This window comes from Camelus ferus, chromosome 11, assembly GCF_009834535.1.
Source record: "Camelus ferus isolate YT-003-E chromosome 11, BCGSAC_Cfer_1.0, whole genome shotgun sequence".
NCBI lineage: Eukaryota > Metazoa > Chordata > Mammalia > Artiodactyla > Camelidae > Camelus > Camelus ferus.
Genome location: NC_045706.1, coordinates 8,553,199 through 8,695,884, shown reverse-complemented (window position 1 = coordinate 8,695,884; position 142,686 = coordinate 8,553,199). Strand labels below are relative to the sequence as shown.

General features: G+C 47.2%; 5 protein-coding genes across 5 annotated transcripts; 2 read left to right on the top strand and 3 right to left on the bottom strand.

Moving 5' to 3' along the window:
* Positions 1–21,733: 21,733 nt before the first annotated feature.
* LOC116666951 (deleted in malignant brain tumors 1 protein-like) lies at positions 21,734–45,992 on the top strand. Its single transcript, XM_032490726.1, is given in 11 exon segments — positions 21,734–21,845; positions 27,777–27,839; positions 32,800–32,826; positions 33,430–33,462; positions 34,925–35,075; positions 36,725–36,933; positions 37,792–37,976; positions 40,824–41,212; positions 43,686–43,698; positions 43,700–43,961; positions 45,445–45,992. Coding segments are annotated over 11 exon segments (1,560 nt in total). The 5' UTR covers positions 21,734–21,784; the 3' UTR covers positions 45,612–45,992.
* Positions 45,993–58,751: 12,759 nt separating this feature from the next.
* LOC116666952 (spermadhesin-1-like) lies at positions 58,752–66,333 on the top strand. The gene is made up of 5 exons (XM_032490727.1): positions 58,752–58,810; positions 62,361–62,390; positions 63,249–63,384; positions 65,192–65,379; positions 66,066–66,333. Exons 1-5 carry the CDS (start codon positions 58,765–58,767, stop codon positions 66,068–66,070), a joined length of 405 nt encoding a protein of 134 aa, XP_032346618.1. The 5' UTR covers positions 58,752–58,764; the 3' UTR covers positions 66,071–66,333.
* A 2,061-nt stretch (positions 66,334–68,394) lies between these two features.
* Positions 68,395–89,424, bottom strand: LOC102524516 (major seminal plasma glycoprotein PSP-I-like). The gene is made up of 5 exons (XM_032492058.1): positions 89,372–89,424; positions 74,302–74,322; positions 71,152–71,283; positions 69,239–69,426; positions 68,395–68,630 (listed from the first exon to the last, which is right to left on the bottom strand). The coding sequence occupies exons 1-5, from the start codon at positions 89,422–89,424 to the stop codon at positions 68,620–68,622; spliced, it is 405 nt and encodes a 134-aa protein (XP_032347949.1). The 3' UTR covers positions 68,395–68,619.
* Positions 89,425–89,818: 394 nt separating this feature from the next.
* On the bottom strand, positions 89,819–97,152 carry LOC116667350 (carbohydrate-binding protein AQN-1-like). Its single transcript, XM_032492057.1, has 5 exons — positions 97,107–97,152; positions 94,671–94,704; positions 93,469–93,594; positions 91,493–91,680; positions 89,819–89,952 (listed from the first exon to the last, which is right to left on the bottom strand). Exons 1-5 carry the CDS (start codon positions 97,150–97,152, stop codon positions 89,819–89,821), a joined length of 528 nt encoding a protein of 175 aa, XP_032347948.1.
* Positions 97,153–101,920: 4,768 nt separating this feature from the next.
* LOC116667349 (carbohydrate-binding protein AQN-1-like) lies at positions 101,921–129,540 on the bottom strand. Its single transcript, XM_032492056.1, has 6 exons — positions 129,495–129,540; positions 127,061–127,090; positions 125,864–125,999; positions 123,430–123,605; positions 102,376–102,505; positions 101,921–101,924 (listed from the first exon to the last, which is right to left on the bottom strand). The coding sequence occupies exons 1-6, from the start codon at positions 129,538–129,540 to the stop codon at positions 101,921–101,923; spliced, it is 522 nt and encodes a 173-aa protein (XP_032347947.1).
* Between the last annotated feature and the right edge of the window lie 13,146 nt (positions 129,541–142,686).

Below are 142,686 nucleotides of genomic sequence, written 5' to 3'. Positions count from 1 at the left end.
TGGAGGTGACCGTCGCCTGAGTCATTGTCATCATTCTTCAGTCTGATTCTGTAAAACAATGCTTTGTGCCTAATTTTTAGGACTGTACTGGTTACATAAAAGGCATCTTGCATCCTTATGTTTTGCCAGGAGGGACATATGAAGTCTCATTCATCTCTGTGACCACCTTCCCTCCCCCAGTTGCCTGGAGGCCTATTGCCTTGTAAGCTGTAGGTTCTACATTAGATTATGGTTGAATTGAGTTGAATGATAAGTTTTGGCAAAGCCATCTTGACAGGAGGGTGGGGAACTTGGGTTTTTCACCCTTGAGCAGACCATAATTACATAGTTAGACTTGTAAAGAGTCAACAGAGAACATTATGTCTTCTTATTTACCTACAATTAAGATGCACAATGGCTCTTTGAAACATGCGTGCACCAGCATCAGCGCTCCTAGCATTGTGAGGTCTTGGGAACCTGTCTGGATTCCCTGCTTTTTACAGATCAGATTTTGCTGGAGACACCTTTGGCGCCTTCTGGTACCAGGCTTTGGACTTGATTTTAACAGCAAGGGGGATGGCCAGAGGCTCTTTGTAATCACAGTGCTCTTCGGTTCCCAAGGGAGATGGTGAGTGTTTCTCACCAGACGAAGAGCAGGTAAGAGGTGGTGGTTAAGCACACGGGCCTGGGGCCACTTAGACCTGGCACTGAATCCAAGCGCTGGGCTTATTATCTGCGGTGACAGGCGACTTACTGAACTTTCCCAAGAGTCAGTTTCCCCGTCTGTAAGGCGGGGGTGATGACACTGGCACTTGTCTCACGGGCTCGGGGAGGACAAATGAGCTACTGCCGCTGAGGTGCTGGGCACGACGCGTGGCGCCCAGGAGAGCTGACTGAGGTCACTGCTGTCTGCTCTTCCAGAGCAGGAGGGAGCCCTGGGGTGAGCGACCAACCGTGACAGCAGAGCGTGCCTGCCCGGCTCTGCGCCCTGCGCTGGGGCCTCTGCTCATAGTGGGTGGTTAGATGAGAACATCAGCTCTAGAGCTTGGATGTCTGAGAACCGGATGAAAGCCGTGGGCGCCGCCCCTAGGAGAGCGCGCAGGCCCTGTGTGCTACAGACCCGTGGGGCCCGCCAGCCCGCAGGCCCACGGGACCAGGCTTTGGAACCCAGGGCTCAGAAGAAATGCATAACAAAGGGGTCAGGGAGCACTTACAACGCGCCACGTGTTAAGTTTGGCAGGAGGCAAACGGGCACCGTTACCAAAAAAAGATTTTGTGTGCCTGACGCACAGAGGCCAAACAAGCCGAAACGTTGGAGCAGAGAAAGGTTTATTGCAGGGCTGAGCAAGGAGAACGGGCGACTCCTGCTCGAAAAATCCAAACTCCCCCCGTGGTTTTCCAGGGAAAGGTTTTATAGGCAAAATGTGGGGTGGAGGCTGCAGGGTGTGTGACTTTCTTCTGATTGTTTGGCGATGAGGTCACAGGGCGGTGCCCCAGGAGCCCTGTGCTCAGCCTGACGCTGTCATCCTCCCCCTGGGTTGGGGCCTGAGTTCCTGCAGAGGAGCTCAAAGATGTTTGTTATGTGTGTCCTTGAGGAAGAGCCAGGACCCTGCCCCAGGGCTGCCCTATTGTTTCCTGACTGGTTCTGCCCTGTCTCTGCATTCCCTCAGGTCCCTGATCAGCAACTGTTTGAACCTGCCCTTTGGAACTGAGGAAGGTCCAGCAGGCTGAGTGAAGCCTATTGCTTGCAAACAAGGAGTAAGATATGATGTCACTTATATGTGGACTCTCACCAAAGTGATACAAATCTTATTTACAAACCGAAATAGACTCAGGGCCATGGAAAACAATCTATGGTTACCAAAGGGGAATGGGCGAGGGAGGGATAAATTAGGATTTGGGGATTAACAATACACATTACTCTATATAAAATAGGTAAACAACAAGGGCCTACTGTATAGCACAGGGAACTGTATCCAATTTCTGGTAATAATATGTAATTGAAAAGAATCTGAAAAAACGATATATGTATGTGTACGTATAACTGAATCACTTTGCTGTACACCTGAAACTGACATTGGAAATCAACTACACTTCAGTAAAAAAATAAATTTTTTTTTAAAATGAGGGAAAAAAAGAAACAGGGGACTAGGAAAGACTCGTAGCAGGGAGGGCCCCACAGGGTCGTGCTCCGGGTCAGCACTGGTGGTTCCTACTGCTCACCAGCCCTTGACTCTTTCCAAGCTGAGTGTCCAGTGGGCTGACCCCAGTCTTCTTCCTTGAATTACAGATTTGGCCAAGGGCAGAATCTGCGTCCTCAGTGGAGGGGAGCCTCCCTTGGCTGTCTTTCCCAGGGAAAGGTCAGTGTTCAGATTAGAACACCCGTACTAGTGAGAACTGCCTTTACGGCTCTTAAGTAAGTAAGAAGTATTTCTGTGGTCAAGTTCAAGCAAGCCAGTCCAATGAGCCCCTTATAGGAAAGGATGAGGCGAATCCCGAGCAGATTAATACACTGTTCTTTTCTGGTGGTTGTTGAAGACATCCAAATAAATTCCTCAGGTGGCTCAGATAAAATAGGATGGAACAGGCGCGGATGGAGGGGAGAATGCTGTTTCAGTCCCTCTTTCCTCAGCTGTTTGCTTGTTTATTGTTCCTCCTCCAGCCTGGAAGCCCCAGGAAGGCAGGGCCCCTGTGCTCTTTGCTCACTGCTGCAGTGCCTCGCAACCAGGAGATGCAATAAATATGTGTGGAATAAGTGACGATTCTTGATTCTCAAACTGCTCTTCTGGGTGGAAGCTGCCGTCAACCAGCAGAGGTGCTGCCGTGGGTCTGCTGAAGGACCGAAGCGCCGTGGAGTGATTTTGACTTCTCCATTGCTGCAGAAAAATGTATTGAGAGAAAAACTGCAGGTTCGTATCGAGCACTGAGCCAGCCAATACAGCTTTCTCAAAGTCCTTATAAATTCTGACAGGGCTGACACAGTCAATGCTAATTAAAATGTTCCCTTCGTGGTTATTATGGTCAACTTTGCTTTACTGGCATTGGCTAAATCCATGATTAATTTGTTGTTGATTTCTTGGCCAAGAAAACAACATCCAACTAGGACAGTGTTTTTCATAGGCTCCCTGGCCATCTTGCACCAAAAAAAACCATTAACAATTGTTTTTTTTTTTTTGTGAATGTATCTTATGTATTGGCAGTAGATTCAAACACTGCCAAATAGTACACAGTAAAAGAGGAAATTCCCTTCACAGATTTACATTGCCACTTTCAGAGATAAATAGTCTCCGTATCTTGCTGTTTAGTGATTCAGGCCTTTATGGATGTCAGCACTGGCTGATAAGCCAGGTCACACTCTTGGCAGCGCGGGCCCCGTTGTGAAAGTGCCTGAACGTCACAGTGAGAACACGGGCCCTGGGCCGCTCTCCCGCACTCTGTGAAGTACAGGTGTCTCTGCTCTGTGCTAGGCTTTAGCACTCCCTAGCCTTCAAGCTCCCTTTTAAGAACGAGACAGCAGCACTCAAGTTCTGCTCCGAGTTAACACAACCTGCTTTTGGGAACGCACAGCAGGTCTCTATGAGCACATCCCCTGGCTCCAGGAGCTCACAGTTTGGCTCAGGAGATGAGAAGCGAGCTGACAGGAAACTGGACAATGCCAGATGGCGTACGTGAAATGCCAGATTAGTGGGTCGACGTTTCCTCAGACTCCACGAAAGGTGGCAGCTTGAGGTGGGTCCCGGGGGACGAAAAAGTTTGCAGAGGGAGAGCTGGCCGTTGCAAGCAAGTGAGAAGAGGTGAAGAAGGGTGAGGCCTGTAACTAGGATACGGGCAGGCTGGAGAAGACAGTGTGTGCAGAGGCAGGTACATTGGATGGAGATGGCGGAGGGCCTTGAAGGTCAATCTTGGAGGCCTGTCCTGTAGACAATGGGCATGAAAGGCGTCTAGAAAATTTGTCCTGTGGTAGCTGGAAACAGGTCAAAAGCCTAAAGAACTGACCTGAACCCAAAGAAGATAAAACAAAGAGCCCTCTGTATCCATGAGAAATTGCTGGAAGGATGCAGCCAAGGATCCTTCTACAGCCAAGGACGCAGTCTCTGTACCTAGGTGCGCACACAAGCCACCCCCCACCTCCGCCCCGGCTCCGGCTTGCTTCCAAAGCATTCCCTCTGACCGCATGCCTCCTCCCACTTCAGCTTCCCTGACAATGCTCCCAGGGTGTCCAGGGTTTCTGTTATCTTCGTGACCTTGCGCATACTGATCTTCCTGTCCCAGAAGCTCTCCCCACCCTCCATCCCCACCTCTGCCTCCATCCTACCCACTTTTCCTTCACTAGTTGGCTCAGATATCACCTTGATGACTAATGCTCTTGCTCTGTGACAATCCCTCCAGCAAGTGGCCTCTCGTTAGTGCCCTCAGAGCCTCCTTGGTTACCTTATCACCCTGTGCTGTTACTGTCTGCTTTATAGGTCTCCCTGTTGCATCATAAGCTCTTTATGGGCCAGGACCTTGTATTACTCAGTTTGAATCCCAACACCTGGCTCAGGAGCTGACAGGGAGCAGGCCCCTCTATACATTCGTATGAAATGAATCATGCACGTTAACTTTCATTTTTTTTTTCCTTCTTGGACTGAAATGAAAGCAAGCTGTTGTAGAGGGAAACTTCTAGGATGTAAGGCTAATGAGACCCTGGAACTGTGGTTCGCCAGGGTTTTGGCTGCGGAACCTCAATGTGTTATGAACTCTTAGATAAGAGTCAGATAAACACTCAAGTGCATTTTTGTTGTAATAAAAGATATATTTTGTGGTGGTGGTTTGATCACATTCGCATTGAACTAAGCAGGGCATTTGAAGCGAGGTAGCTCTTCCCCTGAAGAGTTACGAGGCTTAGCGTGAAAGTTGAGTCTGAGACAGACATGGACATGAGCACATAAAGGAATATACAATCAGGGCAACAAACATTCTTGACCCAACAGAGATATGGTTGTGAAAGGCAATCACGTGACTATCACATTACCCGTGGATGTTTCTATGGATGGCGTGGAAATTCTGTTGTAATCTTTGGTGCTGTTCTGAGTCTTATTTTTCCAGTTTCTGCCAAAATTCTAGCTAGGAATCACTGCCCTAGAAAGAGTTCCTGAATGGAAACCAGGCCACCGGTCAATAGGTAACAGGTGGTAGCAGGTGGTAGCAGGTGGCAGAGCAGAGATCATAGGACATATTAGTGGCCTTCTTGTCCTCTTAGCCTGATGCCATTTTTTCAAACCAGTGAAAGGATAAAAAATTAAGGACCACCTTGCTCTTGTTTTTAAGAAACTGTCACCATTTGGCAAGTTTTACAAATGTGTCTTTTATTCGGTTAATGATTAAATAGTCATTTTTCAATAGCCATCATTTTTCAGTCATGCCATTCACTCCTAAATAATTTTCAGGCTGATAAGTGAAAGGACACTGAGAATTACAGTGTGAAAACTTTGGCCTTTTCTGATTTACCTGAAACGGCATTTGTTGTTGGGTTTTAATCAGAGTTTGGTGACTGATAGCTCCCTTTTACACTCTTAACACTGTCATACCTGCTTGGTCCGTCAGGGTCTGAGACAAACCTGTGACGATCCCCCACTGTAACTGTGGCTTTATTACTTTCTCCTTACAATTGTATTAGTTTTTGCTTAATATGTGTTAAGGTTATTTTGGTAGATGCAATCAAATTTTGGGAGAATGTTACTTTTATTACTAAGCAGTATTCTTCTTATCTATATTAATGATTTTTACTATAAGTTATACAATATTTTACTATAAATTAATACCACAATGTAAACTATGGTTTAGTACTTACCCAGTATATATTTTCCTGATATTTCCATGTCATTTTGTTTTAGACACTCCTCTCTTTTTAACTTTTTAAAAATCGAACGTTGACTTACAATGTTGTATTAATTGCTGGTGTGCAGCATAGTGATTCAGTTATGCATGATTTTTATATCCAGGATATAGCTTGATTCAAAAAATGCAAATGCAAAGTCTGTTCCTTTTAAAAAGTAAGCATAATCTATTTATATTTATTGTGATTTCTCTTATACTTAAACTTATTTTAATTTTTTTTTTTATATTTTGTGCTTACCATCCTTTTTGTTTGCATTTTTTTCCCATCCTGCTTTTAGTCAGATTGATGAAGTTTTCTCATGTTTCCTTTTTCACTTCTTGCTAATGTGGAAGTTATACATTTGCATTTCTTAATTTAACTCTTAACCTTAAATCTTTAAACTTTATATGTAATTCTAACTTTTTCTGGAAAGGTGTAAAGGTATTCAGTATCTACTATCTACCATCTTAATGTAACAGCAACTAGCATTTTGATAGCCTCTGTTCAATGTATTTATTATGTGTAAACGTGTCTTCAGGCTGTGATGTTGTCACTGCTCACCACTCCTACATGCAGACTTATAAGTACTTTATTGTGGGTATCTATTGTTTTGACTGTTTTATCTTCAAATCTTTTGAGGACAGCTTTCCTTTTGCTTCTGGAAACTGCTTTGTAAACTTGAGTGGGAGTTGCCATGTTCTTAGGGATCCCAGCAACTGGTCTTTGCTGATTGGCTAGAGGTGAGCATCAGATCTAAATTAGCCAATCAGAATCCTTCCCTGCTTTTTTTTTTTTAATTGCAGCAGGAAAAAAGAGGGCGTATCCCTTCCAGTCATAGACACTGATGGCTCATGTATGGCCCAAGCTCTGTCAACACGATTTCTCTGATCTGCCGTGGAAGAAAAGGAAGAAAACAGCAAAACATTCCAAGAGGCAAACAGTTGAATGACACTGGCTTCTCAGGAAAAGAAACAGGAGATGACAGTGCAAGATGCTCTGGGAGGCTGTGTGAGCAAACAGGACTGCCTAGGTGACTGAGCGGAACACATAGCATTTAAGGAGGAAGTGGCCCTTTATGGCCAAAGGACGTATGAGTTCTACTTTTCTGTGAGGACCTAAGAAAAGGATTTTGGGAATAGTAATCATTGCCTTTCAAGAAATAGTGGGGCTGGGTGGGGTCAGGAGGTGAGGATGTTCATGTGCACAGGTGTGCCGCCATCTGGAAAAAGACATAGAAGACACCTTGGAAGAGACAGAGGTGAAGCTGGAATGAGATTGGAGAAAAGTTTATGAAGTTAGAAAGGATGAAATGATAAAGTGAGTTATTCTTTAAAGTCCATGGAAGCAGTCCATGGAGAACAAGGGAAAGAACCATGAAAGATGTCAGGTGGTAGGAGGTAAATTAATCTAACACGGGGACCTGAGAGATGATGCCACCTATAATATTCAAAGTGAATTTTGAAAAATTTCTGGGTGACAGGTCTAATTCAATATCTGGCTTCCAGCTGAATCTCTTTTTGTTCTCTGCGTGGACTTGTGCCTGTGCGTGGACTTGTGCCTAAGCATAAATAAATATGCTTATTTAGGGCAACGGGGCCTCTCAGCCAGGCAAGAGGTGATGCAGCCAGAATGCGGGCTTTTCCAGCCCATCCCTGTTTCTGCAGTTCTCGGAGGAAGACAGAGCAGCACTGGGACAAAGGGACACTTCCCTATTTGGGGCAATATTTAACAGGGTTTTATTCTCATGACTTTTGTGCTTCATTTCCTATGCAAAAGTTTGGTTGGAGAGTAGTGGAGCCTTATTTTGTGAATGTCTTTTGAAGCATGAAGGTTTCACCATCTAGGGGTGGTTCAACCACATTCTAGGCTGAAGACTGAGGGGCAGAAAGGTTGGCTTCTCAGTGAGTTCCTTCTTGTCCAAAAATCCCCACTGGTGTGGCCAGCAAGCCAGCTGCCCTGACAGAGGCCCCCTGAATGCACACTCAGACTTGGGTGCTAGTCCCCACGCCCACGATGACGGATGGCTGCCACACTCTGGACACAGCCCCAGGCACGGAGACACAGAGTGGGACTGGTGTGGGAGACTGTGAAAGAGCCCCTCGGGGAGGGTCCTGCTGCAGATACGGGCCAGCAGGAAAGTAATCAGGACAGAGACGGGCAGGTCCCAGTGGGGAGGGCAGTCTCAGTGCTGGCTCTTTGGCAGGACAAAGTGGGAATTCTGAGATGAGGCTGCCCGGATCTAGAGGGGGCTGGTGAGAGGGTGGGGACGAAGGCCAGGAAAGCAAGCAAGGCAAAGGGGCGGCTAGGAGACCAGCTGCTCTGGCTCCAGGATAGCAGATCAAAAAGAATGAGGACGACTGACCAGGAAGAGCTTGGAAAAGATGGAGGCCCCACAATGTGGAAGGACAGGCCGTGGGCGCTGATGGCTCAGGAGTCAGAGCCGAGGTGACAGAGGGGAGTTGGGCAATCTGTGTTGGCAGCAGGAGCAGGAAGCTGCTTTTATCCCTGAGTGACCTTTGCCACAGTCACTGCCACACAAAGAGTACTCAGTAATCGGGCCCTTGTCCTGGGACTTCCGGGGCACGGCGGGGGCTGCGGTGGGGGCTGCTAGAGTTTGCTCAGTCCTTCTGGAACCTGCAATGACCTGCACAGCTCGGAAACTGCGTGAGATGCTCCCCTTCCCCCACAGCATCCTTGTGCGTTCTGTCTTCCTGTCACACATGTCCCCCAGCGGAATGGTCTGGAGGACATCAGCTCTGCCCCTCCGGGGTGGGGGGAGTTTTTGGAGGCAGGGCGACCAGCAGGAAGCAGGAAGGGTTGGACCCACTCCTTTGAATTTGAGTATGTGGTTTGATCTCCTTGAAGCTCTGTTTCCTCATCTATAAAATGGGAGGAGGAGGAGGAGGACTGGATGTGACTGTGGTCCTTGCTAGTGCCGGGAGCCTGCGACTTGAGGGGACCTTCAACTCCGGGGGGGCAGTTTCCAAGCCGGGAAGTGAAGGGATCTTGACAACGTGTGTGAAGGAGCCACGCCTTCCTATGGGTTTAAGACTGGGCGTTCCTGCCCTCCTGTTAGAAGGACAGCCAATTTGCCTCTTTAATTTTCACTTCTCAGCCAAAATGGAAAGAACAGTTTAACTAACCTGGAAAAGTGAACTAAACCTTTGAGCCACCCAATGCTTCCGAGCCTAATTTACCCTCCAAATCACTAGCAAATGATTTTTCAATGTACAAGTGGGGTCCTGATGGATTCCTTTAAACGACCAATTTCCTTAGTTTTCATATAAATTCCACTCACACAATGTTACTCATGAAGTTTCAAAAACAGATCTATTGTGTAAAGAAAATAGAATTAAGGTCCTTACTGGGGCCATTTTGAGACTCCTAAATCCTTTAGGGAACTAGATGGGAGTCTGTGTTATGATAGGGATCCATTCATCTTATTAGTTTGTAATTTATTTAAAAATTGTATTTGTCCTTAAGAAATGTGCTAGTATTATTGGTACATTGAATAAACATAGTCCATGGTGTAATCAAAGCACAGATTTATTTTTTGTCTACGTCCCTAAAAAATTTAGTCAGTGGGGATAACATCCCCCTGTTTCAGGAAGAAAACCTAGGCTGGTGTTCTTCAGAAGTGCTATGGTTGCTTTAAATCACAAGCCACAGTATTTGGTCTGCCATCTAGGGGGCCAGTGAAGCCTGGGGACCAAGGCCATGGGCTTTGACACTAGGGTCACCCTCCACCGCGTGAGCCAGCGTCCTGAGCCAGAAGCAGCTCAAGCAAGACTTGATTCTACAAAGCCGTCATGATGGATGCGTGAGGAGGACCAGGATTAACACAGTATCAGTCAACCAGGGCAGGGATGAGAGGTGGGGTGGGGTGGTGGGGCCCTGAGACCCCTGTCTGGGAAGATCCTGGGGCCGTGACACCACCCTAGGAGGCTAGAGGACCCCCGAGGAGTGATGGGAGTTGGCCTTCTCGTCAATTTTGGTGAATGGGAGGCTTGTGGCAGGGTAATTGGATTAAGAAAAATTAATGTGAAATGCCTTTCATCTGAATATTGTGGGGCAATTTTCACCATTGCCTGTGATAAAGATACAAACATATTATTATCCTTCTTAAAAATATTTATTTGGAAGGTGTATTTATACAAATGTAAAGAGAAAGAGTTTACCTTCAGACACGTTGCTCTTTGTAACAAAATGAAACATTTGATCCCTTTTTGAAGATAAAATTGGGCTTTTTCTTCCATTACAAAATTAAAAACGACCTGGAAATTAAATTTTGATCACTTGTTGCACAATTTGTCCATGAGACTGATTTAATCTAAACAAAATAATAACTCTTGACTCCAATTATAGCTTAACACACTCTGGCTGCTGTGCTGTCAGTACATTAGAATTTTCTGTAGTGGTTTGTGCTCACTGACAAGATCTACCCCCTAGAAATGTCAAGGATCTCCTTGACAGCCTCTGTAAAGTACTGCTGAAGCCCTAATTCTTCTGTCTTGGTGGATCCCTTGAATTCATGGGAATTGTCTTTGATACAGGAAAAATTGGGGTGTAAGAGGATGGCCGTGTCCCAGGTCTTAGTGGATTCTGGGATGCTCCCCACCAAGTGAGAGTCCTTGGTTTCCTGCAGGAAAGAATTCTAGAGAGAGCCATAGTTGAGTTAAAGTAGATTTATTCAGGAGATGCATACTCCACAGACAGAGTGTAGGCCATCTCATCTCAGAAGGCCAGAGAGGCCATGAGGCGTTGCGGGAAGGGATGGTTAAAGTGAAATAGAGTGTGGGCCGTCTCAGAAGGCAAGAGACAGGTGCAGACTTGTTAGTTGTCATGGGCTTGGTAATTTCATATGCTAATGAGTAGGAGCTTTATTCCAACTTCTTTGGGGGAAGGGGCGGGGATTCCCAGGAAATGGGCCACTGCCCACTTTTTGACCTTTTATGGTCAGCCTCGGAACTGTCATGGCACCTTTGGGAGGGCCATTCACCATGCTAATATATTACAGCGAGCATATAATGAAGCTCAAGGTCTACTGGAAGCCAAATCTTCCCCCATCTTGGGCCTCAAGTTCTACTGGGAACTGAATTTTCTGCCACCTTGGTGCTAACTGCTGTGACATTCCTTTAATGGTTGTGCCCTGGACCCTTCCTTCCTGTCTCATCTTCATAGAGCCACCTGCACATACCACTTAGCAGACACAGCATGGACGGCCTGCGTAGTGCTGGGGATTCCATTTTTACCTTTTACTGATTTATTTTTGCCTCATTTCTTTTTTTTTTTTTGCAGGGGGAATGTAATTATGTTTTATTCGTTTATTTATTTGGCTTTTCAGTGGAGGTACTGGGTATTGAACCCAGGACCCTGTGCATGCTAAGCATGCACTCTACCACTCGAGCTATGCCCTCCCCACTCCTTTTTTTTTTAAATTGAAGTATAGTCAGTTTACAATGTTGTGTCAATTTCTGGTGTACAGACAGCATTAATAGTTCAGTCATGCCATTTTTATCTTTTAAATAAAAAATTTAGTGCAAATAATAATTCAAAGCAGTGATTTTCTAGTTATAAAAAAGTAAATATCTAATATAAATGAAGATTCGAATTTCTGCACATGCCTAGGCCCCACCAGGTATCATCTCACAAATCTTTCACCGTTATATCTAACTCTTATCTATTCTCCAGATTCAAGCTTTTAAAGGTCTTTGATTTCAGCTAAGTTTTTTTTCTTAAAGTCTTCTGAGGTCTCTAAAGTCTTAAAGGGGCTGGGAGGTTTCCATCTGTTATTTACTGACAAGCCGGTGGGTTTTATCTCCAGCAGGACTGGGTTTTCTTCAGGCAGGGATGATTTATCCTTCCTGGTAGCTTTTCAGACCCCTGAAGTGTGTCGGGTAGGCTGTACTCAATACATGTGTGTGCACCTCCTTGTATCTCCATACAGACACACAGTCATTTCTTCTTCTTGTGTTGGTCTGTATAAAAGACGTCTCTCACCACTCTCCTCCTCAAAACTCTGCCAGGGCTCCCCATTTGCCACTGAATTAAATGCAGCATGCTTTGTGTGCCCGATTGCTGGGGGTGGGGGGCCCAAGCATCTGTATTTTAAATGGATACCCCTCATGATTCTACAAACCCACTCACCCAGCACAGCTCAGTGGACTCTGATTTTGGAATCAGTCCAGAGCAACCATCAGCCTGCCAGTGCGTGATGCTCTACTGAAAAACAACAGGAAACTATATTCAATATCTTGTAATAACCTGTAATGGAAAAGCGTCTGAAAAAGAATAGATACACACACACATATACACACACACACGTGTACAACTGAGTCACTTTGCTGTACACTTGAAACTAACACAGTATTGTAAATCAACTATATTTTAATTAATTAGTTAATAAAAAACCCCCAGAAATTGAATGAACCTCACCCTGGGTAAGTTTCTATGGGTCAATTAGGACAGCTTCCAGTAAAGCCAGGAGAAAGCAGCTTCCGGTGTCTCCATCCCCAGGGAGGGCCCTGAAAGCAAGGTGAGTTCAGGTTCAACCAGGAAGCCAAGTTCCAAAAATCTGTCTCTCTTATCTCCACTAGGAGCTCTGTTTGCAGTCTGCTACTGGAGAGGCAGCTGCTATCAAATTGTTACAAGGTTCTACCTTCCATCAGAAATCAGGAAGGAGGCGGCAGAAAGACTGGAAGGACCTTGGACTAGGGAGGGTCAGGAGCCTCGGGGAAGATACGTTACCTTCAGGGACATTGAGTAGGTGACCTCTACATTCTCATTCTGTGTTGGGAAGAAATATCAGGAAATGATCCTTTCTAATCAAACTATTTTGTTGACTCAAACGTACACGTTTTGGCTTCTGTTTTTAACATTTCCGCAGTTGGGAACTGTCTCTCAGCTGAGACACTTTCACTGCGCTGTTTCTTCTTTCTCTCTCAGTGTGGTTATCCATCAGGTCGACTGATAACCCAGACTTGTATGTAGTCCACGCCATGCTATTGTCAAGGACTCTGCATGTTTTCTGTGGGGGACACAGCCTTTCTCTCCCTGTGGCAAGTGCAGCATTTTCCGCCGTTTCCCTGCCCTCTGAGAAGGGACAAAAGCTCTACAGGAGAATCTGGAGAGAATAACAACGTTAGGGGAAAACCACCTCCAGCGAGGTCTGTCAGCCCAGGAAGGTTAGAAACCTCCCCCCGGGCTGCTAGCAGTGAGGAGGAGGGGGAAGGGGAGGAAGGGATGGGGGCCCAGATGTGGGGCTTCTTGTGTGTGATTGAAACCCTTGCATGTCTGTTGCAGCGAAAAGTGAAAACCTCCTGGGAGTATTGGGTGCCAGAAAAGAGGACAGGATGGAAGATTTTAATGAAGTCAAAGCTGAAATTCCAGTCGGCCATGAAGTGACACGCAGGAGCTGCCTCTCCCTGGACTTCACAGGCCACCAGAGCGTTCTAAGTGTCACCCAGAGAAGGGGAGCAGCTCCTCTGGAGCTGAGGTTGGTGGGGAGGAGGAGGGTACGGAGCCAAGCCCCTCACCTCCTCTTCGTCACACCTGTGGCACCTCAGGGATGTGGGAATATGGTTTGAAAACTGCTGTCCTTCACCCAGGCAGTCTGCCCATGAGGCCATTTGAGAGTCATTTTTTCAGACCTTGGGAACAAGAAAACTAATGCCTCTAAGTGTGGGTTCGTCACCAGTTGTGGGTTCTGGCCAGCAGAAGTCCCACCAAGATGGAACGAATTACTCAAGACTCTGGGGAAAAGTCAAGAGAGCGAGAGGGAGTCGGGAGCCAACTCCACGAGCCTCTCAAATCTCTCAAGTTTACTGAGTACAGTTGAAGCAGGAATTTAGGGAAGGACAGGGTGGGATCACAATGAGTACAAAGGCTTTGTTTATTGTTGGTGTTTGGCTCAAGGTCAGAAGACCCTTTTTGGTGAATCATAATCGTGTTGAGCCTTTCAGCTTATCAGGGCGGAACATATGAGAATCAGCTGCTTAACAAGATTTTTCTTGGACTCAGGAGGCTGTGCCGGTCTCAGGTTGCCTCCTCAGGGGATCTTACCCGTCATTGGCTAACCAGCCTTCTCACCTCTGAGGCTGCAGCTTTTTACCATTCCAGCCCAAGGCTGTTTTGGGGATAGAAGACTAACAGCAGGCACACTCAGCATTTATAGCCGGGGGCCTGGGTCATTGCTAAAACCTCAAGGCAGTTACTAAGCACATCTTCTTTAAGGAGATAAGTGGCTAGGATCTGTTACAATTTATTAACCCAATCATGGGCTCCCACATCTAAGAACAACAGATGGATTCAATCTTATACTGATCTTGTTTCCTTCTTTGCTTTGGCTGCTAGGAAGCTTAGAGCTACAATTCCAGTTGCTCTCTAGCAACTGAGTTCCTCTAGCGGAGGGCCTTATGGTACTTCTCAATTTTGTGTTGTAATTTTTCCTGGACTTTATTTTCCTAGCTTACCATTAGTTTTTCATGGTCTAGTTAAACATTTCTTTCTTTGCTGTGGCACTGTATGTGGTTTTGGAAATTGCATCAAATTGTTTTGCAGCAAGGCAGGGTGCAAACAAACTATGACAGAAATGTCACAGCCAAGAGCAGTGAGTGTCATCTGGGAGCTGATAGGAGCCGAGTCAGGCAGTCATGGGTTTGTGTCCTGAGCTCTCCCTACTCTGCACACTTATTAGCCGTGACTGTGGGAGTAAGTACTTCACCTCTGCGAGCCTCAGTTTTCTTCATCTGTGAAGTGGGCTGAGTCTTGCCTGAAGAGTGTCTGTGAGGCTTTGATGTCAAGTACAAGGTGCCGAGAGCGTGAGAGACTTGCAATACGTCCTCCAGGGCTGTTGAGAGCTTGCTGGGTGTGCTGAGCTGGGGCAGTAGGAGCTGCGGCCCCTGACTTCACAAAGAGGACCCACAATGGTGGCGCAGGGGACAGTGAGAGCCCAGCGCAACACGGCATGTGAACTGGGGGAAGACGGAGAGTGAGCGGGGCTATGACTTCATGGGTGTGGAGAGAAAAGGCTCCGTGGAGGGAGACAAAGGGGATTAATCCAGTTTTCTGAGAATGTGTGAGGCAACAACAGAGGAGTGGGGAGAATTCTGAATAAATCTCTTCTGGCTGAGCGAGAAAGGGGTAAAGCTGTCCCCAGGCCCTGCCACTGTCTGGAAGGGGAAAGAATTAGGTGCTGGCTCGCCTCCCAGTCTAGAGCCTCTCTGAGGTCCCCAAGACTCCAATGTCTGGGGAGTGACCCCAGAGGTGGTGGAGGGCTCGGCAGCTCCGCCCCAGCCTTGGGAAGGAGCCAGGCTGGCTCTCCTGACCTGAGGCCAGCTCCCTGCTGGGCTGGAACCCCTGGTGCTAAGTTCTCAGCCTGATCAAAGGCTGTGGAAAAAGTGTGTTCATCCAATTAAATCCACCCACATGGTTGGTCAGGCATCTCCTGGGGGATACTGCCCGTACATGTGTGTGCAGGACACACACATACACACACACAGGCACTGGCTCTCTGGGTCCCATATTGTAACAAGGAATAAGGAAATAATGAACAAAACATTTTCACTCAAGGAACTAGCATGAGAGTCAGTGACACGTTCGTGAACGCCATCAATCATGTTCCTTCCTCGCTGGCTGCTCACAAGAACTGCATTATGGCCAAGCTGCTCTCAACGCACTTCTGTTTTCTTTGGTTTGGCTCCGTGTTACACGCTTGTACCTATCTGAGACTCTTTTTTTTGGTTCCAATTTCCTTGGAGTTATACTATGTGTTACGTCAACACCACCTGTCAAGGCTACAACGAAGACTGATTTGGTGAACAAAGCACTGGACTTGAACCACTGCCTTGAACTCGATGTGACCCAGCTCTCAGGAGCCGAGGGGCCATGGTGATGGCTTCCAGGTCACAGCTGCCACCTGAGTTTACTTTGGGCCTACAGCGGGCTCTTCAGACAATGTGGGCAGCAGGTGACCTTTCCTTTTGGGTGATGGGGGTCCCTTGGGCTACTCTGCGTGGTCCCCTTGGTTACAGTTTGGAGCCACTGCCTCTGCCCTCAGTGGCAGAATGAGAGGCTAGAGAGGAGAGGCATCTCCAGGACTCCGTAGCTCAGGCCTGGTGGATGGGAAGGGAGCCAGCGAGGCTGGAGGTCAGTGAGCAGGGGCCATCCGTGCCCAGGGAAGGGCCTCTGGGGGAAGTGACCACATGACATCATCCCAAGCAGCCATGTGTGGCTTGGCCAGCTGTTCAGTGTTTCTAGATTGCCATGCGTACTGGTGGTGTCTTCTGTCTCTGTTCCGTGCCTCCCTCTGTGTCGCTCCCCAGTCCTGGTAAAGGTGTTGAAGGAGGCGGGGACGAGGGCTCTCCTACAGCCCAGGACACCGCCAGGTAGACACTCACCCATCACCAGCCCCTTTGGATCACAGGACTCTCCTAAAGTAACTGAGCTCCAGTCCCTGAATTTAACAAAAACGCTGTCATAGGCCACCTTCTGAAGCAGTTGAATTGAACATGAACAACTATGAATCAAACCAACTTGACTGTGGCCCAAGGTCACACGTGCTCCGGTTGGAGGTGGCCTACTTGAGTCTCCTGTGTCCCCTATGTTCCCGGAGCCCCATGGCTGGGACTTGGGAGGGCAGTCGTGATGAGAAACAAGCATTTAGAGGTGCCCAGAACAGTTCCTTACACAGACACTTCCCAAGAAGGGACAATGACAGGCTCTATTATCTTGATAAGAGTTTCTTTGGGACACCATCCAGTTTCCTTGTTCTCATTCTTTGTTCCCCAAGCAAATTCCTGGTGTATAATTTGATCTCTCAAGCAGAATAATTCTTGAGTCAAAGTATACCCCTATTGCAAGTGAATGACTCGGCTTCCTGGCTTACCTATTTGTAATTAGTGTAACTGAATTTCCTAGAACCTGATCGCACAGGGGCGAATTGAACTTGAAAAGCTAACGTTGTATGATGCTGCCACCCCGAGTGAGGCTCCCCTTGAAACAGCCCCCCCCCCCACTGTCCCCCACCGCCCTGAGCTTCCTTCACTTGGTCGTTGGACCTTCGTTCTCGAGGGTTCCCTGCTCAGTTGCAATAGCTCCCTTGGAGAGGCAGCGCTCGTGCGCCTTAACGGGAAGGAGTTAAGGAGTAAGCAGCGCTGGGAAACGACCACAGCTCCGGTTTGCGTTTCCCCGCATCGCTGTGATCCGACTGCGCGGTGCCAGCCGCCTGGACGACGTCCAGCCGCGTTGGTCTAGAGCTAGTGCTGCCTTTAGAAATGCCCTCCCTCCACCCTTCTGGGGACAAGCCACCTCGCATCTTTCGCAGGGCGTCCGTCCAGAAATCCTACACTCCTCTGACGACCTGAGCCAGTTCTCCGTCTCTCCCCGTTCTTTTCAATGTTTCTGAATAGCAAGGCATCCTTTGGTGGAGGGCACTAAGGCACAAGCCTGCCATTTGAATGGAAACACGGTCTTTTGCGAAGAAAGAGAAGGCTCTGGGGTCTAGTGGAAAAATACCAGGCGCTGGACTCAGACTTCTGTTCAAGCTCTGGCTCTGCTCCTTTCTAGCTGTGTGACTTTGAGTAAGTGACTTAACCTCTCTGAGCTTCAGACGAGGAGCCCCTGAAGCAGTTTTGAGCTAGTGTGAGATATCGGAGCACCCTGTCCAAATGGCCTTTCCCACCCCAGGTACTCCCTGCTCTATCACCCTGTTCATTTCCTTCATAATTCTTATCCCAACCTGAAACATTTCTCCCCAGATAGTTACACTCTTGCCTAGTGTCTGTGTTGTCCTAGCCCAGAAAGCCTAGGAGGACAGGGGTCAAGTCTACCTGACTTTGGGCTGTAGCCCTATTACCTAGAGCAGCGCCCAGAACATTGTAAGCGCTCAGCACACATTTGCTGAGTGAACAGATGAATGGGTAGCCTCATCCCCAGCATGTGGTTGGCGCCCAGTTACTGTCAACTTCACCTGAACCGTCTGGGTGAGAAGTCCTGGTCCTCCTCTTCCGGATCTGCTCACACGCATTCAGTCAACTCATTCTGCAAATATTTCTTGAGCAACTATTATGTGCTAAGCATTGTTCTAGATTCTAGGGATACAGCCATAAACAAAAGAGACAAAAAAATCCCTGCCTCTTGGAGCTTGGGTTTTAGTGGGAGCAGACAGGCAAAGAATAAAGAAGTAAAGTATGAGGAGGTCAGACGGTGAGAAGTGTTGTGGAGAAGGTAAAACCAGGAAGAGGTGAGGGGTTGCTGGGGATTGGAGTGGTCAAGAAGGCAGCACAGAGGGAGATGATACTCCAGAAAAGGTGTGAAGGAGGGCAGGGAATGAACTCATAGATCTCTGGGGGAAATTCTCCCAGGCAGAGAAAACAGCAAGTGCAAAGGCCGTGGGGCTGGATGATTGCTAGAGTGCTCTGGGGGGAGCAAGGCCATGGGGGCCCATTGAGTGGGGCCTTGTAAACCATGGGGAGGGATTTCAGCATTACTCTGAAAAAAGATGAGAGGACTGCGATCAGACTTCTATTATAAGGGTCATTAGAGGACTGTGTTTGCTGCTAGAAGATTCTGCAGTTGGACGGCACACTGATGAGCAGAAAGCTGTATCAGCCCTCCTGGTCTGCATCCTTCTGAAGGGAGGCAGTTTCTACTGCCCTGGACACTGGCCTGGCTCTGTGTGTCAGTTCCCATCTCTGGACCTCAGTGTCCCCAACTTGAGGATGTCGGTGACCCTGGAAAGACGGGCGGGGGGCTGTCTTGATATCCACCTTCAACAGCCAGTCCCTTCTGAGCACCTGTTCTGCTTGAGGCTCTGCAGGTACAGAGGAGCTGCAGGAAAGGACAAGACTCGCCCGGGTCCTCAAGTGTGGCGGGGCTGGGGTGGGGCGGGGAGCCTTGTAACCTGGCTGGGAAGACAGGTTTTCAGAGAGCAAAGCTGATTGACACTGTGACGTTGCTAAGTATCATATACCCAGTGCCCAAAGGGCTATTACAATGGTAACAATGGCTAACAATCATGTCGTGTTACTCAGTAACAGTAAAATTAGATTTTAGGGGTCAGTCTGACACCTGTAGGGGGAACATGGTCACCGGGACTTCTGGGACCTGATGCCCAGAAGCCAATGGCGATGGTGGGGAGGCCACAGCTCCCAAGCTGTTCCCACTCAGGCCCTCAGTCCTCTCTCTTGCCCCCTCACGTCTGTCCCAGGTCATGGGGCTCCTGGGCTCAGAGGTCAGAGACCCCACAGAGATGGGAGGGCCCAGGGTAGCAGGCAGGTTGTGTGTCTGTGAGTTGAGCCAACCTCTGGGGAAAGGGGCTTAGAGGACAGAAGCTGAAGGCAGGTATCTGCTCTGGGGGGGTCCACCTGGTACCCCAGGTCAGTATGCAGTAGAACCCCAGGCTCCCCAGGAGCCTGGCTCAGTCTCCAGGTTGGTCCCTTAAAGGGAGGGGCTGGCCTCCATCAGGGAATTCCCAAGTCTGCCCTTGGCTGCTCTGGAGGAGGAGAGGGCACAGTGCTGAGGGCTTCCCTTTCTTCCTGTTGTTCTTAATGGCAGTTTTTTTAGGAATTGGGGGTCTGTAGCTCTGGTCTTGCACCCAGACATGCTGTTCACACAGGTGCTTCTAGCCAGTGGGTGGGGAAGTGCACCCTCTGAGGGGGAGCAGATGCTGTTAGAGGGGTGGGTCCCCCACCCTCTGCACAGGATAGAGCCCACCCTGAACAGGGTCTCATAAAGGGCCAGGGACACAAGGGCCTTGGGACCGGGTGGGGGTGTTGGTGCTGAAGGACCCACACAGTGGTGGCAGGTGGCCTGTGGTCCCCTTGTGTTCTTCCTGCTCCACTGACATCACCCACTTTCCCACCTGGGACCTCTCCTGTTGAAATGACAGGCAGGTCCCCCCACTTCCTCCTTCCTGGTAACATCTGATCCAGAAGCTCACAAACATTTCTGTGTTAGGCTCTTCACCGCTAACCACAGGGGGAAGGACAGAGTCCCCAAAATGACAACAATGAGGAAGTGGTGCTGTTCTTCCTGGTCTGAGCCGAGCCATCGATTGGGCTTCCTCCGCCGTCTCCTGCCTGGTCACCCCCGCCCCACCTCCCTCCTCCTGGGGGTCACTGCTCTTCCTCATGTGGTCCTCCCACTCTGGGCGCCCGATGACTCCTGTTTACATGTCAAGTCTCACCTGTGGGAAACTGCCTCTGCCGTCTGACTTACATTTCCCCCGTGTATGTTCCCGTAGCAACGTGCGCCAGTGCTCACTCCTTGTAACTGTCACCAGGCAGGTCTGTCCCCAAGACCAGACCGCGTGCTTCTGTGGGGCAGGGACGCCCTTTGCCTGCTCCTCCACCGTCGATATTTTGTACTCTGGCCTCTATTTTTCTCGGCTGTGCTCAGGGCAGGCATTACTAACCAATCACAATATATATATATATATATACTTTTTTGGATGATCCCAAGGCCAGCATCACAATCATTCTCAGCCCAGCACTTCAGGATCCAAACAATCATCACCCCTGTAAGAGGAATCCAACGTGCTGTCTGGCCTCTAGCATCCCGGGCGGGTGCCTAGTCACCTGCATCATCAACTGCTGGACTGACAGAAGGAGAACGAAAAATAGCGAGGCTGTGTGCTTGGAAGTCTGCTTATTCTCATCAAGGGGAGAAGAGGAACTTGGGAACAACAGGAAGAGCTGTGGGATTAACGAAGAAATCCAAGGTCGAAAGTAACTTTCATCTGGATGAAGCCAAATGCAGGTGTTCCGCGCTGAATCCTCCTTGTGGCTGATATAAGGCCTGTGTTCCTGGTTTTCTTCCAGAATGAAGCAGCAGGAGCCTAGGGGTTAACAGCTCGAGGCGAGGAAATCAAGGTGTCTTCTCTCAGCCTTAGGGGCTCACTCAGGCCAGGATAACAGGCAAGTCCTGCAAAGCCCTGTGCTTCTAACCAAGAGTTACTGACCACCAAGAAAGTTTTGATAAAAAATAAACAACAGGAAACCTTCTTGATAGATTGTAGGACTTTTACCAGAGTCTGGTGAATAAGACTGGGTCTCAAAAAAACGCAAAAAAAAAAAAAAAAATTAGAAGGGAAAAAAGTCACCACATATGGTTTATGTTACAGTACAATATTAAAAATGTCTTTCAAAAAAAAAAAAAAGATTGGAGGGTCTCAAAGGGGTACCTGCATAACAAACCCAAGAAGGGAGCTTGTGGGAGAGGTTGGAGGAGGATGGGGGGCAGGTTTTGTGGGTTTGCTGAGCTCCAGGGGGTCAGACCATGTGAACGCCAAGGGCAAGAAGTCAGAGCCTGTGAGGTGGCTGTTCTTGAGGCCACTTGTTTCTCAGCTCCCGGGCTATGGAATGAGTGCGGGAGCCAGACGATGGGGTCAAAGCAGGTGGAAGCCCGTGGAATCCGTGGACCCCCCGCACGTCCGCTACTCTGCAGCCACGGCTGCACCGATGCCGTCCTCCTTTCTCCAAGGCCAGGGGCCAACAGGAGGACGCCCTGCCAGGACAAATCATCCTGAAGACGTGCTTTTCCCCTTGGCACCCTGTCCTCTGTTTGCTCAGCAGCCCACATCCTGCTGTACCCTGAAACTTGGAGCAGACGTCCCACAGCTTCATTCAGATTCTCCAAGATGAAAATCAAGCCTATGTTCAGGGGGCTCTTCAGAGTCTTAGAGGTTCACCTAGAAGGAAGTTGGAAAGTGTATCGCTAATGTCAGTGCTTTTGCAGTTGGGGGGGAGCCAGACTGTTCATGCGACAGTCCATCTAGAACACCTAAGATGTTGCCACAGGTCACCATCGATTGTGAGAAAAGTCCCTCACTTCCTTTATATTGATTTATGGCACCAATAGACATATACGCCCAGAGGACACGCCTCCTTTTGGCTACGAACCTATAAATGTCAAGGCATTTTCCCTCAGTGAGAAGAGCCCAGCAAAATGGGGATCTCCACAGTCATCCTTGAATTATGCCTTTTACTGGGTCAAGTTCTATCCACAGGTATTCTATCTAATTGTTATATTTGTTCATTTCACTGCGGCAAATTCAAATCATGGCAAATTATATCTACTTGTTCCTTGGTGCTAGACTTTCCATCTCAAGGGGAGTTTTGTATCAAGGGGGAGACAATTCTTTGCTGATAATTGTAATTGCAAGTATGTTTTGTTTTGTTTCTAGCTGGTAAATGCAAGATTCTGGTTAGAAAAAGTCAGTCATTATGTCAGTGTTTTCAGTGAGTTGCTCAGCTAAGGAAATGATTGATTGGTCTTAGAAAAATTCCTGAAATTAAGGAAAAGGGTGTACAGTTAAGAGGCCCTAAACCTTTGTCATAGCTGGTTAAGCACACAGTTTGTGTACTTGTGAAAATGGGCAGAAAAGATTGCCCTGTAAGTGCTCATAATGGGATTTCCCTCTGCAGGTGTGTCTGGCTCGTTAACCCATATTTACTGAGCAGAATCAGATCAGGTAGCTGAGCACACATAAGATCACTAAGATTCCAAGTTTATGTCTGACGCTGCTTTAGATCAATGACTTGAAGCTTAGTTACTCAAGCATATCTTTGTGTTCTTAGTGCGTCAAGTTATAAAATGTGCACGAAAGAGCCCTGGGCAAGTCAGTGAGACCGTTGAATGTCAGTGACATTTTACTGAGATGCTAAGTGAACAGAACGCTTAGCCAGTCTGTCTATTATCTCTCCCTCTGTTTCTCTGTCTCTGTCTCTCTCTGTCTCTCCTCTTCTCTCTCTGATCTCTCTGGTGTCTATTATCTGTCTTCTACTTCCCCTTCTCCCCCCACCACCATCCTTCATGCATTTCTTCCTTCTTCTTCCCACCCACCTTTTTCCCCTTTGGTGTCACCTTTTGCTACATTTCTGAATTTCAGGAGTCAGGGCAAAAGTATCCTAATTTTCAGATAACTTCCAGAACTCTCGTTCCCCCACGCTTCCCAGGGGAAGCTCTGAGGATAAAGGATGATTTGGGAAATTGCTTTCAGGGACGCAGCACCCCAGAACCAAGCCCTCATGGCCCTGGTGACGGGGGAGTAAACCTGCACTCTGTGACGTGTGTGCCCCGCACGGGGCTGCCAGCGGGCCAGCTGCCAGGGACACCCACCTTCCCTTCTTGTCGAGAGGACCTCGGGGGTCTTGACTCTGGACAGTCAGGGGCTGGAGAGCGTGTCTCCATCAGAATATCTGAAAATGGAGGCAGTGTTCTTGGCTCCAGCTTTTATCGGTACAGAGTTAAGCCCTGGATTTGCACCGGCTCTGGAGAGGGCCTGTCATCCCTTAAAGGACAGGCAGCGCACTGCCCCGTCCTATCCACAAAGGGGCTGAAGGCAGCCGCGCTCTTGTCTTGAGGGAAAGTGGTTTTACACGCTGTCACGCGCACGCGAGCGCGCAGACACACGCACACACGCGCGTGCCCGTGTTTGCAGTTCGGACGTGGGGACGAACTCGCTGCGGAGTGTTTGCTCTGCGCCGGGCGCTGTGCGGGACCGGGAGCCTCTCCTCGCTGGTCTAAACCTGCTCACAGCCCCCAAGTTCGGTAGCATCATTTCCACACTGCAGAGGAGGAAGCGGAGGCTGGGACAGGTTCCGTGGCTTGTCCAAGGTCAGCAGCTGGTGAGTGGCTGGGCCCGGAGTCGAACCTGGAGGAGGTCAGCTGGCACCCGGGTGGCCGCCTCGGCCTGTGAGCCCCCGCTGTCCTTTGCAGAGAGCGGAGCAGGTGAACGTCACTCAGCGCTGGCGCCCTGCGGGGGAGCTTTGTGCCTGGAGAGCCGAGGCCTCAGACACTCCTCTCAGTTCTGGTCTCTGCACAGATTCTTGAGAAGAAGTCAGGGAGCTCAGGTTTGTTGTGGGCCGGACAAACCTGCAGCTCCTGCGGCTCCTAGCCACGTGTTTCCTCTGCCATTTACCAGCTATGGGGCCTCTGCAAGCCTCAGTTTATTCGTTGGTAAAACGGGCTTGTGTTCCCACTTTTCGGGTTGTCGTAGACACCAGGGCCCCGTTGCAGGGCCTGGCCCAGGGAGGGCGCCTCAGGGCCGCCCACCGTGACTCTTCCAGGCAATCCTAACAGCTTCCCAGATGCAAGGTGGACTCTTGGGTTGCACCCTAGAACAGAAAAAGGAAAGGCTGGTGAAATCCAAATAAAGCCTGGACTTCAGTGAATAGGAAGGTTCCAGGGTTGGTTGGGTGGTCGTGGCAAATGCTCCGAACAGGTGAGATGTTCCCGTTAGGGGAGCCTGCGCAGGGGCTGTGGGAGTGCTCTGTATTCTCTGCGCTTCTCTCTAACCCTATAAAGTTATTCTAAAATATTTTTTTAACTTAACTTCCCTTGGTCTCATTTCTTCAAAGTTAATGTTTTGCAAAATGAGAAAGTAATAACTGCTTACAAATGAATTCCTAGCAAATTGTTAAAGCTTGTACTTCCCCTTACCATGTTTACTGGGGGTCTGACGGTGATTAACGCCTTGAAAAGGAAGAGGAGATCCAAGAGGGGGACTTTCAGGCATTGTGAAATGTCTTTAATGTGGGTGACATTTGGACTGGGGGAAGCACTTCTCTTGTCACCTAAATAGGCCACACAGATGTCTAATCACTCCCCAGTAGCGATCTTTTCTTCAACCTGTCTTTATTGCACAAACTGCCCGCTGGGTGTTACGTGACTCAGTCTTGTCTAGGTGTGGAATGTTAAGAATGAGGAGAAAGTCCAAGGTGGTGCCCGGGACTGAGTCCCAGCACCCAGCCTGGCACCCAGGACCTCGTGGCCCCACCCAGCCGTCTTCTCCAGCCCTGTGTCTCTCCCACCCTGCTGACAACACTCACCTGGGTGTCACTTCCCACATGTCTCATGCTGATTTCCACCCTGTGATTTTTTTTGTCCTGTTTTCCAGGATAGCTTGCAGCAGGATGTCTCGTAGTACAAAGCAACCTGTCCTTCCCATGCCGTGCACTCCAGTAACCCTGCCTCTTGCCGTGGTGCCTGCGCTCATGCTGTTCCCTCTACCTGGAATGCAGTCTTATTCTCCCCGCCCCCACCCCCTCACCTGGATAAATTTAGCTGTTGTTTTTAAATACCATGGACACAGGCCAGTCCAGGAACCTGTCCCTGACATGTGTTCTCAACACACACAGACATATGCACACACCCAGGCACACACGCACAAATATGCACACACACACACACACATGCACACACACACGCATACACACAGTGTGTCATCCTATGGTTGCTTCTCATGTTCTCCCACAGCACCTTAACTCTTGCACTGAGTTGTCTGAAGATTTTTCTAGGGATTCTGCTATGCTGGGAGTCCCTGGAGGGCAGGGAGCCCGTCTTGCTTGCTTAGTATCCGGCACAACCCCGTGCACTGCCGAGAGCCTAATGGAGGCTCCCGGTAACCCTAACAGAAGAGCAGGAGAGAGGGTGTGTGTGCCAAGAACCATCCCCGCTGTGCCCTGTGCCGGGTCCTGACAAGTATTTCTATTCCCTTACATCTCGTTTATGGGGAGCAAACTGTATCAGGAGCAATACTCACCACATCCTCTCCACTACTGAGAATTATTATTTCAGAACATTTAGCTTTCTGACAAGTTGACATAGAATCTTATTGTTTCACTTGAATCTCGGGAGGCAGTGGAGGGGAGCTGTGAGTGCACTTGGCGGGGGGTCAGTGCACTTGACTTCCGGTGTCAGTTTCACTGAGTCATTGCTGTGTGACCTTTGGCAAGTTGTTTTACTTCCCTAAACCTTGAATTTCTCTTCTATGAAACAGATGTGCATACTAATTCTACCATAAAGGATATTGTGAAGATAAAATGAGATACTGCAGGAAGAATACTTAGCTCGATGCCCAGAATGTCCCTAATTGATAAAAGACATGGTCCCCTCCCCCTCCTCCCGTCTCCCCTTCTCTTTCTCGCCTCCTCCTCCCTCTTTGCTTTCTCTATCCTGAGCTTCACTGTTTCTTTACTTTCTTTATCTTTTTCATCCTTGTTCTTTTCCTTTAGTCTACTTCTTCCCAACCTAAAAGGATCTGCCTCCTATAGAACCTCATCTCCCACCTTCAGCCTCAAACCACAGCTTTTAATGTATAGTTGGTCTAGAAAATGTAGGAACTAGAGAAAAACACAGAGAAACGGTAAAAAACACCTATAATCCTATCACCCGAGATCACCTTTGTTAAAATATGTATTTCTTTTCAAATTATATATGTAAGGGATATCATTTAATATACATGTTTTCTCTAGTTTATATTCTGAACATTTTAACATGCATTCATGATGTTTGGAGATAGAAGTTTTTTCAGGTTTTCTTTCTTTTTTTTAAACTTCAGCTTTATTGAGGTATGATTGACCAATACATTTATAAGATATTTAAAGTGTACCTTGTGGTGATTTGATATGTGTATTGTGAAAAGATTCATCATCTGGAGTGCTTGTTAAAAACACATATTGTTGGGCACCCCTCCATGGTTCCTGATTCTCAAGTTGGGAGGTGGGGGGGGGGCTTGGGGGGTGCTAAGAATTTGCATTGTTTTTAAATTCCCAGGTGCTGGCCTGTGTTACTGGTTCTTGGAAACATTTGAAGAGCCATTGTTCTAAAAGAGCTCTTTCTTGTGACTTGGACTGGTGGTTGGTTCTTCAAAAATGTTGCTCAAAATCGGGAAATCATAAAATATGATACACACACGTTTTAAATGTTTCATTGTTTTTAACTTAAAACATATAAATGCACTTTGATTCGCCGATTTCTTGCTGTGAGTCTCTCTCCGCAGGGATCGTCTGCAGTTCTGTAGCGTCTTTCTTGCATAAACTACGCCCACTTGGCGTATCTATAATTTCTAATTTAGTCCCTCTGAAGTAGAGCATGAAATGAGAGACATTTGCAAAGCAGGATGAGGGCAGACGCTCTGTTGTTTACAGATCCTTCTACTTCTTGCTGTCTGACCCACTTGATTACTTTTTAGCAAATTGATTTTATTTCCAAAGCTTTCAGCATTATTGTTATTGAAAGATATACTTCTTTTTGTATCTATATTTGATCAATTTACTTAATATTTATTTTAATTTAATGCCAAGTACAACTGGCAGAAGCAGGTTCAGGACTCACAACGGACTCTAATACACCGTGGCTGGCGTGAGTGTTGCCACGTGTACTGGGAGTTAGCCCACTAGCCTAGCGCTCAGTAGGTCTACAGAAAGATAGAGAGCCCCATTGCTCTGGCTGGGGGCTACACGCAGGTCAGTGAGGAGAACTTGTTGTCTACTGCCACCCATGGGATGCCTTTCCTTTAGAGCAGCCAGATACCGCAAATAAAAATACAATACACCCAGTCAAATTCCAATTTCAGGTAAAATTTTTTCTCAAGTATAAATATATCTCATGTGGTATTGGGGACATACTGATATAAGAAGTATTCTTCGTTCATCTGAAATTCAGATTTATCTGGGCCTCCCGTGTTTCATCCAGCAACTCGACTTCACCCCATTTTTTCTTGACATGTGTCCATGCCTTCTCCTGGGTCCTGCTGAAATATCCTCTCCTCTCTGGATTCCTCCTGCCCTTCTCCCAAGCCCATGAATCGCTTCCTCTGAGATTCCCGTTCCCCTCCACTGTGTTCCTCGTTGGCCAAGACCAAGAAGCTACTGGTTAGCAAGTCTGGCTGCCAGGTGGCTCTGAGCTCCAGATGCCTGAGCCTTACCCTCCATGACGGATCCCTCCTTTCTCCCCGAACTTTAGCTCAGGGCCTCATGTGCGGTCAGAGGCTGATTCCCTGAGTGAATCAATTAGTGAGTGATCGGTCCAGCTACGCTTCAAAGCAAAGAGTAATGCATCCCCCTTCCCTGCTCGAATTAGCTAATGGGGGGTCTGGATTTAATGTTTGTTTTCAGAAAAGCCCTCATTTGTGTCATTTTCTTTGTATTTTCAGTGATACCAACAATAGAAGACACCACAGGACCCGCTGTTTGGGAGACACAGACTGCCAGCTCTGGTAACTCCACCTAAACTCTGGGGCCCAAGGCCACCCCCAAGGACTCAGGAGGGGCTGCTGCAGAGAGTCCTGCTGGGTTTTAGATGTAGGACAGGAAGGGCCTCCTCCGATGTGGCTCACTTGGACCCTTAGCCGCTTCCTCGCAAGGTTCCTTATTGACCATAAGACAGGCCCGAGTTGCCAGGCAAAGTCTCTGTCTGGCCACACTACTGTCCTAGGATGTCTGTCCCCAGGCTCCCCTCACTGGGTGTCCAGCAGGGGTCCCAGGCCGCAGGGCGGCAGGGGAAGCTGGGGACAGCAGCACCTAACTGAGCCTTTCTGGATATAATCTCATTTCTCTTCTTTTCTAGATCTTTTAACAGGTCTTGGGGAAATAACGAATATCCCTGGTCAGTCAAAGCTTTAAATGATAGCTCCTTCTGCTCACTAATTCCTCATTTACTGCAGTCCTGTGTGTGCACAAGTGCACCTGCCTGTGCGAAAGTGAGGACCGTGATTTGCACCAAATAATACAAGTGTTAACAACATGTACACCGAGCGGCAGAATAGTGAAGTGGTTTAGAGCAACTGTCTGAGGGCAGATCCAGCCCAATCACTTACTAGTCGCTTGATCTGAGCTGCAGTTTCCCCACGGGGTTGTTTTGAGGATTCATTAGATGACACATATAAAGACCCCAGGTCAGAAAATGTTCACAATCATCTGCCACGATCCAGCTTTAAAAATCAGTGCCCTTGGTTGTGTGGGAGGGAGGAGAAGAGCTGTCACGGGGAGGGGGTGCTTTTGAGGTGTGGGGATACAGGCATTTTAGAAGCAAGTCTAGCGCTCTCACTGCACACACCTGAGCCTCAAGAAATCCTTATCGACGCCAGGATGCCGGGCTGGATCCCTCAAAACCTGCCCGTTTTCCTGTGTAATCAGTGTAGGTGATTCAGCAGGACCACGTCAGGCAGGAACATGGTGCCCACTGACCCCTCAGTCTCGGGTCTTCCTAGTGGTGGCAATCGGGCTCTCTAAGCCCCTCCCAGGAGGCTCGAAAGATAGGCTGAGGCCCATTCTTGGTCAGATGGCATCTTGGACTTGACCCTGGTGGAGTGGAGAGCACGCTGAGGCATTTTGAACTGGAAGGTGACTTGACCATGTCTGTACTTTGTAAAGATACAACTTGGGATGGTCTGGGGGTGACAGATGAATCTTCTCAGTCCAGAAACTGGCACAGAGTAGGCACTTCATGAATGCTGGTTGAGTCAGTGACTGCGGACGGGTTAGAGAAAGGAAGGGCAGGCCTCTGGGGCAGGCAGGTTCAAGAGCGGGAAGAGCTAACCTAGCAAGATGGCCGGGGACTAAAACGGAATGACAGCCTCGGTGACAAGCTGGGTGTAAGAGGTGAGGAGAAGGAAGACTCAAATGTTACACCCAGATTTCCTACACAGGGACGGAGCATGGTGACACTGTGGATCCAAATGGAGGGAAGAGACTGGGTTCCCTGTGGGATGAGGGGGTGGGATCCAGGAGGCCATTGAAAGTGTGTGTCTAGAGCCTAGGGGCTGGGGTGGGAAGGGCTGATCAGGACTGGAGAGGTGGACTCGGGGGTCCTCTTTCCTGGGAAGCTCTCGGAGCACACGAGGTCCTGCAGGTGGGGAAGAGAAGAGGGCAAAGACAGTGCTTGGGAGAGCAGTGGTAGGGAAGGTCCCGAGAGAGGAGAAAAATCAGCAAAGGAGCGGGGACAGTGGTCAGAGGAAGGAGGGGGACAGGGGGTGCTGGGAAGGGGACGCCCAGGCAGCAGAAGGACATGTTTGTCTCCTGGGATCTCTGTGGGCTCATCACCCTACGTCACTCACAATATCATCTCTGATCCTGAAGATGTGCAGAAGGTGTAAGGATGGGGGTGCACAGCTCTCAAGGCTGGCGGCCTCTGAACAAGGCCTGACCGGGTGTCTCTTCCATGGACCTTGACTCTGAGATTGAGGAGGAGTCAACCTGCAGAGGCATCTCCAAGGACCTCCAAGGTGGAGCTTGGTGTCCTGTCTCTATGAAGGTCCTATTGCCCATGCTCATTACTCAGTGACAATTAAGCCTTCATTCTCCACTGTGACAGTACCAGCCAGAGGCAAAGGAGAAAAGTTCTATAGGGGTTCTCTGAATGGAGGTCATAGGCTAGGACTGCAGATGGCCCAGGAGTTGGTTCCTGAGTCTGGACTGCAGCCCCCTCCAGAGCACAGAGATGCACATGGGCACCTGGTCTGCTGTGTGCAAGGCAGGCGCCCCTACATGGCTCGCCCAGCACAGCCTCGTCATCACCTGTGGTCGGTTCTGACAGATCACACATGGAATCTGGGCCTGGAGCAGGACTCCTCAGTCTTGCTGCCTCAGTGGACCAATAATAGCCCGGAGACTGATGATGGGTTTTGGGGCAACTCAGTCATCGAGACACACAGCTTATCACCTTGCCATGGAGAAAACAGATGCTGGTCTGCCGGGACCCAGTGGCTTTCCGGAGACCTGCCTCTGCTAGGTTTTCAGCCCACGTCTGTGCTCAATCTGGAGCTGGCCTCTGGCCTGGGATAACATTGGAACTGACACTGAGGTGTCTCCATCTGCCCTCTCAGCCTGGTGCCGTGTCTTCCTTGGGGACAGTTGGAGTTGCGGCTCATTCTTACTATGACACTGCCGTGAGCAGGGATTCTGGTCTCAATGAGGCAGGACTAGGGAAAGGGGCCAAACGTTTCCTGCTCTTCTGCTCTTTCATTTTCTGGGCTTTCCCAAGGCTGGAGTTTACCATACAAACGTGCACAGGCAGTTGTTTTCAGTAGACTCCCATAATTTTACAAGCAGTGCCACCGAGTAGTTGCAGAATTGTCCATCACACCCCGTCCGCTCCCCACAGCCATCACGAATCTGATTTCTGTGTCTATCAATTTCCCTATTCTGGTTATTTCCTGTGAGTGAATCAGGATTTCCTTCTTTACGTCTGAAGAATACTGTTTTGTATGGATGGACCACATTTTGCTTATCTGTTCATCTGTTGAAGGACATCTGAGTGTTTCCCCCGCTTCAGTAACTGCGACTAGTCCTCCTAGGAACATTCATGTACAATCGTTTTGTTTCAACAGTTGTTTCCAATTCTTTTGGGCGCATACCTAGGCTGGAATTCTTGGGTCATATGATAATTCTTTCTTCAATTTATTGTGGGAAAATGAAACTGCTTACCCCCACAGCTCCTCCATTTAATGTGCCCCCCACCCCCCAACGTGTGAAGGTTCAGGTTGCCCACATCCTCACCAACACTTGTTATTCTGTGCCTTTTTTCATCATCTTCATCCTTGTGGGTGTGAGGTGATATCTCATTGTGCTTTTGATTTTGCATTTCTCTACTGACTAATGTTGCTGGGTATCTTTTCATGTGCTGGTTGGCCACGTGTATATATTCTCTGGAGAACAGGGCCCTCAGAAATGAAGCCTGGGGGCCAGAGGGACCAGACCATGCCCAGGGCCCTGGCCCAGCTCCCAGAATAGAGAGGGTAGGATCCAGGTGAGACTGAGGAACCACGATGCCTGGTCCAGTGGCATCTCTGACAAATCATGTTTCTCTAAGGGGGCCTACGTCTACTATTTTTCTTCCCTATTTTTTTTCCCACTTACAGGTAATAGGCACCTCTAAGGATGCAGGGCTAAGGATCAATGACAGTTACTCTTCCCCACTGTCCTGATATTCAGTAGGTCCATGGTTTGTTTCAGATTCTGGGTAAGCTTTGGGTTTGAAAATGACTTGATGAAGTGCTCAGTGTAAAGGGAGCCTTCAGAACAACCTTAGATCCAGTAGGGGTGAACTGCGAGGTGGCACCTTGGAGGGGCTGGGAAGCTGTCTCTGGTGGTCTGCTCCCGCAGGGGCTCAGTCCATCCCAGTGGCCCCTGGGGATGCAGGCTGTGGGCTTCCCCTCTTCCCACCTCAATCCCAAGTCTGGGTTCAGCTACTGAATTGCTGGTGTTATGGGTCACTAATCAAAAACATGCACACTTCAGCCCACACCCAAGGGTTCTATAAAACAGCTTCTTGTGGATAAATGATGAACAAGCTTCAGTCAAGTCCTCTTGATGGCAAATACGACATGAAACTCAGAAGTCTTTCCCTGGAAGAATTCTGAATCTCACTGAGACCTCAAGACCTCTTCTTTCAGGAGACACAGAAGAGAGTGAATTTTCCTGTCTGCTTCCAAGGTCTGATTCTGGTTTGGCCCTGAGGCTGGTGATAGGTATCAGGGCCAGGTGGAGGTCCTGTACTGAGGCTCCTGGCACGCCATGTGTGACGACAGCTGGGACATCAGTGACATCAACGTGGTCTGCAGGCAGCTGGGCTGTGGTTGGGCCACGTCAGCCCCAGGAAGTGCCTGGTATGGTCAGGGCTCAGGGCCGATAGTCCTGGATGACCTGGGCTGCTCAGGGCATGAGACCTCCTTGTGGAGCTGCCCCCATAGGGGCTGGAACAGCCACAACTGTGGGCACTATGAGGATGCTGGTGTCATCTGCTCAGGCGTGCTTCCAAGGCTTTGGACCTCCGTGTTAGTGTGTGGTTTTCTCCAGGAAAGGGCTCTTCTTTGACCTGAGCTCCTCCCACACTGAGCTTCCCTGAAAGATGTACAGTTGCCCTGATGGCATCAGCAATAGCCATGCGTGTCCAGAATTTCATGGGTCTGAAGCAGCACTTTTCTCAGTGGCCCCTGAAGCAGACAAGGTGTAATGGACACTAAAGTTGTAAGAACGGATTCCAAACCGTGTGTGTGTGCGTGTGTGTAGGGTAATATCTGAGGTTGACATTTAATATTCAGCTCTCCTGGACAAGTCCCAGATCACCCTTCTCCGGCCAGGGAGGGGCGGGCCCTCAGCATCTCTCTCAGGAGCCTGAAGGGTTCACGGCAGCACATCCTGGGCACCCAGGCTGACCTTGTGTCCTCTTTCTTGCAGGTCCACAAATCGATCCTACCGTCGGAGGTGCGTCCCTGCAGAGCAACCCAGCAAGATTCCTCTCTGCAATCCCCCCTCTCAGTTCCCAGAAGGAGAAGGAGGAGGGCATGCCCCTCCTGGGGAGGGGTGTCCCTGGGAGGACTCTGGAATTTGTTTCGGTGACCAGCTGAGCTCCCAGGACCCTGGCTGTCGCTCAGCTCTGCCTGGAGGGCCCTTCTGGTCTCCTGTCATCACCTGCTGCCTCTGTTCCTTAAGGGACCTTGTGGGGGAACAGGATTTGTTCCCCTGGTCATCTTGGATGACTAATAACTATCGCAGTCGTCCCGTGGAGCACTGTGACCATGTTACTGACATGGCCAAGTGGCACTCTTGCAAATGATTGTCTGTTAAAGGATTCCCTCAAGTTGAGAGCAATCCCCAAAATGATCTTCATGGCACAGCGAACATATCTGGTGCCAAATATGTTGGGAAGTGCTGTGTACTCCAGCCCATTTGGACTGCCACAGTGTAACTGGGAAAGGTCAAGGCTCTGAGAAGTCCTGCAGAAAGAAAAGGATTTAGTTTCTCTATCGACCATGGAATTAAAAAATTATCCAACAATATCCTAACATTGCTTCATTTTCTTTCTAGATGTCCTGGGTCCATCAACTACTACCACAGAGAGTAAGTGTCACATTTTCCCTCCTGAGCTGTAGGGCACGGGTTTCTCATCCCCATGCTTGGCTGTCCGTGCAGTGGTGCCTACACCCGCAATGCCCACTTGTACCTGCACCCCCCCCCCGGCTTCCCCCACACCCCAGCCCCCACCCAGGGCCAACACAGAGCTTGCACACGCTCAACCTTCACATCTCCCCTGTCCCCGAGAGGACTTTTGTTTTAATTAAGGAAATCTCCTTCCTCTTCTTTGAAGTGAATGAGGTAAGTGATTCTTAAAAGAATAGATTTCATGGTTTTTATTTCTTGGAGTATTTCCAAAGCTTTGGGAAGAAGAAGGAGGACAAAGAAAAAATGGATAATTTTACAAATAATCATGCTTTTACGAGGAATTTTAACTTCATGATGTGGACAGAGTTCAGTAGCTTTCTATTGCTCTTAAGAAATGCTGTGGCTACTTTTCCTCATCGCTAGGCTTCTCCTATCATCATTTCAGATAAATGACCCTCTGATGCAGACTGTTTTTATAAATAAATTTTGCATACCTCCTCAATGTTTTTAGAAAAAGAAATAGATTTGCTGGACTAAATTTCACAGAGTGAGACTGTACTTAATAAATACTAACTCTGCTCATGTTAAGTATTTTTACTGTGTTTGCTGTGTGTATGGTCCAACCGCCATCAGGAATGCTGGTAAAATCACTGAATGTTGAAAAAGAGGGATTCATCTCCTCACTCAGATATTAAATGTTTAATATTGAATTAATGATGTAATTACAGTTGTGACAGTGGCTTCACAGGGGAAGTTCAGGGTGTCAAGAAGGCCCCTGGGCATAGACTTTACCTGATCAGGGGATTCAGGGAAATTCTTTATGAAGTGACACTTATGGGAGGCTTCCAAGGGCAGTGAATTTTTTTTTTGCAAAATGTCTTTCAGCCAGAAGGAGTGCCCTGAAGGTATTATGTAATAAATACTTTTTGGATGGCCTTAAAGTTAGCATTTTTATGTCATTGAAATGATTTCTACACCATAAAGTTTAATGGCTACACAGTTTTCAATTGTATGATATGCCATGATTCCGTTAAATAATTACTAATTACAAGAAAAGAAGAACTAATTCTCTCTAATCATATTTTATATACTTAGGTAATTACATTTCATAATATTTTTATATCATATTATCTCTATTATATTTTTAGAAACCTGAAATGCATATCCTTGTCTCTAAAACTTCAGCCTTATCTTCAATTATTTCCTGGTAAAGAAATAAAACTTCCCGGTGGGCATATCTGCAAGGCCAAATTGTCTTTAAGAAGCATTGTCTTCTTAAAGACAATGTGACCCTCAGTGGGTCGTCTGGGTCTAGGCACCTCCTGGCGGGTTTCTGTCTCGGGAACCGTGGAAACATTTCCCCCAGGTGACTGTGCAACGTGCACTGCGGGTCATCAGCCTTTCCATTTTGTCCCAACAGCAAATTATTCCTGCGGGGGCTTCCTGTCCCAGTCCTCAGGGATCTTCCACAGCCAGTTCTACCCTGAGAACTATCCGAACAACGCCAGGTGTGTGTGGGACATTGAAGTTGAAAACAATTACCGCGTGACCCTGGTCTTCACAGATGTCCAGTAAGTGTGTGTGTGGGGTACCTAGAGATATGTACCCTGCTGACTTTTGGGGGGTTCAATTTCTGACTGAGCACAGGGGCAGCCATGGAGGTGGGGCCAGGACAAAGGCCTGGGTTTAAAGTTGCAGCTCTGTCACTAACTTGCTATGTGATCACAAGAAATCACTTAACTTCCTGAGCCTTAAAAGAGGAGAATCAAATAGCTGCTGTCCTCCCCTCACTGGTTACTGGGAAGGTCACAATAGAAAGTATATGAAAATACCTGGAAAATGTCATCCCAGGGAAGGGATTGTTGTTAGGAGTAATAATAACACACAGAATCCTAGTAACAATCACACCAGTTTTTCTGAACCCGTTTGTCTGCACTCCCCCCTTTTTTGGGGGTGAATTCCAGGGGTCAGGCAGAGGTGGGGAAATCACTGCTGGAGAGGTTAGGTTAATCTGCTCCTCATCCAGCGAAGAGTGGGAACCACTGTTTTAAGCAGAGGAGACATCATCAGTACCACATCGATACATGATTGGTTCAAGGAGGGGGTGACCTCACTGGGGAACCACTGTTTTCTAACGTCCAGGGAAAGGGGACCACCATTTGCTCTCGAACAGCCATCACTGAGCAAAACAGTTCTCACTCTTGATTTCTGGTTGCAGTGGCCTTGGGAGTCTCTGCGCTGGAAATTCATTTGAGGTTTTGCAAAAGATACAGTATTATTTTAATCTCGTCATGATTACAATTAATTTTTTTAAATTGAAGTACAGTCAATTCCAATGTGTCAGTTTTACAGTTCATTTTGGATTTGGGGGACTGCACTTGTGGCTGGTGAGATCCTATGGAGGAAGGCTGACCATGACTGGTTCTTTAGCCAGCATCTTACAACAGTGACCACCGCCATGTGTTGTATCATTTATATCCATACGTTGTATCATCTGAGCCTCACAACAGCTCTCTTCCGTGCACGTGGATAGGGAGATTTCACCTTTGTAAATAAGAAACGATCTTCAGAGGTTATTTGACTTGCCCAATATTTATTTGTTCAATTATTTGTTTCTATCAGTAAGAATTCATGGATGTTTATTTTATTCTATGGCCAACTGGGGTCTTTTTGATCAAAGAAAAGGTCTAAGTCAGGATGTGATCCTTTCTCACATGATACAGAGAGCTGTCAGGGGAGGGGCCACAGACCTCATGTGTGTGACCCCAAAATGCAGGGCTGAGACCCGTGCCTGGAGGCCATGGGAAGATGAATCTCCGCTCGATTTAAGAACATCTGACAAACTAGTGGTTACCAGTGGGGAGAGGGCAGGGGGAAGGGGCAATTTAGTGGCAGGGAATTAAGAGGTACACAACTATTATGCATAAAAAATGCTATAAGGACATATGGTACAATACGGGGATTATAGCCACAATTATATAAAAACTATAAGTGAAGTATAACATTTAAAAATTGTGACTCACTATATTGCACACCTGTAACATATAATATTATACATCAACTGTAGATCAATTAAAAAAAAGAAAATCTCTTATTTTCAATGATTAACTTTGTCGGGGTTTCTGCCTTAGAAAGGTGTGACCGCTCTCACGGCGATCTGATCCCCTGCACCAAATCCTGGTTAAAAGTGAAGCCAAACCTGTGTGTTCCGTCCCTGCAGGCTTGAAGGCGGCTGTAACTACGATTACATTGAAGTGTTTGACGGCCCCTACCACAGCTCCCCGCTCCTCGCCCGGGTCTGTGACGGTGCAAGGGGCTCCTTCACCTCCTCGTCCAACTTCATATCCATCCGTTTCGTCAGCGATGGCAGCATCACGAGGAGAGGGTTCCAGGCTGAATACTACTCCAGTGCTTTCCCTGAGAACACAGGTAAGTCCCTGATGGTCAGGGGTGGGGCTCCTCTGAGAGCCTTCCGCTGCTCAGCCCCCTGTGGCTGTGAAGTAAGAAGCCAGAGACACCTTGTCAGGTCACCAAGGCTCCATCCAGCACAGAAAGGGGCCAAGAGCGGGGGGTCTTGGCACTGTGGCTGCTCAGAAATGGCCGATGGTGGCCTATTGGCCTTTCTGTGGTCAGCAGAGACTAGGAAGAAGGGGCAAGATGATGCTTTCAGCACCTACTGAGGTGTCAGCGCCAAAGGCAGAGGTGACCACATGGCTTGAGACCTTGTGACCATCCCAGAGTGAGAGACACTGAGACCATTTCCTGAGACCCAGCACATCTGGCTGCTACCCTAAGACGAATGGAGCCGGTCACGCAGCCACATCTGGCAGAGGCCAAGGGCCACAGTCTGAACCGTTAAATGGATTGATTTACCAGACTGGCCGGGGACCGGGCCAGGTGCTGTGCTGGCTCTCTTGCAGGCAGGATTTTAAGCTCTGACCCGCCCCATGGCTAAAGGACCAATGTTTAGGTCCATAGCGAAGGATGTTGATTTCACAACATCCCCACAACCCACCCCCCAGTGCTACTTCACTTTATGGATAAGTGGTAACTTGGCAAAACATTTCACTCATTTCACATCCTGCCTCCATTTCTCCATCAGAGGAATCCTAAGTCCTTGTGTCCTCCCAGGGCTGTCGTGAGAGGGAGACTGACTTGGTCACAGGGCACGCGGGGTGGCAGGGAACCGGGTCCTGAGGGGACCATTTGCCCACCATCTTGGTCTCTGCACCTTTATATGGGCTCGGAGGGCGCTGACTGACTGCACTGTCCACCCTCGGTCCCCAGAGCTGCTTTGCCTGCCAAATCACATGCGAGCCAGTGTGAGAATTGACTACCTCCAATCCTTGGGCTACACTGCCCACGACCTTGTCATTCCCAACTGGAACAGGAACCGCCAGTGTCAGCCCCAGATAACAAGCAGCCAGGTGACCTTCACGATTCCCTACTCCGGCTGCGGCACCATCGAGCAGGTGAGCCTGGGGCTTCCCCTCCAGCTCCTGCTGAGCGAGCTTTCTTACAGTGATGTGTGCTGTGCTTTTTGAATTCTGGGGACCCAGAAGGCATGCTTATGGTATAACTAGCATGTATTTGGGATGAAGATATAAATTTGTTTCTTGGTGCCACGATGTCCTTGTAGCCACATCCAAGTAGAAGAAAGGAGGAGGCAGGAAGTTCAGCAGGGGCTTTTTCCAGCATCCTTTAGCAGAGAGGGTGCCTGGCAGGCTGTGCTCAGGTCGGCAAGGACCACAGCAGCTCCCGGGGCAGCTCCAGGTTTGGATGGTTCTGGCACTTACACGGGTTGGGGTTGGGGTGGGTGTTTGCAGGGAAAGAATGCAAACATTCATTAGTTTTAGAAATCTTACATAAACACACAGCTGTTCCAATGCATTGCTAAGCCTTGGAGGAACTCGTGTCTGTGGGGACCCTGAAGCTCAAGCGTCATTAGCTTCACAGGAAATCGGTGTCTGCAGCTGCCGTGTGTTGAGCTGTCACCGTCTAGGGGATCAACTGTCTTGGTTAGCCTGGGACCTCTCAGTTTTCAGCATGGAGGAGTCCCGTGTCCCAGGCAACCCCTTGATCCTGTCACCCTACAAGTGGCAGACCCTGAGGTTAGCCCGTGTCCTACCACCCAAATCCCCACCAAGACAGTGCAGCCTCCTCTCATCATCACCCCACTTTAAAAATAGGTAGACTGGGCCTCGAGGGGGCGAGCAGGTTGCCCGAGGCTGCTCAGCCAGGAAGCAGCAGGACTGACGTCAGAGTCTGAGAATCTCCAAGATGTTACGCTGAGTGAAAGCAGCCAGACACGCCCGATTCCCCACATGCGACCCATTTACAACGTTGAGAAATGCAGAACCAGCGTCTGAGGGTGGCGAGCCCGCCTGCGGGGAGGGGCGGCCCGCGAGGGGCACGGTGGCACTGTGGGGGCCGGTGGCGGCGCTGGGCATCTTGCTGAGGTGGGTTACTCTCAGAGCTCACTGAGCGGTACCCTGACAGGGGCTGCATTGAATTTTACGTACATAGATTTTCGATTCTTCAACCTAAGTTCTGAATTTTGGCTGCCACCTCAGTAATCACTTCAAGATTTTGTCAGTCAGGGAGCAGATGCAGGGCAGATACTTCTGTCAGGTTGAGGACTGCAGCAAATGTGCCCCCTGGAATGCTTGCGTCTGTGCAAGGTGTGTGACACACACGTTCAGAGGGCTTGTCATTCACCAAAGACACACCGGGCGTTTGCTGCGGTCCAGGCTTGGCGCCCTGAGGAGGCTGTTCCTTAGCTGGCAGGGTCAGGAGAAACAGCGGGAGGCGGAGGGGCACTCATTAGCTAACCAGATTGGCCTGAGGGTCTGCAGTCGCCACTGGGGTCACCCAGCTCCCTCTCGACAGTCCCCGCAGACACGAGATCGCCTTCCCAGAGGAACTGAGTGGGTCAGGGAGACTCACAGGCAGAGAAGGGTACAGAAGTGTCAGGCCATGCAAACGTTCTGGTTGACCTGGCTTTCATATTCTACCCTGTGAATCAGACATGTTGGATTCTGGTTTGTCATGAGTTTAGTCAGTGGAGTGAGGACACCAACGGTGACCACCCTGCAGGTTCTAGATGTGCAGCCGAGAGCTTCTGACATCTGAGCATCCCGTCTGTGTTATTTTGTGTTTGTTCTTGCAAAGGCACCAGGTATGGTGGGAACTCATACCTGGCTGACAGAAGTTTGTCTGACCATCGTAACGTTGGGGAAGGAAGAGTCCCCCAGTCTCCACCTGGTGATGCCGCTCTTGTGCTTGGCTCACCTGAGGCCAGATGGTCATGACCATGGGTTTCCAGGGGCACCTGTTTGCCTGTGTCCTCTTGGCCATTTGGGCTGGCTGCTTCTGGCTCCACCCTTCATTCCTTGGAGGACTTTTGCTGGGCTCTTGTCCCCTGGACCTTCCTCCATTCCCTGGACATGTATTGATGCCACTGATGCTACTGTAAACAGTACATCAAGCCCTGAGAAAAGAGAGATGCTTACACATACCCTTTCCTTGAGATGCTCACAGACCACCAGGTGCAAGGCTCTTGTCTCTGGAAAGGTCGCTCTTACAAGCAGATCTGTCAAACAGCATGAGAGACCAACATTCTTAGGAGTTAGCTGTCCTTGGTGAAAGGCATAATAGGAAATGGTCCTGAGGTTTGGGGAGTGAAAAAGCAAAGTGTGACAGGAAGTGCTCCAGCGTTGCCATGGCTCACCCATTGGTCCATATGAGCCTCTGGGGAGGCTCCTACCCAGAGGTCAGAGACCCACCCCAGCTGTAACTGGGTCTCTGTCGCTTCTGGCTCCAGCGGCTCCGGACACCAGGCTGCAATAGCTACTGACCCATCCAAACAGCGCAGTGAGAACTGATCCCACCAGCCTCTCCCACGTGACCGCCTCCCCTGATTTCCCCTAGCAGCAGTGGAAATGAAACAGAACCAGCCAGAAGGGCCCTGAGCCGTGGAGTCCAGGCTCAACTTAGGTGTACAGCAGGGGTAGGGCTCATAAAGACTCGCCCATCTTTCCCTGAGCAGCAGCTCCCAGAGGCGCCAATGCCTGGCTCACACTGTGGTCCCCATCACGTGGTAGAGGAAAGGGGATGTGTGAAGGAGGGAGTCTTGCTGGTTAAGCGTATCTGTCCCCGGGTAACGGTAACCATGGCGATAGTCATGCACCATCTCTTGTGGTTCCAGGAGGGTTATGAAATCTTGTTCCATCACTTCCCTCTCATTCTGCGCAAAACCAGCAATGAGATGCCCTTAGTCGGGACATTTGCCTGACTGCTCTCCTGCCTGCCTCTCCCAGGTGGACAACGACACCATCACCTATTCCAACTTCCTCAGAGCGGCTGTTTCAAGTGGCGTCATCAAGAGGAAGAAGGACCTCCACATCCGTGTCAGCTGCAAGATGCTGCAGAACACCTGGGTGAACACAGTGTACATTGCTAATGACACCATCAAGGTCAAGAACGTGCAGTATGGGAATTTTGACTTGAACGTGTCCTTTTTTACGTCCCCTTCATTCTTATATCCTGTGACCAGCAGCCCATACTATGTGGACTTGAACCAGAATTTGTACATTCAGGCTGAAATCCTCCATTCCAGCACCTCCTTGGCCTTATTTGTGGACACCTGTGTAGCGTCACCACATCCCGGTGACTTTACATCTTTGACTTATGATCTAATCCGGAGCGGGTAAGGACATGTCTTCATGGGATAGGCTTCAACCTTTATCTGATAACTCAAACAGCACTAGCCCAGACCTCAAGAAATGCAGATTTGCTCCCAATAGCTCAAGCTTAATCAGTTAGGTTATCATCTCTGGGTGTCTGAAGAATTCAGCGACTTATCAGTGGTCACCAAGCAGTTTAGCTATAAAGTGAAACTGGACCAGGTAACTGAATATTAAGGCAAGACTCACTATTAGAAAGACATGCATGTCGTGGGAAAAACATTGATTCTGAAGCAGATTGAGGTTAAGATGCCAGCTCTGCTACATACTAGCTGTGTCACTCTGGGCAGAGGGTCGCACCTCTCTGAGCCACTTTCTTCAGCCATCAAATGAGCCTAGTGAAGCCCATGTCACAGCCTGTAGGAGGATTAAATGAGAAGGAGCAGATGGGGCCCCAGGCAAAGAGCAGGCCTGGCACGAATGTTGCCTGAAGGCAGCAGGTGGTCTCCTGACCTCCATCTTCTGAGAATGGATGTTGTCAGAGTCCATGGTTCCAACCAAGCTCAAGAGACGCAGAGGTGAGGCGGTGGTGCCCATGCTGGGGCCAGGGGTGCCCAGGTTGGGCTGCTCCACCGTAGTCCTCCTTCCCTGGGTGAGAGGACTCTGGGGAAGTGGGATTTGCCTCTTCTGAGCTCATACAGGGGTCCCAGGACACTGGCACATGCAGCGCTCATCCCTGCCCTGTCCTGTCTGGCCATCGGTGTGCACACCGTCTCTTGGCTTACACGTCGACCTTGGCACCTCAGTAACAATTTCTTCCCATAGAAGTGGTGCTGACAGGGTGAGGGACTCTGCTGGGAATGAGCCTTGGGAGGTTAAATTTCACACCTCCCGGAGATCCTAGAAACAGCATCTCTTTCCAGGCACAGTTTGAATTTGTGTCAGGTGGGTGAGTAGATGTGGATCCTTGTCTTGCTCAGTTTAGGCAGTTGGTTCAGTTCACAGCAGCCCCACTGGCAGCAAAGATGTCGCAGAAGCTTACCCACATCCTCTTTCTACAGCGAGTAACAAGGTCACATGTGAATTTATGTCAAATGAGATTAATGCAGATGCGTGAGAGATTTGGTCCTTTTCTGGATCTCAAGGTTCATTTTGGTCAAATTCAGGCGTGTGTATGTATATAACGTGATGCACTCTTCTCAGAGGAGGGGGAGGTGCACGTGGGGGTAGACGTGTCCCAGCTGCCCCTGGAGCGGAGGCACACTGGCTGCAGAGCAGCTGCCTGGGCGCCCATGGCAATAACCCGGAGCCACTCCCGGCCACGCCCAGGCGTCTCCTGTACCTTCTGTAGATTTGGCCTGTGCCGGGGCTCGGGTGCCTTATTTTCAGACTTTCCGCGGGGGCTGTGAAGTGCAGTCTGGGTTCCGAAGCTCCGGCCCCCACAGGCCACCCCGACGGCTGCGGCGTCAGTGCGGTTCCTGCCCGGCGGTCCCGGGTTCACCTGACCTCGTGTACGACTGTCCCAATGAGTCCCTGGGTCCTTCCCCTCTCAGCTTTGCTGCTAAGTGACCGCTGGGGGAAGGAACTTGGGCTTGGAGAGGACGTGGGTGCAGGGGAGGAGGGAGCTCTGAGAGGCACAGGGAAGGGAGGGCGTGGGCTCCGGGTCGCACTTCCCAGCGGAGTCAGGCTGCCCTGGTGACGGCTCCCACCCAGCGCAGACTTTTCCGCCCCCACCCCCGGGCCAGTTTCCTTGCTCTTCTCTCTGCCCGCGTCCCCGCAGCCCTACCGCTGGGGGCGCCCGTGAGTCAGCACGAGCTGCTTCCTCCGCGGGGGCCGCTGGGGGCCGCCCTCGGCCATCCCCTAGGACAGCACCTCCCGGGGCACTCTTAGGTGGCTTTGCCCCGCACACCGGGGAGACGAGGTGCCTGAGGGAATGAGGACGTGGCTGGCACTGGAGCAGCAGGCCCTGGACGGCACTCAGGCCCGTGTGGAAAACGCCGCCGCCCGGGGCTCCGGGCAGCTGCAGGACCAGAGACACGGGAGCACCAAACACACCAGAGAGCAGGCGATGGCCACTTGCCAGCCAGGCCCTGAGACCACAAAAGGGAAGGGAATGTCCCTTCCTCGTGCCCTCTCTCTGGCCGGGCTGCTTCCCTGACTCAGCGGCGGTATTGAGCTCACGGGTACTGAGCATGCGCTGTGGCGGAGGGAGGGGGGCTGCTGGTCCACGTGGACCCCTGGGCGGAGGTGCTGCCTCGAGATGCTGCCCATGTGCTAGGGCTGCCAGGACCTCCCCGCGGGGCTGCAGGCGGTGTCCGAACCGCGCTGCGAAGGAAGAACGGAAGGCAGGAAGGAAGGAAGGCAGGAAGGGAGGAAGGCAGGCAGGCAGGCAGGCGTGGGCCTCAGGGTCGGGCTGTGAAGATCCACGCCCTGCATGTCCCGCTCCTGCAGGCAGCGCCTTGGCCAGAGCTGACGGTTCCTCTCCTCTCCTTCCAGGTGTGTGAAGGACTGAAACCTACCAGTCGTACCATCCGCCATCGCCCCACATGGTCCGCTTCAAATTCAGTTCCTTCCACTTCCTGAACCGCTTCCCCTCCGTGTACCTGCAGTGTAAGATGGTCGTGTGCAGGGCATATGACTACTCTTCCCGCTGCCACAGAGGTTGCGTGGTGAGGTCCAAGAGGGACGTGGGCTCTTACCAGGAGAAGGTGGACGTTGTCCTGGGACCCATCCAACTGGAGGATGCCCCACAGGCTGAGAAGAAGATCCTGGGTAGGTGTCCCTCCTCCCACCCCACCGTCTGCCAGTGAGCCTTGGGCACTGGGGTTGTGTCTGTGGGCGTAGGTTCCACCTGGAACTGGGCACCTCCTGTGTGCCAGGCACATTGGGCTATGCTGGGCGGTACGGAGTTGAACTTGACCTGGTTCCCGTCTTCTTCCAAGGGCTTCTGGTCTCTGAGGGGAGGCATGTGTAGGGTTTGGTTGAGAGAGTTCAGACCTGGGACACAGACACACCTGACACCTTTATCCTCTGCGTTCTGAACTCCCAGCCTCACACTCTTCATCCATAAAACAAGTTAATACTTGCCTCTGAGGACTTTTGAGAGAATTACATAAAATAGTGTCATTTACACTGCTTTGGCCCCCACCTGCTACAAGTCACTGGGTGCAAAGTACGCTGATTCTGGTTTCTATTATTGACATTCACATTATTAACATTAATGATATTAAATAACATTAATATAATTTATATTAACCTTCATGATAACATTATTAATGATGATAATGACACCAAACTATAGACCCGTTGCAGTGAAATCAGGGTCTGGGCAGGGCCTTGGGAGGCAGGCAGGACTGACACTGGAAAAGCCGTTTCATTTTCCTCATCTAGAACGGGGAGCAGAGATCCTGCTGTGCTGCCTTGTGGGTGTGGATGCACAAATGTGTGCAGAAAGTCTCCTACAATTTCTGGTCCAGGCCAGGCCAGGTCAACAAATGTGGTGGCCTTGGTGACAGGGGCAGGTGTGGGGCAGCAGGAGTTGTCACAAACCGTCCAGCAGTCACAGGCTCCACCCCCGTAGGATCTTTGACAGCTCACTCTCCTCAGGCCTGTGTTCAGAGCTTCCCCCCTCCCTCCTCCCCCTGGCCTGGCTGCTTTTCTGTTCTTTCCTCACATATTCAGCATTCCATGCAGCTTTTGAAGGCCTATTATGTGCCAGGAGTCATATAACCAAGTAGATCAAAATCCTTGCCCCATTCCAGTGGGAGGGGACACAGTGCAGACAGAAGTCACCTGCATGGTACCCACCATGGGGCTGGAGCCGCAGAGAGAAGGAAGACGGGGCAGGTGAGGGCAGAGGGGCCTATGGGGACATCTCTACGTCTCTTCCCACCAGTGCTGCAGTAACTTAAGGCCTGTGTCTCTCTTGCTGGGACTCTTGTACCCATTTCCCCAACTTACTCCCCTCCCATCCATCGGGGCCTTGAGTCAGCTGAGTTATACAAAGCCCCACTCTGACTTCCTCTTCAGAACCCTTCCCCAGCTCTTGTTGGCTGACAAGACACTGTGGACTCTCCCAGAGAGAGAATCAGCTGCCCTTTGTGGTCTAGCTTCTGTTTCGTGAAAGGTGCTCCCGTCTCCCTTCGCCTCCCCTCACCAGACAAACAGTCCCCTGCCCAGGGACCCCCACCCTGACTTGTCTCCCTCCCCTTCCCTCCTGGGCTTATCCTGATCCCAGCTCTCCTCTCCTTCCCAGACCTTCCTGTGTCCCCCCTGGAGGAGTAGGCCACCGCCCAGGGGAGCGACCACTGTGCCGCCATCTCCATTGGGACCTTCGTGGTCGTGGTCCTGGCCGTGGCAGCCTTCATACTGGGGAGAAGCACCCGTGCCTCTGGTGTCCAGCTTCTGAGCGCTGAGATGTGAAGCAGGAGAACACAGAGCAGACAGAGGCCCCCGGGCTCTGCAGCCCAAGTGAGGAAGGAGGAAACCAGGGCACCCAGAGCACCGAGCGCTCTTTACTCTGGCCCAGGGGCACGGCGGGGGGCAGGTGGAGGTGTGGGTGAGAATGATAGGAGAGGGTTTTCCCAGAAACAGACGTGGTGGTGGGATAAAATGTCAGGCCAGCAGGTGCCGGAACCTAAAACCCTGCCTGCAGCTGTGAGCCCCTCACTAGTGGCAGCAGACCTTTCTCTGGATAGAATTTCTTTCCTGAGCTTTAATGAGCCAGATTCTTAGACCTATAGTGGAATCTCAGCCTTTCCTTATTGTAGCACATGCTTAATAAAGAACTTACTTCGAAGCAAATGTGGATTTGGTCACTGTTTCCAGAGGCTCACCTAAGCGCTGGATCCCTTCAAGTTAAGCAGACAGGCAGGTCAGGCTCTCAGAAGAAATGAGAAAAGCCACAGGGCCCTGCCCTATGGCCTCCAGAACCTTCTAGGAAATAGGGAAGGTGTCCTCTATGCCCTTGACAAGTTTTGGTTCTGCCCAAAGCAGGAAACACAGGGTGAAGCTTAGAGAAAGACCTGAATGCTAAGAGCATCATAAATTGTAAATTCGAGCTGACTGCATCCATTCCTCCAGGAATCTGTGCATCTTCTGGTTTTTGACAACATATCCAGGACTGTGAGGTGTTAGGGAGGAGAGTGGGCCTCCAGGAGTCTTGTTTGTACGTGGTCTCCAGGGAGAAGTGGATTGCCAGGCGCCCCCAGGAGCTCAGAAGAAACAAAGGCATGGGGTGGCTACCAAGGAGACAGTGGATTTGCCAGAAAATGGGAGAGCAGCCAGACCCTGGGCCCCTACATAAAGTTTGGGAACAGTGGGATCTATGAATAGTTCCCTGGCTTGTGCCAGCATTCGTCCCTCTGAGCCAGGCTGAAGACCCCTGACCCGAAGGGGAACTGCTAAGGTAAGCCTCACTCAGAGGCGTGGCTTGAGCAGATGAGACCCCAGCAGGGCAGCAGCTGCAGGGGACACCTCGGGATGGGACTAGCTGTGGTCCCAGCTGGCAGCTGAGAATTGAGTTGTGTGCTGCCCGAGAGCCCAGGAGCACTGGGGCGAGCAATCTCCGCCCACGCCTACCTGTCAGCCTCCCTGAGCCCTGCATGGGGCAGAGGCGCCTGGGGCCCAGGAAATTCTCCTGTTTCCACTGTCTTCGCCATCCCTGACCACTGTCGCCCTGCTCTTTCAGGCTGAGTGATGGAGGGCAGCACTGAGGGTCTTCTTATTGGGAGTCTTCTCCAAAGGGCAGTGACAGTGTAAAGAAATTAGCTCTCGGCCGGGACCTGAGCACACGCAGGAGAAGCAGCGATCAGGGCTGCACGGGGGGTTGAGATACGCAACGGTGGAGCAGAGCAGCAAGTTGGACATCGTACCCTGCAAACTGTCTGAAGATGGAACCAGCACAGGGTCCTGACTTCATTCATTCCTTCATTCCACTGGCTGCTGGCTCCAAGCCAGACCATTTGCTTGGCCCGAGGATACAAAGAGAGGTTACAAATGTCCTTACCTTGTTAAAGTAGAAACTTGATCCCACTAGACTCCACCTGGAATCTTCTCTCTTATTGGGAACATCTCCTGCCCCTCAGGAGCCAGCCATCCTCCACAGATGAGCTCCGTGTTCAGACTCCCTCCTGGCCATGGGCTGTCCCTTAAGGGAACAGCTAAGGACCCATTTCTTGCCCAAATGGAGCTCTGTATATGTTCTGAGAATCAGTGTGGATGTGTCTACCCTGGAACAAGTCTCTCTGTGGGAGCTGGGTCTCCAGCAGTGGGGGGCTGGGGCAGACTACAGGGGGACAGTGTCACGGGTGCCTCATAAGGAAGGAGTATCCGCAGGTGAGAAGAGCCAAATCCCATGGCAGGGGTGCAGGTGAGGAGGTGACAGCCTCCAGGAGCCAGGCTGGTTGATGTCTAGTGTGGACAGTTGAGTGGAAGCAAGAGTTGAAACAGAGGATAATCATTAACTCCCTTCACAGCCACTATGGATAGGATCTCTGTTGTGTGAGTATCAAAGTGTCTGCTAGAGGTGTTTTTCAGGAACTTGGAGTCTGCCCTCTATCTATTTTGACCAGTTAGGAGCCCCTCCCCTTCATGTGAGCACGGACAGGAGTTTGATTGGTGAACTCGGACGTCAGTTGGCTGAAAACTCCATCCCCGCATTATGCTAATGTCACCATTTTCTGAGCATGAGTCCTGAGAGGAAGCAGGAAGCTCAGAGGAACCTGCTGCTGATCATCTTCCCTTGCATCTCCCACTGCCCTATGCTCTTTATTCATAAAATCCCAAGACCCTCCACTTTGGGGAGGCAGATCTGAGACTCGTTCTCCTCCCTCCTCGCTTGACTGCGTTGTGAATGAAGCTTTGCTCTGTTGCAAACTAGGATTTTTAGTGTTTGGTTGCTGTGCATTGGGAAATTAGACCTGGCTCTAACAAATCTGGCAAATCAGCCAGGATAATGGAGTTTTTATGGCGACTTGAATAGGTAAGAGAGACAGTGAGGTCCAGGTGACTGGCAAAGTCAGAAGCCATAGTCATTGGGGACAGGGACAAGGAGCCAAGTTCAGGGATCTGATTTGTGGAATCGGGCAGAGCACAGGCACAAGGACTCAGAGAGGCTGCGTGGAATGGGAACAGGCACCCACTGTTCACGCCACACTCTGGGCAGGGTGGGGCTGACACCAGGCTGCTGTGAGGTGGTGGCTTTTCAGCCACTTGGAGAAATAATCCTTTGTCTTTAGGTAAAGACGAATGTCCTAGGCATTCAACACAAAGCAATATGGATAACATAGGAAAAAAGCAAAAATCTCACATTGGTTCAAATAAAGGAGTAACGCTTTCAAGGTGCAGAACCACTGATGAAATATCATTGGCTAGTGTGGTGAAACTCTGGGGCCAAGTGAGACCGGGGACCCCAGTGTCTCCCACAGACAGGACGTGCAGGAAGCACCAGGAGCCGGCCAACCAGGCAGGGGCTTAAGTACATAGACCCACCCAAAAACTACCAGCTGAGGGAGGCTGATGGAAATCTTATGCTGGACCTGGGACCACCGCCACGGGAAGCTGAAGACAGACCCAGCCCAGGCACTCCTCGATCTCTGACTAGATCTCTGACTAGATCTGCCCTTTCTCCAGTATCTCTGCAGAAGTTTCCATTGGTTTTGGGCTCTGGGCCCAGGAAAGAGCCACGTGGAGGCAACTGTCGAACCACTAAGACCAGGAGAGGAGAGCGTGGGGGTGGAGGACGCGGCCAGGGCCAGGGGAGGGGGTCAGAGAGACACAGAGATTCATTAAAACATCCCACTCCAAACGGACCTGTCAAACTAAATTACAACACATGAAATGAATGAAATGCTGAGCATGTTTGCCAGCGAAAGCAAAAACTGGGACAGAAATTCACTCTGGATTAGTTTGGGGAAATATTTTTTAACTAAGTGAAATGTACATAACATAAAATGAACCATTTTAAAGTGTACTTCAGTGGAATTTGGTATAATAATGGTACTGTGTAACCACCACCTCTATCTACTGCCTATGCATTTCCACCAGCCCTAAATTAAGCCCCTGCAGCCCTAAAAGTTTGTCTCCTTTCCCCTCCACCCCCAGCCCCTTGTGACCACCAGTCTGCTTCTGTCTTAGTGGGTTTACCTTGTCACTTCACACTAATTTTAAGAACAGACCTGAAAAGGCTATAATAAGAACCTTGAAGGTAGCCAGTGGTGTCACTGAAGATATAATTTGTTATTTTTTCTTAAGTAATTGTGAAATATTTTCGAACACAAAAGAATTCTCGCATCTCCCTAAAGCAGGTCCCCTAACTAGCCCCTCACTGCATTTGCTCCATCATCCTGTCTCCATCTCTATTTATTCTTGTTGTCATTAGTAATTTTCTAAACCATTTGAGAGTAAGCTATCGACAAGATGCCCCATTACTCCTCAATAAGTCAGAACAAAGTCGCCTTTCTGCATCATCTCCAATTCAAGAAATCAGTTCTGGTAATACCCTCTCGTTCCAGGCCACAGAACTCATTAGGATTTTACCAACTGTCCCCTGAATGTTGGTTTCATTTTCAGCTGAGGCACCACCCAGCAGCACATACAGCATTCAGGGCTCATGTCTCCTAAGTATCTGCCAATACGACAGATTCCCTAGTCCTCACCTGCCTTTCATGTCCTTGATGGTTTTCAAGATGCAGGACTTGCAGGCTACAGAGTGGCTCTTCGTCTGGGTCAGCAGATGTTTCTTAGCAAGATTATCACAGGAGTGGTGCTCTGCTCCTTCAGTGCATCACATCAGGGGGCACATCAGGCCCACCCATCCCCCCAATGGTGACCTTGACCTTGTGTGTCCGCTCATGTCGGCAGCTGTCCAGTTCCTCCAGGGCAAGGACACATCTTTGCCTTGGTATTTGCTTACCATTTTGGGGGAAGGTGAGCTGAGATTTTGTAACTATGCTTCTTCTGTTTAAGTCTCTCTCTGTAGGATTGGTTTCACTGACGACTCCTGCTTGAATTCAGACAACAGGTGTCCGAAATCCTGGAAGACTAACGTAGTTATGCAGTGATGATTTTGTATTTGTATCATTTCCTTCACAATTATTCGTTGGCCTTTTACTCTAAGGGAGCATTTCCCCTTTCTGCTTTCTTATCTATTGTTAATTTCCTACTTAATACTGATATGCACTCATTAATTCTGTTTTATTCAATGGTTTTACTCCGTTATTATCATTATCTATTTTGATATTCAGATTGTATCATATTTGACCATGGGAGCTGCTTCTAGCTGGCTCCTGAGTCCTTTGAACATATCGCCATCATTCTTTGTGCATTGCTTTATTTTCTGGTAGAAGATGATGTCCAGGTTCATCTTGAACTTCCCCTGCCTGCCTCAACCCTTGTAATGAGCCATTTTTCCAAGGAGTATTGGTTCCTTTAAGCAGGGCACGATTTTTAGAAATCAAATTGTGGTGCTTGGCATGCTCATTGCTACTGAGATCATTGCTTCTAGGTCCTCTCAGTGGGCAGAGCTGGGAAATATACTTATGTACATTTGTATCTTCACACACATCATATACAGACATCTATAACTTTCTATATCAATGTTCCTATACATACATGTGCATATATGTATCTCTATGATAACATATGCTAATTTCAATTTTATTTCAAACATCTTAGATCTGTCTTATGATTTCCACAATCATGTTTGTAAATATCTTTGGTTTCCCTAATATCAACATATTTACTTACTCAGCTTACTAATTTGCTCAGTTTAACAGTCCCCAACAATGCCAGTTTCTTCAGCTGCCATCACCTTCCCACCACAGCCCCAGCGTCCTATGAACTTGAGCCTGCAGGCACGCTGCCTCCGCGCCTCACTGCTCCTCCTTCTCCTTCAGCACTCTGTGTCCCTGGGCACTGCTGGACACAATGCTGAGGTGTGTCTCCTTGGCACTCCTCCCGGTCACCTCTGACTGACCTGTGTCTGACTACTGCACACCAGGAAGAAATGAGAAGGAAAGGTGCGTAGGAAGAACAAAGGTGCTATAATTTTATTTTAAGAGGAAAAAATTAGTTGCTGCACATCAGCAAGAGAACAGGTGGCTGAGCAAAGAAATTAATTAGAAATGTCAGGAATGAAAAGTATAGTCATGGAAATAAAAACTGGAATACACGGGATACAGTATAGGCGGTACATGGTCCAAGATCAAATGAACGATTTGGAGGAAACTTTGGGATTAATGTACTGCTACAAGAGAAGATAAAGAGTTTCTTTTAATGAAAGAAATATGGAGGATGGGTTGAGAGACATCAGAATTCATTCTATAGCAACTCACAGGGAAGAGGGGGATGGAATTCAGATAAGAGATACTTGATGAGTTTTGGCAAAATTTTCTAGAGTAGATGGAAATTATGAATCCTCAGACTGGAGAGGCTCTGAGTAGGATAGATTCAGAAATAAAAATAAATGTCCTAAGAGATGCATTGCATTATAACTCTAAAACTGCTGACTAGAGATACAGATTGTATACAAAGAAATGGTACCTAAACAGTTAGTTTCTCATCGGCAATCACAGGAGCCAGAAGACAATGAAACATCACCTTCAAGGTGCAAGACAAAATAACCAGAACGCTAGAACTTCAAACCCAACCAGAGTGACATGACCAAAGACAAAACGTGCTCACCATCCACTGACTTCACTAGGAGAATTATTAAAAAAAAAAAAAAAAAAAAGAGTTCTGAAAGAGGGAAAGTTCAGAGAGAATGTAAGAACAATAGTAAGCATAAAATTTAAGAAAATAGTTTATCTTTAATTATGCATTGACTGCCCAAAGACCAACTTTTGATGGGTTAAATGATCAGCTTAAAAAACCTCATCATGGTGACAAGATGGGAGTTACTCAGTGAGTGGCTATTGCGTGGTCAATTCTGTGTATTTTGAAGGACACTCTAGGTGTGAAATAACTGTAGACTTTATTAGAAAGAAAACTATAATTATGATAGTGTTTTTTTTTAATTATTAACGTAACCACTAAAAATGTAAAATTCTCTCCAAGTCATTAAAAGAAAATAAGGAAAAATAGAACTCTTTAAAAAGTTAAGAGAAGGCATGAAGAGGACAAAAAAGAACTTAAGGAAAAGATTCAAAATAAACACAAGAATGAAGAAATAGGTCAAAATATATATGTGATCATAGTAAAAATAAATGGATTTTATTAAAATATAAACTCAAGTATTTAATTCAATATTTAAATATAAAATTAAAATACAGATTATTATGTATAGGTGGTGGGATGATAAACGGTTCTAGTAATCACTTTGGAAAACTGTTAGACAGTATCTGTTAAAATGATAAAAGTGTACATTATAATTCTACTTCTCACTATGTAGCAAATAGAAATACTTTCGTCTGATCACTCAGAAATGGTATTGGAACCCTTACGGCAGCACCATGAGCAGAAAACCAGACTGATCCAAACTCGTACCCAGAGAAAAGTGGTGAAAAAAATCGTACATTCACATAAAGGAATTCTATTCAACAATGAGAACAAATGGTATGTGCTACACAACAAAGCAGCATCAATGAATCTCAGAAACATGATATTGAATGAAAAAAGCCAGATATAAAGGATACATCCTGAAGGGTTTCATGTACGTGAAGCTCAGAACACACAAGGCTAATTCATGCTGCACAAAGCCAGGGTAACGGTTAACTCGGGGGAGGTGCTTCAGTGACCAGAAGTGGTCATTATGGGATTTCTTGGATGCTGAAAATTAGCTGCACACTTAAGATATATACACGTATATGTATGTATGCATGTAAGTTACACTGTAATAAAAATTTAAAGACAAGTTTATTAAATACAAAATTTTAAAAAATCTAAATATATTCTTCATTCCAAGAGGCAATCCCATAACAAAAACACAGAAAGGTTTAAAATTGTGATGAAAATGAGAAACCATCCTTCTGTAAATATGAATTTGAAATATTAATACCAAATATAATATTTAATGCACAGATGAATTATAAAGATACTAAAATTAATGGAAACAATACTACAGCAAGAAGCTATAACAATCATAAATTGCGTGCCTAACATAATAACTGCAAAGCAAATACAATAGCACTAAAAAGAAAAAAATGCATATTTTGGGTTAAAGGAGGAAAATTGTCTCCTTTACCTTCACAGACTCTTCTACTGGGTGTAACAACTGAAGTTCCATAAGGCAGATTAACAGGAGAAAATCTTACAAATTTTGTTTGAAATCTACGTGGGAGTTTCTGTATGAAAATGAAAATGCAAAGAAATGGCTAGTCCTGAGTGCTTTGTGTACTTGGTAGAAGAAACAGTGTCAGGAATAGAAAAGTAATTAAAATATATGAGGTCACCAAACACGATGAGTTATTTTAACAAGGTCTCTTTGTATAGATTTTTCTTTGAAATCTGGTGGTAAGGCAATAAAATGAAACAAATGTAGTCTCTCTAAGAAATGGCATTGGAACAATTGGATGTCCAGTTACTAAAGGGGGAAAAAAATCTGGACTCAGACCTTCACAAAGCTCTTCACAAAAATCAACTTTAAATGAGCCATAGATTTAAATACAAAAGGCAGAACTAGAGATCTAGAAGATGACACAGGAGCAAAGCTGGATGACCCTGGGCACAGGGATGAGTTTTAGAAGAAATAGCTAAGGCTATAATTCATGAAAGAAATAATCGATAAGAGGGACTACATTAGAACTAATCACTTGTGCCACTTGAAAAGCAATGTCAAGGGGATGAGAAGAGAAGCCACAGACTGGGAGAAAATGTTTGCAAAAGACATAGCTGAGAGTGGACTGTTCTCCAAGCATACAAAGAACTGTTAAAATTCAACAAAGAAATAAAAAGTGGGCCAAAGACTTTAACAGAAAAACCAAGAAGATATACAGATGGCAAAGAAACAGACAAAAAGATGCTTCACAGCATATGTCATCAGAGAAGTGCAAATTAATACAACTGTGAGATACCATGACAAACCTATAAGAGAGACTAAATCTGGAGTCCTGACAACACTGAAGATGTAAAGCAACAAGATCTCTCATACACTGCTGGTTGGAATGAAAAGTGGAAAAGCCACTTAGGTAGACAGTTTAGCAGTTTCTTACAAAACTAAATATACTTTTTGTATACATCCAGCAATTCTGGTTCTTGGTGTTTATCCAAAGGAGTTGCAAACTTATATTCACACAATCACCTGCAAAAAAAAAAAAAATGTTATGGCAGCTCTATTTATAATTGCCAAAACTTGGAAGCAACTAAGATGTTTTATGGTTGGTAGGTGAGTAGATAGATAAACTGTGATACTCCAGACAATGAAATATTATCTAGTACTAAAAAGAAATGAGCTATCAAATCATGAAAACTCATGTGGAAGACTCCTAAATGCATATTGCTAAGTGAAAGATGCCAATCTGAAAAAGCTACATACTGTACAATTGTAGGTATGTGACCTTCTAGAGAAGGTAAAACTAAAGGGGCAGTAAGAAGTGCAGGGTTTCCAGGGGTTGAGAATTCGGAAGAGATGAGTATGTGGAGCACAGAGGAATTGTAGGGCAGTGAAAACCCTCTGTATGACATTAGAACGATGCATACAAGTCATTATACTTGTCTAAACCCGTAGAATGTACACTATCAAGAGTGAACCCTAACGTAAACTATGCTTTTCAGATGATTATGATGTTTCAATGTTAGTTCATCAGTTGTAGCAGATGCGCCACTCCATGGAGAATGATCAGCGAGGCGGAGGCTATGCGTGAGTGGCACATGGGGTAGGTGGGAATCCTCCATATCTCGCTCTGAATTTTGCTGTGAACCTAAAATTCTACAAAAATATCATTAGGCAGCGGGAGGGTATAGCTCAGTGGTAGAGTGCATGTCTAGCGTGCGCAAGGTCCTAGATTCAATCCCCAATACCTCCATTAAAAAATAAATAACCCTAATTACCTCCCCTCGAACAGCAACAACAAAATATATTACACATGGGTAATAGACTGATTCCTTTAATAGTAAGTCTTTTATCCATTCATCCATGCATTGGTTCTTCGATTCAATAAATATTTACCGCTTGCCTAAATGTGGAATTAGTAATCAAAAGCATTCTTCTCAAAAAGTTGATAGTTCTAGACAGTTTAACAAGGAATGATCAGTGTTTTCAATAACCTTTACCTTTTTCATAATATCCTTGAGGAACTGAAAAAGCGACCCAGCTTACTTTACAAATTTAGAATAATCTGATATAAAGATAATGTGATATAAATAATGAGCAAGTACAGGACAGGACAGAAAATTGGGGGCAATTAAATTTAAGAACATAGAACAAACATAACATCAAATAAAATACAATTTTTGAAATTACACTTAGTAGTGTAAAAAATGTCCTTAAGAAGTAAGGATTTATCCCGAGTACAGAAATAATTCAAAATAAAAAAATCACTTACGAGTAATGTGTTAAATTAACAGAATAAACATGAAATCTATATTAAGGTTTCAATGGATTAAAAAGAGAACCAATAAAATTCAATAGCTATTATGGATATTTTAAAAAAAAAACGGATAGAAACCAGTCACTGCAGGGAACAAGCTTCATACCATAGGTGCAACTATAAAAAACACCCAGCAAAAGGTCTAATTTACTGTGAAGACTTCAGGAAGAATTTTATTAAAGCTAAGAGCGAGACAGAATGTCGTCACCTTTAGTCAACACTGTATTGGAGGTTTTTTTCATTTCAGATTTTTCTCCACAAGAAAGTCAGAGCAAGAGCAGATTTGCTCAGCTTGGGGGGCTCCAACAAAAGATAGAGTGTTCTTTCTAAAGTCTCTCTAATGACTCTCTGATGTCCTCTCTGTTCTTGGATACATGGGACCTGGAAGGAGTAAGGATGTTTTGCGCTGCATGTGACTGAAACCCCGTCTCAAATGCCTTAAACATCAAGGCCAGGGGATGACCCTGCAGCTGGGAGAGTGCAGGCTTTGGGGGTGAAGGTGCCCGGTGGCTCTGGACTGGCATCCCCACCATCCTCTTGCTCTGCCTCCCTTGTGAGCTGGCTTCACTCTCAGCTGGTAGGAAGTGGAGAGCAGACATGTCCCCGCTCCCCTGCAGCCAGACCTTTCCTTCACTTCACTGGCCCGTTTGGGGGACATGCTCCTTCCTGTACCATTACTGACCAGGATGGGGAGCCTCCTGGTGGCACTCACAGCACCTCATCCACCACTGAGGCCAGTTCTCAGAGCTGGGTCTGGGCTCAGCTTCTCCCAAGGCCCACGGGACAGGCAGGCGGGAACAGAAACTGAATGAAATTGTGGTTCCCTGTCAACACGGAGGGAATCCATGCTGGGGGGCAGCTTACACACTGCCCAACACACCCTTCAGTCCTTCCGTGAGAGTGAGAGCCTGGTGCTGGGGGGAGAGAACACCAATCCAGGGGACGGTGCAGAGAGAGAGTGGCTGGGAAGCTCTGACGGGATGGAGGACACTCAGGGGCAAAGTGGAGACAACTGCTGCATCTCACGGAGGAGAGGAAAGAGGGGCAGGGGCCGTGCACAGGGAGGAGCCTAGAAGGGGAGAAACCGGGCTGGTTCAGGGCCCTCAGAAACTAGTGTGACATTTAGGGACAAACATCCAAGGGACACAAAATCTCAAAATCTGCTGTTGACCTATAAGTGTCCTCCAGAGGATGTTGTGACTTTAGGAACCTAGGACGTTGATTCCTGAGTGTCCCCTGGCAAAGGGACTGTGCCTGCTTTTTCTCCCCAGGTGGCCACAGCCCTGCTCGGGCGCTGCTGGGAGGAGCAGGCCTGACACGCTGGAGCTGAAGGCAGGCTCCTTGGGCTGGGATGGAGGATGAGGAGCTGCCTTCTCCCCGTGGTTCCCCTGTTTGCTCCATCTGGACATTTACCCAACTGGGGAGACCCTTTGTCCTCCCCGCAGGCCAGGGCCAGGGAGTGTTTTGAGGGCAAGGGACTGTAAGAAGTGCCTGGAAACATCAGAAAAGGGAGATTCTAGATCAAAGGAGAACTACAAGGAACTATTGCATTTTGCAGTAGTAATAACCAGGGACTTTAACCACTAAGGTAGAGTTAACATTGTATTCTCAGTGGAAGAAAATGTTCTAATTTGCTTCCTCCTTTATTCATCCGCCAGGAGAGCTCTGAGTGACCAGATGGCTCAAGGCAGCTTCCCTGTGTTCTGCTTGAGCCAGAATCTCCTTCATGTTGTGAACCCATTAGGGCCTCTGTAATAAAGATGTGGGTTGGAGAGGACAGGAAGTCCTCCAAAATCTGTATGAAAAAGCTGAGTGATGCAGTAACAACAGAAAGTTGGCCAAAAGATTTGGATGAACAGGCATTTCACAAAGAGCTGCAGAGGGACTAGAAATGTAGGGAGAGACCAAGTCCACTGGCAAATGGAGAAACGTCCATTAAAAAAATATTTGAAGCATTTTTAATCAGCAAGGAGTTTTGAAAGATTTGGTAAAATTCAGACTTCTTTAATGTCAGGAACAGGGACACTCACCTACTCCCGGTGGGTGTGATTCGTAATGCTCCTTGCAAGACAATTAGGTCGCCTTTCCTTTTTATGCTGAGTGACTTCCACTGTATGGACAGACCACCTTTTATGTATCCATTCATCAGTGGATGGATGTTTGGGTTGTTTCCACTCTTTGTCTCTTATAAATAAATCTGTTATGAATATTTATGCAGAAGTTTCTGCGTGGGCATACGTTTTCATTTCCTTGGGTAGACACCTAGTGGAACACGGAGCAGCACGGAGAGTGTTGTGTAAACTGTTGAAAATCTGCCAGACTGTTGCCACAGGCAGTTCTGCTGGGTTATAAGTGTGTGTGACACTCTGTGCAATGAGCCTTGTGGTCTCAATATTTTAAGTATAGAGCAAATACGTACACATGTCCTACCTGGGGACACACCACACATGGGCTGATATGTACCACAGCTGCCCCTCCAGTGCTGACTCTCACCCGGAGCAGACGGGGGGCTGTTCATGTGCCTTCGCCCTGAGTGACACAGGAGGGCTCCCAGAGACACCAGGCAGCCAGGAGGTCAGACCTCATCCTGGTTCTGTCACTGTCACCCTGTGACGTGGGCCTGTCCCTTGGTCTCTGGGTCCCCGTTCCTCCCCTGTCCAAGCTGTTGTGAGGCTTACGCAGGTTCATAGAGGTGGAAGTGCTGGACCTTAACCCCAGGCGGGAGGGTCCCCAAACAGGAGGGCCCGGTGGCCTGTGGCCAACTTGTCACCCTTCACCCAGGACCACAGAAAGAGGAGAGGAGGAGAAGAAACTGGCCACGCTTCCCAGTCCAGGTGAGAGAGGACACAGGGAGAGTCTGAGGGAGACCAGTGGTGACAGCAGGTCCCGCCCTTCCCTCTGAAACCAGGGCTCCCTCGGGGCCCTGAGCTCCTGCAGCGCTGCTGGCCTGGGCCCCGGGGGGAGGGGCGGGGACCAGGTGGCAGCAGCTGTCTATATAGCCTGGGCCCAGGGCCAGGCTCGCTCCTGGGGCTGCTGCCAGGCCTGCTGAGATGAAGCTGTCCCGCGCCATCCCTTGGGCCTTGCTGCTCAGTACAGGTAAAGCCTGGCCCCGAGTCCCTGGGTCCTGGGCCCCTCTCTGCTTCCTGTCCAGCCTAGGGATTCTGTAGAAATTGATTGATGCTGACAAAGAAGCTCTGGGAGTGATAGTCTTCAAAATACTCCCCTCCAACAAACTGCCTCCCTCACCCTGGGCAGCGGGGGAGGGGCCAGCAGGATGCCCAGGATCCAGGGGCTGAGGCCACCAGGTCTTATAAATATTTTCTGAGCTCCCCTGTCCCTGTTTGGATATTTGTTTCATGGGCCTCCCTGGCTCCCTGCTTCCCTCCTGCCTTAAGCAAACGCACCCTGGGATGTCCTGTGGGGCAGCGGGGCACAGATCAGACAGGGATGAGGTCAATCAGATGTGGCTTTGCTGTGGAGGTGTTTTCTGAGGTGTGACTGGGTGGGTGCTGGAGGGGGGACCCTGGCTTGAACTGAGTTGGAGGGGTCACCTTAGGGGGACATGGGGTCCCTGGAGAAGCCCCACAGCAGATGGGATCTCTCTGCCTCTGTCCCCAAGGACTGAGACATGGCGGCAAAGCAGGTTCAGGGATGAACAGCAGGAAACAGCAGCTCCCAGCAGGGGCTGAGGGTGTCCTGGTGTTATGGAAATGACAGGCCAGCCAAGAAACAAGCACCACTCAGAGGGCTGGAGTACTCAGATTTATTACGCCTGCGGGCTCAGAGGGGCTTCTGCTCCGAAGCTCTGAGCACCTCCAAGACGTGCACATGAGGTTTTACAGGGTTAATTACAAATATGGGGCTATTAGGCAATAAGGCTCAAACAACAAAAAGCAAGGAATCAGTACACTGGAGCTTATCAATTTGGAACAGATCACGTTACTGACACTTGTTGAGCTTGGATTTACGAGTTAGCTTGTTAGCCCAGTAAACTGACACTAAACTTCAGATTTATGAGTTAGCCCGGCAGAACTTAGATCAGTAAACCAACCCTTATCACACTTAGATTTGTGACTCAGCTTGTTAGCCCAGCTGGGCTTTTCCTTCACACTGGCAGGAGAGGCACTCGCCCTACAGAGAGCTGGGTGCTGGGACTGCAGTGAATTCAGCAGGGGGACCAGCTCTGATTCCGGATGCTGGGAGGGAAAAAGGCGTCCATTTCTTCAGGGAAACCTTGATCTCTTTCTCCCTCGTTCGCTCTCTCTGTCCTGCTCTGTCCTTCTTTTCTTCCTTCCCCCTTTTCTCTCCTGCTCCTTCTTTCGTCCTCTTCTCACTCATCTGCTGTCCCTGCTCCCCTCACCCTCCCCTCTCCTCCACTCCTCTACCCACCTGGCCAGATACATTCAAAACCCAGTGCCCTCCTCTGTCTGCCCTCCTTGGTGAAGGCTATTAGCCAGATGGGGAGGACCTGTCACCTGTCCCTCCCAGATAGCAGCTTAAAGGCTTTGGTGCAGATCAGCGCAATCCAAGGGGCCTCCAAACCACAGACCACGGCGCCCTGACGCCGTGGCTGGAGGCAATCACACATGCTTTATTGTTTCGGGTGAGGTCAGCAGCAATGGGCAGCTTGCTAAGAAGTAGGGGGGACTGGCTCGCAGCCTGAGAGACTCAACGCTGTGCGACCTGATGAAGTCCCCGGGCTCTCTGAGCCTCTGCTGAGGGCTGACAGCGCCCTGGGGGCCGCTGGGCGGGCTGCCAGAGCCCTGAGAGGCCCGTGGATATACACCGTGTGCAAACGTGGGGGCGCTCACGGCGGAAGCAGGAGTGTCCCCTGAGGGGACTCACAGCCTGAAGGGGGGTTTGGCTGTTAATCTGAGCTGCAGGGGAGGAAAAAGCTCTCCTCCTCCCTCTCAGGGTCTCTGCGGAGCCTAAGAATTAAGGTGACTTAGTAGCACAGGAGAAGAGCGCACATTGTACCAAGTCTTTCCTTGTCCCTGGGCCCGGGGTCTTCACAAACCAGGAAGAGCTGGAGAAGCGACCAGAGTAGGAACCCTTATGCCTTTTAGACATTTGGGAAGAAGATGACGGACAAAGGGCTGGGGCTGGGGGCGGTCGGCTGTGGGCGGTGAGGGCTGTGCGGGGGGCCGAGAGGAGGAAAGGGGGAGGCGGGCGGGGCGTGAGCGCAGACCCCGTCAGCCGCCCGCGGGCTCCTGCGTCCTCCCCCGCTGGTGCAGGCCGGCCGCCGCGCCCCCGCTCCCGCTCCCGGGAGAGGCCGTGCGCGGCTTGCCGGTGGAAGCGGTGCGTCACAGCCCTTCCTGCATCTGCTGTGTTTCAAGTGCCTTCTGACAAATCGTCAGTACGCGAAGGTGGCACGTTGTGGGGTCCCACAAGGGGCCTCATGTTCTCCTTGTTTCAAAGCCTGGACGTCAGATTCCAGATCAGAGGAGTTCCCCGTAGATGAGGGTCCAGGACGCAGACATCCCGGGAAGTGACACGGGTGTTTGGATTCTTCCCGTGAGGTCTGCCTTCACGCAAACCTCTGTTTATATCTTTCCAAGTAATATTGATGGACACCCTGGGGTGGGGAGGTTTCACTGGGCCCCCCAGTCCAAAGCTACCTCAGGGTCCAGGAAGGGCAGCTGGAGAGGCACTTCCAGTGTCCTGGTTGACATTCATGGTCAAAGAGTTTCCAGAGCATTTGTTGATTCCTATTTACTGAGGAAAGAAGTATCTGGTTGGGGGAGGAAATGATTGTCATGAAGCGCTGACAGTGGCGGGTAACTTAGCGAGAACGTCCCCGGGCTGGGCACGGAGCCAAGTACGTATGGATTATCCTCCAGAACCTAGCAGGGCAGTTACTATTAAATTCCCATTTTACAGATGAATGGACTGAGGCTTAGGGAGAGTAAATAAATTGTCCAAAGCCATCTAGCTCTCGTGGCCACAGGGCTGTGACCCAGGGCCCTCTGATTCCTGAGCTGTGCTGTGTCCACTGGTCAGTTCAGGAGGACAAGCCTCAGGGTACGTCAGCCCTGGTAGGGGTGTGATTGTCATCGGGGTCTTGATCCAAGCACCTGACTCAGGTCCCTGATACAGTGAAACTTTCTTACATTAAGATGGTTCATTCCTCTTCAGCTGAAAATTTTATTCAATTCATTGTATCCATCACCAAGTTGATCATTGATCTAAATAAAGAATTTACATGAAAAGTTCAGGTTAATTAGGGTGATCAAACGTCTTGCTTTGGTCAGGACTGAGAGGTTTCTCAGGAGAGGGGACTTACAACACTCAAACTGGGAAATTCTGGGGAAAACTGGGACTCGTTAATCTCCCTCCTCAGAGCCGACTTCTGACTTGGCTCCAGACTGAACCATTGCAGTAGACTCAGTGGGGTTGGAGAAATGAGGAGAAAGGAGTCAATTGAGCGAGTCCTTGACGGCTGAGCGCCAGACCCTCTTCCTGCCCTTCCCCTGTGGGACCAGGTTCTTCTGGGCTGGAGGACAGCCACGCTCTCTCCTCCCGGTCTCAGCCCCATCCCTTGAAACTCAGCCCCTCCTCACAGCTTGGGCATGGTCTGTGCTCAAGCCTTGATTCATCAGTAACTTCCAACTTTTCTTTTTGTTCTTCTCTTTTGATGTCTTTTCAGCCACAGCGATTTCAAATGACTGGTACCCCAGTAAGTGCAGACACACTATTTCACCATTTCCTGCTTCCCACACAGAGATGTGCTTTGGGACTGAAGTTCAAATGACTCTCCTGGAAGCGCGAGTATCTGCTGGCCTTTTTGGTCAAGAGAACTTGGTGTTTCTGAACCTGACCGTGTGCTCCACTCTTCTCAATCCCTAAAGTTCCCTCTCCCCTGACTTCTCAGGGCTTCCACCCTCCCCTTCCCTCCCCACCACACCTCCTCCGCAGCCCAGGGGGCCTCCTCTGCCCTCCTGCCCACAGCCTCACCAGGCAGGGAAAGGAGCCACCTCTCCACGGAGCAGGTGTCACAGGAGGATGGAGCCTCCTCCAGATGGCTGGAGTCTGGTGGGGGCTGAAGGGCATCACATCTTCAGTGTCAGGACTGAGCGCATAGACTGGAGAGGGAGTGAGTGCAGAGGAGGGATGCTGGCCAGAGGGGAAAGGTTTCCTCCTAATGTGGGTGCCTTTTCAATAAACTGACTGATTTACATCATGATCTGCAGGTCGAGGCATAAACATGAACTCATTTGATCCTAAACACTCCAGAGGAAATACTGTCTAATCCTCATTCGTTAAAAAATGTATTTGAAGAAGTGTTCAATTCTTCCATTTTACAGCTGTCAAAACAGTGTAGTGATGAATATGGGTCCCTTTAAGACTCTGAAAACAGTGAAACATGAAAACTACCTTTTTGTGCGTCATCCAGACTTGGATGGTGGGTGTTGGGTTGTGGTGGCGGGAACTAGAGAGTGAGGATGATCAGCAGGGTTGCGGGGCCCAGGGATGGCACATGTCCTCGTGGCCCTGGTGCTGCTTCCGGGCACCTGAGTCCTTTCTTGTGTTGGAGGACATCGTGACTGTGGGGGAGTCATCAAAACAGAATATGGAATTATTGCTACCTATTACGGACCAAACACTGAATGTGTCTGGACCATCGAGATGGACCCAGAATTCCAAGTTGCTGTGGACATACCACATCTCCGGTGAGTGCTGAGGCTGTGAGTTTTCTTTGCTGATGCTATAGTTTTATGGGAAGGTGTCCATCTTGGTCTCTTCCAGTTCTCCCTGTACCATCTGGTACACACGTCTAGACACATCCTGACTCCATATCACTCGCTGCTGAAAACCCCTCAATGTCCCTGTGCTATCTAAATAAACTTTAGTCTCCTTGTGTGGCATTCAGATTCCTTCATGATACAGCTGAGTCTCCCCTCCCTTCTAATCTCTTCTCCCCTCTGCCCCATCTCTGAGCTGAGCCATCACACACGGAGCTGTGGACCCACCAGGCCCCTGGGCAGCTCCAAGCCTTTGCCCACACTGCCCTCTGCTTGAAATGCATCCTTCCACCTCCACCCGACTCACCTGCTGCTGCATAGGGGCCTCATTTTGTATCATGATTTCACCTGAAGATGAACTTTTCCATAACACATTTTCTGACTCTCTCAATAGGTGAACAGATTTTCTCTGATTTGTGTGCCATCCATTAACCCATGCAAAACTGCAGGTGGAATTTACAGCATAACATCACTCCTGCCTATGTCTGAGTTTGTGTGTATGATAAAGGGAGTCTTCTCTTTGGGGGAGTCAAGTAATTTTTTTAAACTAATGAATGAATGAATGATGATGGAAAAAGTGAATGAAGTGATACCGCCATTGGAGGCATTTCCAATGTAGCAATAAATTACAACATTTCTATAACAATTTAGTCTTCATATATTTGAACAGGAGAGCTAGACTCCCATCAGTTGCTGATCAAGTGACACAGCTCATGGTGGTGGCTGTGACAAGTGATGTTATCTTGTGACTAAGGGCCCCTTCCCCTTCAAACCTTCCACGGGGTCAGGACTCCCACGAGGTTCAGGAGCTGCTCAGTGGATGAGGACTACCTAGAGATGCCTGCCTCACAATAGGGCTTAGACCATCTACCCAAACCACAGCCCAGGGGTGAAGGAATCAGGCATTTCTGAGGACGGATTCTTCTGAAAATTTCCTCTCATTGTCCTTTGGAACTCTTCAAAGATGATTTCAAGTCTCAGTATTTTTAGCACCAAGGAAGGAATCAGTCTGGCCCAGAGCAAGCTAGTATTAAGAGTGCCAGGTGTGTGACCCGGTAAGCTGTCCCCCCTGTCTTGTTTTCAACCAGAGAGGACTGGTGCTCCCTCCTGTGTGGGAGACATGCTGGTGGCTGAGTGAGGATGACAGGCTGGGGATCAGGTCTTGATGAGGAGAAGGAAGAGATGGGAGCCCTCAACAGGACTGTTCAATCCAAGGTGCACTTTGCCCACAGGAGGTGGAGATGGACGCCTCTCTCCCCTCTGCTGGGCCTGGAGGCCAAGCTGGGGTTGTGGGGCCCCACCTGACAGGGATGTGGAGGGTGAAACAGGAGTGGCATCACACACTCCTGTCTGGGCCCCTCACCTGACACAGTGGTTGTTGCCCAAGGAAACGTTCCACAGGATTGGCTGTATTTTGATGCTCAAGGGGCCAGAACGACAGTGGCTCCTGATCCCAGAGTCCTGCCTGGACTTCCCTGACCCCTAAAGAGGGCTTCCCAGGACATGGGGAAGTCACCTGCAGCCCAGGTGGAGGGGAAGTCCTGTTGTGGAAGTGGGAGGGTCCTGGGTGACTGTTATTTCCTCAGAAAATGACTCTCCTTCCGTGGGGACACCAGGCCTGGAATGTCTCGTGAACAAAGCTGTGAGCTTGTGTCCAGGCCCAGGTCGAGGAGGCCACCTGCAGGAAGGACCATGATTCCAAAAGGTGACACCTGCCTTTCCTCTGCCCCAACAGCCTCACTTGTAATAAAGAGTATGTGGAAATTCTAGATGGACCACCAGAATCTAACAGCTATGGGAAGATTTGTAAAGGTCTAAACTTGGAGTATAGATCTTCTTCCAATGTCATGACAGTCAAGTACAGCAGACAATCTGACCACCCAGCTTCCTCCTATGAGATCATTTTCTTTAAGAATCCACAAGGTAGGTAGGAGGGGGCAGCATTCCACTGACGTGCCCTCCCCTGTCCGCATGGCTGTGTTGGAGCTGAGTCTGTCTACATGACTCTTGAAATAAGGTTGACCATCACTAGGTGAGCGTGTCATTGTGACCCAGGGAGCCTCTCCAGAAACACCCACCATTGCTAACCCAGCATTTCTGCATCCTCACATCTTGGGGATGGGAAGATCTGAAATGAAAATTCTTTCACAAATTTGACTTTACATCTTGATGAAGTGACAGTTTCCTCTCAAATATAAAATATCCCTTCTTGATCTTATTAAAATCCCCTTGGTATTTCCCAGTATATTTATTTAGAATGTGTATTACACATTGTATACTGTACAAAATGTATGTATGTGTCACACATGTAGGTATATAGGAAGTAGGTGGCTATATAGCAGATATATGTATAGATATACAGAATACATAAATGTAGTACACTATCGGAAGTTTATATTACATTCACTATAAAAATATTAATGATACAAACATACATATGAATGCATGTATGTAATGTAAGTGAGAACAAACCAGACACAGTCCCTCAAAAGTGAATTTTTTTCCCTCGTTAATGACTAGCGGAAATCGTCCCCCACATAGCAATCAGAAGAGAATGCTTGTTAAATTGACTTAACCAAACGCTATTTAAGCTGCTCTCCATCCCACAGGTTAGCGATCTCTGCCTCACGCCTAAGGGTGCACTGCCAGTGGGAACAACATTCCTTGAAGACTGTTCTGGAATCAGCAGACATGAGGAGAGACATCTCCTGGTCACCTGTCTGATCACACCTGCTCATCCCGTCCCTCCCCTCCATCCATTCCGGCCTCTGTCCCTCCCTTACCAAGAAAAATTTCTTACTCCTAAGCTTTAGATACTTGCCAGTCTTGTGTTTGGATCATTCTACTTACTGCTATAACCATTTTGAATAAAGTCTCTTTACCTGAGTCTGGATTTGTTTTTTTGCTTGTTTGTTTTAGTTTGGAGGTCCTCATTTCACTGTGCTGGGACCTCAGGCATCACTGAGAATGGTTGAAACCCTTTCTGAAGGTCTTTGAAATCAGAAGGAATTGCACTTGTCTGAGGCTTGTCTTGGGATGGGGTTGTTGTCTCTTTACTGTTTCCCTCTCCTGTGAAGGAAAAACCTTTACAGACACGGGAGACACTGGCCCAGTTTTCTGCTAAACTTTGTGGTACTGTGGTTGATGATAAAGAACATTAAGTGAGGGTGTGTTAAATTTATTCTAATTCCCACTAACCAGCTATAAATTGCACCACATCAGAATCACTTTAAAAGTAAAAGTTCTGAGAAGAGTGACACGTGAAGCCCACACGGTTTGTGGGGTCGTCAGACTCGGATGATGCTGCCTTTATCAGACCAGGAGTTAGGAGGATCCGAAGTCACAGTGGTCCCTGTGTGTCACAGCCCCTCATAGGCCTGGCACAGCCTCCATGTCCTTTATTCTGTTTCAAGAATAGGGGGGAGGTGGGGTCTCTCCGCAGACTTCGGGCAGGGTCAGAGGGTGGCTTGGGAGCAGCACTACCTGTGTCTGGACCACCTGGCCTGGAGGGACAGGGACCCTCACACACACAAATTACGTCATCCACTTTTATGGGCTGTGTTTGACTTAGCCTGCAGTTCAAGGATATGTGACTCCCATGTTAACATCAATGACAATTGTCTGGATGGCAATGCAGCACCTTACTGGAACTTTGAAAACTCATCTGTGGCTGTCACTCATCCACTCATTCATTAAGGATTACAACTTGGACCCTGAAGTTAAGAGTCTTTTAATGGTAGACCCATCCAATTAACAAACACGTGATACTCAGCAGTTAGATAACCTAGAGGGTTACAGGACGTAGATAATGGGATGAAGGAGGGAGATCTGTCCACCTGGGAGGGGTCAGGAAGCTGTGATGGTCGAGGCAGCCCATCACCTGGACCAGGATATACTAACAGGGGACCCTCAGCCATGGGCAGGTGAGACTAGAAGGGTTGGAATGATGCTTTCATGGCAAGTGGACAGTGTGCGCAGAGGCCCAGAGCTGCCTAGCAGCCTGCTGTGTCTAAAGCTCAGTGTGTGATGGCCCAGCACTGAGAGGGAGCAGAGGGGAGAAGAGATGAGAAGGGAGAGGACGGCCAGGCGGGTAAGACCAGCATGGAATTTTCCCCGAATCTGCAACATCAGCAAAGAGAACCCTCCTGCAGAGAACTCACCTGAGGAAAGGAAATCCCAGTGTGGCTTGCTGAGCTGACCTCACCAGGGTGGTCCAGACACAGGTAGTGCTGCTCCCAAGCCACCCTCTGACCCTGCCCGAAGTCTGCGGAGAGACCCCACCTCCCCCCTACTCCTGAAACAGAAAAAAGGACATGGAGGCAGTGCCAGGCCTAGGAGGGGCTGTGACGCACAGGGACCACTGTGACTTCGGATCCTCCTAACTCCTGGTCTGATAAAGGCAGCATCATCTGAGTCTGATGACCCCACAAACCTTGTGGGCTTCACGTGTCACTCTTCTCAGACCTTTAAAAGAGATTCTGATGTAGTGCAATTTATAGTTGGTTAGTGGGAATTAGAATAAATTTAACACATCCTCACTTAATATGCTTTATCTATTGCAAGAAATTTTAGCAGAGAGCCGGGCCAACATCTCAGTTCTGTGTCTGTGGAGATTTTTCCTGTGCAAATGAGAGAAATCACATATTGGCAAGATCCCATCCCAAGACAGGCTGCAGACAAATGAGAATCCTTCTTATTCAAAGGTCTTCAGAAGAGGTTTCAGTCACTGTCAGTGATGCCGGAGGCACCAACCCTGTGAAATGAGGACTTTCACACTGAAAAAAACAAATCCAGACCCAGGTAAAGAGACTTTATTCAAAATGGTCATAGCGGTAAGTAGAATGATCCAAACACAAGACTGGCAAGTATCTAAAGCTCAGGAGCAAGAAATTCTTCTTTGCAGGAAGAGACGGAGGCTGGAAAGGATGCAGAGGCAGGAGGGGCTGAGCAGGTGTGATCAGACAGGTGACCAGGAGATGTCTCTCCTCGAGGTCAGCTGATTCCAGAAGAGTCTTCAAGGAAGATTGTTCTCATTGGCAATGCTTGTATACCTTAAGCTTGAGGCAACAATTGCTAGCCTGCGGGATGGAGGACAGCTTAACCAGAGCTTAGTTAAGTCGATTTAAAAAGCATTTTCTTCTACTTGATAAGTGTGGGAAAATTTCAGGTAGTCACTAATGAGGAAACAAACAAACAAACAAACAAACAATGTTTAGGGACTGTGTCTGGTTTGTTCTAGGTTACATACATATATTTGTGTGCAGGATTATTTATATAGCAAGCATAATATAAATTTCCTCTAGTATACTATATTTATACATTCTTCTCTTTCTCTATATATAACCTATATAATTGCTATATAACTACATATGTGATATACATATACATTTTGTGTAGTATACTACGTGTACAACACATTTAAAATGAATACACTGGAAAATGCCAAAGGGGTATAATAAAATCAAGAAGAGAAATTTTATATTTGAGAGGAAATTGCCACATCATCTAGATGAAAAATAAAATTTGTAAAAATAAAATAAAATAAAATAGTAAAAGAATTGCAAATCAGGTCTTTATAACCGCAAAATCTGGGGATGCAGAAATGCTGAGCTCGAACTGGCGGATGTTTCTGGAGAGGCTCACTGCACCACACTGACTCTCGCTCACCCTGCGATGGTCAAGCTTATTTCAAGAGTTATAGGAACAGCCGCATGCCCAACTCCCACATAGCTGTGCCCAGGCAAGAGCGCACAGCAGCAGGTTCCTGTCCCCTGTTACCCACCTAGTGGATCACGAAGGAACACTATCTTATAGGAAGAGGCTGGATGGTCAGGATTTCTGCTGTACTTGACCGTCATATTTGTAGAAGAACCACGATTGGTGATGCTTAAACCTTGACAAAACTTCCCAAAGCTCTCAGATCCTGGTGGTCCGTCTAGAATTTCCACGTACTCTTTACCACAGTCGAGGCTATTGGGGCCGAAGGAAAGGCAGACATCAACGTTTGGAATCACGGTCCTTCCTGCAGGCAGCCTCCCCCACCTGGGCCTGCACACAGTCTCACAGCTTTGCTCATGAGACATTCCAGGCCTGGTGCCACAGGGAAGGAGAGTCATCATTCTGAAAAAAATGATGGTCATCCAAGACCCTCCCACCTCCACCAGAGGACTTCCCATGCACCTGGGCTGCAGGTGACTGCCTCATCTCCTGGGATCCAGGGAAGTCCAGGCAGGACTTTGGGCTCAGGAGCCACTGTCCTTCAGGCCCCTCAAGCATGACAACAGAGACAACCCTGTGGAATGTTTCCTTGGGCAGCAACCACTGTGTCAGGTGAGGGTCCCAGACAGGAGTGTGTGATGCCACTCCTGTTTCACCCTCTGCATTCCTGTCAGATGGGGCCCCGCAACCCCATCTTGGCCTCCAGGCCCAGCAGAGGGGAGAGAGGCGTCCATCTCCACCTCCTGTGGGCAAAGTGCACCTTGGATTGTCACAGTCCTGCTGAGGATTCCCATCTCTTCCTTCTCCTCATCAAGACCTGATCCCCAGCCTGTCATCCTCACTCGGCCACCAGCATGTCTCCCACACAGGAGGGAGGACCAGTCCTCTCTGGTTGAAAACAAGACAAAGGAGGGACATCTCACCAGGACACACCTGAGACCCTTAACACTAGCTTGCTCTGGGCCAGACTGATTCCTTCCCTGGTGCCAAGGACTGTCAGATGCAAAACTGATCTTTGCAGAGGTCAAAGAGACAAAATGGGGAGATTACAGAAGAACTTAGAAATGGTGATGCAGGAAATGCCCAAATTCTTCACCCCTGGGCTGTGGTTTGGGTAGAGGGTCCAAACCCTACTGTGAGGCAGGCACCTCTAGGTTGCCCTCCTCCCACAGAGCAGCTCTTGAACTGGTGGAAGTCCTGACATAGCGAAAGTTCTGGAGGCGCAGCAGCCCCTTCCTCACAAGATAGCATCACCCATGCCAGCCCCACTGTGGGATGTGTGCCACCTGGTCTGCAATTTACCAACATGGGGCTCCGGTGTTAAAATCTATGAAGACTAATCTGCTGTAGAAATGCTGCCACTCACTGCTCCGTCAGAACTGCCTTCTGTGGCTGTATCACCTCATTCACTCTTTTGAATATTTATTCATTCTTTTATTTATTTATTTACTTATTAGTTAAAAAAAATACACCTCCTTTCTTGTACATGAAACTCAGATGTAGGCAGGAGTGATGTTATGCTGTAAATTCCACCCAGAATCTGCATGGGGTAATGGATGGGGGAAAAATCAGAGAAAGATCTGCCCACATGTGGGCACAGTCAAAAAAGGAATTTCATATGTGATGGAAAAGTCCATCCTCAAGCTAAATCATGAAATACCAAATGAGGCCCCTATGCAGCAGCAGGTGAGTCTGGAAGACGTAGAAGGATGCGTTCCAGGCAGAGGGGAAAAGAGGTTAGAAGGGAGGGGAGTTCCAGCTGTATCAGGAAGGGATTTGAATGCCATGTAAGAAGACTAAAACTTATTTAGATAGCACAGGGCCATCGAGGGGTTTTCATCGGAGAGTGAGATGGTGCCAGGATGTGTTTAGATGTGTGTGCTGGATGGTACGGGGGCAACTGGAAGAGGCCAGGAGCGACACCTTCCCGTAAAACTATAACATCAGAAGAGAAAACTCATACACCTGAACACTCACTTGAGAAAGGGTATTATCACGAGAAGCTGGTAACCTGGGTCCACCTGGATGGTCCAGACACACTCAGTTTCCGGCCCCTCATAGGTGGAGATTGTGCCGTACTGGCCTCTGAGGTGGCCCCCACAGTCATGGTAATCTAAGATGGAAGGAAAGATCTCAGGCGCCCGGGAGCAGCACCAGGCCCATGGGGGACCGTGCCACCCCTGGGGCCCGCACCCCTGGGGGTCATCCTAACTTCCCAGTCCCCTGATCACAACCCAGCATCCAAGATCCAAGCCTGATGATCCACAGAATATGGTTTTCTCTTCTTTTCTCATATTTGCTCTTTTCAGAATCTTAAAGGGACCCATATTCATTAGCACACTTTGTTTTGACAGCTGAAAAGGGAAGAATTGAACACCTCATCAAAAAATAAGTTTCGTCAAATGAGGATAAAAGCAGCAGGTTCCTCCGGGGTGTTTAGGATCAAATGAGTTCATGTTTATGCCTCAACCTGCAGATCATGATGTAAATCAGTCAGTTTATTGAAAAGGCACCCACATTAGGAGGAAACCTTTCCCCTCTGGCCAGCATCCCTCCTCTGCACTCACTCCCTCTCCAGTCTATGCACTCAGTCCTGACACTGAAGACGTGACGCCCTTCAGCCCCCACCAGACTCCAGCCATCTGGAGGAGGCTCCATCCTCCTGTGACACCTGCTCCGTGGAGAGGTGGCTCCTTTCCCTGCCTGGTGAGGCTGTGGGCAGGACGGCAGAGGAGGCCCCCTGGGCTGCGGAGGAGGTGTGGTGGGGGGGGGGGAAGGGGAGGGTGGAAGCCCTGAGAAGTCAGGGGAGAGGGAACTTTAGGGATTGAGAAGAGTGGAGCACACGGTCAGGTTCAGAAACACCAAGTTCTCTTGACCAAAAAGGCCAGCGGATACTCGCCCTTCCAGGAGAGTCATTTGAACTTCAGTCCCAAAGCACATCTCTGTGTGGGAAGCAGGAAATGGTGAAATAGTGTGTCTGCACTTACTGGGGTACCAGTCATTTGAAATCGCTGTGGCTGAAAAGACATCAAAAGAGAAGAACAAAAAGAAAAGTTGGAAGTTACTGATGAATCAAGGCTTGAGCACAGACCATGCCCAAGCTGTGAGGAGGGGCTGAGTTTCAAGGGATGGGGCTGAGACCGGGAGGAGAGAGCGTGGCTGTCCTCCAGCCCAGAAGAACCTGGTCCCACAGGGGAAGGGCAGGAAGAGGGTCTGGCGCTCAGCCGTCAAGGACTCGCTCAATTGACTCCTTTCTCCTCATTTCTCCAACCCCACTGAGTCTACTGCAATGGTTCAGTCTGGAGCCAAGTCAGAAGTCGGCTCTGAGGAGGGAGATTAACGAGTCCCAGTTTTCCCCAGAATTTCCCAGTTTGAGTGTTGTAAGTCCCCTCTCCTGAGAAACCTCTCAGTCCTGACCAAAGCAAGACGTTTGATCACCCTAATTAACCTGAACTTTTCATGTAAATTCTTTATTTAGATCAATGATCAACTTGGTGATGGATACAATGAATTGAATAAAATTTTCAGCTGAAGAGGAATGAACCATCTTAATGTAAGAAAGTTTCACTGTATCAGGGACCTGAGTCAGGTGCTTGGATCAAGACCCCGATGACAATCACACCCCTACCAGGGCTGACATACCCTGAGGCTTGTCCTCCTGAACTGACCAGTGGACACAGCACAGCTCAGGAATCAGAGGGCCCTGGGTCACAGCCCTGTGGCCACGAGAGCTAGATGGCTTTGGACAATTTATTTACTCTCCCTAAGCCTCAGTCCATTCATCTGTAAAATGGGAATTTAATAGTAACTGCCCTGCTAGGTTCTGGAGGATAATCCATACGTACTTGGCTCCGTGCCCAGCCCGGGGACGTTCTCGCTAAGTTACCCGCCACTGTCAGCGCTTCATGACAATCATTTCCTCCCCCAACCAGATACTTCTTTCCTCAGTAAATGGGAATCAACAAATGCTCTGGAAACTCTTTGACCATGAATGTCAACCAGGACACTGGAGGTGCCTCTCCAGCTGCCCTTCCTGGACCCTGAGGTAGCTTTGGACTGGGGGGCCCAGTGAAACCTCCCCACCCCAGGGTGTCCATCAATATTACTTGGAAAGATATAAACAGAGGTTTGCGTGAAGGCAGACCTCACGGGAAGAATCCAAACACCCGTGTCACTTCCCGGGATGTCTGCGTCCTGGACCCTCATCTACGGGGAACTCCTCTGATCTGGAATCTGACGTCCAGGCTTTGAAACAAGGAGAACATGAGGCCCCTTGTGGGACCCCACAACGTGCCAGCTTCGCGTACTGACGATTTGTCAGAAGGCACTTGAAACACAGCAGATGCAGGAAGGGCTGTGACGCACCGCTTCCACCGGCAAGCCGCGCACAGCCTCTCCCGGGAGCGGGAGCGGGGGCGCGGCGGCTGGCCTGCACCAGCGGGGGAGGACGCAGGAGCCCGCGGGCGGCTGACAGGGTCTGTGCTCACGCCCCGCCCGCCTCCCCCTTTCCTCCTCTCGGCCCCCCGCACAGCCCTCACCGCCCACAGCCGACCGCCCCAGCCCCAGCCCTTTGTCCGTCATCTTCTTCCCAAATGTCTAAAAGGCATAAGGGTTCCTACTCTGGTCGCTTCTCCAGCTCTTCCTGGTTTGTGAAGACCCCGGGCCCAGGGACAAGGAAAGACTTGGCACAATGTGTGCTCCTCTCCTGTGCTACTAAGTCACCTTAATTCTTAGGCTCCGCAGAGACCCTGAGAGGGAGGAGGAGAGCTTTTTCCTCCCCTGCAGCTCAGATTAACAGCCAAACCCCGCTTCAGGCTGTGAGTCCCCTCAGGGGACACTCCTGCTTCCGCCGTGAGCGCCCCCACGTTTGCACAGGGTGTATATCCACGGGCCTCTCAGGGCTCTGGCAGCCCGCCCAGCGGCCCCCAGGGCGCTGGCAGCCCTCAGCAGAGGCTCAGAGAGCCCGGGGACTTCATCAGGTCGCACAGCGTTGAGTCTCTCAGGCTGCGAGCCAGTCCCCCCTACTTCTTAGCAAGCTGCCCATTGCTGCTGACCTCACCCGAAACAATAAAGCATATGTGATTGCCTCCAGCCACGGCGTCAGGGCGCCGTGGTCTGTGGTTTGGAGGCCCCTTGGATTGCGCTGATCTGCACCAAAGCCTTTAAGCTGCTATCTGGGAGGGACAGGTGACGGTCCTCCCCATCTGGCTAATAGCCTTCACCAAGGAGGGCAGACAGAGGAGGGCACTGGGTTTTGAATGTATCTGGCCAGGTGGGTAGAGGAGTGGAGGAGAGGGGAGGGTGAGGGGAGCAGGGACAGCAGATGAGTGAGAAGAGGACGAAAGAAGGAGCAGGAGAGAAAAGGGGGAAGGAAGAAAAGAAGGACAGAGCAGGACAGAGAGAGCGAACGAGGGAGAAAGAGATCAAGGTTTCCCTGAAGAAATGGACGCCTTTTTCCCTCCCAGCATCCGGAATCAGAGCTGGTCCCCCTGCTGAATTCACTGCAGTCCCAGCACCCAGCTCTCTGTAGGGCGAGTGCCTCTCCTGCCAGTGTGAAGGAAAAGCCCAGCTGGGCTAACAAGCTGAGTCACAAATCTAAGTGTGATAAGGGTTGGTTTACTGATCTAAGTTCTGCCGGGCTAACTCATAAATCTGAAGTTTAGTGTCAGTTTACTGGGCTAACAAGCTAACTCGTAAATCCAAGCTCAACAAGTGTCAGTAACGTGATCTGTTCCAAATTGATAAGCTCCAGTGTACTGATTCCTTGCTTTTTGTTGTTTGAGCCTTATTGCCTAATAGCCCCATATTTGTAATTAACCCTATAAAACCTCATGTGCACGTCTTGGAGGTGCTCAGAGCTTCGGAGCAGAAGCCCCTCTGAGCCCGCAGGCGTAATAAATCTGAGTACTCCAGCCCTCTGAGTGGTGCTTGTTTCTTGGCTGGCCTGTCATTTCCATAACACCAGGACACCCTCAGCCCCTGCTGGGAGCTGCTGTTTCCTGCTGTTCATCCCTGAACCTGCGTTGCCGCCATGTCTCAGTCCTTGGGGACAGAGGCAGAGAGATCCCATCTGCTGTGGGGCTTCTCCAGGGACCCCATGTCCCCCTAAGGTGACCCCTCCAACTCAGTTCAAGCCAGGGTCCCCCCTCCAGCACCCACCCAGTCACACCTCAGAAAACACCTCCACAGCAAAGCCACATCTGATTGACCTCATCCCTGTCTGATCTGTGCCCCGCTGCCCCACAGGACATCCCAGGGTGCGTTTGCTTAAGGCAGGAGGGAAGCAGGGAGCCAGGGAGGCCCATGAAACAAATATCCAAACAGGGACAGGGGAGCTCAGAAAATATTTATAAGACCTGGTGGCCTCAGCCCCTGGATCCTGGGCATCCTGCTGGCCCCTCCCCCGCTGCCCAGGGTGAGGGAGGCAGTTTGTTGGAGGGGAGTATTTTGAAGACTATCACTCCCAGAGCTTCTTTGTCAGCATCAATCAATTTCTACAGAATCCCTAGGCTGGACAGGAAGCAGAGAGGGGCCTAGGACCCAGGGACTCGGGGCCAGGCTTTACCTGTACTGAGCAGCAAGGCCCAAGGGATGGCGCGGGACAGCTTCATCTCAGCAGGCCTGGCAGCAGCCCCAGGAGCGAGCCTGGCCCTGGGCCCAGGCTATATAGACAGCTGCTGCCACCCTGGTCCCCGCCCCTCCCCCCGGGGCCCAGGCTAGCAGCGCTGCAGGAGCTCAGGGCCCAGAGGGAGCCCTGGTTTCAGAGGGAAGGGTGGGACCTGCTGTCACCACTCGTCTCCCTCAGACTCTCCCTGTTCCTCTCTCACCTGGACTGGGAAGCGTGGCCAGTTTCTTCTCCTCCTCTCCTCTTTCTGTGGTCCTGGGTGAAGAGTGACAAGTTGGCCACAGGCCACTGGGACCTCCTGTTTGGGGACCCTCCCGCCTGGGGTTAAGGTCCAGCACTTCCACCTCTATGAACCTGCGTAAGCCTCACAACAGCTTGGACAGGGGAGGAACGGGGACCCAGAGACCAAGGGACAGGCCCACGTCACAGGGTGACAGTGACAGAACCAGGATGAGGTCTGACCTCCTGGCTGCCTGGTGTCTCTGGGAGCCCTCCTGTGTCACTAGGGGCAAAAGCACATAAACAGCCCCCGTTGCTCTGGGTGGGAGTCAGAGCTGAGGGGGCAGCCGTAGTGGGTGTATCCACGAGGATGACACGTGTACACAGTCGACTTTCCTCTTTAAAATAACAAGACCGCATGATCCGTTCAGGCCCCTGTTGAAGACAGAGTTGAAGTTTCCCAACTGGTTACAAAGAGTTTCCATAAGCCCAGCATTTCACTAAGTATTTACCCAAGGAAATGAAAATATATGTCCATAAGAGATACTTGTGCATGAATATTCATAGCAGCTTTATTCATCAGAGTCAAAGAGAGAAGCAAGTCAAATGACCATCCACTGATGGATGGCTACATAAACCATGTTCCGTCCATTACAATGGAAGTCATTCATCTATAAAAAGCAATGACAGCCCAACTGCCTTCCAAGGAGCATTGCCAGTCACACAGCAACCAGCAGCACACGGGAGTCCATTTTTCTGAAATCTAAATCTAAACAACTCTGGGTTTTACTGATTCTTTCAAAACATCTTGCTGATTAAAAATACTTGAAATATTATCTTTTTTAAGAATGTGCGTTTCTCCAGGTGCCAACGGACTTGGCCACTTTTCCTATGTTTCTAGTCCAACTGCAGCTCTTTCGTGAAATGCCGATTTATCCATATCTTTTGGCCAACTTTCTATTATTATTGCATCACTGAGCTTTTTCTTACAGATTATGGAGGAGTTCCTGTCCTCTCCAACCCATATCTTTCTTACAGAGGCCTTATGGGTTCACAGTGTGAAGGAGATTCCAGCTCAATTAGAACACAGGGAAGCTGCCTTGAGCCATCTCGTCACTCAAAGCTCCCCTGGCTGATGAATAAAGGAGGAAGCAAATTGGAAGTTTTTCCCTCTCAGAATACAAGGCTAATTCTGCTTCAGCGGTTAAGCTCCCTGCTTATTACTACTAGAATATGTCATATTTCCTCACAGTTCTCCTTCAATTTAGAATCTCCCTTTCCTAATCTTTGCAAGATCTCCTTACAGTCCCTTACCCTCAAAACACTCCCTGGCCCTGGCCTGCGGGGAGGACAAAGTGTCTCCCCAGTTGGGTAAATGCCCGGATGGAGCAAACAGGGGAACCACGGGGAGAAGGCAGCTCCTCATCCTCCATCACAGCCCAAGGAGCCTGCCTTCAGCTCCAGCGTGTCAGGCCTGCTCCTCCCAGCAGCGTCCCAGCAGGGCTGTGGCCGCCTGGGGAGGAAAAGCAGGCACAGTCCCTTTGCCAGGGGACACTCAGGAATCAACGTCCTAGGTTCCTAAAGTCACAACATCCTCTGGAGGACACTTACAGGTCAACAGCAGATTTTGAGGTTTTGTGTCCCTTGGATGTTTGTCCCTTAAATTTGCACCTAGATTCTGAGGGCCCTGAACCAGCCCGGTTTCTCCCCTTCTAGGCTCCTCCCTTGCACACGGCCCCTGCCCCTCTTTCCTCTCCTCCGTGAGATGCAGCAGTTGTCTCCACTTTGCCCCTGAGTGTCCTCCATCCCGTCAGAGCTTTCCAGTCACTCTCTCTCTGCACCGTCCCATGGATGGGTGTTCTCTCCTCCCCAGCACCAGGCTCTCACTCTCACGGAAGGACTGAAGGGTGTGTTGGGCAGTGTGTAAGCTGCCCCCGAGCATGGATTCCCTCCGTGTTGATAGAGAACCACAATTTCATTCAGTTTCTGTTCCCGCCTGCCTGTCCCATGGGCCTTGGGAGAAGCTGAGCCCAGACCCAGCTCTGAGAACTGGCCTCAGTGGTGGAGGAGGTGGTGTGAGCGCCACCAGGAGGCTCCCTGTCCTGCTCAGTGATGGTGCAGGAAGGAGCATGTCCCCCAAACGGGCCAGTGAAGTGAAGGAAAGGTCTGGCTGCAGGGGAGCGGGGACATGTCTGCTCTCTGCTTCCTACCAGCTGAGAGTGAAGCCAGCTCACAAGGGAGGCAGAGCAAGAGGATGGCGGGGATGCCAGTCCAGAGCCACCGGGCACCTTCACCCCCAAAGCCTGCACTCTCCCAGCCGCAGGGTCATCCCCTGCTCTGTTCTGTAAGGCATGTGAGATGGGGTTTCTGTCACATGCAGCACAAACATCCTCAGTCCTTCAAGGTCCTTTAATCCAAGGACAGATAGCGATTCTAAAAGATTCCTTAGAGAGACTTAAAAGAGGAACAGTCTATGTTCTGTTTGAACCCCTTTCCCCTGCAAGCTGAGCAATCCTGCTCCATCTCTGTGCTTCTCGTGGCGTAAAACGGAAAATGACTGAAGCTTCCAATGCACGATTGACTAAAGTTGATGACAGCCGTTCTGTCTTGCTCTGAACTTAAGTGGAATTTCCTCTGAAGTCTTCCCAGTAAATTAGATCATTTGCTGCAAGTTTTTTATGGTTGCACATGACATTAAGCTTGTTCCCTTCAGGGACTGATTTCTAAGAATTTTACTTAATATCATTAATAGTTACTGAATTTTGTTAAATTTGTTTTAGGAGTACTTTTTACACTACCAAATGCAATTTCAAAAATTATACTCTATTCTATTTTTTAATCATATTTTTGCATCTATGCTTTAAAATTAGGTTGCCTACAGTTTTTTCCTGTACTGTTCTTGTCCATTACTAGGATCAGATTATAGCCATATCGGATTATTCTTAATCTATACAGTGAGTTCGGTAGCTTTTGCACTTCCTCTAAGATAGTTCCAATAAGTTAAAAGTCATTGAAGATAGTGATATTTCCTTGTCAAACTGTCTGGAACTATCATCTTTTTGAGAAGAAACCTTTTCATTACTAATTTAATTTTTTAGGCAAACAATAAATATTTATGGAGTCAAAGAACCAATGAACAGATTGATGATAAAAGACTTACTTTTAGAGAAATCAATCTCTTTACTCTTTTATTCACCCCGCATGGAGCCCTAACTTAGAGGGGCACCCTACTCTCACCTGCACCACCACCTCTTAAAATAAGACAGAACTGCCTAGCTGACTGACTCATTCTAGGGACTGAGAATGATTCAGTAAGTTTTTGGATGGTGTGCTATAATTTGTTGTCTTCTCATTCCAATCTATGTTTGTCTCTCCCTTTTACTGATCTCTTACTTTAACATTCTAATCTGAATCTCTTTCCACAGCTACCAACTCAATTACATATATGTGTGTGTGTGTGTATTTTTTATTGAAGTATAGTCAGTTTACAATGTTGTGTCAACTTCTGGTGTACAGCATAAAGCTTCAGTCATACATGAACATACATATATTTGTTTTCATATTCTTTTTCACCATAGGTTACTACACGATATTGAATATAGTTCCCTGTGCTATACAGTATGGACTTGTTTATCTGTTTTATATATATCAGTTAGTATCTGCAAATATCTCAAACTCCCAATTGATCCCAACTTAGTTTTTAATAAACTTCTGGGGAAGTTTGAGATGGGAGAAATGAAGGACTTCAGGAAGTGTTACCCCAGAATATGCTGCTTTGACATGTTAAATATTTTGAACTAAAGGAATTTGGGAAAGAGCAGATGCAAAAAGCACTCAGACTTTCCTTTCTCTTCTTGAAAGCACAAGATGAAAATCCTATGACAATGATGCCCTGCCCCTACCTGGAGGAAGGGAAGTCTTCTCATCAGATAGGGAGTTGAGAGTGAGAGAAATCTGTACAAACAGACCTTGTTAAAATGCCTCTTACTTGCCTTTGGTCTCCTCTTATATTTCAGTTACTTTTCTACCCTTGACACTGTTTCTCACCTAGTACATAAGCACTCGGGACTGGCCATTTTTTTTGGCTTTCACTTTCTTACAGAGACTCCCATGTAGGTATAAAATGAAATTTGTAAGCTTTCTCCTGTTAATCTGTCTTACGTCACTTTAATTGTTAGACCCAGTGGAAGATTCTATGAAGGAAGAAAAGAAATTTTTCCTCCTTTACCCCACCATATTCCTTTTTTTCCTCTTAGTGCCATCATATTGCTTTGTAGTTATTATGTTAGGCACGCAGTTTATGATTCTTATAGCTTCTTGATGTAGTATTGTTTTCATTATTATTAGTATCTTTATAATTTGTCTGTGCATTAAACATTATATTATTTGGTATTAATATTTCAAATTCATCATATCTTTGGAGAGATGGTTTCTCATTCTCATCACAATTTTAAACCTTTCTGTGCTTTTGTTATGGGAATGCCTCTTGGAATGTAGAATATATTTAGATTTTTAAATATTTTCTATTTAATTAATTTGTCTTTAAATTTTTATTACAGTGTAATATTTACATGCATACATACATATAAACGTGTATATATCTTAAGTGTGCAGCTAATTTTCAGCATCCAAGAAATCCCATAATGACCACTCCCAGTCATTGAAGCACCTCCCCCAAGTTAGCCATTACCCTGGCTTTGCGCAGTATGAATTAGCCTTGTGTGTTCTGAGCTTCATATACACAAAACCCTTCAGGATGTATCCTTTATATCTGGCTTTTTTCATTCTATATCATGTTTCTGAGATTCATTGATGCTTTTTTTGTGTGTAGCACAAACCATTTGTTCTCGTTGTTGAATAGTATTCCTTTATGTGAATGTACAGTATTTTCCACCATATTGATCTGGTGGGAATTTGGGTTGGCTCAGTATTCTGCTTAATGGTGCTACTGTAAGTGTTCTAATACCTGTTATTGAGTGACCCCATGAAAGCATTTCTATTTGCTGTATAGTGAGAAGAATTATAATACACACTCTTATACTTTAACAGATATTATCTAACAGTTTTCCAAAGTGATTATACCAATTCATCCTCCCAACACTTATACATAATAATCTGCATTTTAATTTTATATTTTAATATTGAATTATGTATTTAAGTTTATATTTTAGTAAAATCCATTTTTTATGATCACATACATATTTTGAACTTTGCCTACATTCTTGTGTTTTTTTTTAAAATCTTTTCCTTAAATTCTTTTTTGTCCTCTTCATGCCTTCTCTTAACTTGTTAAAGAGTTCTGTTTTTCTTTATTTTCTTTTAATGATTTGGAGAGAATTTTACATTTTTAGTGGTTACATTAATAATTTAAAAAACACTATCATATTATAGTTTTTTTCTAGTAAAGCCTACAGTTATTTCACATCTAGAGTGTCCTTCAAAATACACAGAATTGAGCACGCAATAGCCACTCACTGAGTAACTCCCGTCTTGTTACCATGTTGAGATTTTTTAAACTGATCATTTAACCCATCAAAGTTAGTCTTTGGGCAGTCAATGCATAATTAAAGATAAGCTATTGTCTTAAATTTTATGCTCACTATTGTTCTTATATTCTCTCTGAACTTTCCCTCTTTCAGAATGCTATTTTTTAATAATTCTCCTAGTGAAGTCAGTGGATGGTGAGCACATTTTGTCTTTGGTCGTGTCACTCTGGTTGGGTTTGAAGTTCTAGCGTTCTGGTTATTTTTTCTTGCCCTTTGAAGGTGATGTTTCTTTGTCTTCTGGCTCCTGTGATTGCCAATGAGAAGCTAACTGTTTAGCTGCCATTTCTTTGTATACTATCTGTATCTCTAATCTGAACTTTTAGAGTTATAATGCAGTGCATCTCTTAGGACATTTATTTTTATTTCTGAATCGATCTTACTCAGAGCCTCTCCAGTCTGAGGATTCATAATTTCCATCTACTCTAGAAAATTTTGCCAAAACTCATCAAGTATCTCTTATCTGAATTCCATCCCCCTCTTCCTTGTGAGTTGCTATAGAATGAATTCTGATGTCTCTCAACCCATCCTCCATATTTCTTTCATTAAAAGAAACTCTTTATCTTCTCTTGTAGCAGTACATTAATCCCAAAGTTTCCTCCAAATCGTTCATTTGATCTTGGACCATGTACCGCCTATACTGTATCCCGTGTATTCCAGTTTTTATTTCCATGACTATACTTTTCATTCCTGACATTTCTAATTAATTTCTTTGCTCAGCCACCTGTTCTCTTGCTGATGTGCAGCAACTAATTTTTTTCTCTTAGAATAAAACTTACAGCACCTTTGTTCTTCCTACCCATTCTTTGCTTCTCATTTCTTCCTGGTGTGCAGTAGTCAGGACAGTCAGAGGTGACTGGGAGGGGTGCCACAGAGATGCACCTCAGCATTGTGTCCAGCAGTGCCTGGGGACACAGAGTGCTGAAGGAGAAGGAGGAGCAGTGAGGCGCGGAGGCAGCGTGCCTGCTGGCTCAAGTTCATAGGACGCTGAGGCTGTGGTGGGAAGGTGATGGCAGCTGAAGAAACTGGCATTGTTTGGGGACTGTAAAACTGAGCAAATTAGTAAGCTGAGTAAGTAAGTATGTTGATATTAGGGAAAACCAAAGGTATTTACAAACATAAATGTAGAAATCATAGACAGATCTAAGATGTTTGAAATAAAATTGAAATTAGCATATGTCATCATAGTGATACATATATGCGGATGTATGTATAGAAACACTGATATAGAAGGAGTTATAGATGTATGTATATGATGTGTGTGAAGATACAAATGTACATAAGTATATTTCCCAGCTCTGCCCTCTGAGAGGACCTAGAAGTAATGATCCCAGTAGCAATGAGCACGCCAAGCACCACAATTTGGTTTCTAAAAAGTGTGCCCTGCTTAAAGGAATCACTACTCCTTGGAGAAATGGCTCATTGCAAGGGCTGAGGTAGGGGAAGTTCAAGACGAACCTGGACATCATCTTCTATTAGAAAATAAAGCAATGCACAAAGAATGATGGGGATATGTTCAAAGGACTCAGGAGCCAGCTAGAAGCAGCCCCCATGGTCAAATATGATACAACATGAATATCAAAATAGATAATGATAATAACGAAGTAAAACCATAGATAAAACAGAAGATAATGAGTGCATATCGGTATTAAGCAGAAAATTAACAATAAATAAGAAAGCAGAAAGGGGAAACGCTCCCTTAGAGTAAAAGGCCAAGGAATAATTGTGGAGGAAGTGATGTAAATAAAAAAATCATTTCATAACGATCTTAGTTTTCTTGGATTTCAGACACCTGTTGTCCGAATTCAAGCAGGAGTTGTCAGTAGAAACCAATACTACTGAGAGAGATTTAAACAGAAGAAGCATAGTAAAAAAAATCTCAACTCACCTTTCCACAAAATGGTAAGCAAATACAAAGGCAAAGATGTGGCCTTGCCCTGGAGAAACCAGACAGCTGCCGACATGAGCGGACACACAAGGTCAAGGTCACTGTGGGGGGTATGGGTGAGCCTGATGTGTCCCCCTGATGTGATGCACTGAAGGAGCAGAGCACCACTCCTGTGATAATCTTGCTAAGAAACATCTTCTGACCCAGACGGAGAGCCACTCTGTAGCCTGCAAGTCCTGCATCTTGAAAACCATCAAGGACATGAAAGGCAGGCGAGGACGAGGGAATCTGTCAGATTGGCAGATACTTAAGAGACATGAGCCCTGAATGCTGTATGTGCTGCTGGGTGGTGCCTCAGCTGAAAATGAAACCAACATTCAGGGGACAGTTGGTAAAATCCTAATGAGTTCTGTGGCCTGGACGAGAGGGCTATTACCAGAACTGATTTCTTGAATTGGTGATGATGCAGAAAGGCGACTTTGTTCTGACTTATTGAGGAGTAATGGGGCATCTTGTCGATAGCTTACTCTCAAATGGTTTAGAAAATTACTAATGACAACAAGAATAAATAGAGATGGAGACAGGATGATGGAGCAAATGCAGTGAGGGGCTAGTTAGGGGACCTGCTTTAGGGAGATGCGAGAGTCCTTTGTGTGATACTTACATCTCTTCTGTGAGTTTGAAAATATTTCACAGTAAATTATTTAAGAAAAAATAACAAGTTATACCTTCAATGACACCATTGGCTACCATCAAGGTTCTTATTTCAGTCTTTGCAAGACTGTTCTTAGAATTAGTGTGAAGTGACAAAGTAAACCCACCAGGACAGAAGCAGACTGGTGGTGGCAAGGGGCTGGGGGTGGAGGGGAAAGGAGACGGCCATTTAGGGTAGTGGGGGCTTCATTTAGGGCTGGTGAAGAGGCATTGGCACTAGATAGAGGTGGTGGTTGCACAACATGGTGCTTATACCAAATTCCACTGAAGTACAGTTTAAAATGGTTCATTTTATGTTATGTACATTTCATTTTGTTAGAAAAATTTCCCCGAACAAACTAATTCAGAGTGAATTTCTGTTCCAGTTTTTGCTTTCGCTGGCAACATGCTTAGCATTTCATTCACGTGTTGTAATTTAGTTTGACAGGTCCGTTTGGAGTGGGATGTTTTAATGAATCTCTGTGTCTCTCTGACCCCCTCCCCTGGCCCTGGCCCAGTGCTCCACCCCCACGCTCTCCTCTCCTGGTCTTACTGGTTTGACAGTTGCCTCCACGTGGCTCTTTCCTGGGCCCAGAGCCCAAAACCATCTGAACCTCCTGCAGAGATACTGGGGAAAGGGCAGATCTAGTCAGAGATCTAGTCAGAGACCCAGGAGCGCCTGGGCTGGGTCTGTCTTCCGCCTCCCATGGCAGTGGCCCCAGGTCCAGCAGAAGATTTCCATCAGCCTCCCTTAGCGGGTGGTCGCTGGGTGGGTCTATGTACTTAAGCCCCTGCCTGGTTGGCTGGCTCCTGGCCCTTGCAACACGTCCTGTCAGTGGGAGACACAGGGGTCCCAGGTCTCACGTGGCCCCAGAGTTTTACAGCACTGGCCATCTTTGTTTCATCAACGTTTCTGGACTGTGGAAACACTATTGTATTTAAACCCATGTGAACTTTTTGTGTTTTTTCTATGTTATCCATATTCTTTGTGTCAAATGCCAGGGAGATTTTTCCAGCAGGAACTCACTGCAGCCTCTTCACCTAAAGTCAAAAGAGTGTTTCTTGAAGTAGCTAATTCCCCACTGTCACCACCCCCCCACCACTTCCACCCGGCCAACCAAAAGCTCCTGAGTGGTTCTCAGGCTTGAAAATTACTAAGATTCTAAAACATCTAAGCCATTTTAAACCTTGAACCTGTTTTTACCTTTTGCCCTGAGGCACTTTGGAACATGCCACCCCAGTAGGCTCAGGCGTCACTGACGATTTGGAATTAAAAGAGAATGAAAAAGAGCAAGTCCAAGAGTAACTTTCTGACCTTTTTTCCATTTCTTAAAATAAGGAGGTGAAAATGCCATGGAAACCTGTCCTCTCTGTGCCAGAAGGAAGGAAGATTCTTATCACCAGGACTAGGAACTGATATCTAGAAAATTCTGTACGCACAGATCCTGATGGAATAATTCTTACCTTCTCCCTCCCACAGAGTGTGCTTACTTTTCCACAGCTGCCTCTCCTTGTTGAACCACATCTGAAAGCAAGTAGGTTTGAGGGGGTTTCTTTCCTTATGGAGTCTCCCATGTCACGTGAACTTGCATTAAGTAAACCTGTGTGCTTTTCTCCTGTTGAGTCATCTTCTATGAACTGAAGTCGCAGGTCCAGCCACACAAAACCCTGAGAAGGTGAAGACAACTTTTGCCTCCCCTACAGCCAAACTGAATCTGTTCTTTGACCCTAGGGACCAAAATAAAAAAACGGACCAGACACTGACCTGAGCTAAGGACAGTCTCCAAAAGTCCTGCACAGATAGCCAAGCCTGGGGATAAGAAACCCATGTCCTGCGGTTTAAGTGGGAAAACGTGACACTTACCCTTTGTGACTGGAATTGATGGATCCCACAAGTCTATTAATAAAAATAAGCATTTTAAGGAAATTATGTGATAAATTTTAGTTCCATGGTCCTTAGTACTATAGAGAAAGTAAATCCTTCTCCTTTGCAGGACTTCTCAGAGCCTTGACCTTTCCCACTTACACTGTGATGGTCCAAATGGGCTGGAGTACACAGCACTTCCCAACATATTTGGCACCAGATATGTTCTCTGTGCCATGAAGATCATTTTGGGGATTGCTCTCAATGCGAGGGAATCCTTTAACAGACAAACGTTTGTAGGAGTGCTACTTGGCCACATCAGTAACATGGTCACAGTGCTCCATGGGACGACCGGGATAGTTATTGTCAGCCAAAATGACCAGGGGAACTAATCCTGTTCCCCCACAGAAGCAGAGGCAGCAGGTGATGACAGGAGACCAGAGGGGCCCTCCAGGCAGAGCTGAGTGACAGCCAGGGTCCTGGGAACTCAGCTGGTCACCGAAACAAATTCCAGAGTCCTCCCAGGGACACCCCTCCCCAGGAGGGGCCTGCCCTCCTCCTTCTCCTTCTGGGAACTGAGAGGGGGGATTGCAGAGAGGAATCTTGCTGGGTTGCTCTGCAGGGATGCACCTCCGAAGGTAGGATTGATTTGCGAAGCTGCAAGAAGGAGGACGCAGGGTCAGCCTGGACGCCCAGGATGTGCTGCAGTGAACCCTTCAGGCTCCTGAGAGAGATGCTGAGGGCCCGCCCCTCCCTGGCTGGAGAAGGGTGATCTGGGACTTGTCCAGAAGAGCTGAATATTAAATGTCAACCTCAGATGTTAGTCTCCACAAAAAAAAGAAAGGTTTTGGGGGAATTCATTCTTACAACCTTAGCGTCGTCATATTGTATTACGTTACACCCCTTGTCTCCCTAAGGAAAGTGCTGTAGCAGACACAGGAAATTCAGGGACCAGCTGCTATTGGTGATGTTAAAAAGGAAACCACCCATCTTTCAGAGAAGCTCAGGGTGATGAGAGCCCAGGGCAAAGAAGAACTCTTTCCTGGAGAAAACCACACGCTAACACAGAGGTCCAATGTCTTGGAAGCACACCTGAGCAGATGACATTTGCACCTTCCATGGACACGATCATGGGAGAGCCAGTCATTGTGGACGCGCATCCACAGGGAGGGCTGGTGCCTGAACTTCACCTCATCCAGGAAATCTGCCCTTCATGTTGACAGAACCAGGCATTTCCTGGGTCGCTGTGGTCCAGCCACAGTCCAGCCTCCTGCACACTCCATCACTTCACACAGATTCCACTGTCCTCTCACACGGTGCCCCCAGGAGCCTAGTCCAGGACCTCCAAACTGCCTTGACTCTGATTTCTTTCATTCATCACCCTCAGGGCTAATCAGGATACTGTCACTAGTGGGGACTCGTGGCACAAGATAGTCCCATCCATGGCTAGCCTACAGGATCCATCCCTAAAGCATGGCTAGACCTGGCCCAGGACAATGACCTGTAGGGACAATGACTGATCTAGACTCCCTTGAAGAGCATGTCCTTTGCCTGGAGCTACAGCCAGTTGCCTGAGAGCCCAAGAGGGCAAGCAACATGCATGAATTTGAGGCTCTCTTGGATCTTCATTGAACAGCCAGAAATGTCCCACCAGCCACTGAGTTTTCTGACAGGAATGTAGACGCCACTCCGTGGTTTCTGCTTGCCCCTCCCCAGCAGATAACAGGGAGGTGGGACTGCACGGCTCCAAAAGCCAAGCTTGTCCTGTGAGACTCAAGGCAGAGGCAATGGGCAATGTCATGTTCATCTCTGTCTAGCGTGTGACTAAGAGCATGTAGCATTTCCTACTGCTGGGGAGGGTTGTCCCTCCTCTTCTCTCTCAGGTCCTCAAAGCCCCTCTACTCTTAACATCTCATCTCCCTCCTTCAACCTCACTCAGCCACGAGCACGTTCCCTGCTCATAGGAGACAGGCTAGATGCTCTAGGGGATACAGCAAGACAAAGGGGAGACACCCAGAAGGGACACATGCATGAGGACTTTCTGCACTAGTTTTACTGTTGCCCAAGCTGAGCTTTCTCAGAGGCAAGGACAGGAAGAGCCAAAAGTCTTTGCAAAGGACAAGGGGTCAGTGCAGGCGTCTTCTAAGAGCAGTCCATCGTCCGAACCCTTGAGAAATCATATGACCCATGGGAAATGTCCTCAGTCTTTTTCTCTTTCTGTCTCTTTCTTGATTCTTGACCATACTGTCTTTTTCAAGCTTACAGAAGCAAAGTCTGAGTAGACAGCCAAAGCCCAGTTTTTGAGGCAGCCATCAGCAAGGTGCCCATCATCCTAGGGCAAAATCCAAGTAATGTAGTGAAGATTCTTACCCCACAGCAGGTCTGGAGGGACAGAGGCTCTTCACTGCAGAGATTACATCACCTACCTTAATGGCTGGCATTTGACTTAGCCTATAGTTGAAAGAAATGTGACTCCCATGTTAACATTGTTGAAGACTGTCTGGGAGAGAAACGCAGTACCTAACCGGAACATTAAAAATGTATCTGTGGTCCTGAGACGGGAGGGAAGCAGGCAGGGCGCAGCCACTCAAGGAATGACAGCAATTTAACACTAAAATGGTGGAAGATTCACCAAAACGGTGGAAGATTCACCTCCTAGTTGGCCTTGAGGATTAAGAGGTTTGTCTTCTAGTAGACCTCGAGCTGCATTATGTGCTCATTGTAACAGCGTGATCAAATAACATGCCCGCAGGCGCCATGACAGCCCCAAGTCTAAATGCAAAAGGCCAAAGAATGGGTGGCCCAATTCCTGGTAATCTCAGCCCCTTCCCCAGGGCAGTTGCAATGATCCCACCTGTAGACCTGTGAAGCTACTGAGCCCATAAAAACTGACAACAGCACGCCTGGTGGCCCTTTTCACTCCCTCCTCTTTGGAGATGGCCTGCACCCTGTCTATGGAGTGTGTACCTACTTTTACTTTAACCTGAGCACCCAATTCCCACACCTCTTTCCTTACACTCTATGCAGTATGTACCTCTCTAAATAAATCCACCTTTACTCAACGGTGGCTCACACTTGAATTCTTTCCTGCGTGAAGCCAAGGACCCACACGTGGTGGGGCATGTCCCAGGGGCTCAGCCGAGACCTGGGACATGGCCCTCCTCATGCCCCACATATGTTTTCCTGCATCAGTCCTATCACTTATTCACTGATTCATTCACTTAAAAATTACGACGTGGAACCTTAAAATTAGAGTTCTACCATGGTACACCCTTCCAATTTACAAACAAATGATACTGAAAATTTAAGCAACTTAGAGATTTACACGAAGTTAGTGATGGGGAAAAGGAGAGAGATCTGCTCACCTGGGAGGGATCAGGAGGATGTTAAGGTAGAGGTAACCCTTCACCTGAACCATCATATGTAACAGGGGACCCTCGGGGTGGACAGGTGAGTCTGGAAGGGCTGGAACGATGCATTCCTGGCAGAGGGGACAGTGCGAGCACAGGCACGGAGCTGCACAACGTCTGCAGGGTCCACAGCTCAGTGTGTGGTGGTTTATCAATGAGAAGGGGCAGAGGGCAGAAGAAGTTAGAAGGGAGGGAAGCAGATCAGGAAAGATTTTAGTTAAAAAATAAAACTTTATCCTGGAGGCAGGGATGCATAGAAGGGCTTTCAGCAGGAAGTGGATACGGAGTCTGACTGTGTTTTAGATGCCGGTGCTGGATGGTAGAGGGTGAACTGGGACAGACCAGGATGGAATCTTTCCTAGAATCTTCACCATCAGCAAAGAAAATCCACCTCCAGAGAACTCACTTGAGAGAAGGAGATCCCAGCGTGACATCCTGAGTTGGCCTCATCAGCATGGTCCAGACGGAGGTAGCCTCGTTCCTGAGGAGTCGATGACCCTGCCCAAAGTCTGTGAAGACACCCTCTATTTCCCGAACTTTCCAAAGAGAACAAAACGACATGGAGGACAGATCAGGGTCTTCCCAGGCCTATGGAATTGCAGTCATTCGGGGGACATTATGTTTTGTGATCCTCCTAACATCCCGGCCTCAGATAAAGTGCAACATAGAAAACCTGAGTCTGAGGATCCCAAAATGTGAGCTTTGTGTTTACTCTTTTCAGAACTTTTTAAGCGTTCCCGATGAGATACAATTTATAGTTGGCTAGAGGGAATCAGAAGAAATTTAACACATCTCATCAAATATTGTTTATCATCAACCACATGGCCAGAAGCTTTAGCAGAAAGTCAGGCCAACATCTCTACTCTGTGTTTATAGAGCTTTTTCTTGTGCTGGTGAGAGAAATAGCAAATAGACAGCACTCCTGTCCCAAGACAGACCTCAGACAAATGAGAATCCTTCTCATTTAAAGATCTTCAGAGGAGTTTCAATCAGTCTCACTGATACATGAGGCTCCAACCCTGTGAAATGAGAACTTTCAAACTAAAAACAAACAAATAAAAAAAAAAATCCAGGCTCAGGTAAAGAGGATTTATTCAAAATGATTCTAGCAGTAAGTAGAATGATCCGACCACAAGATTGGCAAACATCTGAAACTCAGGAGTAAGAGATCTTCCTTTGCAGGAAGAGACAGAGGCTGAAAAGTACGGAGGGGAGGGATGGGCTGAGCAGGGGTGATCTGACAGGTGACCAGGAGATGTCTCTCCCCATAGTCAGCTGATTCCAGAAGAGTCTCCAAGGAAGATTGTTCTCATTTGCAATTCTTGTACACCCTTAGGCTGGAGGCCAAGACTAATCCTCTGTGGAATGGCAAGCAGCTTAACTAGAGTTTAGTTAAGTCAAATTTCACAAGTATTCTCCTCCAGTTAATAAGTAGGGGGAGAGTTCACCTGATCATTGATGACATAAAAGAAACAATTTTGAGGGACTGTCTGGTTTGCCCTAGGTTTTACATATATACACATATGCATATATATGGATACACATATATATTTGTGTGCATAAATACTTGCATAGCACACATAATACACATTTCATGTAGTATACGGTCCATATACACATTCTTCTGTATACTATGTATCTGCTACACACCTACATATCTGCTAAATATGTGTGTTTTGTGTATGTACTATGTGTATAATACTATGTGTATTACACATTTTAAATAAATACACTAAAAACGTCTAAGATTTTATAAGACCAAGAGAGGGAAATTTTATATTTGAGAACAATATGGACACAATCGAATGGAAAGGTAAAATTTGTAAGACAATTTTCAGTTTGGGTTTTCCCAACCCCAAGATCTGGGGATGCAGAAATGTTGGAACAGAGCTGGTGGATGCTTCCGGAGAGGCTCGCTGGGTCACAGTGACTCTCGCCCACTCAGTGATGGTCAAGTAGAACTTTGATTCAACCTGATTTCAACATTCATGTAAATAGCCGCATGTCCAACTCGCCACACAGCCACGCACGGACAGGAGACAGAGCAAGAGGAGGCACCCTGCCCATCCTATCTACCTTTCGTTTCACCGTAGAAATATACATTAAACTTAGATGCTGGGTAGTTGGATTTTCTGTAGTACTTGATGGTCATGACGTTGGAAGAAGAACAATAGGAGAGGCCATAACCTCCACAGATCTTCCCATAGCTCCTAGACCCTGGCAGTCCGTCTTGGATTTCCATATAATCTTCATTACAGCTGAGGCTATTGGGGCAGAAGGAAAGGCAGACATCAACGTTTGGAATCATGGTCCCTCCTGCAGGCAGCCTCCCCGACCTGGGCCTGCACACAGTCTCACAGCTTTGCTCATGAGACATTCCAGGCCTGGTGCCACAGGGAAGGAGAGTCATCATTCTAAAAAAAAGGATGGTCACCCAAGACCCTCCCACCTCCACCAGAGGACTTCCCATGCACCTGGGCTGCAGGTGACTGCCTCATCTCCTGGGATCCAGGGAAGTCCAGGCAGGACTTTGGGCTCAGGAGCCACTGTCCTTCAGGCCCCTCAAGCATCACAACAGAGACAACCCTGTGGAATGTTTCCTTGGGCAACAGCCACTGTGTCAAGTGAGGGGCCCAGACAGGAGTGTGTGATGCCACTCCAGTTTCACCCTCCGCATCCCTGTCAGATGGGGCCCCGCAACCCCAGCTTGGCCTCCAGGCCCAGCAGATGGGGGAGAGGCATCCATCTCCACCTCCTGTGGGCAAAGTTCACCTCGAATTGTCACAGTCCTGCTGAGGGCTCCCGTCTCTTCTAATCAAGACCTGATCCCCACCCTGTCATCCTCACTCGGCCACCAGCATGTCTCCCACACAGGAGGGAGGCTGGAGCCTCTCTGTGTTAAAATAGACAAAAAAGGCACATCTCACACACTTGGCATCCTTTATACTAACTTGCTCTTAGACTGATTCCTTCCTTGGTGCCAAGGACAGTGAGAACCAAAACAAATGTATGTAAAAGTCAAATGGACAATAAGGGGGAAATTTGAAATAAATCATCTCTCTGACCCTTATAGAAATGGTGATGCAGGAAGTGCTGGGTTATGGTTTGCATAGATGGTCTAAGCCCTAAAGTGAGGCAGGCATCTCTAGGTTGTCGTCCTCCCACAGAGATGCTCCTGCACCTAGCGGGAGTCCTGAGCTGGTAGAAGGTCTGGAAGGGAGGGTCCCAATTACAAATGACATCACTCATCTCAGCCACCACACCCCATGTGTGGCTTGTTCCACAAATGATAGAAATGTGGCTCCTGCGGTAAAATCTACGAAGACTAACACACTATAGGAATGCTGTAACTTATTGCTACATTGGAAATGCCCTCTGGAGATTTTATACATCATTTATTTTTGAAACTTTTTATTCATTCTTTTGTTCATTCATTCGCTAAGTAGTTTTTTAAAAAGTCTCCCATTCTAGGAGAGACAAACACAGACATAGGCAGGAATGATGTTATGTTTTAAATATCACCCAGAGTCTCCCACGGGATGATGGATGGGGCACAAATCAGAGAAAGATCTGTCCTCCTGTGGACAGAGTCAGAAAAGAGGTTTCAGGTGTGATGGATTTCCTCCAGCAAAATCAGGAAATACAAAATGAGGTCCCTATGCAGCAGGCAGGTGAGTCTGGAAGAGGTGGAAGGATGCATTCCAGGCAGAGGGGATGGTGTGAGCAAAGGCTCGGAGCTGCCCAGTGGTCTGGTGGGTCCACAGCTCCGTGTGTGATGGCTCAGCTCAGAGAGGGGTAGAGGGGAGAAGAGATTAGAAAGGAGGCAAGACCCAGCTGTATCATGAAGACATTTGAAGTCCATTTAAATAAGAGTAAACTTTATTAAGATGGCAGGGGGCCACTGAGGGGTTCTCAGCAGGGAGTGAAACGGTGTCAGGATGTATTTAGATGTGTGTACCGGATGGTACACGGGGAACTGGAAGAGGCCAAGATGGACATCTTCCCATAACACCATAATATCAGCAAAGAAAGCTCACACCCTTAGCACTCACTTGAGAAATGGTGTGGCCACTGCAACTCTCTGACCAGGTTTCATCAGAATGGTCCAGGTGCAAACAGTTTTTGGCCCCATGTAGTTGAAGAACCTCCCCATAGGGTCTGTAAGGACCCCCCCACAGCTGGTGTACTCTGCAACAGAAGAAAGGATGCCAAGTGCCCGGAAGCAGCACCAGGCCCATGGAGGGCGGTGTCGTCCTGGGACCCCGCAACATTAGTGATTTTCCTAACTTTGTATTTCCCTCAAATCGCAACCCAACATCCAGACCCAGGCGTGATGGCCCACAGAAAGGGGGATTTTATTATTTACTCTTCTAAGAATTTTAAAGGGATCCGTACTCGTTACTACAGCTAGTTTGCATAAGCGTAAAAATAAATTTAACACTTCTTCACCAAATAAATCTCTATCATCAACAGTGTCACCAGACTGGAGATCAGAGTGGACACATCACCTCATTTCTGTCTCCCTGAAGAACTCTTCCTGGTGCAAGCCTGAGAAATAGCTAATAAGTGGTTCTCATGCCCCCAGAGAAGCCTGACTTGCCAAAAACAGGAGAACCCATTCATTGTAAAGACCTGAAGGGAGGGGTTGGACCTGCTCAGGGATGCCTTAGGCTCCAAATTTGCATAAGGATGAAAACACCACTCTCCTCAGGGAGGTGCAGGCTCTGACGAGCACATGTTTGTAAGGGGCTCAGCCAGTACCGGGACCAGGACATCACTGGGCAACACAGTCCACCTAGAGTCGTCCTGCCTCCACAGGCAGCTCTTCTTCCCTCTGACCCGACTACTCGCGATGCCCTCCTGTCCTCTCCCTTCGATGCTCTCGTTTCTGACCCTGAAGACCTGGCGCCCCTCAGCCCTCCAGACCTCAGCCATTTGGAGGAGGATCTGTCCTCCTGTGACACCCGCTCTGGGAGATGTGACCCTTTCTCCTTTCCCGAGTCAGGCTGCTCCTGAGTTTGGAGGAGGTGGTGGGGTGGAGAGGAGGGACAGAAAGGGGGTCTACAGAGGTCTGGAGAGACTTAATTAGGGACTGCCAAGACTGGAGCAGACTGTTAGGTACAGATACCACATTCCTTTGGCCAGTGGTGTTCCTGTCCACAAGATTTCCTTCTGGGGAAGCCAGAAAGCTTTACTTTAACTCCAAGCATGTCTCTGTGTGAGGAGAGGAAATGGCGAAATAATATTGCCTGACTTACCTTTATTCCATATAGTTGAAAACACCGTGGCTGAAAGACACCAAAACAGAGCAACAAACTGAAAACTGGAAGTTACTGATGGATCAAAGTAAGAGAGTGCCAAGGGATGGGGCTGAGCACAAGCTGAGTGGTGTCATTATCCTCATCCTTGGGGGGCAGTCCTGGTCACATGGGGGAAGGGCAGCGGGAGGATCTGGCCCTCAGCCTTCAAAGACCAGCTCATTAAGCTGTGATCTCTTTACTCCTCTAGTTTCACTCAGTTAAACTATAATGTTCCCTCTGTGGAGCCACAGTCAGAAGTCAGCGATCAGGAAGGTGACCGACTTGTCCAGTTGACCTGGAAATTTCTGGTCTCAGCAGTGAATGACCCTTACCTAGGAAAACTCTGAGTCCTAGCCAAACCAAGACAGTTGGTCATCTTACTATGACCTGAACATTTCTTGTGCATTCTTTAATGAGACCAATGATGAATATGATGCTGGAGAAAACATATGAATAGAATTTTCAACTGAGGAGAAATGAACCATCTTAATTTATGGAATTAAGAATCAGGGGCCTGAGTCAGGTGCTTGGATCAAGGGCCCTGACTGCAGTCACACCCCCTACCAGGGCTGACCCGCCCTGTGGCTTATCCTCCTGATGTGAAGAGTGGGCACAACACAGCTCAGGAATCAGATGACTCTGGGTCACAGTCTTGTATGGATGGGAGCTGGATGGCTTTAGACAAGTTATTTACTCTCGTAAGCCTTAGTCCATTCATCGGTAAAATGGGAATTTAATAGTATCTGCCTCATTGGGTCCTGAAGATAATCCACACATAAAAGGCTCAGTGCCCAGCATAGGGGGTCTCCACTAAGTTACCTGCCATGTCAACATTTCAAGACATTCATTTTATTTTATAAACTAGATGTTATTTATTTCCTTAGTAAATAGAAATCAACAAATACTCTGGAAACTGTTTGACCATAAATGGCAACCAGGACACTGAGAGTCCATCTTCAGGTGGCCTTCCTGAACACTGAGGAAGTGTTGGTTTTGGGGAGTCCATCATTTCTGCTCCAGAAAATATAAATTGAGGATTGTCCTAAAGCAGGCCTCTCGTGCAGAACCCTAAAACACCCCCATCAGTTCTCCTGTCGGCTCTGGACTGGACCCACATTTACAGGGACCTCCTCTGGTCTAGAGTCCTAGGTCCAGGTCTTAAAAACAGAGAACATGTTGCCGCTGAATGAGTTCAGAACATGTCACCCCAAAACATGCCACACTGCATACGGATAATTTGCACAGAAGGCACCTGAGGAACCCCAGATGGAGGAAGGGCTCTGATGTACCCATTTCTACTTGCAAACTCTCCCATGAGAATAGCGCCTGTCCTGCACCACGGAGAGAGGACACAGGAGACTGGGAGGGAGGCTGACGGGGATCTGTGCTCACACCCTGCCTGTCTCACCCTTTTCTTCCATTCAGCCCTGCACACAGCTCTAATCACCATCCACAATTGTCTGCAGGAGAGGAGAGGAGAGGGTCTAGTGATGGGGCAGCCCCTGACCTGAAGTGTGAGGAACGAAGACGAGCATAGGAGAGGAAATGAATCTAGCCCAAGGAAGGAGAGAGGGGGCAGAGATGAAAGAGGAACTGGAGGAGAAAGGAAGAGAGAAGGAGGAAAGACAGAACTGAACAGAAAGATGAACAATGGAAACATAGATCGAGGTTTCCCTGAAAAAACGAACGCCTTTTTCCCTCCCAGCATCCGGAATCAGAGCTGGTCCCCCTGGTGAATTCACTGCAGTCCCAGCGCCCAGCCCTCTGTAGGGCGAGTGCCTCTCCCACCAGGACACCCTCAGCCCCTGCTGGGAGCTGCTGTTTCCTGCTGTTCATTCCTGAACCTGTGTTGCTGCCATGTCTCAACCCTCAGGGGCAGAAGCAGAACACCCCGATCTCCTCTGCAGATTAACCAGGGACCCCTTTTTCCTCGTGGCTGCCCCCTCCAACTCAAGTCAAGCCAGGGCCCCACGTCTAGCAGCTACCCAGTCACACACCAAGAACTTGTCCAAGGCGAAACCATGCCTGATTCATCTCTTCCATATCTGATCTGAGCCCTGGCTGCCAGGCAGTACGTCCCAGGGTACAATTACTTAAGACAGGAAGGAGGTGGGGAGGCAAGGAGGCCCAGGGAACACATAGCAAAATAGAGACAGAGGAGCCCAGAAAGTGTTTTAAAATTAAGGTGACCTCAGCCCCAAGTCACGGCCATTCTGTCCCACCCCTCCTCCGTCAGCTCAGGATGAGCGAGGTGGCTTGTTGGAGGGGGACATCTTGCAAACTGTCACTCACTGAGCTTCTTTGTACAGCAAGCCACCTGTACAGAATCCCTATGCTGGACAGGAAGCAGAGAGGGACCCAGGAGCCGGGGACTCGGGGCCAGGCTTTACCTGTACTGAGCAGCAAGGCCCAAGGGATGGCGCGGGACAGCTTCATCTCAGCAGGCCTGGCAGCAGCCCCAGGAGCGAGCCTGGCCCTGGGCCCGGGCTATATAGACAGCTGCTGCCACCCGGTCCCCGCCCCTCCCCCTGGGGCCCAGGCCAGCAGCGCTGCAGGAGCTCAGGGCCCCGCGGGAGCCCTGGTTCTAGAGGGAAGGGCGGGACCTGCTGTCAACCACTCGTCTCCCTCAGACTCTCCCTGTGTCCTCTCTCACCTGGACTGGGAAGCGTGGCCAGTTTCTTCTCCTCCTCTCCTCTGTCTGTGGTCCTGGGTGAAGGGTGACAAGTTGGCCACAGGCCACCAGGACCTCCTGTTTGGGGACCCTCCCGCCTAGGGTTAAGGTCCAGCACTTCCACCTCTATGAACCTGCGTAAGCCTCACAACAGCTTGGACAGGGGAGGAACGGGGACCCAGAGACCAAGGGACAGGCCCACGTCACAGGGTGACAGTGACAGAACCAGGATGAGGTCTGACCTCCTGGCTGCCTGGTGTCTCTGGGAGCCCTCTTGTGTCACTCGGGGCAAAAGCACTTAAACAGCCCCAGTCTGATCCAGGTGAGACTCAGAGCTGGGGGGGTGGGGCAGGCAGCTGTGGTACGTATCAGCCCGTGTGTGGGCATGTCCCCAAGGAGGACACGTGTACATATGTCCAGTTTCCTTCTATATTTATGGTACCAAGACCACATGGCTCAGTCCAAGGGGAGTGTTATTGTTACAATAACTCAGCAGAAGCCCCTGTTGAAGACAGACTTTCCCAACTGATCATGAAGAGTTTCCACGTGACCCAGCACTGCTCTAGGTATTTACTCAAGGAAATGAAAACGTATGTCCACATAGATACTTGTACATGAATGTTTACAGCAGCATTATTCATAAGAGACAAAGGATAGAAATAACTCAAATGCCCATCCGCTGATGAATGAATCAAGAAAATGTGGTCTGTCTGTACAGTGGAAGTTATTCAGCCACAAAAAGGAACGGCAGCCCCACTGCCTTCCAAGGAGTGTTACTCATTCAAACCAACCATGAACACGTGACTGTCCATTTCCCTGAAATCTAAACAACTCTGGGTTTTACCAAATCTTTCAAAATTCCTTGCTCATCAAATATGCTAGAAATAATATCTAAATTTTTAAATGTGCATTTCTCTAACTACCAGTTGGTTTGGTCTGTTTCCATGTTTCTAGTTCAGTTGCAGCTCTTTTGTGAAATGCCCGTTCACATTTATCATTTGGCCAATTTTCTGTTCCTGTTGCATCACTCATCTTTTTCTTACAGATTGTAGAAAACTTCCTGTCCTCTCCAACCTATGTCTTTCTTTTCAGAGGCCCCAGTGGGTTCACAATGTGAAGTTCACATTCCACTTAGGTACAACACAGGGAAACAGTCTTGTGCCATCTGATCACTCAGAGCTCTCTGGCTGATGAATAAAGGAGGAAGCCAGCTGAGAAGTTTTCTCTCGCTCAGAATACGAGGCTAAATCTGCTTCAGCGATTAAGCTCCCTGCCTATTACTACTAGAATTTGCCATGTTTCCTCACAGTTCTCCTTCAATTTAGAATCTCCCTTTCCTAATCTTTGCAAGATACCCCTTATATCCCTTGTCCCCAAAACACTCCCTGGCCCTGGTCTGCGGGGAGGACAAAGGGTCTCCCCAGTTGGGTAAATGTCCAGATGGAGCAAACAGGGGAACCACGGGGAGAAGGCAGCTCCTCATCCTCCATCCCAGCCCAAGGAGCCTGCCTGCAGCTCTAGCGTGTCAGGCCTGCTCCTCCCAGCAGCGTCTGAGCAGGGCTGTGGCCGCCTGGGGAGAAAAAGCAGGCACAGTCCCTTTGCCAGGGGACACTCAGGAATCAACGTCCTAGGTTCCTAAAGTCACAACATCCTCTGGAGGACATGTATAGATTAACAGCAGCTTTTGAGCATGTGTGGTCCCCAGATGTTTGGCCCTTAAATTCACATCTAGTTCCTGAGGGCCCTGAACCAGCCTGGATTTTCCCCTTCTAGGCTCCTCCCTGTGCATGGCCCCCTGCACATCTTTCCTCTTCTCCATGAGATGCAGTAGTTGTGTCCACTTTGCCCCTGAGTGTCCTCCACCTCATCAGAGCTTCCCAGCCACTCTCCTTCTATACCGTTCCGTGGATGGGTGTCCTCACCTCCCCAGAGGCCAGGGTTTTATTCTCAGGGAAGAGTGAAGGGTGTGTTGGGCAGTGTGTAAGCTGCCTCCCCAGCATGGATTCCCTCTGTGTTGACAGAGAACCACAATTTTATTCAGTTTCAATTCCCCACTGCCTGTCCCATGGACCTTGGGAGAAGTTGACTCCAGAAGTTTTCTAGCTTCTGATGACTACCCCTGGTGGGTGAGGCGAGTCTAGAGTCTTGTTCAGGCTTCCTGGCAGGAGGGGCTGGTGTCTGCTGACTGATGGGTGGAACTGGGTCTTAGCCTTTTGATGAGCAGGGCCATGTCTAAGGCCATGTCTAAAGACAACTGTGAGGTCAGAGAGTCTTTAGGCAGTCTGTCTGCTGATGGTTAGGGATATGTCCCCACCTAGTTAGTTTTTTGGCTTGAGGAATCACAGAAATGGAGCCTGAAGGCTGTTGGGTGGGGTTAAGTCTCAGTGCTAATGTCTAAGCAGTATGTCAGCTACCAGAAAACTACTAGAGCTCATCACTGAATTCAGTAAAGTTGCAGGATACAAAAAACAGAAACCTGTTGCATTCCTACACACTAACAACAAGAAATTAAGGAAACAACCCCATTTAGTGCTGCATCAGAAAGAATAAAATACCTAGGAATAAATATATCTGAAGGAGGCAAAGGATCTATACCCAGAAAATGATAAGATACTATGAAAAAAATTGAAGATGACACAAACAGATGGAAAAATACACCATGATCTTGTACTGGAAGAATCAATATTCTTAAAATGACCATACTACCCAAGGTAATCTACAGATATAATGCAATCCTTATCAAATTACCAATTTGCATTTTTCACAGGACTGGAACAAAAAAAGTTCTTTTAATTTGTGTGGAAACACAAAAGACCCCAAATAGCCAAAACAATATTAAGAAAGAAGAACAGAACTGAAGGAATCATGCTCCCTGACTTCAGACTATACTACAAAGTTACAGTAATCAAAAGAGTATGGTACTAGGACAAAAACAGACACATAGATCAATGGAACAAGATACAAAGTCCAGAAATAAACCCATGTACTTATGGCCAATTAATCTACAACAAAGGAGGCAAGAATAGACAATGGAGAAAAGAAAGTTTCTTCAGTAAATGATGCTGGGAAACCTGGACAGCTAAATGAAAAAGAATGAAAGTAGAGCATTCTCTAACAGCATATACAAAAATAAATTCAAAATATATTAAAGTCCTAAATGTAGTGCTGGATACTATAAATTTCCTAGAGGAAAACTTAGGCAGAACACTCTTTGACATAAATTGAAGCAATATTTTTTTCAAACCAGCTCCTAGGGAAATGGAAATAAAAGCAAAAATAAACATATGGGACTAATTAAGCTTAAGAACTTTTGCACAGCAAAGGAAACAATAAACAAAACAAAAAGACAACCCATGGACTGGAAGAAAATATTTGCAAACAATGCAACAGACAAGGGATTAATTTCCAAAATATAGAAATAGCTCACACAGCTTTGTATAAAAAAAAAAAAAATGAACAACCCAATTAAAAAAAGTGGTATAAGACCTAAACAGACATTTCTCTAAAGAAGACATCCAGATGGCCAACAGACACATGAAAAGATGCTCAATATCACTAATTATTAGAGAAATGTAAATCAAAACTACAATGAGATATCATCTCACACCATTCAGAATGGCCTTCATTAAAAAGTCTACAAATAATAAATTCTGGAGAGGATGTAGAGAAACAGGAGCCCTCCTGTTGTTGGTGAGAATGTAAATTAGTGCAGCCACTATGGAGGATACTATGGAGGTTCCTTATAAAACTAAAAATAGACTCATTATACTAACAAGTAATTCCATTTGGGGCCATATATCTGGAGAAAACTATAATTCAAAAAGACAAATGCAGCCCAATGTTCATAGCAGCACTATTTACAATAGCCAAGACATGGAAACAGCCTAAATGCCCATTGACAGATGACTGGATAAAGAAGTTGTGGTATATATATATACAATGGAATATTACGCAGCCCTAAAAAAGAATGACATACTGCCGTTTGCAGCAATATGGATATATGTAAGAACTATCATATTAAGTGAAGTAAGTCAGACAGAGAAAGACAAATATCATATGATGTCACTTATATGTGGAATCTTAAAAAAAAAAAAGATACAAATCTTATTTACAAACCAAAAATAGACTCACAGAGATAGAAAACAAACTATGGTTACCAAAGGGGAAAGGGCATTGGAGGGATACATTAGGACTCTGGGATTAATAGATACACATTACTATATATAAAATACATAAACAACAGGACCTACTGTATAACATAGGGAACTATACTCAATTTCTTGTAATAACATATAATGGAAAAAAATCTGAAATATATATGTGTTTGTATAACTGAATCACTTTGCTCTACACCTGAAACTATCACTGTAAATCAACTACACTTTAATTAAAAAAATTTTTAATTACACCTTGCCTCTAAAGTTAGAGTCCCACAATGGTACACCCACCCAATTAATTAAAAATGATAATGACGAGTGAAACAACTTAGAGATTTACACAAGGTAAGTGATGGGGAAAAGGAGAGAGATCTGCTCACCTGGGAGGGGTCAGGAGGATGTTAAGGTAGAGGTAACCCTTCACCTGAACCATCATATGTAACAGGGGACCCTCGGGGTGGACAGGTGAGTCTGGAAGGGCTGGAACGATGCATTCCTGGCAGAGGGGACAGTGCGAGCACAGGCACGGAGCTGCACAACGTCTGCAGGGTCCACAGCTCAGTGTGTGGTGGTTTATCAATGAGAAGGGGCAGAGGGCAGAAGAAGTTAGAAGGGAGGGAAGCAGATCAGGAAAGATTTTAGTTAAAAAATAAAACTTTATCCTGGAGGCAGGGATGCATAGAAGGGCTTTCAGCAGGAAGTGGATACGGAGTCTGACTGTGTTTTAGATGCCGGTGCTGGATGGTAGAGGGTGAACTGGGACAGACCAGGATGGAATCTTTCCTAGAATCTTCACCATCAGCAAAGAAAATCCACCTCCAGAGAACTCACTTGAGAGAAGGAGATCCCAGCGTGACATCCTGAGTTGGCTTCATCAGCATGGTCCAGACGGAGGTAGCCTCGTTCCTGAGGAGTCGATGACCCTGCCCAAAGTCTGTGAAGACACCCTCTATTTCCCGAACTTTCCAAAGAGAACAAAACGACATGGAGGCAGATCAGGGTCTTCCCAGGCCTGCGGGGTCGTGTCATTCAGGGGACATTATGTTTTGTGATCCTCCTAATATCCCGGCCTCTTATAGAGTGCAACATAGAAATCCTGAGTCTGATGATCTCACAATGTGGGCTTTGTGTTTATTCTTTTCAGAACTTTTTAAGCATTCCCGATGAGATATAATTTATAGTTGGCTAGAGAGAATCAAGAAATTTAACACATCTCATCAAATATTGTTTATCATCAACCACATGGCTAGAAGCTTTAGCAGAAAGTCAGGCCAACATCTCTATTCTGTGTTTGTAGAGATTTTTCTTGTGCTGGTGAGAGAAATAGCAAATAGACAGCAGTCTGATTTCCAGATGGGCCTCAGGCAAATGAGAATCCCTCTTATTTTAAAGATCTTTAGAAGGGGTTTCAGCCACTCTCACTAATGCCTGAGGCTCCAACCTATGAAATGAAGGCTTTAGATGAAAAAAAATCCAGATTCAGGTAAACAGACTTTATTCAAAACAATTATAGAAATAAGTAGAATCATCCAACCACAAGACTGGCAAGTATCTAAAGCTCAGGAGTAAGAAATTTTTCTTTGCAGGAAGAGACAGAAGACTGGAAAGGATGGAGGAGAATGGATCGGTTGAGCAGGTGTGATCAGACAGGTGACCAGGAGATGTCTCTCCTCATGGTCAGCTGATTTCAGAAGAGTCTTCAAGGAAGATTGTTCTCATTGGCAATGCTTGCACACCTTAGGCTTGAGGCAACAATCACTAACCTGTGGGATGGAGGGCAGCTAAAATAGAGTTTGATTAAGTCAATTTAACAAGAATTTTCTTCCAGTTGACAAGTTGAAGGGAAAGTTCAGCTATCACTGATGATATAAAAGACACAATTTTGAGGGACTGTTTCTGCTTTGCCCTAGTTTACATATATATGTATATTTGTATGCATAAATATATAGCAAACATAATATACCTTTCATATAGTATACTACACACATATACATCCCCTATATCTTTATATACCTATACATATCCATAGATATCTGCTCTATACATATCTGCTAAATATATACATTTTGTATAGTATAGTATACTATGTGTATTACACATTTACAATAAATACATTTAAAAAGCCTAAGGTTTTATAAATAAGACCGAAAAAGGGAAATGTTATATTTGAGAGGAATATGGGACACAATCCATATGTAAAAGTAAAATTGGTAAGGTAAATTTCATATTGAATCTTCCCAACCCCACGATCTGGGGCTGCAGAAATGCTGGGCTAGAACTGGTAGATGTTTCTGGAGAGGCTCGCTGCGTCACACTGACTCTCGCTCACCAGGTGGAGGTCAAGTAGAACTTTGATTCAACCTTACTTCAACACTCATGTAGACAGCCCCATGCCCACGCTGCCACACAGCCATACAGGGACAGGAGAGGGCCCCATCCTACCTACCTATGCATCCCCATAGAAATATAAATCCAAAGGAGATGCTGGGTGATCAGGGTTCCTGCTGTACTTGACGGTCATGACATTGAAAGTCGATCGGTAGGTGAGGTCTATACCTCTACAGAGCTTCCCAAAGGAGTTAGGCCCTGGGGGCCCATCTAGGACTTCCACATGCTCTTTACTACAGGTGAGGCTGTTGGGGCAGAGAGAAAGGCAGGCATCAGTGTTTGGAATCGTGGTCCCTCCTCCTGCAGGCAGCCTCCCCAGCCAGGGCCTGGACACAATCACACAGCTTTGCTCTCAAAACTTACCAGGCCTGGTGCCCACAGGGAAGGAGAGTCATCATTCTGAATAGATGACAGTCACCCAGGACCCCTCCACCTGGGCTGCAGGTGACTTCCTCATGTCCCGGGAAGCCCTTTTTAGGGCTCAGGGAAGTCCAGGCACTACTTTGGGATCAGGAGCCACTGTCCTTCAGGCCCTTTAAGCATCACAATAGAGACACCCTGTGGAATGTTTTCTTGGGCAACAACCACTGCGTCAGGTGAGGGGCCCAGAGAGGACTGTGTAATACCACTCCTGTTTCACCCTCTGCATTCCTGTCAGATGGGGCCCCGCAACCCCAGCTTGGTCTCCAGGACCAGCAGAGGGGAGAGAGGCGTCCATCTCCACCCTCTGTGGGCAAAGTGCACCTTGGGTTGTCACAGTCCTGCTGAGGGCTCCCGTCTCTTTCTTCTACCCTTAAAGACTTGATTCGCAACCCTCAACCTCACTTAGCCATCAGCATTTCTCCAGGAGGGAGGCTCGACTCTCTCTGGGTTAGAACAAGGCAAGTAAGGTATAGATCACCAAGAAAACATACTTGGCACACTTTATGCTAGTTTGCTCTGAGCCAGACTGACTCCTTCCTTGATGCCAATGACAGTCAGATCCAAAATCAGTCTTTGAAAAGGCCAAATGGTCAATAAGGGCTATAGCAGGAATATTTTGGAAATTAGTCCCTTGTCAGTTGCATCCTTTGCAAATATTTCTCCCAGTCTATAGATTGGTTTTTCATTTTGTTTGTAACTTCCTTTGCTGTAAAAAAGTTTTTAAGTTTAATTAGATCCCATTTTTGTTTTTATCTCATTACTCCAGGAGACAGATCCAAAAACTATTGTTGCATTTTATGTCAAAGAGTGTTCTGCCTATGTTTTCCTCTAAGAGTTTTATAGTATCCAGTCCCACATTTAGGTCTTTAATTCATTTTGAGTTTATTTTTGTATATGGTGTCAAAGATGTTCTAACTTCTTCTTCTTCTTTTTTTTTTTACATGTAGCTGTCTAGTTTTCCCAGCACCATTTATTGAAGAGATGGTCTTTTCTCCATTGTATATTCTTGCCTCCTTTGTTGTAGATTAATTGACCATAAGTATGTGGGTTTATTTCTGGACTTTGTATCCTGTTCCATTGATCTATGTGTCTGTTTTTGTCCTAGCACCATACTCTTTTGATTACTGTAGCTTTGTAGTATAGTCTGGAGTCAGGGAGCATACTTCCTCCAGCTCTGTTCTTCTTTCTCAAGATTGTTTTTGGCTATTTGGGGTCTTTTGTGTTTCCACACAAATTTAAAAAATTTTCGTTCTAGTTCTGTGAAAATGCAATTGGTAATTTGATAGGGATTGCATTGTATCTGTAGATTGCCTTGGTTAGTATGGTCATTTTAAGTATATTGATTCTTCCAATCCAAGAACACAATATATCTTTCCATCTGTTTGTGCCATCTTCAATTTCTTTCATCAGTGTCTTATTGTTTTCTGGGTACAAATCCTTTGCCTCCTTAGGTATGTTTATTCCTAGGTATTTTATTCTTTTTTGATGTAATGGTAAATGAGTTTCCTTAATTTCTCTTTCTGATATTTCATTGTTAGTATATAGAAATGCAACAGATTTCTTTATGTTAATTTTGTACCCTGCAAATTTACTGAATTCATTGATGAGCTCTAGTAGTTTTTTGATAGCTGCTTTAAGATTTTATGTGTATACTATGATGCCATCTGCAAACAGTAACAATTTTACTTCTTCTTTTCCAATTTGGATTTCTTTTATTTCCATTTTTTCTCTGAGTACTGTGTCTAGGACTTCCAAAACTATACTGAATAAAACTGGTGAAAAGGGCATCCTTGTCTTTGTCTTAATTTTAGAGGAAATGCTTCAGCTGTTTACTGCTGAGTATGATGTCACTGTGGGTTTGTCATACATGGCATTTATTATGTTCAGGTATGTTCTTTCTATGCTCACTTTCTGAAGAGTTTTTCTTTTATCAAAAGCTTTTTCTGTGTCTATTGAGATGATATTATGGTTTTTATTATTCAATTTGTTAATGTGGTGTATCCTGTTGATTGATTTTTTGATATTGAAAAAATCCTTACATCGCTGAGGTAAATCTTACTTGATCATGGTTTATGACCCTTTTAATGTACTATTGGCATCTGCTTGCTAATATTTTGTTGAGGCTTTTTGCATCTATATTCATAAATGATGTTGGCCTATAATTTTCTTTTTGGGGGATACTTTTGGCTGGCTTTGGTATCAGGGTGATGGAGGCCTTGCAGAATGAGTTTGGAAGCGTTACTTGCTCTGCAATTTTTTTGTAATAATTTCAGAAAGATAGGTGTTAGATCCTGTCTAAATGTTTGGTAGAATTCCCCTGTGAAGCCATCTGGTCCTGGATTTTTCTTTGTTGGGAGTTTTAAAATTACTGATTCAATTTCAGTACTAGTAATTGGTCTGTTCATATTTTCTATTTCTTCCTGGTTCAGCCTTTGGAGGTTGTACCTTTCTAAGAAATTTTCTATTTCTTCTAGGTTGTCCATTTTGTTGGCAGTTAGTTGCTCATAGTAGCCTCTTACGATGCTTTGTATTTCTGTGTTGTTGGTTGTAACTTCTCCTTTCTTATTTCTGACTTATTAATCTGGGCCCTCTCTCTCCCTTTTTATCTTGATGAGTCTGGCTAAAGGTTTATCAATTTTATTTATCTTTTCAAAGAATCAGCTTTTAGTTTATTGATTTTTTTCCCTATGTTTTAAGTCTTTCATTTATTTCTTCTTAATGTAAAAAAACAAACAGCCCAATCCAAAAAATGGGCAGAAGACCTAAATAGACATTTCTCCAAGAAGACATACAGATGGCCAACAGGTACATGAAAAGATGCTCAGTATCACTAATTATCAGAGAAATGCAAATCAAAACTACAGTGAGGTGTCACTTCACACCAGTCAGAATGGCCATCATCCCAAAGTCTACAAATACATGTTGGAGAGGGTGTGGAGAAAAGGAACACTCCTACACTGTTGGTGGGAATGTAAATTGATATAGCCATTATGGAGAACAGTAGGGAGGTTCCTTAAAAAACTGAAAATAGAGCTGCCATGTGATGCTGCCGTTCCACTAATGGGCATACATCTAGAGAAAACTCAAACTAGATAATATGCATGTACCTTAATGTTCATACTGGCATGATATATTATAGTCAAGGCATGGAAGCAACCTAAATGTCCACCAACAGATGACTGAATAAAGAAGCTGTGGCATATATATATATACACACATACATAGATATAGATATACACACACTACATATTATGGAATATTACTCAGCCATAAAAAGGAGTGAAATAGTGTCATTTACAGCAGCATGGATGGACCTAGAGCTTATCATATTAAGTGGGGTGGGTCACACGGAGAGGGACAGATATTGTATAGTGTCACTGATGTGTGGAGTCGGAAAAGGTGATGCAAATGACCTTGTTTACAAAGCAGAAATAGACTCACAGACGTGGAGAGAAGACTCGCGTTGCCAAAGGGGAAAGCAGAGGGTAGGGATTAACGAGGGGTTTGGGATTGGCATATGTATTGTATATGGAACTGACAGACAATGAGGACCTACTGTATAGCACAGGAAACTGTATTCAGTATCTTGTAATAGATGGCCAATCTCTACAATTCCTATGAATTTCCAAATTAAAGAAACCAAACCACTAAAAAAGGAGTCAAATAGGGAAATTTTTCAGAATAATTCACCCCTCTGATCCTTATAGAAATGGTGATGCAGAAAATGCCTGTCTCTTTCACCCCTGGGGTGTGGTAGGGGTAGATGGTCTAAATGCAGAAGTGACGTAGGTATCTCCAGGTTGCCTTCATCCCACAGAACAGCTACTAAATTGTGTGGGGGTCCTGGCCACACAGAAGTTCTGGAGAGGCAAGGGCCCTTAACCACAGGATAAAGTCACTCATCTCAGCCACCATTGTGGGCTGTGTGTGGATTGGTCCACAACTGATGGAAATGTTGCTCCTATGTTAAAGTCTGGGAAGATTAACATGCTATAGGAATAACATTGCTACATTGGTAATGCCTCTGGAGTCTTTACATTTCATTCACTCTTTCAACTGTTTATTCATTCTTTCATTCATTCATTCACTCATTACATGAAAAAGTAAACTCCCATTCCAGCAGAGACAAACATATTTAAGCAAGAGTGATGTTATGCTATAAATTCCACCCATGGTCTCCCATGGGATGATGGATGTGGCACGAATCAGAGAAAGATCTGTCCTCCTATGGACAGAGTCAGAAAAGGGGTTTCAGATGTGATGAAAATGTTAGTCTTTGGGTAAAATCATGAACTCAAAATTGGGACCATATGCAGCAGGCAGGTGAGTCGGGTAGAGGTGGAAGGATGCATTTCAAGCAGAGGGCAGTGTGGGCAAAGGCTCGGAGCTGCCCAGTGGTCTGGTGGGTCCACAGCTCCGTGTGTGATGGCTCAGCTCAGAGATGGGGCACAGGGGAGAAGAGATGAGAAGGGAGGGGAGTTCCAGCTGTATCAGGAAGGGATTTGAAGTCTGTTTAAAAAGAGTGAACTTTATCCAGAGGCCAGGGGGCCATTGAAGGGTTTTCAGCATGGAATGAAATGGAGTCAGGATGTGTGCTGGATGGTACAGGGGGAACTGGAAGAGACCAAGATGGACACTTTCCCATAAAACCACAATATCAGCAGGGAAAATTCACACCCTGAGCACTCACTTGATAAACGGTATGGCCAGAGTAATTTTGTAACAATTTTTCATCCAGATGATCCAGACACAAGAAGTTTTCAACTTGGGAGGGGTGGAAATCCTTCCAGAAAGGTCTGTGAGTAAACCTCCACAGTCACTAGGCTCTACAACAGAAGAAAGAAGTCCAGGTGCCCAGAAGCAGCACCAGGCCCACGAGGACCTGTGCCGTCCCTGGGCCCCGCACCCCAGCTCATCATCCTCACTCTCCAGTTTCCGCACCACAACCCAACACCCACCATCCAAGTCTGATGACGCACAAGACGGTGGTTTTTAGGTTTCACTCTTTTAAGAATTTTAGAAGGACCCATACCATTCCTACAATAAGTAGTAACAACTAAAATTGAAGAATTTAACTATTTTTCACCAAATCATTCTTTATAATCAACAGTATCACCAGAATGGAGGTCACAAAGTGGACAGAGATACCTCATTTCCCTGAAGAACTCTTCCTGACGCAAGCCTGAGAAATAGCAAATAAACAGTTCTCCTGCCCCAAAGAAGCCTGACCTCCTAAAAACATGACAACCCACTCATTGTAAAGACCTGCCGTGATCTCAGGCTCCACATCTGTAAGTGGGGCTGACAACATCACTCTCCTCAGGGAGGTGCAGGCTCTGACGAGCGCATGTTTGTAAGGGGCTCAGCCAGTACCGGGACCCGGACATCACTGGGCAACACAGTCCACCTACAGTCGTCCTGCCTCCACAGGCAGCTCTTCTTCCCTCTGACCCGACCACTCATGATGCCCTCCTGCCCTTGCCCTTCAATGCTCTTGTTTCTGACACTGAAGACCTGACGCCCCTCAGCTCTCCAGACTCCAGCCATCCTCCTGTGACGCCCGATCTGGGAGATGTGACCTCTTTCTCCTTTCCCGAGTCAGGCTGCTCCTGAGTTTGGAGGAGGTGGTGGGGTGGAGAGGAGGGACAGAGTCGGGGTCTTCAGAGGTCTGGAGAGGCTTAATTAGGGACTGTGAAGACTTGAGCAGACTGCTAGATTCAGATACCATGTTCCTTTGGCCAGTGGTGTTCCTGGTCCCTAAGATTTCCTTCTGGAGAAGCCATTTTTACTTCAACTCCAAGCACGTCTCTGTGTGAGGAGGGGAAATGGTGAAATGATACTGTCTGACTTACCTTTACTGAATATAGGTGAAACCAGCATGGCTGAAAGACACCAAAACAGAACAACAATACTGAAAACTGGAAGTTACTGTAAGAGAATGGAAAATGCACAGCCCTGTGAAGAGAGCTGAGTGCCAAGGATGGGGCTGAGCACAAGCTGAGCAGTGTCACTGTCCTCATCCCTGGGGGCAGTCCTGGTCACATGGGGGAAGGGCAGTGGTAGGGTCTTCAAAGACCAGCTCATTCAGCTTGGTGGCCTTGTTTCTCCCCTTCTGTTCAGTGTAAGCCAATAGTTGCAAAAGTCAGTTTTCAGGAGGGTGGCTGACTGTCCAGTTAGCCTGGGAATTTCTGGTCCCAGCGCTGAATTACCCAGGAAACCTTTGAGTCCTGGCCAAACCAAGACAGTTGGTCACCTTACTATGACCTGAACATTTCTTGTACATTCTTTAATGAGACCCATGATGAATTTGATGTTGGAGAAAACATATGAATAGAATTCATAACTGGGGAGAAACGAGCCATCTTAATTTATGGAAGTTTCTCTCTATCAGGGACCTGAGTCAGGTGCTTGGATCAAGGGCCCTGATGTAATCACAGGGCCTCCCAGGGTTGACCTGCCCCATGGCTTATCTTCCTGATGTCCCAGATAGGTACAGATGACCCAGTCACAGCCCTGTGGGCATGAGAGTTGGATAGCTTTGGGCAAATTATTTACTCTCCCTAAACCTCAGTTCATTCATCTGTAAAACGGGAATCTGATGATCACTATCCTTTTGTGTTCTGGAGGATAATCCACACATACATGGCTCAGGGCCCAGGATGGGGGGGGGGGTGTCTCTCCATTCAGTTCCTGCCACTGTCAACATTTTAAGATCTTCCTTTTATTTCACAAACTACATGATATCTCTTTCCCCCCAAAATGGAAATCAACAATTGCTCTGGAAACTATTTGACCACAAATGGCAACAAGGACACTGGCTGTCCAACTGCAGGTGGCCTTCCTGAAAACTGAGGAAGCATTGGTTTTGGAAGGCACAGAGGAAAGCTCCCCATACTGGGGTGCTCATCACCAATGCTCTGGAAAATATAAATTCAGGTTTGCCTGAAAGCAGGCCTCAAGTGCAGAACCCTAAAACATCCCCCTCAGTTCCAGTGTCATCTCTGGACTGGCCCACATCTACAGGGAACCCCTCTGGTTAGATTCTTTGGTCCAGGCTTTAAACACAGAGAACATGCTGTCCTTGAAAGAGTTTGGGACATGTCACCTTCGTGTATTGATGATTTGAACAGAAGACACTTGAGAAACAGCAGATGCAGGAAGGGCTGTGATGTACCCATTTCTACCTACAAGCTGTCCACAAACTTTCCCGTGAGAACAGCGTCCATCCTGTGCCAGGGAGAGAGGACCAGGGGCCCAGGAGGGAGGCTGATGGGGATCTGTGCTCACACCCTGACTGTCTCACCCTTTCCTTCCACTTGGCCATATGCACAGCTCCTAGTCACCGCCCACAGTTGTCTGCAGGAGAGAGGAGGGCGGGGGAGGGGAGGGTCTGGTGGTGGGGCAGCCCTGACCTGAAGTGTGAGGAGCAAAGGTGAGGAGCCAAGAAGCACCTGACAGAGGGCAGGAGAGCAGACAAGTGTGGAGAGGTGAAAAGAGGCACTAAGAATGGAGGAGGAGAAAAGGAGGAAGGACAGAACAGGACAGAGAGAGAGAACGAGGGAGAAGATCAGGGTTTCCCTGAAGAAATGGGTGCCTTTTTCCCTCCCAGCATCCGGAATCAGAGCTGGTCTCACTGCTGAATTCACTGCAGTCCCAGTGCCCAGCCCTCTGTAGGGCGAGTGCCTCTCCCATCAGGACACCCTCAGTCCCTACTGGGAGCTGCTGTTTCCTGCTGTTCATTCCTGAACCTGTGTTGCCGCCACGTTTCAGCCCCTGGGGACAGAGGCAGAGAGACCCCATCTGCTGTGGGGCTTCTCCAGGGGCCCCCGTGTCCCCCTTTGTTGATCCCTCCAACTCAGTTCAAGCCAGGGTCCCCTCTCCGGCACACACCCAGTCACACCTCAGAAAACACCTCCACAGCAAAGCCACGTCTGATTGACCTCATTCTCGTCTGATCTGCACCCCGCTGCCCCGCAGGACATCCCAGGGTGCGTTTGCTTAAGGCCGGAGGGAAGCAGGGAGGCAGGGAGGCCCATGGATCACACGTCAAACAGGGGGAGTAGAGAACAGAAATGTTTAACAATCAAGGTGGCCTCAGTGCAGGGTCCCAGTCATTCTCATTTGACTCCTCCACCTCCAACCCAGGGTGAGGGAAACAGTTGATTGGAGGGGAGTATCTAGAAGACAGTCACCCCCAGAGTTTCTTGTCTGTAACAGGCCACCTGTACAGAATCCCTAGGCTGGACAGGAAGCAGAGAGGGGCCCAGGACCCAGGGACTCGGGGCCAGGCTTTACCTGTACTGAGCAGCAAGGCCCAAGGGATGGCGCGGGACAGCTTCATCTCAGCAGGCCTGGCAGCAGCCTCAGGAGCGAGCCTGGCCCTGGGCCCAGGCTATATAGACAGCTGCTGCCACCTGGTCCCCGCCCCTCCCCCTGGGGCCCAGGCCAGCAGCGCTGCAGGAGCTCAGGGCCCCGCGGGAGCCCTGGTTCTAGAGGGAAGGGCGGGACCTGCTGTCACCACTCGTCTCCCTCAGACTCTCCCTGTGTCCTCTCTCACCTGGACTGGGAAGTGTGGCCAGTTTCTTCTCCTCCTCTCCTCTGTCTGTGGTCCTGGGTGAAGGGTGACAAGTTGGCCACAGGCCACCGGGCCCTCCTGTTTGGGGACCCTCCCGCCTGGGGTTAAGGTCCAGCACTTCCACATCTATGAACCTGCGTAAGCCTCACAACAGCTTGGACAGGGGAGGAACGGGGACCCAGAGACCAAGGGACAGGCCCACGTCACAGGGTGACAGTGACAGAACCAGGATGAGGTCTGACCTCCTGGCTGCCTGGTGTCTCTGGGAGCCCTCCTGTGTCACTCGGGGCAAAAGCACATAAACAGCCCCCGTCTGCTCTGAGTGAGAGAACTGAGGGGGCAGCTGTGGTACATATCAGCCCGCGTGTGGGCACGTTTACAAGGATGACACCTGTACATGTATATGCTTTTGCTCTATCTATAATATCAAGCCCACAAGGCTCAGGCCACAGAGTGTCACACTTGTAAGAACCCAGCAGAACTGCCTGTGGAAATAGTCTGGTAGGTTCTCAACACATTTTATAAGAGTTTCCATACGGCCCAGCATTCCACTAGGTATTTACCCAAGGAAATGAAAACTTTTGTCCACATAGATACTTGTAAATAAATATTCACAGTAGCACTATTTATGTAGAGACAAAGAATGGAAAAAACCCAAACGTCCATCCACTGGTGAACGGATAAATAAAATGAAATCTGTCCACACAGCAGAAGTCATTGAGCCATAAAGAGGAACAGCAGCCCAACTGCTTCCCAAGAAGCATTACCAATTTCACACCAACCAGGACAACATGAGTGCCCATTTTTCTCACATTAAAAAACTCTGAATTTTACCAAATCTTTCAAAAAATGTTGGTGATTAAAAATGCTCGAAATACAGTCTCTTCAGCAAGTGGTGAGAAAACTGGACAACCACATGTAAATCAGTGACGTTAGAACACTCCATACCGTACACCAAAATAAACTCAAAATTTCTTAAAGACTTAAACAAGGCACTATAAACGTCCTGGAAGCAAACATAGGCAAAACATTCTCTGACTTAAATCTTAGCAATGTTCTCCTAGGGCGATAGAAATAAAAGCAAAAATAAACAAATTGGACCTAATTAAACTTACAAGCTTTTGCACAGCAAAGGAAACTATAAACAAAACAAAAAGACAACATATGGGGAAAAATATTTGCAAACAATGCAACTGACAAGAGCTTAATCTCCAGAATATACAACAGCTCACACAACTTAGAAACAAAAAAACAAACAACCCAATCTAAAAATGGGCAGAAGACCTGAGCAATCAATTCTCCATTGACGACAAATACAACACACATATGAAAAAAAATGCTCAATATCACTAATTATCAAAACTAAAAAACTATCACTAAAAATCAAAATGACAGTAAGGTATCACCTCACACCAGTCAAAATGGCCATCATTTAAAAGTCTACAAAAAAAAAGTCTACAAATAATAAATGCTGGAAAGGTGAAGAGAAAAAGGAGCTCTCCTACTGTTGGTGAGAATGTAAATTAGTGTAACCACTATGGAGGACAGGATGGAGATTCCTTAAAAAACTAAAAATAGACTTACCGTAATATCCAGTAATTCCACTCCTGGGCATAGATCTGGAGAAAACTATAATTAGAAAAGACAAATGCACCCCAATGTTCACAGCAGCACTATTTACAACAGCCAAGACACGGAAACAACCTAAATGTTCATCAACAGAGGAGTGGATAAAAAAGTTGTGCTATACATGTATGTATATACATACACACAGCTATAAAAAAAAAAAAAAGACTAAAATAATGCCATTTGCTGCAACATGGATGGACCTAGAGATCATTATTCTAAGTGAAGTAAGCCAGAAAAAGAAAGAAAAAGACCGTATGATATCACTTATGTGTGGAATCTAAAAGACACAGATGAACTTATTTACAAAACAGAAACAGACTCACAACAAAGAAAACACTTACAGTTACCAGGGGGGAAAGAGAGTGGGAAGGGAAAAATTGGGAGTTCGTGATTTGCAGATACTAACTACTATATATAAAATAGATAAACAACAAGTTTATACTGTATAGCACAGGGAACTATATTCAATATCTTGTAGTAACCTTGCAGTAACCTAGAATGGAAAAGAATATGATAATGAATATATGTATGTATATGCATGACTGAAACTACACTGTACATCAGAAATTCACACAACATTGCAAACTGACTATATACTTCAATAAAAAATAAAATAAAATAAAATAGACATAAAATATGCCCAAATATTATCTTTTTTTTTAAATGGGCATTTCTCCAGTTGCCTGAGGGTTTGGCCTCTTTTCCTATGTTTCTAGTCCAACTATAGCTCTTTTTTTTTTAAATCCCTGTTAATCCAAATCTTTTGGCAAATTTTCTATTACTATTGCATCGTTCGTCTTTCTTCATGGTTTGTAGAAGACTCCCTGTACTTTCCAACCCATATCTCTATTGCAGAGGCCCTAATGGGTTCACAATGTGAAGGAATTTCTACATCAGGTACAGCACAGGGAAACTGCTTGAGCCATCTGGTCACTCAGACCTCTCCTGGCTGATAAATGGAGGAGGAAGCAAACAGGGAAGTTTTCTCTCTCTGAATATAATGCTAATTCTGCTTCAGTGGTTAAGCTCCTAGTGAATACCGATATAAAATGCAATATTACCTCACAGTTCTCCAGTCTAGAATCTCCCTTTCCTAATCTTTGCAAGATACTCCTTACAGTCCCTTACCCTCAAAACACTCCCTGGCCCTGGTCTGTAGGGAGGACAAAGGGTCTCCCCAGTTGGGTGAATGTCCAGATGGAGCAAACAGGGGAACCACGGGGAGAAGGCAGCTCCTCATCCTCCATCCCAGCCCAAGGAGCCTGCCTGCAGCTCCAGCGTGTCAGGCCCGCTCCTCCCAGCAGCGTCCAAGCAGGGCTGTGGCCGCCTGGGGAGAAAAAGCAAGCACAGTCCTTTTGCCAGGGGACACTCAGGAATCAAAGTCCTAGGTTCCTAAAGTCACAACATCCTCTGGGGGATACCTATAGGTCAACAGCAGATTTTAAGGTTTTTGTGTCCCTCAGATGTTTGTCCCCAAATGTCACACTAGTTTCTGAGGGCCCTGAACCAGCCCGGTTTCTCCCCTTCTAGGCTCCTCCCTGTGCACGGCCCCTGCCCCTCCTTCCTCTCCTCCGTGAGATGCAGCAGTTGTCTCCACTTTGCCCCTGAGTGTCCTCCACCCCGTCAGAGCTTCCCAGCCACTCTCTCTCTGCACCATCCCCTGGATGGGTGTCCTCTCCTCCCCAGCACCAGGCTCTTACTCTCATGGAAGTGTTGAAGGGTGTGTTGGGCAGTATGTAAGCTGCCCCCAGCATGGATTCCCTCCGTGTTGACAGAGAACCACAATTTCATTCAGTTTCTGTTCCCGCCTGCCTGTCCCATGGGCCTTGGGAGAAGCTGAGCCCAGACCCAGCTCTGAGAACTGGCCTCAGTGGTGGAGGAGGTGGTGTGAGCGCCACCAGGAGGCTCCCTGTCCTGCTCAGTGATGGTGCAGGGAGGAGCATGTCCCCCAAACGGGCCAGTGAAGTGAAGGAAAGGTCTGGCTGCAGGGGAGCGGGGACATGTCTGCTCTCTGCTTCCTACCAGCTGAGAGTGAAGCCAGCTCACAAGGGAGGCAGAGCAAGAGGATGGCGGGGATGCCAGTCCAGAGCCACCGGGCACCTTCACCCCCAAAGCGTGCACTCTCCCAGCCGCAGGGTCATCCCCTGGCCTTGATGTTTAAGGCATTTGAGACGGGTTTTCAGTCACATGCAGCGCAAAACATCCTTACTTCTTCAACATCCGATGAATTCTGGGACAGAAAGTCCTTCTAAAATTTTGTAGAGTCTTAGCAGAATAAGAACTGTCTTCCGTTTGAGCCCCACACGCTGAGCAGAACTGCTCTGGCTCTGATCTTTTGTGGAGAAAAGGCTAAAATTGTTAAACCCTGAATACAATGTTGACTAAAGGTGATGATAGCCATTCTTTCTTGCTCTTAAAACTTCCATGGAATTGCTTTTGAAGTTTCAACTGTAAGTTAGATGTTTGCCTGAGTTTTTTTTTTATAGTTGAGCTTTGTGACATTAAGCTTGTTTTCTTCAGCGAGTAGTTTCTAAGAGTTTGTTTATAGCATTAATAGCAATTGCATTTTCTTGATCTTTTTTCTGTATCTTTTGAGGTATTAATGTGGATATTAGTTTTATTCTATTAATCTGAGAAATTATATTAATAGATTTTCTAATTTGAGTTGTCTTTCTTCCTTATGATAAATCATTACTTTTTATGAATATTTTATACTACTAAATTCAATTTGCTAAAATTCTATCATAGTCTATTTTATTTTATCTTGTGTTTGCATCTATGTTCATAAATTAAGGAGGAGGGTATAGCTCAAGTAGTAGAGCACATGCTTAACATGCACATGGTCCTGGGTTCGATTCCCAGGACCTCCTCCAAGAATAAATAAATAAATGAACCTAATTACCTCCCCCTCCCCTGCAAACCAAAACAAATCAAACAAACATAAATTAGATTGCCAGAAGTTTCTTTCCTATACTGACATTACCCATTACTCATATCAGATCATAGTTACATCAGATTATTGTAAATTTGTAGTATTTTGAATAAGATTAAGATGATTGAAGACAGTGATGTTTCCTTGTAAAATTGTCTGCAACTATGGTCTTTTGGAGTAGAAATCTTTATGTTCACTCAATGGATACTTTTCAAGGCCTCTGTCATCATATTGATTATAAGACCACTATATTACTTTTTTCTCCGTTTTTATTAAGGTATAATTGACCTAGAGTACTGCATGAATTTAAGATGTACAGCATATGATTTACCTTACATGCATCATGGAATGATGATCATGGTAAGTCTGGTGAACATTCATCATCTCACATAGAGAACTAAAGTAAATAGGAAAAAAAGTTCTTTTTAACATGTGATGAGAACTCTTGGGAATTACTCTCTTAACAACTTTCATATGTAACACAGAGCAGTGTTGATTATATTTATCATGTTGTTCATTACATCCCTAGTTCATATTCATCTTAAATCTGGGAGTTTGAACTTTCGGATTCCAATTATCCAATTCCCCTCCTCCATACCCATCACCTATGGTAACCATTAATCTGATTTCCTTTTCAATGAGTTTGGTTTTGAATTATAATTAACCTACAATACTATGTTAGCTTCTAGTATGCAATATAGTGATTCGGTATTTCTATACATGTCAAAATGCCCTATGATAAGCCTAGTTACAGTGCCACCATTGAAAGTTATTACATAATTATTGATTGTGTTCCTACACTGTAAACTCCATCCCCTTGACTCATTTATTTTGTAACTGAAGTTTGTAAATCTTACTCTTCCTCACCTTTTTCTTTCCTCCCCCTACCTCTCCCCTCTCTGGCAACCACCTGTTTGCTTTCTGTACTTATAACTCTGTGCCTGTTTTATGTTTGTTCATTTTTTTGTTTTTAGATTCCATATGTAAGAAAAAGCATACAGTATTTGTCTTTCTCTGTCTTATTTCATTAGCATAATACCCTCTAGGTTCATCCACGTTGTCGAAAATGACAAGATATCATTCTTTTTTTAAAAAATCAAGGTATAGTTGATGTATAATATTATATAAATTTCACAACATAGTGGTTCACAATTTTTAAAGGTGATAGTCCATTTATAGTTCCTACGAAATGTTGACTACATTCCCCATGTTATATTATATATCCTTGTGGTTTATTTATTTATACATAATAGTTTGTACCTCTTAATTCCCCTATCTCCTTCTCTCTTCTCACTGGTAACTGTTCTCTTTATCTCTTAGTCTATTTCTTTTTTGTTATATTCACTAGTTAGTTTTAGGTTTTAGATTTCACATATAAAAGATATTATATAGTATTTGTCTTTTTCTGCCTGACTTATTTCACTTAGCATAATAACCTGCTAGTGCATCCATGTTGTTGCAAATGACAAATATTTATTCTTTTTTATGGCTGAGTAGTATTCCATTGTGTATATATACATATAATCACGTCTTCTTTATTCATCTGTTGATGGATACATTTTGCTTCCATATCTTGGCAATTGTAAATAATGCTGCTATGAATGCTGGAGTTCATGTATCTCCTTCTTTAGTGTTTTTATGTGGGTTTTTAGCTGGAATAATATCCAGGAGATGAATGCTGGGCCATATGGTAGTTCTATTTTTAGAAATACCTTCGTACTATTTCTCATAATAGCTGCATCAATTTACATTCCCAACAATGTAAGAGGGTTTCCTTTTCTCCACATCTTTGCCAACATTTGTCATTTGTTGTCTTTTTATGATAGCCATTCTGAAATGTATGAGGTGATATCACTTTGTGGTGTTAATTTCCATTCCTTTGATAGTTAAACAATGTTGAACATCTTTTCATGTGCTTGTTGGCCATCTGTATGTCTTCTTTGAGAAAATGTCTATTCAGATCTTTTCCCATTTTTTAATTAGGTGGTTTGTTTTTGATATTGAGTTAAATGAGTTGTTTATATATTTTGGATGTTAATGACTGATGGTCATATCATTGCAAATATTTTCTCCCCTTCAATAGATTGCCTTTTTGCTTTGTTGATGGTTTCTTCTCCTGTGTAAAGGATTTTAAGTTTAATTATGTGTCCTAAGTTTTTTTAGCCATTTTAATGTAAGTATAATAAATTTACAATTTTGTGTTAGTTTCAGGGGTATAGTAAAGTGATTCAATTAAATAAATATATAAAATATATATAATTTTCAAATTCTTTTCCATTATAGGTTGTTACAAAATATTGAACTTAGTTCCCTGTGCTATACAGTGAGCCCATGTTGTTTATTTTATAGTAGTGTGTACATGTTAATTTTTTGCTTTTATATCTTTGATTTGGGAGACAGATCCAAAAAGTATTGCTAGGATTTGTGTCAAAGAATGTTCACCATTTCTTCACGGTTTCTAGTATTACATTTAGGTCTTTAATCCATTTTGAATTTACTTTTGTTTTTGATGATAGTGAATGTTCTAATTTTATTCTTTTACATCCAGCTTTCCCAGCAGCACTTATTGAAGAGACTGTCTTTTCTCCATTGTATATTCTTGCCTCCTTTGTTGTAGATTAATTGACCATAAGTGTGTCAGTTATTTCTGGGCTCACTATTCTGTTCCATTTATCTATGTTTTTTGGTGTGTGCCAGTCCTATACTGTTTTGATTACTATAGCTTTGTAGTATAATCTGAAGCTAAGGAATGTGATTACTCCAGTTCTGCTTTTTTTTTTTTTTTTTCTTAAGAATACTTTCTCAATTCAGGATCTTTTTGTTTCAATGCAAATTATAAAATTATTTGTTCTACTTCTGTGGAAAATGCCCTGGTTATTTGATAGGGATTTCACTGATTCTGTAGATTGCCTTGGGTATTACAGTCATTTTAACAATATTAATTCTTCCAATCCATGAAGATGGTATATCTGTCGATCTCTTTGTGTCATCTTCCATTTATTTCATTGAAGTGTTATAGTTTTTTGAGTACAAGTCTTTTACTGTCTTAGGTATATTCCTAGGTATTTTACTTTTTTTCATGTGATTGTGAATGGGATTGTTTTCTCAATTTCTCTCTCTGATAGTTTGTTCTTAGAATATAGAATGCAACAGATTTATGTATAATGAACTTTGTATCCTGAAACTTTAGCAAATTCATTGATGAGCTCTAGTCAGTGTTGAGTTGTATCTTTAAGATTTTCTATGCATACTATCATGTCATGTATAGTGGCAGTTTTACTTCTTCCTTTCCAATTTGGTTTCCTTTTATTTCTTTTTCTTATCTGATTGTGATGGCTAAAAATTCTAAAACTATGCTGAATAAAAGTGGTGAGAGTGGGCATCCTTGCCCTGTTCTGCCCTTAGAGGAAATACTGTCAGCTTACCACTACTGAGTATGATGTTAACTGATGACCTTTATTATGCTGAGGTGTTGAGGTAGAATCCCTCTATACCCACTTTGTTGAAAGTTATATTTCCTTATAAAACTGTCAGGAACTATGCTTTTTTAAGGCCAAAATCTTTGAATTACTAATTCCACTTTTTAGGTAAACAAGAAATACTTCTTGAATCAAAGATTGAATGAATGAGTGAATGAATAAAACATTTACTTTTAAATAAATCTTTCTTATTACCCTTGTTTTCCTGAGACTATTTTTTAAAGCTGTTTCAGGTTCAGAGCAAAACCGAGAGGGAGGTACAGAAATTTGCCACATATCTCATACATATTTCATGCCCCCACATGCATCACCATCACTCACCAGAAAGGTGCATTTGTTACAACTGATAAATCTAAACTGAAACATCATAATCACCTGAAGTCCACTGTTTACATTAGGGTTCACTCTTAGTGTTGAACTTATTATGGGTTTGGACAAAAGTCTAATAACATATGTTCATCCTGAAAATGTCACACAGAATATTTCCACAACCTTAAAAATCTTCTGTGCTCCAGGTATTCATCACTTCTCCCAACCCATAGCAACCACTGACCTTTTTAGTGTCATCATGTTTTACTTTGTCTAGAACGTCAAATAGTTGGATCCATAGAAGGGCTTTCAAGAAGCGTGAAAAAGGAATCAGACTCTGTTTAAATGCCTGTGCCAGAGGGTGGAGGGTGAAGTGGAAGAGACCAAGATGGAATCTTTCTTAGAATCTACAACAACATCAGCAAAGATACCCTCAACATTCATTTTGGAAAAGAAAAATCCCATCATGACGTTCTGAGTTATTCTCTTCAGGATGATCCAGACATTGGCAGTGTTTTTCCAAAGGGAGTTGATGACCCTCCCAGTGTTTGCAAAGAGACCCCCAAACCACCAGCTCTCTAAAGAAAACAGTTCAGGGTCTCTCCAGTCCTGTGGGGGTTGTGTGATTCAGAAGGATGCTATGCTTTCTGACCCTTCTAACATCATGTTCTTCCATAAAATACAACATAGAAACCTGAGTCTGATAATGTCACAAATAATGTGGGCTTTTATCTTTTACTCTTTTCAGAACTTTTTAAGAGAATGTAATGTAGTACAATTTATAGTTGGCTAGCGGGAACACATCCTCACCAAAAATCTTTTATCATTAACTACATGGCCAGAAAGTCAAGCAGAAGGCCTGGATAGCCTCCCATGTCTGTATCTGTAGAAGTTTTTCTAGTGCAGGCAAGGGAAATAGCAGATAGGCAACCCTCCTGCCCCAAGACAGGCCTCAGACAAATGAGAATCCCTCTTATTTTAGAGGCCTTTGGAAGGGGTTTCAACCAATCTCACTAATGCCTGAAGCTCCAACCCTGTGAAATGAGGTTTTGCAAACTAAAAAAAAATAATAATAATAATGATAATAATAATAATAAAATCCAGACTCAGGCAAAGAGACTTTATTCAAAATGGCTATAGCAATAAGCAGAATGATCCAACTACAAGACTGACAAATACGTAAAGCTCAGGAGTAAGCACTCTTTCCTTGCAGGGAAGACACAGAAGGCTGGAAAGGACAGAGGAGACTGGATGAGTTGAGTTCAGCGGGTGTGATCAGACAAGTGAGCAGGAGAAATCTCTCCTTGTGGTCAGTTGATTCCGGAAGAGTCTCCAAAGAACATTGTTCTCATTGGCAATGCTTGTTTACCCTACGCTTGAGGCAAAAATCACTGACCTGTGGGATGGAGAGCAGCTTAAATAGAGTTTGGTTAAGTCAATTTAACAAGTATTTTTTTCAACTTAATGAGTGGGGGAAAGATAAGCTAACATTGGATATAAAATACACAATTTTGAAGGACTGTGTCTGGCTTCCCTGGAATACACACACACACACACACACATATACACACACACACATATATATAGAGACACACACACATATATATACACACATACATAATATCTATAGAGCAAACAAAATACATATTTTGTATAGTATAGTATACATTTACATTCTACTATATCTATATATACCTGCTATATATCAATATACATGCTATAAGTCTACGTATATGCTAAATACATACTTTCTGTATGGTATTCTATGTGTATTACACACTTTAATTATATATACTAAAAATACCTAAAGTTTGATTATAAGATCAAAAACGGAAAATTTTATATTTAGGAGGAATATGGGACACAGTCAAATCAAAAAGTAAAATTTGTAAAAGCATTTTCATATGGCTCTTCCCAATACCAGTATCTTAGATGCAGAAATGCTGGGATCCAAGTAGTGTATGTTTCTGGAGAAGACCACTGGGTCACACTGACTCTCACTCACTCAGTGAAGGTGAAGTAGAACTTTGATTCAGCCTGTCAACCTTCATCTGAATAGCCACATGCCCAACTTGCCACACAGCCATGCACGGAATGGAGAGGGCACATTAGCGGGGCCCCTGGCCCATCCTACCTACCTACTGGCTCACCATAGAAATAAACATCAAGAGAAGGTGGTGGGTGGTTGCATTTTCTGCGGTACTTGACAGTCATGACATTGAAAGAAGATTGATATTTGATGGCTACACCTCCACAGATCTTCCCATAGCTCTTAGCCCCTGGCAGTCCGTCTTGGATTTCCAAATATTCTTTATTACAATTGAGTCTGTTGGGGCAGAGGAAAGGCAGGCATCAGTGTTTGGAATCGTGGTCCCTCCTGCAGGCAGCTTCCCCGACCTGGGCCTGGACACAATCATACAGCTTTGCTCACGAGACATTCCAGGCCTGGTGCCACAGGGAAGGAGAGTCATTATTCTGAATAGATGACAGTCACCCAGGACCCCCTCCACCTGGGCTGCAGGTGACTTCCTCATGTCCTGGGAAGCCCTCTTTAGGGCTCAGGGAATTCCAGGCAGGACTTTGGGATCAGGAGCCACTGTCCTTCAGGCCCCTTAAGCATCAGAATAGAGACAACCCTGTGGAATGTTTTCTTGGGCAACAGCCACTGTGTCAGGTGAGGGTCCCTGACAGGAGTGTGTGATACCACTCCTGTTTCACCCTCCGCATCCTTGTCAGATGTGGCCCCGCAACCCCGGCTTGGCCTCCAGGACCAGCAGAGGGGAGAGAGGCGTCCATCTCCACCTCCTGTGGGCAAAGTGCACCTTGGGTTGTCACAGTCCTGCTGAGGGCTCCCGTCTCTTCTCTTCATCAAGACCTGATCCCCAGCCTGTCATCCACCAGCATGTCTCCCACACAGGAGGGAGGACCAGTCCTCTCTGGGTTCAGACAAGACAGGGAAGGCACATCTCACTAGGACACATATTCGGCACCCTTTATACTAGCTTGCTCTTAGACTGATTCCTTCCTTGGTGTTAACAAGGTTAGATCCAAAATCAATCTTTGAAAAAGTCAATGGGATAATAAGGAGAAAATTTCAGAATAATCAATCCTTCTGACCCTTATACAAAAGGTGATGCAGAAAATACCTGACTCCTTCACCCATGGGGTGTGGTTTGGGTAGATAGTCTAAGCCCTGTTGTGAAGCAGGCATTTCTAGGTTGTCCTCCTCCCACAGAGATGCTCCTGCACCTAATGGGAGTCCTGACCCCGTGGAGGGTTTAGAGGGGTAGGGGTCCTTAGTCTCACAAGATAACCACACACATCTCAGCCACCACTCTGGGCTGTCTCACTCGGTCTGCAATTGTTGGAGATGTGGCTTCTCTGTTAAGATCTTTGAGAATGAATCTGCTATAGAAATGCTGTAACTTATTGCCACAGTGTTAATACCTTCTGGGAACTTAACATTTCATCCACTCTTTCAACCGTTTATTTGTTCTTTCAATCATTCATTCACTCATTAGTTTAAAAAAAAAAAAGACTCTGATGGACCCGGAGATTGTCATTGTAAGTAAAGTTAAGCCAGAAAGAAAAAGAAAAATACCATATGATATCACTTATAGATGCAATCTTAAAAAAAAAAAAAAAGACAAACGAACTTATTTACAAAACAGAAACAGAATCACAGACATAGAGAACAAACTTATGGTTACCAGGAGACGCAGGGGCTGGAATGGGATAAATTGAGAGTTCGAGATTTGCAGATACTAATGACTGTATATAAAAGAGATAAACAAGTTTATACTGTACAGCACAGACAACTAGAGCCAATATCTTGTAGTAACTTATAATGAAAAAGAATATGAAAACAAATGTATGTACATAAAAGTATGACTGAAACATTGTGCTGTACACCAGAAATTGACACAACATTGTAAACTGACTATACTTCAACAACAAAAAATTTGGATTTCTTAAAAAAAAAAAAAAAGGACTCTATTCCAGGAAGGACAAACACAGATACGGGCAGGAATGACGCTATACTGTAAAATCCACCCGGAGTTTTGCATGGGGTAGTTGATGAGGCACAAATCAGAGAAAGATCTGTTCTCCTGTGGACAGAGTCATAATAGGGGTTGCAGATCTGATGGGAAAATTTGTCCACAGGTGAAACCATAAAATACAAAATGAGGCCCCTATGCAGCAGGTAGGTGAGTCTGGAAGAGATGGAAGGATGCACTCCAGGCAGAGGGGATGGTGTGAGCAAAGGCTCGGAGCTGCCCAGTGGTCTGGTGGGTCCACAGCTCCGTGTGTGATGGCTCAGCTCAGAGATGGGACAGAGGAGAGAAGAGATGAGAAGGGAGGGGAGTCCCAGCTGTATCAGGAAGGGATTTGAAGTCCGTTTAAAAAGAATGAACTTTATCCAGAGGCTAGGGGGCCATTGAAGGGTTTTCAGCACGGAGTGAAATGGAGTCAGAATGTGTTTAGATGTGTGCTGGATGGTACAGGGGGACCTGGAAGAGACCAAGATGGACACTTTCCCATAAAACCACATCAGCAGGGAAAACTGACAGCCTGAGCACTCACTTGATAAATGGAATGGCCAGTACAATTTTATAAGCAGGTTTCATCTGGATGGTCCAGACACAAACAGTTTTCCACCCGACATAGCTGGAGATCCTCCCAGAAAGGTCTGTGAGGACACCCCCACAGCCTGAAGAGCCTACGACAGGAGAAAGGGCTCAGGTGCCCAGAAGCAGCACCAGGCCCACGAGGACCTGTGCCGTCCCTGGGCCCCACACCACTGCTCATCATCCTCACTCCCCAGTTTCCACACCACAACCCAACACCCACCATCCAAGTCTGATGACGCACAAGACGGTGGTTTGCAGGTTTCACTCTTTTTTAAAGAATTTTAGAAGGACCCATACCATTACTGCAATATGTAGTAACAACTGAAATTGAAGAATTTAACTATTTTTCATCAAATCATTCTTTATAATCAATAGTATCACCAGAATGTAGGTCAGAAAGTGGACACAGATACCTCATTTCTTTCTCCCTGAAGAACTCTTCTTGATGCAAGCCTGAGAAATAGCAAATAAACAATTCTCCTGCCCCAAAGAAGCCTGACCTCCTAAAAACATGACAACCCACTCACTGTAAAGCGTGACAGGGAGGGAGGACCTGCTCCGTGATACCTCAGCTCCACATCTGTAAGTAAGGGTGAAAACACCACTCTCCTCAGGGAGGTGCAGGCTCTGATGAGCGCATGTTTGTAAGGGGCTCAGCCAGTACCGGGACCCGGATATCACCGGGTAACACAGTCCACCTACAGTCGTCCTGCCTCCACAGGCAGCTCTTCTTCCCTCTGACCCGACCACTCGTGATGCCCTCCTGTCCTCTCCCTTCAATGCTCTTGTTTCTGACCCTGAAGACCTGGCGCCCCTCAGCCCTCCAGACCTCAGCCATTTGGAGGAGGCTCCATCCTCCTGTGACACCCGCTCTGGGAGATGTGACTCCTTTCCCGAGTCAGGCTGCTCCTAAATTTGGAGGAAGTAGTGGGTAGAGAGGAAGAACAGAGAGGGGGTCTACAGAGGTCTGGAGAGGCTTAATTAGGGACTGCTAAGACTGGAGCAGACTGTTAGATTCAGATACCATGTTCCTTTGGCCACTGGTGTTTCTGGTCCGTAAGATTTCCTTCTGGAGAAGCCATTTTTACTTTAAGTCCAAGCACGTCTCTGTGTGAGGAGGGGGATGGTGAAATAATATTGTCTGACTTACTGCTGTTCCGTGCAGTTGAAACCAGCGTGGCTGAAAGACACCAAAACAGAGCAGAAAACTGAAAACTGGAAGTTACTGATGGGTCAAAAGAAGAGAATGGAAAATGCACAGCCCTGTGAAGAGAGCTGAGTGCCAGGGATGGGGCTGAGCACAAGCTGAGCGGTGTCACTGTCCTCATCCCTGGGGGCAGTCCTGGTCTCATGGGGGAAGGGCAGTGGGAGGGTCTTCAAAGACCAGCTCATTCAGCTTGGTGGCCTTGTTTCTCCCCTTCTGCTCAGTTTAAGTCAGTATTCCCACTCTGGAGCCAGAGTTGGAAAATTCAGCTCTCAAGAGGGTGACCGATTTGTCCAAAGAGCCTGGGAATTTCTCATCTCAGCTCTGAACAACACTTCTCCCATAAACGAAGACCGTTGGCCACCCTAAAATAGCCTAAACATTTCAAATAATTTTTTAATGAGATCCGTGATGAATTTGATGTTGGAGTAAACACACTGAATACAATTTTCAGCTGAAGAGAAATGAAGCTTCTTCGTTTATGGACAATTCACTATTTCAGGGACCTGAGTCAGGTGCTTGGATCAAGGGCCCCGATTGTAATCACAGGGCCTCCCACTGCTGACCTGCCCCGTGGCTTATCTTCCTGATGTGACAGATTGGCACAGGCAGCCCTGGATCATAGATCTGTGGGCATGAGAGCCGGATGGCTTTAGGCAAACTGTTTACTCTCCTAAGCCTCAGTCCATTCATCTGTAAAATGGGAATTTAATAGTATCTGCCTCATTGGGTCCTGAGGATAATCCACACATACATGGCTCAGTGTCCAGCTCAGGGCAGTTGGGGGGGGGGGGTCTCCACTAAGTTACCTGCCATGTTAGCATTTTAAGACATTCATTTTATTTCATAAACTAGATGATACTTCTTTCCTCAGTAAATTAGAAATCAACATATGCTCTGGAAACTATTTGACCATAAATGTCAACCAGGACACTGGATGTCCAGCTCCAGGTGGCCTTCCTGAACATTGAGGAAGCATTGGTATTGGGGGGCACAAAGGAAACTTTCCCCATCAAGTCTTCTTGGAAAGATAAAATCAAGGTTTTCCTGACAGCGGACTGCAAGCGCAGAAGACTAAAACACCCTCATCACTTCAAGTGCTGTCGCTGGACTGGACCCACATCCGTAGGGTACTCCTCTGGTCAGGCTCTTTGGTCCAGACCTTAAGCACAGAGAAAATGTCCCCCCTGAAGAACTGTAGGACATGTCACTTTGAAACACATCACCTTTGCATACTGATGGTTTGAACTGAAGACACTTGAGAAACAGCAGATGCAGGAAGGGCTCTGATGTACCCATTTCTACCTACAAGCTGTCCACAACCTTTCCCATGAGAACAGTGCCCGGCCTGTACCAGGGAGAGAGGACACAGGAGGCGGGAGGGAGGCTGACGGGGATCTGTGCTACACCCTGACTGTCTCCCCCTTTCCTTCCGCTCAGCCCCGCACAGATCCTACTCACTGACCCGCAATTGTCTGCAGGAGAGGAGAGAGGAAAGGAGGGGCTAGTGATGGGGCAGCCCCTGACTTGAGGAATGAGGGGCAAAGTCAAGCAGGCAAGAAGTCATTGGGGGAGGGCAGGAGGAGCAGAGTGAGGAGAGATGAAAAGAGGAGCTGGAGCAGAAAAGGAAGAGAAGGAAAAAGACAGAACTGGACACAGAGAGAGAGGAAGTTTTCCCTGAAGAAATGGATGCCTTTTTCCCTCCCAGCATCTGGAATCAGAGCTGGTCCCCCTGGTGAATTCACTGCAGTCCCAGTGCCCAGCCCTCTGTAGGGTGAGTGCCTCTCCCATCAGGACACCCTCAGCCCCTGCTGAGGGCTGCTGTTTCCTGCTGTTCATCCCTAAACCTGTGTTGCCACCATGTCTCAATCCTTGGGGACAGAAGCAGAGTACCCCAATCCTCTGCAGGGCTTCCCTAGGGGCCCCCATGTCCCCTTTGGATGACCCCTCCAACTCAGCTCAAGCCACAGCACCCACCCAGTCACACCTCAGAAAACACCTCCACAGCAAAACCACGTCTGACTGACCTCATCCCCATTGATCTGAGCCCCACTGCCCTGCAGGACATCCCAGGGTGCATTTGCTTAAGGCAGGAGGGAAGCAGGGAGCCAGGCAGGCCCATGAAACATATGTCTAATGAGGGACAGTGGAGCCCCAAAATATTTTAAAATCCCAAGGTGGCCTCAGCCCGGGTCATGGTCATTCCCATGTGTTCCTCCTCCAGCCGAGGGTAAGGAAGGCATCTTATTGGAGGAGAGTATCTTGCAGATCATCACCCGCAGAATCTCTTTGTGGGCAACAAGCCACCTGTACAGAATCCATAAGGTGAACAGGAAGCAGAGAGGGACCCAGGAGCCAGGGACTCGGGGCCAGGCTTTACCTGTACTGAGCAGCAAGGCCCAAGGGATGGCGTGGGACAGCTTCATCTCAGCAGGCCTGGCAGCAGCCCCAGGAGCGAGCCTGGCCCTGGGCCCAGGCTGTATAGACAGCTGCTGCCACCTGGTCCCCGCCCCTCCCCCCGGGGCCCAGGCCAGCAGCGCTACAGGAGCTCAGGGCCCCGCGGGAGCCCTGGTTCTAGAGGGAAGGGCGGGACCTGCTGTCAACCACTCGTCTCCCTCAGACTCTCCCTGTGTCCTCTCTCACCTGGACTGGGAAGCGTGGCCAGTTTCTTCTCCTCCTCTCCTCTGTCTGTGGTCCTGGGTGAAGGGTGACAAGTTGGCCACAGGCCACCGGGCCCTCCTGTTTGGGGACCCTCCCGCCTGGGGTCAAGGTCCAGCACTTCCACCTCTATGAACCTGCGTAAGCCTCACAACAGCTTGGACAGGAGAGGAACGGGGACCCAGAGACCAAGGGACAGGCCCACGTCACAGGGTGACAGTGACAGAACCAGGATGAGGTCTGACCTCCTGGCTGCCTGGTGTCTCTGGGAGCCCTCCTGTGTCACTCGGGGCAAAAGCACATAAACAGCTTCCCGTCTGCTCTGAGTGAGAGAACTGAGGGGGCAGCTGTGGTACATATCAGCCCGTGTGTGGGCGTGTCCCTAAGGAGGACACCTGCACACATGTCCACTTTCTTCCTATATTTATAATATCAAGACCACATGGCTCAGTCCATGTGGGACCAAGGAGAGTGTCCCAGTTATAAGAATTGCTTGTTGGACTAGGCTGGCAGTTTCTCAACAGTTTACCAGGGTTTCCACAGGGCCAGCATTCCACTAGGTATTTATCCACAGAAACGAAAATGAATGTCCACACAGAAAATTGTGCATGAATATTTACTGCAACATTATTCATAAGAGTCAAAAAACGGCACAACCCAAATGTTCATCCACTGATGAATGGATAAATAAAGCATGGCCTGTCCATACGAGGAAAATTATTCAGCTATAAAAAGGAAAGTCAGCCCAAATGCCTTCTGAGAAGCATTACCAATCACACAGCAACCAGGAGCACGTGGGAGTCCGTTTTCCTGAACTCTAAACAACTCTAGATTTTACCAAATCTTTCAAAATTCCTTGCTGATCAAATATGCTAGAAATAATATCTAACTTTTTAAATGTGCATTTCTCCAATTGCCAGGGGACTTTTGGTCTCTTTTTGTATGTTTCTAGTTCAACTGCAGCTATTTTGTGAACTGCTGATTGATTCATATCTTTTGGGCAATTTTCTATTACTGTTGGATCACTCATCTCTTTCTTACAGATTGTAGAAGACTTTCTGTCCTCTCCAACCCATATCTTTCTTTACAGAGGCCCTGATGGGTTCACAAAGTGAAGGAGATTCTGACTCAAGGAGAACACAGGGAAGCTGCCTTGAACCATCTCCCTCAGAGCTCTCCGGAATGGAGGAGGAAGCAGATTAGGAAGTTTCTCCCTCTCAGAATAGAGAGCTAGCTCTACTTTAGTTACACCCCCTGCTTATTACTACTATAACTGCAATATTTCCTCACAGTTCTCCTTCCATCTAGAATCTTCTTTTCCTAATCTTTGCAAGATACCCCTTACATTCCTCTGCCCTCAAAACACTCCCTGCCCCTGGTCTGCAGGGAGGACAAAGGGTCTCCCCAATTGGATAAATGCCCGGATGGAGCAAACAGGGGAACCACGGGGAGAAGGCAGCTCCTCATCCTCCATCCCAGCCCAAGGAGCCTGCCTGCAGCTCCAGCGTGTCAGGCCTGCTCCTCCCAGCAGCGTCCGAGCAGGGCTGTGGCCACCTGGGGAGAAAAAGCAGGCACAGTCCCTTTGCCAGAGGACACTCAGGAATCAGACTCTTAGGTTCCTAAAGTCACAACATCCTCGGGAAGACACTTATAGGTCAACAGCAGATTTTGAGGTTTTGTGTCCCTTGGATGTTTGTCCCTTAAATTTGCACCTAGATTCTGAGGGCCCTGAACCAGCCCGGTTTCTCCCCTTCTAGGCTCCTCCCTGTGCACGGCCCCTGCCCCTCCTTCCTCTCCTCCGTGAGATGCAGCAGTTGTCTCCACTTTGCCCCTGAGTGTCCTCCACCCCGTCAGAGCTTCCCAGCCACTCTCTCTGCACCGTCCTGTGGATGGGTGTCCTCTCCTCCCCAGCACCAGGCTCTCACTCTCATGGAAGTGTTGAAGGGTGTGTTGGGCAGTATGTAAGCTGCCCCCAGCATGGATTCCCTCCGTGTTGACAGAGAACCACAATTTCATTCAGTTTCTGTTCCCGCCTGCCTGTCCCGTGGGCCTTGGGAGAAGCTGAGCCCAGACCCAGCTCTGAGAACTGGCCTCAGTGGTGGAGGAGGTGGTGTGAGCGCCACCAGGAGGCTCCCTGTCCTGCTCAGTGATGGTACAGGAAGGAGCATGTCCCCCAAACAGGCCAGTGAAGTGAAAGGAAAGGTCTGGCTGCAGGGGAGCGGGGACATGTCTGCTCTCCACTTCCTACCAGCTGAGAGTGAAGCCAGCTCACAAGGGAGGCAGAGCAAGAGGATGGCGGGGATGCCAGTCCAGAGCCACCGGGCACCTTCACCCCCAAAGCCTGCACTCTCCCAGCTGCAGGGTCATCCCCTGGCCTTGATGTTTAAGGCATTTGAGACGGGGTTTCAGTCACATGCAGCGCAAAACATCCTCACCTCTTCCAGGTCCCATGAACCCCAGGAAAGAAAGTGCTTCTAAGATTCCTTAGAAAATCTTAGAAGAACAAGAAGTATCTTCTATTTGAGCCCCGCAAGCTGAGCAGACCTGTTCCTGTGCTGATCTTTTGTAGAGAAAACGCTAAAAATGGCTAAGACGCTTCATACAATACTAACTAAACGTGATGACAGCCATTCTGTCGTTTCCTTAACTTTAATAGAATTGGTCCTGAAGTCTCAACTGTAAATTAGATGTTTTGCTGGATTTTCTTTATAAATGTGCTTTACAAAATTAAACTTACTTCCTTCAATGACTAGTTTCTAAAGAGTTTTGTTACAACATTAATAGCTATTTAATTTTGTTGAGTTTCTTTATCCTTTGAGATAGTAATATGAATTTTATTGTTTATTCCATTAATATACTACATTAATAGAATTTCTGATTTTGGATTATCTTTCCACCCTCAGGATAAATCCTTACTTTTGAAGAATATTTTCTAAACTACTGAATTCAGTTTCCTAAAATCCTATCCTATTCTGTTTTCTTTTATCTTATGCTTGAATCTAAGCTCATAAATTAGGTTGCTTAAATTTTCTTTCCTGTACTGTCCTTACCCATTACTCATATCAGATTATAGTTATCAGATTATTCTAAGTCTGTAAAAATGAGTTGAGTAGCCTTTTTATTTCCTCTAAAATATTCTGAATAAGATAAAGATGATTGAAGACACTGATATTCCTTGTAAAACTTCCTGGAACTATGGTTTTGAGCAGAAAACGTTTTTCACTCTGGATAATTTCAAAGCATCTGTCCTCCTATTTTATTAAATAATCTGTGAATTCCCATTTTTCCTCCAGTTTTATTGAGTTTCAATTGACATAGAGCACTGTATAAATTTAAGGTGTACAACAGAACGATTTCCCTTACATACATCATGAAGTTTTTATCATAATAACTTTAGTGAACGTCCATAATCTCATAGAGACACAAGCTAAAGAAGTAGACAAAAAAGTTTTATGTGTGATGAAAACTCTAAGGATTTACACTCTTAACAGCTTTTATATCTAACCTACGGCAGTGTTGATTGTATTTATCACGCTGTACATTACATGCTTAGAGCTTATTTTTCTTACGCCTGAATGTTTGTACATTTTGATTGACCCCACCCAATTTCCCCTCTCCCCCCACCTCTGGTAATCATTAATCTGATCTCTTTTTCTGTGAGTTTGTTTGTTTTTGAAGTGTAATGACATACAACACTATGTTTGTTCCTTGTACACAGTGTAGTGATTCAATATTTCTATATGTTTCAAAATGATCACTGTAATGAGCCTAGTTACAGAGCCACCATAGAAAGATGTCCATTTTTGACTGTGTTCCTTCACTGTAAATTTCATCCCCTTGACTCATTTATTTTGTAGCCAGAAGTTTATACTTCCTAATCTCCCTCACCTATTTCTTTCCTCCCCTTCACCTCCCTTCCCTTTTGGAATCACATATTTTTTCTCTATTATCTACAGCTCTGTGTCTATTTTCTTATGTTTGTTCATTTATTTTGTTTTTAAATTCCTCATGTAAGCAAAATCATACAGTATTTGTCTTTCTCTGTCTGACTTATTTCATTACTATAATACCCTCTAGGTCCATCCATGTTGTTGCAAATGACAAGAATTCATTCTTTTTTATGGCTGAGTAATATTCCATTGTGTGTATATACTGCCTCTTCTTTATCCATTCATCTACTGATGGACATTTAGGTTGCTTCCATTTCTTGGCTATTGTAAATAGTGCTGCTGTGAACATTGGGGTGCGTGTATATAATGTTTTCATCTCCTTTGGATAAATACTCAGGAGTGGAACTGCTGGTTAATACTGTAGTTGCACTTTTAATTTTTTGAGGGATCTCCATTCTGTTTTCCATAGTGGCTATACCAACTTACACTCCTACCAACAGTGTGCAAGGATTTCCTTTTCTGTGCATTCTTGCCAGCACTGGTTATTTGTTTTCCTTTTACATAACCATTCTGACAGGCGTGGGGCAATGTCTCAGTGTTGCTTTTATTTGCATTTTCCTGATGAGTAGTGATGCTAAGCACCTTTTCTTGTGCCTGTTGACCAAGCAGTCCCATGTCTTTTCTTTGGAAAATGTCTATTCAGACCCTCTTTTTTTAACACAAGTTGTTTGGTTTTCTTATGTTGCGTTTTATGTGTTCTTTGTGTATTTTGGATAGTAACACCTAATAGGATATGAAACAGAATGGGACCCTGCAGGGCCTTTCTGGGTACAGACTCCCCTGTGTCTCCCTCCTCTTGTTTGTAGAGACGCTTTAGCATCCTAGGCATTCCCTGAGTTCCAAAGAGCAAATTTAATCAGAGAAGTGAGAAAATGAAGAAACAAAGGAGAGTAATCAAGCAAGACAACATAATAATGGTTTAATTATAAAACAAAGTCAAGGACCTTTTGTTCCTCCCCAAGGGCTGTGGATAATACCCCGGGCCATACCCTTGAGCTGTTTCCCAGACACTGAAACCCCCACCACATGGAGGAAGTTAACTGTGTGCTGACCACCAGTATGTAGACCCCAGGCCTTTTGGAGTGGGATGTTTTAATGAATCTCTGTGTCTCTCTGACCCCCTCCCCTGGCCCTGGCCCAGTGCTCCACCCCCACGCTCTCCTCTCCTGATCTTACTGGTTTGACAGTTGCCTCCACGTGGCTCTTTCCTGGGCCCAGAGCCCAAAACCAACTGAACCTCCTGCAGAGATACTGGGGAAAGGGCAGATCTAGTCAGAGATCCAGGAGCACCTGGGCTGGGTCTGTCTTCTGCCTCCCATGGCGGTGGCCCCAGGTCCAGCAGAAGATTTTCATCAGCTTCCATTAGCTGGTGGTCACTGGGTGGGTCGACGTATGTCTGTACTGTCTGGTTGGCCAGCTCCTGGCCCTTCCAGCATATCCCATTGGTGGGAGACTCCTGAGCTTCAATCCATTGGCCATCTGTGTTCATCAATGTTTCTGAACCTTGGAAATATTGCTCTTTTATTTGAACCCATGTGATTTTGCTTTTTTCCCTACATTATCCATCCTGCTATGTGTTGAATTTCAAGAAGGTTTTTACCCAAAGTCAAAGGACTGTTTCTCGAAGTGACTGGGAAGTCACCTCCATAAGAGTCACCGTCGGGAGCAGTGAGGACTGCGAATCACTGCCCTGCACCAGACCAACCCGAGAGGTTCCCGAGTGATTCTAAAGCTTGATAACTGCTTCATTTTAAAACAACTGAACCATTTAAAGTCTTGAAACTGTCTTCATGTTTACCCGGGAGGAATTCAGAACATGCCACCCCACAGTATGTTGATCTGTCATATTGACTATTTTGATTGAAAGACACTTGAAAAAAGGCAAATCCTAAAAAACAGTAACAACACTCACACACACACTCTGACCTTTTCTGTCTTAAAAGCAGGAGATAAATTGCCACTGAAATGCATCGTCCTTATGTCAAAAGGAAATAACATTGTTCTCACTGGGACAAAAAGTTGAGTCCAGAGAATTCTACACACAGAGATCTTGATAAAATAATTCTAATTCTCTTCACCTCCCCAGCAGTCTACTTATTTTTCCACAATTGCCTCTTTGTTGAACCTCATGTAAAAGCAAGTCGGTTTCCCAATTTGGGGAGCTTTCATTTCTTATGGAGTCTCCCATGTCACGTGAACTTGCATTAAGTAAACCTGTGTGCTTTTCTCCTGTTGAGTCGTCTTCTATCAACTGAAGTCGCAGGTCCAGCCACACAAAACCCCGAGAAGGTGACGACAACGTTTGCCTCCCCCACAGCCAAACCGAATCCAGCTCAGCAGCCTTATCTCCAGGGATGAAGTCAGTCTGCTTCCCTGTGTGACAGGAGGGAGGCGGGCACATTACAGCCTCAGTTACAAATGGAGGACAAGTCCAGGGACCAGCCCTGGGCTCTTCCGACTGCTGTCCTTCCCGCAAAGCCCCTGCCTAGGGTGGGCTCAGTGCCCGCGGCTTTGCTGATGCAGCCTGTTTGCAAATTCCCTCCCGTCCTCCTGAAGAGGGCAGGCAACTCCCCAGAGCCTTCTTCCCTCTCTGAGCTTCCCTTCCCTCCACAAATAAGTCAAAGCAGGACTGGCTTCCCTTCCAGGAATCTCTCCCTGAAGTGGACATCCCTTTAGAACTGGGTCCTGCAACTCCCAGCCACCAGGGGACCCTCCCCACTGGAGACTTTCCCTTTTCCATTTCTCGTGCAAGTGGAGATGTCACTACTGCTCACACATTGGGGAATGAACATGAGAGGTGCTAACCCAGCTCCTCAGATGGTGCTGGAAGACGTTATCCAGTCCATCCTGGATACACACACATGCATGCACATACACAACACACACCCACAACATACGAAGGCCCATATGCATTTGTAAGTCAGGGTCTCCATCCAGTCCTAAGTAAACCTGAGGTCTTCTCCCCAGTCTGTTCTTTGCCCCTAGAGACCAAAATCAAAAACTGGCCAGACACTGAATTGAGCCAAGGACAGTCTCCAAAAGTCCTGTGTACAGGGGATCAAGGCATGTAGGACCCACCTTAGATGCTGCACTTGGCCTGGTCTCCTGCCTCAATCTCCATCCAATCTGCTGCACTGGTGGTTGTCATGGGAACCTAGACACCACGGCCCCTGTCGCCCTGCTGTCTGAAGTCTAGAGTGACCAACCCTTCTGTTTTGTCATGGCTCCAGGGGGTTCTCAGGAAGATCCCAGAAAAATAGGGATGAGTGGTCCCCTCCCAAACAAGAGTGGCGTAAGTGAGGATCCAGTGCTCAAAGGAGAGGGGACAGAAGTTTTACTGGTCAGATGACCAACTCCTCGCAACACGGTCAACCAGGTGCCTTGTCAACCAAGCGGGAGATGCTTTCACAAAGATTTTATAGATTCCAACTTCAAGTAGCTTCCTGGCTCCTCCATCAAGTCTACTTCTCTCCTCACACCTCACAGGAGGCCATGTAGGATGGAGCGGACATAAGAGTCACTGTGGGTCTCTGTTGAGAGGGTTCTGTCCTCTTGCCCCAGCTGGACGTTCCCCTAGGCCCCTCAGGCCAAACTCAGTCCTCCTACAACTACCCACCCCTCAGAGGACAAGCAGCAAGAAGGGGACACGCCCAGCGTTGCCTCCCACATGCTGTGTACAGAGGCTGTAATGGGGCCAAGGGAGGGGAGGCAGGTGGGCGGGGGCTGGTCGTCTGCCCACTCACAGGCTCTCCTGCCCATGAAGATCCCCCACGGCTGTGAGTGGAGGATGCTGTGGAACTCTTCCACCTCGTCTGTCCACTGCTCACTGCACACCCTCCTCAACCTCAGGGGAATGACCACAGCTCAGCCCAGTGGCCAAGAGTGGCCTTTCCTGTCCTTCTGAGCAGCAGCCCCGCTGAGCTCTCCGTGTGCCCAGGGCCAGGGAGGCCCCCACATGTCTCCCTCCCCAGTCAGCCTGGGAGCCTCTTCTGGGAGATTCTGTAGCACAAAGGTTGGTCTCTGAAACACATTCTGTCCTTGGTTTCGGAGCATGGGCAGGGCGATCTTGGCCACACAACAAGTGTAGAACCCAGGGAAATGGAACTGTCACCTCGAAGTGACCTCAGGACAGGGACCCACACCTAGGCCTCAGAGGGTTCAGACTTTGAAGGAGGTCAGAGCAGGTGAGGGTCAGTGAGGTAGGTGGTCTGGCTATGGAACAGAAGCCAAGGAGGCCCCTCATTCCTCTGCCTGGACCCAGCTCCCCAGCCCTCTCCTGCCCTTGCAACCTCCTTCAGAGTCTGAGCCCTCTCAGGCCTTCGTCAGAGCCTGAGGGAGCTGCCAGCCACCCCCGTCACCCAGGCACCTTCTGCACCAAGCCTGTGGGATGCAGATGCTTCTCTTAAGATGGATCCTCCTGGAGGCATCTGAGCACAGGGAGGCCAGTGGAGGGTTTGGCCAAGCCTCTTAGTGGCTGGGTCCCTTTCTGGGTCAGTGTGAGCAGCAGTGTGTGGTATGTACCAGCAGCTCTGGGGTGGAGGTGGGGAGAGCCCTGATCTGTGATACTTATGGGGCAAACCCTCCCACCTCTGCTGACTTTATGCTCTCAAATGACATCCCTGAAGGTGGAGCTGGGAAGAGGGGTACAGTCGCCCACCTGTGTGTTGAATTCCTCCCAGACAGCTGCTGTAGATGCAAGCCATCTGGGACAAATATAACCATAAAATGAGGTTGAATGATTATGAAGTGATGAGGTTAAGTACTACCTTGCTCTGAATACAGTTTATTTAATTGTAAGTTTGTACAATTTAATGTCTGAAAACAGCTGTGTTGAAAAATGGGCTTGAAAATTTTATGAAAAGGTATCCGACCACTGCTTGGCCTCCTCCAGCTGAGCTCCTCCCTCCAGTGGGCACAGACCGAGGCCGCCTCTCCACGTGCACACAGACCATATGCCCACCCCTCGTGTCCCAGCCAAACTCCAGCAGGGATGAGGGACTCTCAGGTCAAACCCATGACTCTTGGGGAGATTTGTTTGCTGCCCTTTGTGGCTCCTGCTACTTCAGGGCAGGCTGAGACCCAGTCTCCTGGCGAGTAAAGTAAAATAATCCAGCCCTTTTTGCAGTCCCTATTCATAGGGTTTAAAAAAAATTAAGATGGCTTTTTACTTTGGGAATCATTTAACATTCAGATTCAATGAAGTTGCTCTTTTGAGTTTGGCACTGATATTGTGAAAATGAATGTGAATCTCATTTCATGTTTCTTAATCATTCTCTTTTCTTCTTCTAGTTTTATTGAGATATAATTGACGTATGGCACTGCATCCCTTTGGGGTGGGGGGGGTAAGTAGGTTTTATGTTTTTATTTTAATGGAGGCACTGGGGGTTGAACCCAGGACCTTGTACTTGTTAAGCACACACTCTATCACTGAGCTATACCTCACCCCTCTTATTTCATGGTTCTTAATGTTTGTTCTTATTTCACAGATGGATAATTAAGGAATTATGTGTCATAAATAAGGAGCCTAAGTGAGCTACAGGATGGATGTACCCTCTTTGCACACACACTAGGGTATATTCTGAATATAAGTCTCATTCATATTTTGCTTCCTAGTCTTTTTGTTGTACAGGGCTGGTCTCCTGTCATCATATGATTATTTATATGTGAAGCACATCTTACTATTGCCTTATTTTTGTTGCTCTTTTTCATGACAAGATTTGTCCACAGGAGAATGTACATCTTTTATGCAAACAACTTAACAAAGAAGTTAAAAGAAAAGACAAAACCCTGGAGAAATGACCATGAGTGAGGCTGTCCCTGAGTAGCCCAGCTGGAACCTTCCGTATGCCACCAACCTTGTCTGGCCATCAGCCCCCTTGCAAGGCAGAACCCTGCCACGACACTACAGGGCTCGTTAGTCAAGACCAAGAATGGGGTCAGTATCCAAAGGAGTTCTAAGGATACTGTCCAGGGAGAAAGGGGACCTCTGTTGTTTGAGGTCCAGTAAGAGTTTGTCTCCTTAACATCAGGGCGGGAGGGCATTAGGGTGAAGGCATGTAAAACAGCTTCCTATACTAGATCAGAGCTGGTACCCAAAGGAAGCAAAGTAAGATCCTCAACAGAAAAATTGCAAAGTAGAGACACAGCGCCTCCTGGCGATTGCATGGAGGGGTGCCAGGAGTGTAAGTCGGGGAGATGACGGTGCCCTGGGAGGGGCTGGAAGGCAGAATCTGTCACCAGAAGGGGAAAGGACACAACTCCAGGTAGCTGCCAGGACCCTGCCTCTCTGTACTCCTGGCCACTGGACAGAGGCTTAGGGTGTCAGTCATTCTGCTAAGGGTAGAGCTGAGGGTCACGGAGCACTGAGCAAGTCCTAAAGGTGTAGGGAGATGGAGGAGCCCCGCTGCCAGGTAAAACCAGGGGGCCCACAGGTAAAGCCAGGGGGCCCACCAAGCTTGGCAGGGCTGTAGATGGGGTGTAGACATCATCAAATCCCTCCTTTGACATCTGGTCCTCACCCACAGGGGCCACACCCCACCCAGCTGCAGGCAGAGTGTCAGATGCAGTAAGATGAGTAAACTCTAGGTGAGGCCAGTCTCCCTGGGTTCATGGGCCCTGGGGCTAGGACAGAGGGAAGCCCTGCACTGGGAGTCAGCAGACTGGACTCCATCTCGGCTCTGCCATTCCTTAACCAGCTCTTGCCTCTCTTCTCTCCTCTCCGACCTCGGTTTCCATCCCTGTCGGGGGGAGATGACAATATCTGACCCCACAGTGGTCAGGGATTGCATTTCAAAACATGTCTAAGTGCCATGATGGTAAGAATGTTTAATCAGTGTTTCTCCACACGTTGTTCTTACTGAGAGCTTAGGTTGAAGCAGTGCAGTTAGTCAAAATGAGACACTTTAGAGAAATGTCATTTGGGATTCGAAAGGAGTAGCTATGCCAAAAGGAAGATACATTTTTGGGGAACCCTCAGGGCAGGCTGCTTGGCCCTGGACAGAGTCCTCCCATCTGTGGGAAGGGACCCTTTGCTTCCTCTGTTCCTTCCCATGAGCAGGACCCCAAGTGGCCCCTTCAGAGGGATGGAAGGAATTCTAAACTTGTGGTTCTCAACCTTGGCTTCAAGAGAATCCCCTGGAAATTTTAAATCACTGATGTCAGACCTACCCCCAGAGATTCTGATCTGTGTGGTCTGGGGACAACCAGGCAGCAGAAGGTTCAAAGCCCCCAGGTCATCCTTAGATGCAGGCCTGGGGATGCATCCCTGCCCTAAACCACAGTCCCAGGCGCTGGACCTCATAGCAGGCCTGGTGTCAGCCCTGCCCTGCCCAAGGTGTGGTGCTATCTGTGGCTGACATCAGAGGTCACCAAACACTTGTACTGTGCTCAGATGAAGGGATGGGGCTCCCAGCTTATTCAAACTACATGGAGGGCAGACTCCAAGTTCCCAAAAAGCCACTCCCGCATGCTTCTTAGGACTCAGAGATACTACCTGTAGGTGAAGGGAGTCACACGACATGTTGTCTAAGCTGCGTGAAGCTTGGAAGGCGTGCAGTTTTACAAGAACAACTAATCAACGATACTGGGTTACAATTTGCTATTTAATAGACAAGCAAGTTTTAGCCTAAGGGATTTAGCTAATGATTATCCTCAGTTTCAACTCTTGCTTCCACTTAATTGTCCACCTGAGCCCCCACCTGCCTGGGTCCTGGAGGCTGTCACTTACCCACCTGCACCCCTGCCATGGGACTGGATCTTCTCACCTGCGGATACTCCTCCCCTATGATGAGCGGGTCTGCAATGAGCCACCCCGTGACACTGTCCCCCTGTAGTCTGCCCCAGCCCCCCACTGCTGGAGACCCAGCTCCCACAGAGAGACTTGTTCCAGGGTAGACACATCCACACTGATTCTCAGAACATACAGAGCTCCGTTTGGGCTAGAAATGAGTCATTAGCTGTTCCTTTGAGGGGTAGCCCATGGCCAGGAGGGAGTCTGAACACGGAGCTCATCTGTGGAGGATGGCTGGTTCCTGAGGGGCAGGAGATGTTCCCAATGAGAGAGAAGATTCCAGGTGGAGTCTGGTGGGACCAAGTTTCTACTTTAACAAGGTAAGGACATTTGTAACCTCTCTTTGTATCCTCGGGCCAAGCAAATGGTCTGGCTTGGAGCCAGCAGCCAGTGGAATGAAGGAATGAATGAAGTCAGGACCCTGTGCTGGTTCTGTCTTCAGACAGTTTGCAGGGTACGATGCCCAACTTGCTGCTCTGCTCCACCGTTGCGTATCTCAACCCCCCGTGCAGCCCTGATCGCTGCTTCTCCTGCGTGTGCTCAGATCTCGGCCGAGAGCTAATTTCTTTACACTGTCACTGCCCTTTGGGGAAGACTCCCAATAAGAAGACCCTCAGTGCTGTCCTCCATCACTCAGCCTGAAAGAGCAGGGCGACAGTGGTCAGGGATGGCGAAGACAGTGGAAACAGGAGAATTTCCTGGGCCCCAGGCGCCTCTGCCCCATGCAGGGCTCAGGGAGGCTGACAGGTAGCGTGGGCGGAGATTGCTCGCCCCAGTGCTCCTGGGCTCTCGGGCAGCACACAACTCAATTCTCAGCTGCCAGCTGGGACCACCGCTAGTCCCATCCCGAGGTGTCCCCTGCAGCTGCTGCCCTGCTGGGGTCTCATCTGCTCAAGCCACTGCCTCTGAGTGAGGCTTACCTTAGCAGTTCCCCTTCGGGTCAGGGGTCTTCAGCCTGGCTCAGAGGGACGAATGCTGGCACAGCCAGGGAACTATTCATAGATCCCACTGTTCCCAAACTTTATGTAGGGGCCCAGGGTCTGGCTGCTCTCCCATTTTCTGGCAAATCCACTGTCTCCTTGGTAGCCACCCCATGCCTTTGTTTCTTCTGAGCTCCTGGGGGCGCCTGGCAATCCACTTCTCCCTGGAGACCACGTACAAACAAGACTCCTGGA

Bases quoted from the DNA above. Each gene is read 5' to 3' on its own strand.
- LOC116666952 (XM_032490727.1), top strand. From the start codon at position 58,765: ATGAAGCTGTCCCGCGCCATCCCTTGGGCCTTGCTGCTCAGTACAG. The intron at 58,811-62,360 runs GTAAAGCCTGGC...ATGTCTTTTCAG, and splicing joins GGCCTTGCTGCTCAGTACAG to CCACAGCGATTTCAAATGAC. The intron at 62,391-63,248 runs GTAAGTGCAGAC...CTTGTGTTGGAG, and splicing joins TTCAAATGACTGGTACCCCA to GACATCGTGACTGTGGGGGA.
- LOC102524516 (XM_032492058.1), bottom strand. From the start codon at position 89,424: ATGGTTCAGGTGAAGGGTTACCTCTACCTTAACATCCTCCTGATCCCT. The intron at 74,323-89,371 runs GTGAGCAGATCT...GCTTTGGTGCAG, and splicing joins ATCCTCCTGATCCCTCCCAG to ATCAGCGCAATCCAAGGGGC. The intron at 71,284-74,301 runs TCCAAACCACAG...CATCTTAGATTA, and splicing joins TCAGCGCAATCCAAGGGGCC to CCATGACTGTGGGGGCCACC.
- LOC116667350 (XM_032492057.1), bottom strand. From the start codon at position 97,152: ATGAAGCTGTCCCGCGCCATCCCTTGGGCCTTGCTGCTCAGTACAG. The intron at 94,705-97,106 runs GTAAAGCCTGGC...GGTGTCTTTCAG, and splicing joins GGCCTTGCTGCTCAGTACAG to CCACGGTGTTTTCAACTATA. The intron at 91,681-93,468 runs GTGAGTGCTAAG...CTGCCCCAATAG, and splicing joins GTGGCCACACCATTTCTCAA to CCTCAGCTGTAATGAAGATT.
- LOC116667349 (XM_032492056.1), bottom strand. From the start codon at position 129,540: ATGAAGCTGTCCCACGCCATCCCTTGGGCCTTGCTGCTCAGTACAG. The intron at 127,091-129,494 runs GTAAAGCCTGGC...GGTGTCTTTCAG, and splicing joins GGCCTTGCTGCTCAGTACAG to CCACGCTGGTTTCAACTGCA. The intron at 126,000-127,060 runs GTAAGTCAGACA...CTCCTGTCGTAG, and splicing joins TTCAACTGCACGGAACAGCA to GCTCTTCAGGCTGTGGGGGT.